Raw genomic sequence first — 129232 nt, forward strand, 5'->3', positions numbered from 1 at the left:
GATAATAGACAGTAACAGCAGTATACTGTAGGTAAAGGATAGATAATAGACAGTAACAGCAGTATACTGTAGGTAAAGGATAGATAATAGACAGTAACAGCAGTATACTGTAGGTAAAGGATAGATAATAGACAGTAACAGCAGTATACTGTAGGTAAAGGATAGATAATAGACAGTAACAGCAGTATACTGTAGGTAAAGGATAGATAATAGACAGTAACAGCAGTATACTGTAGGTAAAGGATAGATAATAGACAGTAACAGCAGTATACTGTAGGTAGGGGTAAAGGATAGATAATAGACAGTAACAGCAGTATACTGTAGGTAGGGGTAAAGGATAGATAATAGACAGTAACAGCAGTATACTGTAGGTAGGGGTAAAGGATAGATAATAGACAGTAACAGCAGTATACTGTAGGTAGGGGTAAAGGATAGATAATAGACAGTAACAGCAGTATATTGTAGGTAGGGATAAAGGATAGATAATAGACAGTAACAGCAGTATACTGTAGGTAGGGGTAAAGGATAGATCATTTACAGTAACCGCAGTATACTGTAGGTAGGGGTTAAGGATAGATAATAGACAGTAACAGCAGTATACTGTAGGTAGGGGTAAAGGATAGATAATAGACAGTAACAGCAGTATACTGTAGGTAGGGATAAAGGATAGATAATAGACAGTAACAGCAGTATACTGTAGGTAGGGGTAAAGGATAGATAATAGACAGTAACAGCAGTATACTGTAGGTAGGGGTAAAGGATAGATAATAGACAGTAACAGCAGTATACTGTAGGTAGGGATAAAGGATAGGTAATAGACAGTAACAGCAGTATACTGTGGGTAGGGGTAAAGGATAGATAAGATAGTAACAGTATACTGTAGGTAGGGATAAAGGATAGGTAATAGACAGTAGCAGCAGTATACTGTAGGTAGGGGTAAAGGATAGATAATAGACAGTAACAGCAGTATACTGTAGGTAGGGATAAAGGATAGGTAATAGACAGTAACAGCTGTGTATGTGATGAGTCAAAAGAGTTGGTGCAAAGGGTCATTGCAGATAGTTCGGGTAGCTAAGGATTACCTAACTGTTTATCAGTCTGACGGGGGTCAGACTTGGTGCATCGGTGCCACTTGCTGTGCGGTAGCAGAGAGAACAGTCTATGACTTGGGTGGCTGGTGTCTTTGACTATTTTTAAGGCCTTCCTCTGATACCGCCTGGTATAATTCCTTAGTTACGGTGCATTCGGAAAGTATTCAGACCCCATTACTTTTTCCACATTTTGTTACTTTACAGCTAAAATTGATTTAAATAAGAAAAAATTCCCAAGAACACAGTGGCCTCCATCATTCTTCAATGGAAGAAATTTGGAACCAGAGCTGACTGCCCAGCCAAAGAAACCTGGCATGGTCCTTATGGTGAAGCATGGTGGCGGCATCATCATGCTGTGAGGATGTTTTTCAGCGCCAGGGACTGGGAGACTAGTCTGGATCGAGGGAAAGATGAATGGAGCAAAATACAGAGAGATCCTTGATGAAAACCCGCTCCAGAGCACTCAGGACCTTAGACTGGGGTGAAGGTTCACCTTCTAACAGGACAACAACCCTAAGCATACAGCCAAGACAGTGGAGGAGTGGCTTCGGAACAAGTCTCTGAATGTCCTTGAGTTGCCCAGCCAGAGCCCGGACTTGAACCCTATCGAACATCTCTGGAGAGACCTGAAAATAGCTGTGCACCGATGCTCCCCATCCAACCTGACAGAGCTTGAGAGGATCTGCAGAGAAGAATGGGAGAAACTCCCCAAATACAGGTGTGCCAAGCTTGTAGCGTCATACCCAAGAAGACTGGAGGCTGTAATCGCTGCCAAAGATGCTTCAACAAAGTACAGAGTAAAGGGTCTGAATTATGTCATATTTGTGATATTTCAGTTTTGTATTTTTAATAAATGTGCAAACATTTCTAAAAACCTGTTTTTGCTTTGTCCTTATGGGGTATTGTGATGTCATTCTGGGGTATTGTAATGTCCTTATGGGGTATTGTGATGTCATTCTGGGGTATTGTAATGTCCTTATGGGGTATTGTGATGTCATTCTGGGGTATTGTGATGTCATTCTGGGGTATTGTAATGTCCTTATGGGGTATTGTGATGTCATTCTGGGGTATTGTAATGTCCTTATGGGGTATTGTGATGTCATTCTGGGGTATTGTGATGTCATTCTGGGGTATTGTGATGTCATTCTGGGGTATTGTGATGTCATTCTGGGGTATTGTGATGTCATTCTGGGGTATTGTGATGTCATTCTGGGGTATTGTGATGTCATTATGGGTTATTGTGATGTCATTATGGGGTATTGTGATGTCATTATGGGGTATTGTAATGTCTTTATGGGTTATTGTGATGTCATTATGGGGTATTGTGATGTCTTTATGGGTTATTGTGATGTCATTATGGGGTATTGTAATGTCTTTATGGGTTATTGTGATGTCATTATGGGGTATTGTGATGTCATTATGGGGTATTGTGATGTCATTATGGGGTATTGTGATGTCATTATGGGTTATTGTAATGTCATTCTGGGTTATTGTGATGTCATTATGGGGTATTGTGTGTCGATTGATGAGGGGGGAAACAATTAAATCCATTTTAGTATAAGGTAACGTAACATTTTTGGGAAAAAGTCATGGGGCCTGAATACTTTCTTATTGCACTTTATGTCTTGTTGTATGGAAGTCTATGCATCACATTAAATGTGAGTCATTTAGCAGACTCTCTTATCAAGACTGTTTTCGCTGCCAAAGGTGCTTCAAGAAAGTGCTGAGTAAAGGGTCTGAATACTTATGTAAATGTAGTATTTAATTTTTTTATTTTTAATACATTTTCAAAAATGTCTAAAAACCTGTTTTTGATTTGTCACTATGGGGTTTTGTGATGTCACTATGGGGTATTGTGATGTCGCTATGGGGTATTGTGATGTCACTATGGGGTATTGTGATGTCACTATGGGGTATTGTGTGTAGATGGGTGGGGGGCGGGGACTATTTAATGCATTTTAGAATACGGCTGTCACGTAGCAAAACGTGTAAAAAGTCAAGGGGTCTGAATACTTTCTGAATGCACCGTGAACACAGAGGAATTTGAAGCTCTCGATCTGCTCCACTACAGACCCGTCGATGTGAACAGGTGGCATGCTCGGCCCTCTGTTTCCTGTAGTCCATCATCAGCTCCTTTTGTCTTCCTCACGTTAAGAGAGATGTTCTCCTGGCACCACGCTGCCAGGTCTCTGACCTCCTCCCTATAGGCCGTCTCATCATCGTCAGGGGTCAGGCCTACCAGCAGGTCTCTGACCTCCTCTGTATAGGCCGTCTCATCATCGTCAGGGGTCAGGCCCACCACCACCAGATCTCTGACCTCCTCCCTATAGGCCGTCTCATCATCGTCAGGGGTCAGGCCCACCACCAGGTCTCTGACCTCCTCTCTATAGGCCGTCTCATCATTGTCAGGGGTCAGGCCTACCACCAGGTCTCTGACCTCCTCCCTATAGGCCGTCTCATCATCGTCAGGGGTCAGGCCTACCACCAGGTCTCTGACCTCCTCTCTATAGGCCGTCTCATCATCGTCAGGGGTCAGGCCTACCACCAGGTCTCTGACGACCTCTCTATAGGCCGTCTCATCATCGTCAGGGGTCAGGGCCACCACCACCAGGTCTCTGACCTCCTCCCAAAAGGCAGTCTCATCATCGTCAGGGGTCAGGCCTACCACCAGGTCTCTGACCTCCTCTCTATAGGCCGTCTCATCATCGTCAGGGGTCTGGCCTACCACCAGGTCTCTGACCTCCTCCCAAAAGGCAGTCTCATCATCGTCAGGGGTCAGGCCTACCACCAGGTCTCTGACCTCCTCTCTATAGGCCGTCTCATCATCGTCAGGGGTCTGGCCTACCACCAGGTCTCAGACCTCCTCTCTATAGGCCGTCTCATCATCGTCAGGGGTCTGGCCTACCACCAGGTCTCTGACCTCCTCTCTATAGGCCATCTCATCATCGTCAGGGGTCAGGCCTACCACCAGGTCTCTGACCTCCTCTCTATAGGCCGTCTCATCGTCAGGGGTCAGGCCTACCACCAGGTCTCTTACCTCCTCTCTATAGGCCGTCTCATCATCGTCAGGGGTCAGGCCTACCACCAGGTCTCTGACCTCTCTATAGGCCGTCTCATCGTCAGGGGTCTGGCCTACCACCAGGTCTCTGACCTCTCTATAGGCCGTCTCATCATCGTCAGGGGTCAGGCCTACCACCAGGTCTCTGACCTCTCTATAGGCCGTCTCATCGTCAGGGGTCAGGCCTACCACCAGGTCTCTGACCTCTCTATAGGCCGTCTCATCATCGTCAGGGGTCATGCCTACCACCAGGTCTCTGACCTCTCTATAGGCCGTCTCATCGTCAGGGGTCAGGCCTACCACCAGGTCTCTGACCTCTCTATAGGCCGTCTCATCATCGTCAGGGGTCAGGCCTACCACCAGGTCTCTGACCTCTCTATAGGCCGTCTCATCGTCAGGGGTCAGGCTTACCACCAGGTCTCTGACCTCTCTATAGGCCGTCTCATCGTCAGGGGTCAGGCTTACCACCGGCATCAGCAAACTTAATAATGGCGTTGAAGTCGTGTTGCATGGGTGAACAGGAAGTACAGGAAGGGACTAAGCATGCACCCCTCAGTGTTTAATACAGGGTACTGTGTTTAATAGTCACATGTACTGTGTTTAATAGTCACATGTACTGTGCTTAATAGTCACATGTACCGTGCTTAATAGTCACATGTACTGTGTTTAATAGTCACATGTACTGTGCTTAATAGTCACATGTACAGCGTACTGTGTTTAATAGTCACATGTACAGGGTACTGTGTTTAATAGTCACATGTACAGGGTACTGTGTTTAATAGTCACATGTACAGGGTACTGTGTTTAATAGTCACATGTACAGGGTACTGTGTTTAATAGTCACATGTACAGGGTACTGTGTTTAATAGTCACATGTACAGGGTACTGTGTTTAATAGTCACATGTACAGGGTACTGTGTTTAATAGTCACATGTACAGGGTACTGTGTTTAATAGTCACATGTACAGGGCACTGTGTTTAATAGTCACATGTACTGTGTTTAATAGTCACATGTACTGTGTTTAATAGTCACATGTACTGTGTTTAATAGTCACATGTACAGGGTTACAGGGTACTGTGTTTAATAGGCACATGTACAGGGTACTGTGTTTAATAGTCACATGTACAGGGTACTGTGTTTAATAGTCACATGTACAGGGTACTGTGTTTAATAGTCACATGTACAGGATACTGTGTTTAATAGTCACATGTACTGTGTTTAATAGTCACATGTACTGTGTTTAATAGTCACATGTACTGTGTTTAATAGTCACATGTACTGTGTTTAATAGTCACATGTACTGTGTTTAATATTCACATGTACTGTGTTTAATAGTCACATGTACTGTGTTTAATAGTCACATGTACAGGGTACTGTGTTTAATAGTCACATGTACAGGGTACAGTGTTTAATACTCACATGTACAGGGTAGTGTGTTTTAATAGTCACATGTACAGGGTACTGTGTTTAATAGTCACATGTACAGGGTACTGTGTTTAATAGTCACATGTACTGTGTTTAATAGTCACATGTACAGGGTTCTGTGTTTAATAGTCACATGTACTGTGTTTAATAGTCACATGTACAGGGTACCGTGTTTAATAGTCACATGGGTACAGTCCATAGGGGGAGCAGGTAGCTGTCTAGTGGTGGCTGTTCAGCAGCCTGATGGTCTGAGGGTAGAAACTATTGGCCAGTCTTACAGTTTTTGCCATGATGCTCCCATACTGCCCCCATCTGGGTGATTGAAGCCGGGGAGAACAGGGCGTGGTTCGGGTGGCTGGAGTCCATGATGATGTTCTTGGCCTTCCTGAGACACCTGGTGGTGTAGGTGTCCTGTAGGGCAGGCAGTGAGCACCAAACGGTGCGTTCAGCTGCACATATCACACTCTGTAGTGCCTTGCAGTCAGTGGCGGTGGACTTGCCATACCAGGCTGTGATGCAGCCTGACAGAATGCTCTCGATGGTGCTCCTGTAGAACACTGTGATGCAGCCTGACAGAATGCTCTCGATGGTGCTCCTGCAGAACACTGTGATGCAGCCTGACAGAATGCTCTCGATGGTGCTCCTGTAGAACACTGATGCAGCCTGACAGAATGCTCTCGATGGTGCTCCTGTAGAACACTGTGATGCAGCCTGACAGAATGCTCTCGATGGTGCTCCTGTAGAACACTGTGATGCAGCCTGACAGAATGCTCTCTGGTGCTCCTGTAGAACACTGTGATGCACCCCGACAGTATGCTCTCGATGGTGCTCCTGTAGAACACTGTGATGCAGCCTGACAGAATGCTCTCGATGGTGCTCCTGCAGAACACTGTGATGCAGCCTGACAGAATGCTCTCGATGGTGCTCCTGTAGAACACTGTGATGCAGCCTGACAGAATGCTCTCGATAGTGCTCCTGTAGAACACTGTGAGGGCCCTCGGGGACGGGACAGATTTCTTCAGCATCCTGAAGTTGAAGTTGTGCCTTCTTCACCACAGTGTTCATGCGGTTAGACCATTTCAACTTCTCTGGGATGTGTCTGCCAAGGAATTTAAGTTATTGACCGTCTTCACAGCGGCCCCGTTGATGAGAATGGGGACGTGTCCAGCCTGGTTCCTCATGAAGTCCACAATCGGCTCCTTTGTTTTGTTAACGAGAGAGAGGTTGTTTACCTGGCACGACGCCATCAGAGTGCCTGTAAGCTGTTTCGTCATTGTTGGTAACCAGGTTTGTCGTGTCATCAGTGAACTTGACCATGGAGTTGGAACTGTGTGAGGCCAGTCAGTCATGGGTATACAGGGAGTACAGGAGGGGACTGAGGACGCACCCTTGTGGGGTCCCCGTGTTGAGAATCAGTGTCGAGGATGTAATGTTGTCTACCTTCACCTGTGGTCGGCCCATCAGGAAGTCCAGGACCCAGTTGCAGACGGAGGAGTTCAGACCCAGGGCCGTGAGATTTGTAATGAGCTGATAGGACACTACGGTATTTAAGGCCCAGCTGTAGTCAATGAACAGCATCCTCACATATGCTGTCCTTTTGTCCAGGTGAGTGAGGGCAGTGTGCAGTGTCGTGGCGATTGCGTTGTCGTGGATCTGTCAGGGCGGTAGGAGAATTGAAGAGGGTGCAGTGTGTCGAGGAGTTGATATGGGCGTTGACTTGATGAGACCTGGATCAGAACCAATATGACAGGGCTTCTTATTGAACTGATGAGACCCGGATCAGAACCAATATGACAGGGCTTCTTATTGAACTGATGAGACCTGGATCAGAACCAATATGACAGGGCTTCTTATTGAACTGATGAGACCTGGATCAGAACCAATATGACAGGGCTTCTTATTGAACTGATGAGACCCTGATCAGAACCAATATGACAGGGCTTCTTATTGAACTGATGAGACCCGGATCAGAACCAATATGACAGGGCTTCTTATTGAACTGATGAGACCTGGATCAGAACCAATATGACAGGGCTTCTTATTGAACTGATGAGACCCGGATCAGAACCAATATGACAGGGCTTCTTATTGAACTGATGAGACCTGGATCAGAACCAATATGACAGGGCTTCTTATTGAACTGATGAGACCCTGATCAGAACCAATATGACAGGGCTTCTTATTGAACTGATGAGACCCGGATCAGAACCAATATGACAGGGCTTCTTATTGAACTGATGAGACCCTGATCAGAACCAATATGACAGGGCTTCTTATTGAACTGATGAGACCTGGACCAGAACCAATATGACAGGGCTTCTTATTGAACTGATGAGACCTGGATCAGAACCAATATGACAGGGCTTCTTATTGAACTGATGAGACCTGGATCAGAACCAATATGACAGGGCTTCTTATTGAACTGATGAGACCCGGATCAGAACCAATATGACAGGGCTTCTTATTGAACTGATGAGACCCGGATCAGAACCAATATGACAGGGCTTCTTATTGAACTGATGAGACCCTGATCAGAACCAATATGACAGGGCTTCTTATTGAACTGATGAGACCCGGATCAGAACCAATATGACAGGGCTTCTTATTGAACTGATGGAGAAGTGGAGCGGCTATCCGTATCTTTTCAGACGATTCGGAAACGATACCCTTTCCGGGCGAAATACAGACTCTCACAGCATTGCTCATCCTCATACATAAGAAACACGTCATACTGTGCATGTGGCTGTAAAAGAAAATGATCTGAACGATGTTAAAAGTTGATCTGTGGTGGAGTTTTAGATATCAGGTTTGGTTTCCCTTCTTGACGAAGCCAATCTGTATGTCTAAGATGGCTGTTTCTCCCTGCAGCCCAACAGGAGGACGATGAGTTTGTGTGTCAGATCGTCTATGTGTTTTACCAGATGGTGTTTCACCAGGCTACCAGGGAGGTCATCATTAAAGAGACACGTATCCTTCCTACCCACAATGCACTGCTTCTTATGTTTAAAACATGTTGATGCATAGTTAATTTTGTGTGAAAGCGTGAAATCAAATTTTTCATTTTTTACTTTTAAAGCCCATTATTCTCTGAATGTTCTTCCTCATCATCATCATCATCATCCTCCTCCTCCTATGAAAAACCACATCATTACTGTACGTTGGCTGTTTGGGCCTTGAACCAGCGACCTCAGACTTCCCAGAGCTGTAACCCTTAACCCTCATCTCAGAGGCTCCGGCGTACCTTATCGACCTGATGCACGACAAGAATGCTGAGATACGCAAGGTCTGTGACAACACTCTGGACATAATCGCTGTAAGTAACAGACTATTACTGAATTAAACCCTATAACAGGTAGAAACACACGCCACTACTGGTACTGAGGGTATCCTCCTGTAACCCCAGTCTCTCTGAGGGGTATCCTCCTGTGTAACCCCAGTCTCTCTGAGGGGTATCCTCCTGTAACCCCAGTCTCTCTGAGGGGTATCCTCCTGTGTACCCAGTCTCTCTGAGGGGTATCCTCCTGTAACCCCAGTCTCTCTGAGGGGTATCCTTCTGTAACCCCAGTCTCTCTGAGGGGTATCCTCCTGTGTAACCCCAGTCTCTTTGAGGGGTATCCTCCCGTGTGTAACCCCAGTCTCTCTGAGGGGTATCCTCCTGTGTAACCCCAGTCTCTCTGAGGGGTATCCTCCTGTGTAACCCCAGTCTCTCTGAGGGGTATCCTCCCGTGTGTAACCCCAGTCTCTCTGAGGGGTATCCTCCTGTGTACCCAGTCTCTCTGAGGGGTATCCTCCTGTGTAACCCCAGTCTCTCTGAGGGGTATCCTCCTGTGTACCCAGTCTCTCTGAGGGGTATCCTATGAAGCAAGCTACAGCTACTCAGGATTTTATGAAGCTGGCCAGCTTCAGTTAGCTTCACATTCCAGGTCTCAGTCGTACTCCGCCGGTGGAATTGATTAAATATTGCATTTGTTTTATGGTGTAGATCAGCTTTTCAAACTGCAGATAGACTATAGCTTCCATCAATGTAGTTGTCTGCATCACTTCCAATCCCCCATATATTGTTTGCATTTTTTGTTATATATACACTGTTGAAAGGTTTGGGGTCACTTAGAAACGTCCTTGTTTTTGAAAGAAAAGCACTTTTTTTTTGGTCCGTTAAAATAACATCAAATTACAGTGTAGACATTGTTAATGTTGTAAATGACTATTGTAGCTGGAAACGGCTGGTTTTTAATGGTTTCTAATTAAAGAAGCAATAAACTGGCCTTCTTTAGACTAGTTGAGTATCGTGAGCATCAGGATTTGTGGGTTTGATTACAAACTCAAAATGGGCAGAAACAACTACCTTTCTTCTGAAACTCGTCAGTCTATTCTTGTTCTGAGAAATTTCCAAGAAACTGAAGATCTCGTACAACACTGTGTACTACTCCCTTCACAGAACAGCGCAAACTGGCCCTAACCAGAATAGAAATAGGGGTAGGAGGCCCCTGTGCACAACTGAGCAAGAGGACAAGTACATTAGTGTCTAGTTTGAGAAACAGACGCCTCACAAGTCCTCAACTGGCAGCTTCATTAAATAGTACCCGCAAAACACCTGTCTCAACGTCAATAGTGAAGAGGCGACTCTGGGAGGCTGGCCTTCTAGGCAGAGTTCCTCTGTCCAGTCTCAACATCAATAGTGAAGAGGTGACTCTGGGAGGCTGGCCTTCTAGGCAGAGTTCCTCTGTCCAGTCTCAACATCAACAGTGAAGAGGTGACTCCGGGATGCTGGCCTTCTAGGCAGAGTTCCTCTGTCCAGTCTCAACATCAACAGTGAAGAGGCGACTCCGGGATGCTGGCCTTCTAGGCAGAGTTCCTCTGTCCAGTCTCAACGTCAACAGTGAAGAGGCGACTCCGGGATGCTGGCCTTCTAGGCAGAGTTCCTCTGTCCAGTCTCAACATCAATAGTGAAGAGGCGACTCCGGGATGCTGGCCTTCTAGGCAGAGTTCCTCTGTCCAGTCTCAACATCAATAGTGAAGAGGCGACTCCGGGATGCTGGCCTTCTAGGCAGAGTTCCTCTGTCCAGTCTCAACATCAATAGTGAAGAGGCGACTCTGGGAGGCTGGTCTTCTAGGCAGAGTTCCTCTGTCCAGTCTCAACATCAACAGTGAAGAGGCGACTCCGGGATGCTGGCCTTCTAGGCAGAGTTCCTCTGTCCAGTCTCAACATCAATAGTGAAGAGGCGACTCTGGGAGGCTGGTCTTCTAGGCAGAGTTCCTCTGTCCAGTCTCAACATCAACAGTGAAGAGGCGACTCCGGGATGCTGGCCTTCTAGGCAGAGTTCCTCTGTCCAGTCTCAACATCAACAGTGAAGAGGCGACTCCGGGATGCTGGCCTTCTTGGCAGAGTTCCTCTGTCCAGTCTCAACATCAACAGTGAAGAGGCGACTCCGGGATGCTGGCCTTCTAGGCAGAGTTCCTCTGTCCAGTCTCAACGTCAACAGTGAAGAGGTGACTCCGGGATGCTGGCCTTCTAGGCAGAGTTCCTCTGTCCAGTCTCAACATCAACAGTGAAGAGGCGACTCCGGGATGCTGGCCTTCTAGGCAGAGTTCCTCTGTCCAGTCTCAACATCAACAGTGAAGAGGCGACTCCGGGATGCTGGCCTTCTTGGCAGAGTTCCTCTGTCCAGTCTCAACATCAACAGTGAAGAGGCGACTCCGGGATGCTGGCCTTCTAGGCAGAGTTCCTCTGTCCAGTCTCAACGTCAACAGTGAAGAGGTGACTCCGGGATGCTGGCCTTCTTGGCAGAGTTCCTCTGTCCAGTCTCACCAGTCAACAGTGAAAAGAGGTGACTCCGGGATGCTGGCCTTCTAGGCAGAGTTGCAAAGAAAAAGCCATATCTCAGACTGGCCAATAAAAATGAAACATTAAGATGGGGAAAAGAACACAGACACTGGACAGAGGAACTCTGAATCAATTAATCAATCAAATGTATTTATAAAGCCCTTTTTACATCAGCCGACATCTCAAAGTGCTGTACAGAAACCCAGCCTTAAACCCCAAATAGCAAGCAATGCAGGTGTAGAAGCACGGTGGCTAGGAACAACTCACTAGAAAGGCCAGAACCTAGGAAGAAACCTAGAGAGGAACCAGGCTATGAGGGGTGGGCCAGTCCTCTTCTGGCTGTGCCGGGTGGAGAGGAACCAGGCTATGAGGGGAGGCCAGTCCTCTTCTGGCGGCTGTAACGGATGGAGATTATAACAGAACATGGCCAAGATGTTCAAATGTTCACAGATAACCTGCATGGTCCAATAATAATAATCACAGTGGTATTAAAAGTTAGTTGGCTTTTCATAGCCGATCATTCAGAGTTGAATACAGCAGGTCCGGGACAAAGTAGCACATCCAGTCAACAGATCAGGGTTCCATAGCCGCAGGCAGAACAGTTGAAACTGGAGCAGCAGCACGGCCAGGTGGACTGGGGACAGCAAGAAGTCATCAGGCCAGGTAGTCCTTAGGCATGGTCCTAGGACTCAGGTCCTCAGAGAAAAATAATTAGAGAGAGCATACTTAAATTCACACAGGACACCGGATAAGACAGGAGAAGTACTCCAGATATAACAAACTGACCCCAGCCCCCCGAGACACAAACTACTGCAGCATAAATACTGGAGGCTGAGACAGGAGGGGTCAGGAGACACTGTGGCCCCATCTAATGATACCCCTGGAGAGGGCCAAACAGGCAGGATATAACCCCACCCACTAGAGGGATATCTTCAAACCACCAACTTACTACCCTGAGACAAGGCTGAGGATAGCCCACAAAGATCTCACCCACGGCACGAACCCGAGGGGAGAGCCAACCTGGACAGGATGACCACATCAGTGAATCAACCCACTCAGGTGACGCACCCCTTCCAGGGACGGCATGAGAGAGCCCCAGTAAGCCAGTGACTCAGCCCCTGTAATAGGGTTAGAGGCAGAGAATCCCAGTGGAAAGAGGGGAACCGGTCAGGCAGAGACAGCAAGGGCGGTTCATTGCTCCAGAGCCTTTCTGTTCACCTTCACACTCATGAGTACACTTAATCATAGGACCTACTGAAGAGATGAGTCTTCAATAAAGACTTAAAGGTTGAGACCGAGTTTGCGTCTCTGACATGGGTAGGCAGACCGTTCCATAAAAATGGAGCTCTATAGGAGAAAGCCCTGCGTCCAGCTGTTTGCTTAGAAATTCTAGGGACAGTAAGGAGGCCTGCTTCTTGTGACCGTAGCGTATGTGTAGGTATGTACGGCAGGAACAAATTGGAAAGATAGGTAGGAGCAAGCCCATGTAATGCTTTGTGGGTTAGCAGTAAAACCTTGAAATCAGCCCTAGCCTTGACAGGAAGCCAGTGTAGAGAGGCTAGCACTGGAGTAATATGATCACATGTTTAGGTTCTAGTCAAGATTTCAGCAGTGTAATCTGGGTAGCCAGAAGGTTGCAGTAGTCTAATCTAGATGTGACAAAAGCATGGGAAAACAATAATGCATCAGTTTTAGCCCAAAAGGTTTCTGATATTTGCAATGTTACGTAGATGGAAAAAAGCTGTCCTTGAAATAGTCTTGATATGTTCGTCAAAATTGAGATCAGGGTCCAGAGTAACACCGAGGTCCTTCACAGTTTTATTTATTTATCCCCCTCCCCTCTCCCTCCCTCTCCCCCTCCCTCTCCCTCCCCCTCCAACACCCCTCTCCCTACCTCTCCCCCTCCCTCCATCCCCCCTCTCCTCCCGCTCTATCCCCCTCCCCTCTCCATCCCTCTAGGAGTATGATGAGGAGTGGGGGAGGAAGACTCAGAGAGAGAAGTTCCGATGGCATAACTCTCAGTGGTTGGAGATGGTGGAGAGTAGGCAGATGGAGGAGGGAGAGCCCTTCATGTATGGAGAGGATGGAGAGATGGACAGACCTGACCTCTTCTACAGCACGGGTCAGTAAAGTGCATTTTCAGATCCAGTTTGTGCTGTTTGTTTGTCTCTGTCTCCACCAGCAGCTGTCAGGAAGACCTCACAATCCCTGTGTTTGTTTTCCCTCTCTCACTGTGTCTAGACGGGATCACCCCTGCGTCAGGAGCGGTCAGTCCAGACTTCTTCAGTGATCCCTACGCACAGAATGGAGACGGACAACACGGGTACGATAGTGAGACAAACTTTAACACTCTCAAACACTATTGATTCTTCTCACACATACACACTCACCTTGTACATGTCATCCATCTAGTACACTCTTCCAGTATACCTTATACTCTGTTAGTATCGAACACCCTGTAGGGTAGGGTCTAACGTAGGGTCTAACACCTTGTAGGGTAGGGTCTAACACCTTGTAGGGTAGGGTCTAACACCTTGGAGGGTAGGGTCTAACACCTTGGAGGGTAGGGTCTAACATAGGGTCTAACACCTTGGAGGGTAGGGTCTAACACCTTGGAGGGTAGGGTCTAACACCTTGGAGGGTAGGGTCTAACACCTTGGAGGGTAGGGTCTAACATAGGGTCTAACGCCTTGGAGGGTAGGGTCTAATATAGGGTCTAACACCTTGGAGGGTAGGGTCTAACACCTTGGAGGGTAGGGTCTAACACCTTGGAGGGTAGGGTGTAACACCTTGGAGGGTAGGGTGTAACACCTTGGAGGGTAGGGTCTAACACCTTGGAGGGTAGGGTCTAACAAGTGGAGGGTAGGGTCTAACACCTTGGAGGGTAGGGTCTAATATAGGGTCTAACACCTTGGAGGGTAGGGTCTAACACCTTGGAGGGTAGGGTGTAACACCTTGGAGGGTAGGGTCTAACACCGTGGAGGGTAGGGTCTAACACCTTGGAGGGTAGGGTCTAACACCTTGGAGGGTAGGGTCTAACACCTTGGAGGGTAGGTTCTAACACCATGGAGGGTAGGGTCTAACACCGTGGAGGGTAGGGTCTAACACCGTGGAGGGTAGGGTCTAACACCTTGGAGGGTAGGGTCTAACACCTTGGAGGGTAGGTTCTAACACCATGGAGGGTAGGGTCTAACACCGTGGAGGGTAGGGTCTAACACCGTGGAGGGTAGGGTCTAACACCTTGGAGGGTAGGGTCTAACACCTTGGAGGGTAGGGTCTAACACCTTGGAGGGTAGGGTCTAACACCGTGGAGGGTAGGGTCTAACAAGTGGAGGGTAGGGTCTAACACCTTGGAGGGTAGGGTCTAACACCTTGGAGGGTAGGGTCTAACACCTTGGAGGGTAGGGTGTAACACCTTGGAGGGTAGGGTGTAACACCTTGGAGGGTAGGGTCTAACACCTTGGAGGGTAGGGTCTAACAAGTGGAGGGTAGGGTCTAACACCTTGGAGGGTAGGGTCTAATATAGGGTCTAACACCTTGGAGGGTAGGGTCTAACACCTTGGAGGGTAGGGTCTAATATAGGGTCTAACACCTTGGAGGGTAGGGTCTAACACCTTGGAGGGTAGGGTCTAACACCTTGGAGGGTAGGGTCTAATATAGGGTCTAACACCGTGGAGGGTAGGGTCTAACACCTTGGAGGGTAGGGTCTAACACCTTGGAGGGTAGGTTCTAACACCATGGAGGGTAGGGTCTAACACCGTGGAGGGTAGGGTCTAACACCGTGGAGGGTAGGGTCTAACACCTTGGAGGGTAGGGTCTAACACCTTGGAGGGTAGGGTCTAACACCTTGGAGGGTAGGGTCTAACACCGTGGAGGGTAGGGTCTAACAAGTGGAGGGTAGGGTCTAACACCTTGGAGGGTAGGGTCTAACACCTTGGAGGGTAGGGTCTAACACCTTGGAGGGTAGGGTGTAACACCTTGGAGGGTAGGGTGTAACACCTTGGAGGGTAGGGTCTAACACCTTGGAGGGTAGGGTCTAACAAGTGGAGGGTAGGGTCTAACACCTTGGAGGGTAGGGTCTAATATAGGGTCTAACACCTTGGAGGGTAGGGTCTAACACCTTGGAGGGTAGGGTCTAATATAGGGTCTAACACCTTGGAGGGTAGGGTCTAACACCTTGGAGGGTAGGGTGTAACACCTTGGAGGGTAGGGTCTAACACCGTGGAGGGTAGGGTCTAACACCTTGGAGGGTAGGGTCTAACACCTTGGAGGGTAGGGTCTAACACCTTGGAGGGTAGGTTCTAACACCATGGAGGGTAGGGTCTAACACCGTGGAGGGTAGGGTCTAACACCGTGGAGGGTAGGGTCTAACACCGTGGAGGGTAGGGTCTAACACCTTGGAGGGTAGGGTCTAACACCTTGGAGGGTAGGGTCTAACACCGTGGAGGGTAGGGTCTAACAAGTGGAGGGTAGGGTCTAACACCTTGGAGGGTAGGGTCTAATATAGGGTCTAACACCTTGGAGGGTAGGGTGTAACACCTTGGAGGGTAGGGTGTAACACCTTGGAGGGTAGGGTGTAACACCTTGGAGGGTAGGGTCTAACACCTTGGAGGGTAGGGTCTAATATAGGGTCTAATGCCTTGGAGGGTAGGGTCTAACATAGGGTCTAACACCATGGAGGGTAGGGTCTAACACCGTGGAAGGTAGGGTCTAACACCGTGGAGGGTAGGGTCTAACACCTTGGAGGGTAGGGTCTAACAAGTGGAGGGTAGGGTCTAACACCTTGGAGGGTAGGGTCTAACACCTTGGAGGGTAGGGTCTAACACCTTGGAGGGTAGGGTCTAACAAGTGGAGGGTAGGGTCTAACACCTTGGAGGGTAGGGTCTAATATAGGGTCTAATGCCTTGGAGGGTAGGGTCTAACACCTTGGAGGGTAGGGTCTAACACCTTGGAGGGTAGGGTCTAACACCTTGGAGGGTAGGGTCTAACACCTTGGAGTGTAGGGTCTAACATAGGGTCTAACATAGGGTCTAACACCTTGGAGGGTAGGGTCTAACACTGTGGAGGGTAGGGTCTAACACCTTGGAGGGTAGGGTCTAACACCTTGGAGGGTAGGGTCTAACACCTTGGAGGGTAGGGTCTAACACCTTGGAGGGTAGGGTCTAACACCTTGGAGGGTAGGTTCTAACACCCTGGAGGGTAGGGTCTAACACCTTGGAGGGTAGGGTCTAACATAGGGTCTAACACCCTGGAGGGTAGGGTCTAACACCCTGGAGGGTAGGGTCTAACACCCTGGAGGGTAGGGTCTAACACCGTGGAGGGTAGGGTCTAACACCTTGGAGGGTAGGGTCTAATATAGGGTCTAACACCTTGGAGGGTAGGGTCTAAAACAAGGTCTAACATCTTGGAGGGTAGGGTCTAACACGTTGGAGGGTAGGGTCTAACACCTTGGAGGTTAGAGTCTAACATAGGGTCTAACACCGTGGAGGGTAGGGTCTAACACCGTGGAGGGTAGGGTCTAACACCTTGGAGGTTAGGGTCTAACACCGTGGAGGGTAGGGTCTAACACCTTGGAGGTTAGGGTCTAACACCGTGGAGGGTAGGGTCTAACATAGGTAGTCCCTCTTGTTTATTATCTAGCTGTTGGTGTGGTAACGCGGCCTGCCGGTCTGTCGTGGTGGTAGTGGAGGCAGATTGGAGCTGTGGTCAGTGCCTGTCGGTCTGTCGTGGTGGTAATTGAGGCAGATTGGAGCTGTGGTCAGAGTGCCTGTTGGTCTGTCGTGGTGGTAGTGGTGGTAGTGGAGGCAGAGTGGAGCTGTGAGGTGAAATGCAGTTTGTCTTTTTATCCCAGGACAAAATGTTTGTCTACAGACCAATATACAGTATGCTGCATACAGTAGAGTATATTGATATTTATCCAAGATTCTTTCTCCAATACTGTTTGTACCCAGAGTTCTCTGTTTTTACATGGATTCACTTTATACCTCCCCCAGAACCTTTTGTGCTACTTATCAGTGAGGCTGGGAGTCATGGTTGCCGTGACGGTGGAGAGTTGAATGAGGCTGGGAGGCTTGGTTGCCGTAGCGGTGGTGTGTTGAATGAGGCTGGGAGGCTTGGTTACCTTAACGGTGGTGTGTTGAATGAGACTGGGAGGCTTGGTTGCCGTAGCGGTGGTGTGTTGAATGAGGCTGGGAGGCTTGGTTGCCGTAGCGGCGGTGTGTTGAATGAGGCTGGGAGGCTTGGTTGCCGTAGCGGCGGTGTGTTGAATGAGGCTGGGAGGCTTGGTTGCCGTAGCGGCGGTGTGTTGAATGAGGCTGGGAGGCTTGGTTGCCGTAGCGGCGGTGTGTTGAATGAGGCTGGGAGGCTTGGTTGCCGTAGCGGCGGTGTGTTGAATGAGGCTGGGAGGCTTGGTTGCCGTAGCGGTGGTGTGTTGAATGAGGCTGGGAGGCTTGGTTGCCGTAGCGGTGGTGTGTTGAATGAGGCTGGGAGGCTTGGTTGCTGTAGCGGCGGTGTGTTGAATGAGGCTGGGAGGCTTGGTTGCCGTAGCGGCGGTGTGTTGAATGAGGCTGGGAGGCTTGGTTGCCGTAGCGGTGGTGTGTTGAATGAGGCTGGGAGGCTTGGTTGCCGTAGCGGCGGTGTGTTGAATGAGGCTGGGAGGCTTGGTTGCCGTAGCGGCGGTGTGTTGAATGAGGCTGGGAGGCTTGGTTGCCGTAGCGGCGGTGTGTTGAATGAGGCTGGGAGGCTTGGTTGCCGTAACGGCGGTGTGTTGAATGAGGCTGGGAGGCTTGGTTGCCGTAGCGGCGGTGTGTTGAATGAGGCTGGGAGGCTTGGTTGCCGTAGCGGTGGTGTGTTGAATGAGGCTGGGAGGCTTGGTTGCCGTAGCGGTGGTGTGTTGAATGAGGCTGGGAGGCTTGGTTGCCGTAGCGGCGGTGTGTTGAATGAGGCTGGGAGGCTTGGTTGCCGTAGCGGCGGTGTGTTGAATGAGGCTGGGAGGCTTGGTTGCCGTAGCGGCGGTGTGTTGAATGAGGCTGGGAGGCTTGGTTGCCGTAGCGGCGGTGTGTTGAATGAGGCTGGGAGGCTTGGTTGCCGTAGCGGTGGTGTGTTGAATGAGGCTGGGAGGCTTGGTTGCCGTAGCGGCGGTGTGTTGAATGAGGCTGGGAGGCTTGGTTGCCGTAGCGGCGGTGTGTTGAATGAGGCTGGGAGGCTTGGTTGCCGTAGCGGCGGTGTGTTGAATGAGGCTGGGAGGCTTGGTTGCCGTAGCAGCGGTGTGTTGAATGAGGCTGGGAGGCTTGGTTGCCGTAGCGGTGGTGTGATTGTAAGCCGTGGGAACACGTCTAGATTGACCATAACATCACTGTGTCACATCTTCTTTCTTCTGTTATCCTCTTGGTTTACATACACACACACACACACACACACACACACACACACACATGCACACACAGGATTCAGGTGAAGGAGAGCCATCTTGTTTTTCCCTTCCGTCCTAACACATTGAAACTCCTTGCGTTTGATAACTTTGTAATATTTCTATGTGTTTGTCTCTCTCCAGTGGAGGAGCTGATGGGTTTGACCTGACCACGGGGACATCGAGCCGACCGGCCACCGGCTTCGGCTTCAGACCAGACGAGCAGTTCTACGACTACACTTCTTCCAGATAAACCTTCCCCTTCACATAGTCTGACCAATCACCATCCACTATGAACACTGACCAATCCCCTTCAGATAGTCTGACCAATCACCAATCACCATCCACTATGAACACTGACCAATCCCCCTTCACATAGTCGACCAATCACCATCCACTATAAACACCGACCAATCCCTCTTCACATAGTCGACCAATCCCCATCCACTATGAACACTGACCAATCCCCATCCACATTGTCTGACCAATCACCATCCACTACGAACACTGACCAATCCCCATCCACATAGCCTGACCAATCACCAATCACCATCCACAATAATACTGACCAATCCCCATTCACTATAAACACTGACCAATCCCCATCCACATTGTCTGACCAATCACCATCCACTATGAACACTGGCCAATCCCCATCCACATAGTCTGACCAATCCCCATTAACACCATCCACATAGTCTGACCAATCCCCATTAACACCATCCACATAGTCTGACCAATCACCATCCACATAGTCTGACCAACCCTCATCAACACTTAACACTGATCGACCCCCATCAACACTTAACACTGACCAACCCCCATTCACTATGAACACTGACCAACCCCCATTCACTATGAACACTGACCAACCCCCATTCACTATGAACACTGACCAACCCTCATTCACTATGAACACTGACCAACCCCCATTCACTATGAACACTGACCAACCCCCATTCACTATGAACACTGACCAACCCCCATTCACTATGAACACTGACCAACCCCCATTCACTATGAACACTGACCAACCCCCATTCACTATGAACACTGACGAATCCCCATTCACTATGAACACTGACCAATCCCCAATCCCCATTCACTATGAACACTGACCAATCCCCAATCCCCATTCACTATGAACACTGACCAACCCCCATTCACTATGAACACTGACCAACCCCCATTCACTATGAACGCTGACCAACCCCCATTCACTATGAACGCTGACCAACCCCCATTCACTATGAACACTGACCAACCCCCATTCACTATGAACACTGACCAACCCCCATTCACTATGAACACTGACCAACCCCCATTCACTATGAACACTGACCAACCCCCATTCACTATGAACACTGACCAACCTCCATTCACTATGAACACTGACCAACCCCCATTCACTATGAACACTGACCAATCCCCATTCACTATGAACACTGACCAATCCCCAATCACTATGAACACTGACCAACCCCCATTCACTATGAACACTGGCCAACCCCCATTCACTATGAACACTGACCAACCCCCATTCACTATGAACACTGACCAACCCCCATTCACTATGAACACTGACCAACCCCCATTCACTATGAACACTGACCAACCCCCATTAGTGATGTAGGGCGTGTCAGGACACAGATCAGTGTGTTAGTGATGTAAGGTGACAGTGTCAGGACACAGATCAGTGTGTTAGTGATGTAAGGTGTGTCAGGACACAGATCAGTGTGTTAGTGATGTAAGGCGTGTCAGGACACAGATCAGTGTGTTAGTGATGTAAGGCGTGTCAGGACACAGATCAGTGTGTTAGTGATGTAAGGCGTGTCAGGACACAGATCAGTGTGTTAGTGATGTAGGGTGTGTCAGGACACAGATCAGTGTGTTAGTGATGTAAGGCGTGTCAGGACACAGATCAGTGTGTTAGTGATGTAAGGCGTGTCAGGACACAGATCAGTGTGTTAGTGATGTAAGGCGTGTCAGGACACAGATCAGTGTGTTAGTGATGTAAGGTGACAGTGTCAGGACACAGATCAGTGTGTTAGTGATGTAAGGCGTGTCAGGACACAGATCAGTGTGTTAGTGATGTAAGGTGACAGTGTCAGGACACAGATCAGTGTGTTAGTGATGTAAGGCGTGTCAGGACACAGATCAGTGTGTTAGTGATGTAAGGTGACAGTGTCAGGACACAGATCAGTGTGTTAGTGATGTAAGGCGTGTCAGGACACAGATCAGTGTGTTAGTGATGTAAGGCGTGTCAGGACACAGATCAGTGTGTTAGTGATGTAAGGCGTGTCAGGACACAGATCAGTGTGTTAGTGATGTAAGGCGTGTCAGGACACAGATCAGTGTGTTAGTGATGTAAGGCGTGTCAGTGTGTTAGTGATGTAAGGCGTGTCAGGACACAGATCAGTGTGTTAGTGATGTAAGGCGTGTCAGGACACAGATCAGTGTGTTAGTGATGTAAGGCGTGTCAGGACACAGATCAGTGTGTTAGTGATGTAAGGCGTGTCAGGACACAGATCAGTGTGTTAGTGATGTAAGGCGTGTCAGGACACAGATCAGTGTGTTAGTGATGTAAGGCGTGTCAGGACACAGATCAGTGTGTTAGTGATGTAAGGCGTGTCAGGACACAGATCAGTGTGTTAGTGACGATTGAAAACATTCTGCAGTAGCCATCATGACTTCACGTATCCTCTGTGTGCTAATAGTGCAAGCTGACAGCCATAGATGTTCTGGTTTTTTATATATGAAATCTATTATTGGAATGTATTATTGTTCAGGCAATGCTTTGGTAGGTGCAAATATCACATTGCCTTTTATTTCAACATGAAGTCGCAGAGGGTTTAAATTATGTTTTGTAGTCATTTACATGCTTATATTATCACACAAATCACACACACTTCTGCATGAATATGACTTAAAACTAAGGACCACTGAATCATTCATATAAAGATGATTTCAGTGCAGCTACTAAGGTAGGCTTGAAACCACTTGCATTTAGAATTAAAGGTACTACGCATGTTTTATTTCAAATTGTAATTTCACAAAATGTCCATAATATATCTGCACCAATAGTGGAATGATAGTGTTTAACAGGATTACTTAACCGATAGTGTTGTGATTGGCTGTGATATACATTTTTTTGTTTTTCTCCCACCAGAGAGGGAATCTGTTGTAAAAAAGTTGTTTTGACTTTGTGGCTGTGTTATCTAGTAACATTCCACTCAAGTGGAAATTTCCTGGTTGCAAAAATGCAACACTGTTCGCTCAATTTCAGTTTATGTGAGAAAACAAGTACTGAATAGTGTAGGGAATCATTGTACCTTCTAAATCACTGTGAACTATCTTTTCAATAACAAAAAAAAACATTTTTGAAGCTGGTGGATCAAAACAGAAAGTTAAAGGCGTCAGTCTCCATCATGTTACAGGGAAGTAGAATGCAGAGAAGGGGGAGATTTTGTTTTGAATGCAGCATAAAGCTGTTGCAGTTCCCCCACCTTCCACACGGGGGAGACATTCAGAATGTGGCACCTTTAAGTTCTTCTTCTTATATCTGCATGAACAGACAAACCACTCATGTTGTCAGCTTTGGCTCAAGGATCACGCTACTCTAGCTATATTTAACATAACCTCATATGCTCTTCAAGGCTACTGCTATTGTCTGCTTGAGTACTGCATTTAATCACCATTAAGGACTCAATACACTGTAGAGTGCATACCTTGTGTAACTACACGTAACAAAAAATAATAGTGCACTAGTTAACTATGTATAATGTATATATACTAATCTACTTCCCTCTCCTTACTGGCCTGATATTGACTACACTATCTAGCTAAGTCCCTCTCCTTACTGGCCTGATATTGACTACACTATCTAGCTAAGTCCCTCACCTTACTGGCCTGATATTGACTACACTATCTAGCTAAGTCCCTCTCCTTACTGGCCTGATATTGACTACACTATCTAGCTAAGTCCCTCTCCTTACTGGCCTGATATTGACTACACTATCTAGCTAAGTCCCTCACCTTACTGGCCTGATATTGACTACACTATCTAGCTAAGTCCCTCTCCTTACTGGCCTGATATTGACTACACTATCTAGCTAAGTCCCTCTCCTTACTGGCCTGATATTGACTACACTATCTAGCTAAGTCCCTCTCCTTACTGGCCTGATATTGACTACACTATCTAGCTAAGTCCCTCTCCTTACTGGCCTGATATTGACTACACTATCTAGCTACCGTACCTCCCCTTACTGGGCTAAACTAGCTGGCTAGCTGAACTTGGCTAGTTTTAGTCCTCATTGCCAAACATCATATATACTGCACCCTCAACTTCAAAACTCCTTTGCTAGTTATTCCATCGTGTAACTAAGAAATTCCCTGGAATAGGAGCTTCAATTCTTTGTTTTGTTGAATAGTCGTGATTGGTTCGAGCTATCTGTTGTGTGGTAAGATTACTGTGGCGAAGGATATCATTGCTACTTTACCCGGATCCAAGTTCAGTTTAGAGATCCACTGGCGTAGGGTCAGCTGAACGTTCCTGACTGGTCTTGGAACCATGACAACGGGCAGCCCCTCCCCGCTTGGCTCTGAACGTTTCTGACTGGTCTTGGAACCATGACAATGGGCAGCCCCTCCCCGCTTGGCTCTGAACATTTCTGACTGGTCTTGGAACCATGACAACGGGCAGCCCCTCCCCGCTTGGCTCTGAACGTTTCTGACTGGTCTTGGAACCATGACAACGGGCAGCCCCTCCCCACTTGGCTTGATGGGATATGTAGAGATTTTGCCAACACAGCCAGATATGTACAGTCTTGTACCCTTAACCTTTTTTTAAAGCGACTATTTGTTGATTAAATCAGACTTTATAAATACCAGGAATGAACAAGTTAATTTACGTAAAAAAAGAATCATTATAAAGCAACTGTACAGAGTGTCAATGGCTACAATGAATGGTTAAATTACTTTCAGGCATGAAGGATTAACAGAGCTCCTCCTCGCCTTCTCTATAGCACTAGTGGAGACAGAGTCCATGATTTTTCGAGTCGACTCCTGGTATCAGAGTCGTTGGAGTCGACTCTCTCTCGACAATGCTCTAAACCAGGGGTATTCACATCTTACCATACGAAGTCTGGCGCCTGCTGGTTTTCTGTTCTACCTGATAATCAATTGCGCCCAGGTCTCAATCAGTCCCTGATTAAAAAACGCAGTGGAACGGGCTTCGGGGTCCAGAGTTGCGTTTGAGGGCTCTAAATAATGCTGTGTAACTGACTGTCTAGAATTCGAACAATATTCTACATTCTAAAAGTTGGCCCAACAGTCTAAATATATGGCTATGAGACCGAGACAGTGTTAACCAGGTGGTATTGCATTACTATATTGATGGTGGTAGACAGTGGTGTGCAGTGGTGGGCTCTTGCAATGATGGTAAAACATCAGCAGGCTACATTTTGGTTTGAATAAACAGAATGGCTTCAACGCTCAGTAAATGTTTTACACTTACGGCAAGCAATGTGTCAGAACTTGCAGCAGCAGTAGGCAGCGGCAGTAGTAGTAGTAGGCGGCGGCAGTAGGCGGCGGCAGTAGGCAGCAGCAGTAGGCAGTAGGCGGCAGCAGTAGGCAGTAGGCGGCAGCAGTAGGCAGCAGCAGTAGGCGGCAGCAGCAGTAGGCGGCAGGATACACTCTTTATAGCCACTTTCTATTCTGTGGCACACTTCACCATTAATTACTTCTGTTGCTGGTTGACAATAGTGCTTTATTTGGTATGCTGATATGTACAGTACTTTCTGTTAGAGGTTTCTTATTTTCTCAGTTTATGTTAAATATGATTTTATATTACAGCTTTTGTTTACTGTTTGTTTTATAATAGTCATGTTTATTATTTTCTTACTTGTATTTAAAGTATGTTACTTTATTGTGTTACTGATGGGAGAACAGCACAGCAGTGTATTTGATGTGAGAACAGTGCCTGAAGCTCATAGGAACTACTGTAAACCACTGCTTTAGCATTCTCTACTGCTGTGAAGGACCTTATAAAACCATGAGGGATTTATTGGTGTGGACTGTGAACATTAGTGCAATTAAAATCACTGTTCAAATTGATTTCTGATTTTTCTTAATTAAAAAAACATGAACTATAAAGTATTTAATTTAATATGAATATAATATTATGGCCGTGCATAATTGATCAGGACAATTCCCTTTTATTGTGAACAAACATCAGTAGCACAAACAATTGAAAACACTGAAATGAATGTTAATGCTGGGGAGAGTTGAGCCACCCTTGTTCTAGGAAACTGTGAAGGAAGAAACCACATGGAAAAACTGGAAACCTCAAGTGGGATTATCTGCCTGCCGACAGACAATACGCCTCTGAACAGAGTGTCAAATCAAATAAAATGGTATTGTATTAGTCACATGCGCCGAATACAACAGGTGTAGACCTCAGAGTGAAATGCTTGAAGTCCCTAACCAACAGAGCCGTTACAAAAAATGTGAATAAGAAATAAAAGTAACAAGTAGTTAAAGATCTGCAGTAAAATAACAATAGTGAGACGATATACAGGGGGTACAGAGTCAATGTGTGGGGGGCACTGGTTAGTAATGAGACTATATACAGGGGGGTACAGAGTCAATGTGTGGGGGCACTGGTTAGTAATGAGACTATAAACAGGGGGTACAGAGTCAATGTGTGGGGGGCACTGGTTAGTAATGAGACTATATACAGGGGGTACAGAGTCAATGTGTGGGGGGCACTGGTTAGTAATGAGACTATATACAGGGGGGTACAGAGTCAATGTGTGGGGGCACTGGTTAGTAATGAGACTATAAACAGGGGGTACAGAGTCAATGTGTGGGGGGCACTGGTTAGTAATGAGACTATATACAGGGGGTACAGAGTCAATGTGTGGGGGGCACTGGTTAGTAATGAGACTATATACAGGGGGTACAGAGTCAATGTGTGGGGGGCACTGGTTAGTAATGAGACTATATACAGGGGGTACAGAGTCAATGTGTGGGGGGCACTGGTTAGTAATGAGACTATATACAGGGGGGTACAGAGTCAATGTATGGGGGCACTGGTTAGTAATGAGACTATATACAGGGGGTACAGAGTCAATGTGTGGGGGGCACTGGTTAGTAATGAGACTATATACAGGGGGTACAGAGTCAATGTGTGGGGGGCACTGGTTAGTAATGAGACTATATACAGGGGGGTACAGAGTCAATGTGTGGGGGCACTGGTTAGTAATGAGACTATAAACAGGGGGTACAGAGTCAATGTGTGGGGGGCACTGGTTAGTAATGAGACTATATACAGGGGGTACAGAGTCAATGTGTACGGGCACTGGTTAGTAATGAGACTATATACAGGGGGTACAGAGTCAATGTGTGGGGGGCACTGGTTAGTAATGAGACTATATACAGGGGGTACAGAGTCAATGTGTACGGGCACTGGTTAGTAATGAGACTATATACAGGGGGTACAGAGTCAATGTATGGGGGGCACTGGTTAGTAATGAGACTATAAACAGGGGGTACAGAGTCAATGTGTGGGGGGCACTGGTTAGTAATGAGACTATATACAGGGGGTACAGAGTCAATGTGTGGGGGCACTGGTTAGTAATGAGACTATATACAGGGGGTACCCGGTACAGAGTCAATGTGTGGGGGCACTGGTTAGTAATGAGACTATATACAGGGGGTACAGAGTCAATGTGGAGGCTATATACAGGGGGTACAGAGTCAATGTGTGCGGGCACTGGTTAGTAATGAGACTATATACAGGGGGTACAGAGTCAATGTGCGGGGGCACTGGTTAGTAATGAGACTATATACAGGGGGTACCGAGTCAATGTGTGGGGGCACTGGTTAGTAATGAGACTATATACAGGGGGTACCGAGTCAATGTGCGGGGGCACTGGTTAGTAATGAGACTATATACAGGGGGTACCGAGTCAATGTGTGGGGGCACTGGTTAGTCGAAGTAATTTAGGTAATATGTGTGTACATATTACCTAAATTACCTCGACTAACTGGTGTCCCCATACCATTCAGCAGTTTAGGGTCACTTAGAAATTCCTTGTTATTGAAATTAAAGCACTTTTTCAAATTAATCAGAAATACAGTTGTAAATGACTATTGTAGACTATTGTAGCTGGAAACGCCTGATTCGGACCATTATCAGCAACCATCACTCCTGTATTCCAATGGCACATTGTGTTAGCTAATCCAAGTTTGTTATTTTAAAAAGGCAAATCGATCATTAGAAAACCCTTTTGCAATCATGATAGCACAGCTGAAAACTGTTGTCCTGATTTAAAAAAGCAATAAAACTGTCCTTCTTTAGACTAGTTGAGAATCCGGAGCATCAGCATTTGTGGGTTCGATTACAGGCCAGAAACTAATAACTTTCTTCTGAAACTCGTCAGTCTATTCTTGTTTCTCAGAAATGAAGGCTGTTCCATGCGAGAAATTTCCAAGAAACTGAAGATCTCGTACAACACTGTGTACTACTCCCTTCACAGAACAGTGCAAACTGGCTCTAACCAGAATAGAAAGAGTGGGAGGCCCCGGTGCACAACTGAGCAAGATGACAAGTACATTAGAGTGTCTAGATTGAGAAACAGACGCCTCACAAGTCCTCAACTGGCAGCTTCATTAAATAGTACCCACAAAACACCCGTCTCAACGTCAACAGCAAAGAGGCAACTCCAGGACGCTGGCCTTCTACGCAGAGTTCCTCTGTCCAGTCTCAACATCAACAGCAAAGAGGCAACTCCAGGACGCTGGCCTTCTACGCAGAGTTCCTCTGTCCAGTCTCAACATCAACAGCAAAGAGGCAACTCCAGGACGCTGGCCTTCTACGCAGAGTTCCTCTGTCCAGTCTCAACATCAACAGTAAAGAGGCGACTCCGGGATGCTGGCCTTCTAGGCAGAGTTCCTCTGTCCAGTCTCAACATCAACAGTGAAGAGGCGACTCCGGGATGCTGGCCTTCTAGGCACAGTTCCTCTGTCCAGTCTCAACGTCATCAGTGGAGGCGACTCCGGGATGCTGGCCTTCTAGGCAGAGTTCCTCTGTCCAGTCTCAACGTCATCAGTGGAGAGGCGACTCCGGGATGCTGGCCTTCTAGGCAGAGTTCCTCTGTCCAGTCTCAACGTCATCAGTGGAGAGGCGACTCCGGGATGCTGGCCTTCTAGGCAGAGTTCCTCTGTCCAGTCTCAACGTCATCAGTGGAGAGGCGACTCCGGGATGCTGGCCTTCTAGGCAGAGTTCCTCTGTCCAGTCTCAACGTCAACAGTGAAGAGGCGACTCCGGGATGCTGGCCTTCTAGGCAGAGTTCCTCTGTCCAGTCTCAACATCAACAGTGAAGAGGCGACTCCGGGATGCTGGCCTTCTAGGCACAGTTCCTCTGTCCAGTCTCAACGTCAACAGTGAAGAGGCGACTCCATGATGCTGGCCTTCTTGGCAGAATTGAAGAAAAAGCCATATCTCAGACTGGCCAATAAAAAGAAAAGATTTAGATGGGCAAAAGAACACAGACACTGGACAGAGGAACTCTGCCTAGAAGGCCAGCACACCGGAGTCGCCTCTTCACTGTTGACGGTGAGACGTTGCTCTCTGGTTTTGTGATGAAATGTGTATGCGTAGTTGAACTTATCCCACCGCTGTGTGACTGTTGTCTTTATGTTGTCAAGGCCTTATTGTATATCACTGTGGCATATGAACTAATGGGTTATAGAGCAAACAGCGTAATTATCACAACCTAGGTTGTGTTATGGATTTTTTTACTGGCTTGGCTTCCTCAGTGATTTTACACCACTACTTTATTAGTGTAACAGTATAACGTTAGACCGTCCCCCGTACTACTATATAAGGTATAACTTTAGACCGTCCCCCGTACTACTATATAAGGTATAACTTTAGACCGTCCCCCGTACTACTATATAAGGTATAACGTTAGACCGTCCCCCGTACTACTATATAAGGTATAACTTTAGACCGTCCCCCGTACTACTATATAAGGTATAACGTTAGACCGTCCCCCGTACTACTATATAAGGTATAACTTTAGACCGTCCCCCGTACTACTATATAAGGTATAACTTTAGACCGTCCCCCGTACTACTATATAAGGTATAACTTTAGACCGTCCCCCGTACTACTATATAAGGTATAACGTTAGACCGTCCCCCGTACTACTATATAAGGTATAACTTTAGACCGTCCCCCGTACTACTATATAAGGTATAACTTTAGACCGTCCCCCGTACTACTATATAAGGTATAACGTTAGACCGTCCCCCCGTACTACTATATAAGGTATAACTTTAGACCGTCCCCCGTACTACTATATAAGGTATAACGTTAGACCGTCCCCCGTACTACTATATAAGGTATAACTTTAGACCGTCCCCCGTACTACTATATAAGGTATAACTTTAGACCGTCCCCCGTACTACTATATAAGGTATAACGTTAGACCGTCCCCCCGTACTACTATATAAGGTATAACTTTAGACCGTCCCCCGTACTACTATATAAGGTATAACGTTAGACCGTCCCCCCGTACTACTATATAAGGTATAACGTTAGACCGTCCCCCCGTACTACTATATAAGGTATAACGTTAGACCGTCCCCCGTACTACTATATAAGGTATAACTTTAGACCGTCCCCCGTACTACTATATAAGGTATAACGTTAGACCGTCCCCCGTACTACTATATAAGGTATAACTTTAGACCGTTCCCCGTACTACTATATAAGGTATAACGTTAGACCGTCCCCCGTACTACTATATAAGGTATAACTTTAGACCGTCCCCCGTACTACTATATAAGGTATAACTTTAGACCGTCCCCCGTACTACTATATAAGGTATAACGTTAGACCGTCCCCCGTACTACTATATAAGGTATAACGTTAGACCGTCCCCCGTACTACTATATTTTTTTTATTTATTTTACCTTTATTTAACCAGGTAGGCAAGTTGAGAACAAGTTCTCATTTACAATTGCGACCTGGCCAAGATAAAGCAAAGCAGTTCGACAGATAAAACGACACAGAGTTACACATGGAGTAAAAACAAACATACAGTCAATAATGCAGTATAAACAAGTCTATATACAATGTGAGCAAATGAGGTGAGAAGGGAGGTAAAGGCAAAAAAAAGGCCATGATGGCAAAGTAAATACAATATAGCAAGTAAAATACTGGAATGGTAGTTTTGCAATGGAAGAATGTGCAAAGTAGAAATAAAAAATAATGGGGTGCAAAGGAGCAAAATAAATAAATAAATACAAATTAAATACAGTTGGGAAAGAGGTAGTTGTTTGGGCTAAATTATAGGTGGGCTATGTACAGGTGCAGTAATCTGTGAGCTGCTCTGACAGTTGGTGCTTAAAGCTAGTGAGGGAGATAAGTGTTTCCAGTTTCAGAGATTTTTGTAGTTCGTTCCAGTCATTGGCAGCAGAGAACTGGAAGGAGAGGCGGCCAAAGAAAGAATTGGTCTTGGGGGTGACTAGAGAGATATACCTGCTGGAGCGTGTGCTACAGGTGGGAGATGCTATGGTGACCAGCGAGCTGAGATAAGGGGGGACTTTACCTAGCAGGGTCTTGTAGATGACATGGAGCCAGTGGGTTTGGCGACGAGTATGAAGCGAGGGCCAGCCAACGAGAGCGTACAGGTCGCAATGGTGGGTAGTATATGGGGCTTTGGTGATAAAACGGATTGCACTGTGATAGACTGCATCCAATTTGTTGAGTAGGGTATTTGAGGCTATTTTGTAAATGACATCGCCAAAGTCGAGGATTGGTAGGATGGTCAGTTTTACAAGGGTATGTTTGGCAGCATGAGTGAAGGATGCTTTGTTGCGAAATAGGAAGCCAATTCTAGATTTAACTTTGGATTGGAGATGTTTGATATGGGTCTGGAAGGAGAGTTTACAGTCTAACCAGACACCTAAGTATTTGTAGTTGTCCACGTATTCTAAGTCAGAGCCGTCCAGAGTAGTGATGTTGGACAGGCGGGTAGGTGCAGGTAGCGATCGGTTGAAGAGCATGCATTTAGTTTTACTTGTATTTAAGAGCAATTGGAGGCCACGGAAGGAGAGTTGTATGGCATTGAAGCTTGCCTGGAGGGTTGTTAACACAGTGTCCAAAGAAGGGCCGGAAGTATACAGAATGGTGTCGTCTGCGTAGAGGTGGATCAGGGACTCACCAGCAGCAAGAGCGACCTCATTGATGTATACAGAGAAGAGAGTCGGTCCAAGAATTGAACCCTGTGGCACCCCCATAGAGACTGCCAGAGGTCCGGACAGCAGACCCTCCGACTTGACACACTGAACTCTATCAGAGAAGTAGTTGGTGAACCAGGCGAGGCAATCATTTGAGAAACCAAGGCTGTCGAGTCTGCCGATGAGGATATGGTGATTGACAGAGTCGAAAGCCTTGGCCAGATCTATATAAGGTATAACTTTAGACCGTTCCCCCGTACTACTATATAAGGTATAACTTTAGACCGTTCCCCCGTACTACTATATAAGGTATAACTTTAGACCGTCCCCCGTACTACTATATAAGGTATAACTTTAGACCGTCCCCCGTACTACTATATAAGGTATAACGTTAGACCGTCCCCCGTACTACTATATAAGGTATAACTTTAGACCGTCCCCCGTACTACTATATAAGGTATAACTTTAGACCGTCCCCCGTACTACTATATAAGGTATAACTTTAGACCGTCCCCCGTACTACTATATAAGGTATAACTTTAGACCGTCCCCCCGTACTACTATATAAGGTATAACTTTAGACCGTCCCCCGTACTACTATATAAGGTATAACTTTAGACCGTCCCCCGTACTACTATATAAGGTATAACTTTAGACCGTCCCCCCGTACTACTATACAAGGTATAACTTTAGACCGTCCCCCGTACTACTATATAAGGTATAACTTTAGACCGTCCCCCGTACTACTATATAAGGTATAACTTTAGACCGTCCCCCGTACTACTATATAAGGTATAACGTTAGACCGTCCCCCGTACTACTATACAAGGTATAACTTTAGACCGTCCCCCGTACTACTATATAAGGTATAACTTTAGACCGTCCCCCCGTACTACTATACAAGGTATAACTTTAGACCGTCCCCCGTACTACTATATAAGGTATAACTTTAGACCGTCCCCCGTACTACTATATAAGGTATAACTTTAGACCGTCCCCCGTACTACTATATAAGGTATGACGTTAGACCGTCCCCCGTACTACTATATAAGGTATAACTTTAGACCGTCCCCCGTACTACTATATAAGGTATAACTTTAGACCGTCCCCCGTACTACTATATAAGGTATAACGTTAGACCGTCCCCCCGTACTACTATATAAGGTATAACGTTAGACCGTTCCCCCGTACTACTATATAAGGTATAACGTTAGACCGTTCCCCGTACTACTATATAAGGTATAACTTTAGACCGTCCCCCGTACTACTATATAAGGTATAACTTTAGACCGTCCCCCGTACTACTATATAAGGTATAACTTTAGACCGTCCCCGTACTACTATATAAGGTATAACTTTAGACCGTCCCCCGTACTACTATATAAGGTATAACGTTAGACCGTCCCCCGTACTACTATATAAGGTATAACTTTAGACCGTCCCCCGTACTACTATATAAGGTATAACTTTAGACCGTCCCCCCGTACTACTATATAAGGTATAACGTTAGACCGTCCCCCGTACTACTATATAAGGTATAACTTTAGACCGTCCCCCGTACTACTATATAAGGTATAACGTTAGACCGTCCCCCGTACTACTATATAAGGTATAACTTTAGACCGTCCCCCGTACTACTATATAAGGTATAACTTTAGACCGTCCCCCGTACTACTATATAAGGTATAACTTTAGACCGTCCCCCGTACTACTATATAAGGTATAACTTTAGACCGTCCCCCGTACTACTATATAAGGTATAACTTTAGACCGTCCCCCGTACTACTATATAAGGTATAACTTTAGACCGTCCCCCCGTACTACTATATAAGGTATAACTTTAGACCGTCCCCGTACTACTATATAAGGTATAACTTTAGACCGTCCCCCGTACTACTATATAAGGTATAACTTTAGACCGTCCCCCGTACTACTAATATAACGTCCCCCGTACTAACTATATAAGGTATACTTTAGACCGTCCCCCGTACTACTATATAAGGTATAACTTTAGACCGTCCCCCGTACTACTATATAAGGTATAACGTTAGACCGTCCCCCCGTACTACTATATAAGGTATAACGTTAGACCGTTCCCCCGTACTACTATATAAGGTATAACTTTAGACCGTCCCCCGTACTACTATATAAGGTATAACTTTAGACCGTCCCCCGTACTACTATATAAGGTATAACTTTAGACCGTCCCCCGTACTACTATATAAGGTATAACTTTAGACCGTCCCCCGTACTACTATATAAGGTATAACTTTAGACCGTCCCCCGTACTACTATATAAGGTATAACTTTAGACCGTCCCCCGTACTACTATATAAGGTATAACTTTAGACCGTCCCCCGTACTACTATATAAGGTATAACTTTAGACCGTCCCCCGTACTACTATATAAGGTATAACTTTAGACCGTCCCCCGTACTACTATATAAGGTATAACTTAGACCGTCCCCCGTACTACTATATAAGGTATAACGTTAGACCGTCCCCCCGTACTACTATATAAGGTATAACGTTAGACCGTTCCCCGTACTACTATATAAGGTATAACTTTAGACCGTCCCCCGTACTACTATATAAGGTATAACTTTAGACCGTCCCCCGTACTACTATATAAGGTATAACTTTAGACCGTCCCCCGTACTACTATATAAGGTATAACTTTAGACCGTCCCCCGTACTACTATATAAGGTATAACTTTAGACCGTCCCCCGTACTACTATATAAGGTATAACTTTAGACCGTCCCCCCGTACTACTATATAAGGTATAACTTTAGACCGTCCCCCGTACTACTATATAAGGTATAACTTTAGACCGTCCCCCGTACTACTATATAAGGTATAACTTTAGACCGTCCCCCGTACTACTATATAAGGTATAACTTTAGACCGTCCCCCGTACTACTATATAAGGTATAACTTTAGACCGTCCCCCGTACTACTATATAAGGTATAACTTTAGACCGTCCCCCGTACTACTATATAAGGTATAACGTTAGACCGTCCCCCGTACTACTATATAAGGTATAACTTTAGACCGTCCCCCGTACTACTATATAAGGTATAACTTTAGACCGTCCCCCGTACTACTATATAAGGTATAACGTTAGACCGTCCCCCCGTACTACTATATAAGGTATAACTTTAGACCGTCCCCCGTACTACTATATAAGGTATAACGTTAGACCGTCCCCCCGTACTACTATATAAGGTATAACGTTAGACCGTCCCCCCGTACTACTATATAAGGTATAACTTTAGACCGTCCCCCCGTACTACTATATAAGGTATAACGTTAGACCGTCCCCCGTACTACTATATTTTTTTTATTTATTTTACCTTTATTTAACCAGGTAGGCAAGTTGAGAACAAGTTCTCATTTACAATTGCGACCTGGCCAAGATAAAGCAAAGCAGTTCGACAGATAAAACGACACAGAGTTACACATGGAGTAAAAACAAACATACAGTCAATAATGCAGTATAAACAAGTCTATATACAATGTGAGCAAATGAGGTGAGAAGGGAGGTAAAGGCAAAAAAAAGGCCATGATGGCAAAGTAAATACAATATAGCAAGTAAAATACTGGAATGGTAGTTTTGCAATGGAAGAATGTGCAAAGTAGAAATAAAAAAATAATGGGGTGCAAAGGAGCAAAATAAATAAATAAATACAAATTAAATACAGTTGGGAAAGAGGTAGTTGTTTGGGCTAAATTATAGGTGGGCTATGTACAGGTGCAGTAATCTGTGAGCTGCTCTGACAGTTGGTGCTTAAAGCTAGTGAGGGAGATAAGTGTTTCCAGTTTCAGAGATTTTTGTAGTTCGTTCCAGTCATTGGCAGCAGAGAACTGGAAGGAGAGGCGGCCAAAGAAAGAATTGGTCTTGGGGGTGACTAGAGAGATATACCTGCTGGAGCGTGTGCTACAGGTGGGAGATGCTATGGTGACCAGCGAGCTGAGATAAGGGGGGACTTTACCTAGCAGGGTCTTGTAGATGACATGGAGCCAGTGGGTTTGGCGACGAGTATGAAGCGAGGGCCAGCCAACGAGAGCGTACAGGTCGCAATGGTGGGTAGTATATGGGGCTTTGGTGATAAAACGGATTGCACTGTGATAGACTGCATCCAATTTGTTGAGTAGGGTATTTGAGGCTATTTTGTAAATGACATCGCCAAAGTCGAGGATTGGTAGGATGGTCAGTTTTACAAGGGTATGTTTGGCAGCATGAGTGAAGGATGCTTTGTTGTGAAATAGGAAGCCAATTCTAGATTTAACTTTGGATTGGAGATGTTTGATATGGGTCTGGAAGGAGAGTTTACAGTCTAACCAGACACCTAAGTATTTGTAGTTGTCCACGTATTCTAAGTCAGAGCCGTCCAGAGTAGTGATGTTGGACAGGCGGGTAGGTGCAGGTAGCGATCGGTTGAAGAGCATGCATTTAGTTTTACTTGTATTTAAGAGCAATTGGAGGCCACGGAAGGAGAGTTGTATGGCATTGAAGCTTGCCTGGAGGGTTGTTAACACAGTGTCCAAAGAAGGGCCGGAAGTATACAGAATGGTGTCGTCTGCGTAGAGGTGGATCAGGGACTCACCAGCAGCAAGAGCGACCTCATTGATGTATACAGAGAAGAGAGTCGGTCCAAGAATTGAACCCTGTGGCACCCCCATAGAGACTGCCAGAGGTCCGGACAGCAGACCCTCCGACTTGACACACTGAACTCTATCAGAGAAGTAGTTGGTGAACCAGGCGAGGCAATCATTTGAGAAACCAAGGCTGTCGAGTCTGCCGATGAGGATATGGTGATTGACAGAGTCGAAAGCCTTGGCCAGATCTATATAAGGTATAACTTTAGACCGTTCCCCCGTACTACTATATAAGGTATAACTTTAGACCGTTCCCCCGTACTACTATATAAGGTATAACTTTAGACCGTCCCCCGTACTACTATATAAGGTATAACTTTAGACCGTCCCCCGTACTACTATATAAGGTATAACGTTAGACCGTCCCCCGTACTACTATATAAGGTATAACTTTAGACCGTCCCCCGTACTACTATATAAGGTATAACTTTAGACCGTCCCCCGTACTACTATATAAGGTATAACTTTAGACCGTCCCCCGTACTACTATATAAGGTATAACTTTAGACCGTCCCCCCGTACTACTATATAAGGTATAACTTTAGACCGTCCCCCGTACTACTATATAAGGTATAACTTTAGACCGTCCCCCGTACTACTATATAAGGTATAACTTTAGACCGTCCCCCCGTACTACTATATAAGGTATAACTTTAGACCGTCCCCCGTACTACTATATAAGGTATAACTTTAGACCGTCCCCCGTACTACTATATAAGGTATAACTTTAGACCGTCCCCCGTACTACTATATAAGGTATAACTTTAGACCGTCCCCCGTACTACTATATAAGGTATAACTTTAGACCGTCCCCCGTACTACTATATAAGGTATAACTTTAGACCGTCCCCCGTACTACTATATAAGGTATAACTTTAGACCGTCCCCCGTACTACTATATAAGGTATGACGTTAGACCGTCCCCCGTACTACTATATAAGGTATAACTTTAGACCGTCCCCCGTACTACTATATAAGGTATAACTTTAGACCGTCCCCCGTACTACTATATAAGGTATAACGTTAGACCGTCCCCCCGTACTACTATATAAGGTATAACGTTAGACCGTTCCCCCGTACTACTATATAAGGTATAACGTTAGACCGTTCCCCGTACTACTATATAAGGTATAACTTTAGACCGTCCCCCGTACTACTATATAAGGTATAACTTTAGACCGTCCCCCGTACTACTATATAAGGTATAACTTTAGACCGTCCCCCGTACTACTATATAAGGTATAACTTTAGACCGTCCCCCGTACTACTATATAAGGTATAACGTTAGACCGTCCCCCGTACTACTATATAAGGTATAACTTTAGACCGTCCCCCGTACTACTATATAAGGTATAACTTTAGACCGTCCCCCGTACTACTATATAAGGTATAACGTTAGACCGTCCCCCGTACTACTATATAAGGTATAACTTTAGACCGTCCCCCGTACTACTATATAAGGTATAACGTTAGACCGTCCCCCGTACTACTATATAAGGTATAACTTTAGACCGTCCCCCGTACTACTATATAAGGTATAACTTTAGACCGTCCCCCGTACTACTATATAAGGTATAACTTTAGACCGTCCCCCGTACTACTATATAAGGTATAAATTAGACCGTCCCCCGTACTACTATATAAGGTATAACTTTAGACCGTCCCCCGTACTACTATATAAGGTATAACTTTAGACCGTCCCCCGTACTACTATATAAGGTATAACTTTAGACCGTCCCCCCGTACTACTATATAAGGTATAACTTTAGACCGTCCCCCGTACTACTATATAAGGTATAACTTTAGACCGTCCCCCGTACTACTATATAAGGTATAACTTTAGACCGTCCCCCGTACTACTATATAAGGTATAACTTTAGACCGTCCCCCGTACTACTATATAAGGTATAACTTAGACCGTCCCCCGTACTACTATATAAGGTATAACTTTAGACCGTCCCCCGTACTACTATATAAGGTATAACGTTAGACCGTCCCCCCGTACTACTATATAAGGTATAACGTTAGACCGTTCCCCCGTACTACTATATAAGGTATAACTTTAGACCGTCCCCCGTACTACTATATAAGGTATAACTTTAGACCGTCCCCCGTACTACTATATAAGGTATAACTTTAGACCGTCCCCCGTACTACTATATAAGGTATAACTTTAGACCGTCCCCCGTACTACTATATAAGGTATAACGTTAGACCGTCCCCCGTACTACTATATAAGGTATAACTTTAGACCGTCCCCCGTACTACTATATAAGGTATAACTTTAGACCGTCCCCCGTACTACTATATAAGGTATAACTTTAGACCGTCCCCCGTACTACTATATAAGGTATAACTTTAGACCGTCCCCCGTACTACTATATAAGGTATAACTTTAGACCGTCCCCCGTACTACTATATAAGGTATAACTTTAGACCGTCCCCCGTACTACTATATAAGGTATAACGTTAGACCGTCCCCCGTACTACTATATAAGGTATAACGTTAGACCGTTCCCCCCCCCCGTACTACTATATAAGGTATAACTTTAGACCGTCCCCCGTACTACTATATAAGGTATAACTTTAGACCGTCCCCCGTACTACTATATAAGGTATAACTTTAGACCGTCCCCCGTACTACTATATAAGGTATAACTTTAGACCGTCCCCCGTACTACTATATAAGGTATAACTTTAGACCGTCCCCCGTACTACTATATAAGGTATAACTTTAGACCGTCCCCCGTACTACTATATAAGGTATAACTTTAGACCGTCCCCCGTACTACTATATAAGGTATAACTTTAGACCGTCCCCCGTACTACTATATAAGGTATAACTTTAGACCGTCCCCCGTACTACTATATAAGGTATAACGTTAGACCGTCCCCCGTACTACTATATAAGGTATAACTTTAGACCGTCCCCCGTACTACTATATAAGGTATAACTTTAGACCGTCCCCCGTACTACTATATAAGGTATAACGTTAGACCGTCCCCCCGTACTACTATATAAGGTATAACGTTAGACCGTTCCCCCGTACTACTATATAAGGTATAACGTTAGACCGTTCCCCGTACTACTATATAAGGTATAACTTTAGACCGTCCCCCGTACTACTATATAAGGTATAACTTTAGACCGTCCCCCGTACTACTATATAAGGTATAACTTTAGACCGTCCCCCGTACTACTATATAAGGTATAACTTTAGACCGTCCCCCGTACTACTATATAAGGTATAACGTTAGACCGTCCCCCGTACTACTATATAAGGTATAACTTTAGACCGTCCCCCGTACTACTATATAAGGTATAACTTTAGACCGTCCCCCCGTACTACTATATAAGGTATAACGTTAGACCGTCCCCCGTACTACTATATAAGGTATAACTTTAGACCGTCCCCCGTACTACTATATAAGGTATAACGTTAGACCGTCCCCCGTACTACTATATAAGGTATAACTTTAGACCGTCCCCCGTACTACTATATAAGGTATAACTTTAGACCGTCCCCCGTACTACTATATAAGGTATAACTTTAGACCGTCCCCCGTACTACTATATAAGGTATAACTTTAGACCGTCCCCCGTACTACTATATAAGGTATAACTTTAGACCGTCCCCCGTACTACTATATAAGGTATAACTTTAGACCGTCCCCCGTACTACTATATAAGGTATAACTTTAGACCGTCCCCCGTACTACTATATAAGGTATAACGTTAGACCGTCCCCCGTACTACTATATAAGGTATAACTTTAGACCGTCCCCCGTACTACTATATAAGGTATAACTTTAGACCGTCCCCCCGTACTACTATATAAGGTATAACGTTAGAACCGTCCCCCGTACTACTATATAAGGTATAACTTTAGACCGTCCCCCGTACTACTATATAAGGTATAACGTTAGACCGTCCCCCGTACTACTATATAAGGTATAACTTTAGACCGTCCCCCGTACTACTATATAAGGTATAACTTTAGACCGTCCCCCGTACTACTATATAAGGTATAACTTTAGACCGTCCCCCGTACTACTATATAAGGTATAACTTTAGACCGTCCCCCGTACTACTATATAAGGTATAACTTTAGACCGTCCCCCGTACTACTATATAAGGTATAACTTAGACCGTCCCCCGTACTACTATATAAGGTATAACTTTAGACCGTCCCCCCGTACTACTATATAAGGTATACTTTAGACCGTCCCCCGTACTACTATATAAGGTATAACTTTAGACCGTCCCCCGTACTACTATATAAGGTATAACTTTAGACCGTCCCCCGTACTACTATATAAGGTATAACTTTAGACCGTCCCCCGTACTACTATATAAGGTATAACTTTAGACCGTCCCCCGTACTACTATATAAGGTATAACTTTAGACCGTCCCCCGTACTACTATATAAGGTATAACGTTAGACCGTCCCCCGTACTACTATATAAGGTATAACGTTAGACCGTTCCCCCGTACTACTATATAGGTATAACTTTAGACCGTCCCCCGTACTACTATATAAGGTATAACTTTAGACCGTCCCCCGTACTACTATATAAGGTATACTTTAGACCGTCCCCCGTACTACTATATAAGGTATAACTTTAGACCGTCCCCCGTACTACTATATAAGGTATAACTTTAGACCGTCCCCCGTACTACTATATAAGGTATAACTTTAGACCGTCCCCGTACTACTATATAGGTATAACTTTAGACCGTCCCCCGTACTACTATATAAGGTATAACTTTAGACCGTCCCCGTACTACTATATAAGGTATAACTTTAGACCGTCCCCCGTACTACTATATAGGTATAACTTTAGACCGTCCCCCGTACTACTATATAAGGTATAACGTTAGACCGTCCCCCCGTACTACTATATAAGGTATAACGTTAGACCGTCCCCCGTACTACTATATAAGGTATAACTTTAGACCGTTCCCCCGTACTACTATATAAGGTATAACTTTAGACCGTCCCCCGTACTACTATATAAGGTATAACGTTAGACCGTCCCCCGTACTACTATATAAGGTATACTTTAGACCGTCCCCCGTACTACTATATAGGTATAACTTTAGACCGTCCCCGTACTACTATATAAGGTATAACTTTAGACCGTCCCCCGTACTACTATATAAGGTATAACTTTAGACCGTCCCCCGTACTACTATATAGGTATAACTTTAGACCGGTCCCCCGTATACTATATAAGGTATAACTTTAGACCGTCCCCCGTACTACTATATAAGGTATAACTTTAGACCGTCCCCCGTACTACTATATAAGGTATAACTTTAGACCGTCCCCCGTACTACTATATAAGGTATAACTTTAGACCGTCCCCCGTACTACTATATAAGGTATAACTTTAGAACCGTCCCCGTACTACTATATAAGGTATAACTTTAGACCGTCCCCCGTACTACTATATAAGGTATAACGTTAGACCGTCCCCCGTACTACTATATAAGGTATAACTTTAGACCGTCCCCCGTACTACTATATAAGGTATAACTTTAGACCGTCCCCCGTACTACTATATAAGGTATAACGTTAGACCGTCCCCCCGTAACTACTATATAAGGTATAACGTTAGACCGTTCCCCCGTACTACTATATAAGGTATAACGTTAGACCGTTCCCCGTACTACTATATAGGTATAACTTTAGACCGCCCCGTATACTATATAAGGTTAACTTTAGACCGTCCCCCGTACTACTATATAAGGTATAAACTTTAGACCGTCCCCCGTACTACTATATAAGGTATAACTTTAGACCGTCCCCCGTACTACTATATAAGGTATAACGTTAGACCGTCCCCCGTACTACTATATAAGGTATAACTTTAGACCGTCCCCCGTACTACTATATAAGGTATAACTTTAGACCGTCCCCCCGTACTACTATATAAGGTATAACGTTAGACCGTCCCCCGTACTACTATATAAGGTATAACTTTAGACCGTCCCCCGTACTACTATATAAGGTATAACGTTAGACCGTCCCCCGTACTACTATATAAGGTATAACTTTAGACCGTCCCCCGTACTACTATATAAGGTATAACTTTAGACCGTCCCCCGTACTACTATATAAGGTATAACTTTAGACCGTCCCCCGTACTACTATATAAGGTATAACTTTAGACCGTCCCCCGTACTACTATATAAGGTATAACTTTAGACCGTCCCCCGTACTACTATATAAGGTATAACTTTAGACCGTCCCCCGTACTACTATATAAGGTATAACTTTAGACCGTCCCCCCGTACTACTATATAAGGTATAACTTTAGACCGTCCCCCGTACTACTATATAAGGTATAACTTTAGACCGTCCCCCGTACTACTATATAAGGTATAACTTTAGACCGTCCCCCGTACTACTATATAAGGTATAACTTTAGACCGTCCCCCGTACTACTATATAAGGTATAACTTTAGACCGTCCCCCGTACTACTATATAAGGTATAACTTTAGACCGTCCCCCGTACTACTATATAAGGTATAACGTTAGACCGTCCCCCCGTACTACTATATAAGGTATAACGTTAGACCGTTCCCCCGTACTACTATATAAGGTATAACTTTAGACCGTCCCCCGTACTACTATATAAGGTATAACTTTAGACCGTCCCCCGTACTACTATATAAGGTATAACTTTAGACCGTCCCCCGTACTACTATATAAGGTATAACTTTAGACCGTCCCCCGTACTACTATATAAGGTATAACTTTAGACCGTCCCCCGTACTACTATATAAGGTATAACTTTAGACCGTCCCCCGTACTACTATATAAGGTATAACGTTAGACCGTTCCCCCGTACTACTATATAAGGTATAACGTTAGACCGTTCCCCGTACTACTATATAAGGTATAACTTTAGACCGTCCCCCGTACTACTATATAAGGTATAACTTTAGACCGTCCCCGTACTACTATATAAGGTATAACTTTAGACCGTCCCCCGTACTACTATATAAGGTATAACTTTAGACCGTCCCCCGTACTACTATATAAGGTATAACTTTAGACCGTCCCCGTACTACTATATAAGGTATAACGTTAGACCGTCCCCCGTACTACTATATAAGGTATAACTTTAGACCGTCCCCCGTACTACTATATAAGGTATAACGTTAGACCGTTCCCCGTACTACTATATAAGGTATAACTTTAGACCGTCCCCCGTACTACTATATAAGGTATAACTTTAGACCGTCCCCCGTACTACTATATAAGGTATAACGTTAGACCGTCCCCCCGTACTACTATATAAGGTATAACTTTAGACCGTCCCCCGTACTACTATATAAGGTATAATGTTAGACCGTTCCCCCGTACTACTATATAAGGTATAACGTTAGACCGTCCCCCGTACTACTATATAAGGTATAACTTTAGACCGTCCCCCGTACTACTATATAAGGTATAACTTTAGGACCGTCCCCCGTACTACTATATAAGGTATAACGTTAGACCGTCCCCCCGTACTACTATATAAGGTATAACTTTAGACCGTCCCCCGTACTACTATATAAGGTATAACGTTAGACCGTCCCCCGTACTACTATATAAGGTATAACTTTAGACCGTCCCCCGTACTACTATATAAGGTATAACTTTAGACCGTCCCCGTACTACTATATAAGGTATAACGTTAGACCGTCCCCCCGTACTACTATATAAGGTATAACTTTAGACCGTCCCCCGTACTACTATATAAGGTATAACGTTAGACCGTCCCCCCGTACTACTATATAAGGTATAACGTTAGACCGTCCCCCCGTACTACTATATAAGGTATAACGTTAGACCGTCCCCCGTACTACTATATAAGGTATAACTTTAGACCGTCCCCCGTACTACTATATAAGGTATAACGTTAGACCGTCCCCCGTACTACTATATAAGGTATAACTTTAGACCGTTCCCCGTACTACTATATAAGGTATAACGTTAGACCGTCCCCCGTACTACTATATAAGGTATAACGTTAGACCGTCCCCCGTACTACTATATAAGGTATAACTTTAGACCGTTCCCCCGTACTACTATATAAGGTATAACTTTAGACCGTTCCCCCGTACTACTATATAAGGTATAACTTTAGACCGTCCCCCGTACTACTATATAAGGTATAACTTTAGACCGTCCCCCGTACTACTATATAAGGTATAACGTTAGACCGTCCCCCGTACTACTATATAAGGTATAACTTTAGACCGTTCCCCCCGTACTACTATATAAGGTATAACTTTAGACCGTTCCCCCGTACTACTATATAAGGTATAACTTTAGACCGTTCCCCCGTACTACTATATAAGGTATAACGTTAGACCGTCCCCCGTACTACTATATAAGGTATAACTTTAGACCGTCCCCCGTACTACTATATAAGGTATAACTTTAGACCGTCCCCCGTACTACTATATAAGGTATAACGTTAGACCGTCCCCCGTACTACTATATAAGGTATAACTTTAGACCGTTCCCCCGTACTACTATATAAGGTATAACTTTAGACCGTCCCCCCGTACTACTATATAAGGTATAACTTTAGACCGTCCCCCGTACTACTATATAAGGTATAACTTTAGACCGTCCCCCGTACTACTATATAAGGTATAACTTTAGACCGTCCCCCCGTACTACTATATAAGGTGTTGATCCCATGTTTCATGAACTGAAATAAAAGATTCCAGAAATGTTCCATACGCACAAAAAGCTCAAATTGTGTGCAGAACTTTATTTACGTCCCTGTTAGTGAGCATTTCTCCTTTTGCCAAGATAATCCATCTACCTGACAGGTGTGGCATATCAAGAAGCTGATTAAACAGCGTAAAAGGCCATTCTAAAATGTGTACAGATGTCTCAAGTTTTGAGGGAATGGGCAATTGGCATGCTGACTGCAGGAATGTCCACCAGAGTTGTTGCTAGAGAATTGAATGTTCATTTTTCTTCCATAAGCCGCCTCCAGCGTCGTTTTAGAGAATTTGGCAGTACGTCCAACTGGCCTCACAATGTAACCACGCCAGCCCAGGACCTCCACTTCCTGCTTCTTCACTTGCGGGATCGTCTGAGACCAGCCACCCAGACAGCTGATGAATCTGAGGAGTAGGTTTGAGTGCAACCGAAGCATTTCTGCACAAACTGTCAGAAACCATCTCAGGAAAACTCATCTGCGTGCTCGTCGTCCTCACCAGGGTCTTGAACTGACTGCAGTTTGGTGTCGTACCCGACCATCTTCGATGGAAGTGTGCTCTTCACAGACGAATCCCTGTTTCAACTGTACTGGGCAGACAGCGTGTGTGGTGTCGTGTGTGTGAGCAGTTTGCTCATGTCAACGTTGTGAATAGAGTGCTCCATGGTGGCGGTGGGGTTATGGTATGGGCAGACATAAGCTACGAACTGAGAACACTGTTGCATTTCATCAATGGCAATTTGAATGCACAGAGATACTGTAACAAGATCCTGAGGCCCATCGCCGTGCCATTCATCCACAGCCACCACCTCATGTTTCAGCATGAGAATGCACAGCCCCATGTCACAAGGATCTGTACACAATTCCTGGAAGCTGAAAATGTCCCAGTTCTTCCATGGTCTGCATACTCAGACATGTCACCCATTGAGCATGTTTGGGATGCTCTGGATCGACATGTACGACAGCGTGTTCCAGCTCCCGCCAATATCCAGTAACTCGCACAGCTATTGAAGAGGATTGGGACAACATACCACAGGCCACAATCAACAGCCTGATCAACTCTATGCGAAGGAGATGTCGCGCTGCATGAGGCAAATGGTCACGCCAGATACTGACTGGTTTTCTGATCCACGTCCCTACCTTTTTGTTAAGATATCCGTGACTAAGAGATGCATGTCTGTATTCCCAGTCATGTGAAATCCATAGATTTAGTGTCTAATGAATCCATCTAAATTGACTAATTTCCTTATATGAACTGTAAATCTTTGAAATTGTTGCATGTTGCATTTATATATTTTTTCAGTGTAGTTTATTGTCTAGATTCCAATGTTAGCTAGCTTGTAGGAAGTATTTAGTGTTGTGTACATTGCAGCGGTGCACTTAGCTGGCTACCATCCCATAGCCTACATTGCATATGAAGTGTGACTGTCTCATGTCATTTAACTGTGGATGTACAGGGACAATTTCCTATTTCTTTCCTTTTTGTTGTCACACCTGTTGACTCCCCCCACGTGGGGGTTTGTGCTCTCTGATTGGCTCAAAGTCAAGTTGTTGGCCACTGACGAGCATTGCGATTCTACAAGTAGAAATGGCAGGTTCATCGCTACAGGGTCGTCATGCAGCAGCCACTGCTTGGAACAGCCTCTCACTGTGATCAGTACCCATCCTAGTCTATAGGCATTCATGCTATAGCTTCAAAAAATAGATTTTGTTGTTGGTGTTAGAGGTTTTATGATGCTTGTACCTAAACCAATGTAGATCATTTTAAGATGGTTCAGTCTCTCGGTCCCAGCTTTGATGCACCTGTACTGACCTCGCCTTCTGGATGATAGCGGGGTGAACAGGCAGTGGCTCGGGTGGTTGCTGTCCTTGATGATCTTTATGGCCTTCCTGTAGCATCGGGTGGTGTAGGTGTCCTGGAGGGCAGGTAGTTTGCCCCCGGTGATGCGTTGTGCAGACCTCACTACCCTCTGGAGAGCCTTACGGTTGTGGGCGGAGCAGTTGCCGTACCAGGCGGTGATACAGCCCGACAGGATGCCCTCGATTGTGCATCTGTAGAAGTTTGTGAGTGCTTTTGGTGACAAGCCGAATTTCTTCAGCCTCCTGAGGTTGAAGAGGCGCTGCTGCGCCTTCTTCACGATGCTGTCTGTGTGAGTGGACCAATTCAGTTTGTCTGTGATGTGTACGCCTAGGAACTTAACTTTCCACCTCCTCCACTACTGTCGATGTGGATAGGGGAGTGTTCCCTCTGCTGTTTCCTGAAGTCCACAATCATCTCCTTAGTTTTGTTGACGTTGAGTGTGAGGTTATTTTCCTGACACCACACTCCGAGGGCCCTCATCTCCTCCCTGTAGGCCGTCTCGTCGTTATTGGTAATCAAGCCTTCCACTGTAGTGTCGTCTGCAAACTTGATGATTGAGTTGGAGGTGTGCGTGGCCACGCAGTCGTGGGTGAACAGGGAGTACAGGAGAGGGCTCAGAACGCACCCTTGTGGGGCCCCAGTGTTGATGATCAGCGGGATGGAGATGTTGTTGCCTACCCTCACCACCTGGGGGCGGCCCGTCAGGAAGTCCAGTACCCAGTTGCACAGGGCGGGGTCGAGACCCAGGGTCTCGAGCTTGATGACGAGCTTGGAGGGCACTATGGTGTTAAATGCTGAGCTGTAGTCGATGAACAGCATTCTCACATAGGTATTCCTCTTGTCCAGATGGGTTAGGGCAGTGTGCAGTGTGGTTGAGATTGCATCGTCTGTGGACCTATTTGGGCGGTAAGCAAATTGGAGTGGGTCTAGGGTGTCAGGTAGGGTGGAGGTGATATGGTCCTTGACTAGTCTCTCAAAGCACTTCATGATGACGGAAGTGAGTGCTACGGGGCGGTAGTCATTTAGCTCAGTTACCTTAGCTTTCTTGGGAACAGGAACAACGGTGGCCCTCTTGAAGCATGTGGGAACAACAGACTGGGATAGGGATTGATTGAATATGCCCGTAAACACACCAGCCAGCTGGTCTGCACATGCTCTGAGGGCGCGGCTGGGGTCTGTTCAACGCTGGTCCGACCAATCTGATTCCACACTCCAAGACTGCTTCCATCACGTGGACTCTATAAGCTACAATATCAGGTCCTAAACCAGTTATGGTCTCTATAAGCTACAATATCAGGTCCTAAACCAGTTATGGTCTCTATAAGCTACAATATCAGGTCCTAAACCAGTTATGGTCTCTATAAGCTTCAATATGAGGTCCTAAACCAGTTATGGTCTCTATAAGCTACAATATCAGGTCCTAAACCTAGAATGAAAGTGCATCCTTGTAGCTGTGAGGGCTAATATAGTCAAAATATTTGCCTTGGGGTAAATTGAGCCAATGGTCATGGCTCAGTACAGAAATTTGTAGACAGCTTAATTTACCCTGTCCCGCGGCTCAACTACCCCATACCCGGGTTGTGCCAAGAAGTTGAGCCAATGGCCATGGGGGAAGTTGAGCCGATGGGGGAAGTTGAGCCGATGGCCATGGGGGAAGTTGAGCCGATGGCCATGGGGGAAGTTTGGGGGAAGTTGAGCCGATGGCCATGGGGGAAGTTGAGCCAATGGCCATGGGGGAAGTTGAGCCAATGGCCATGGGGGAAGTTGAGCCAATGGCCACGGGGGAAGTTGGCCATGGGGGAAGTTGAGCCAATGGTCATGGGGGGAAGTTGAGCCAATGGCCACGGGGGAAGTTGAGCCAATGGTCATGGGGGGAAGTTGAGCCGATGGCCATGGGGGAAGTTGAGCCAATGGCCATGGGGGAAGTTGAGCCAATGGCCATGGGGGAAGTTGAGCCAATGGCCACGGGGGAAGTTGAGCCAATGGCCACGGGGGAAGTTGAGCCAATGGTCATGCGGGAAGTTGAGCCAATGGTCATGGGGGGAAGTTGAGCCAATGGTCATGGGGGGAAGTTGAGCCAATGGCCACGGGGGAAGTTGAGCCAATGGCCATGGGGGAAGTTGAGCCAATGGCCATGGGGGAAGTTGAGCCAATGGCCATGGGGGAAGTTGAGCCAATGGCCATGGGGGAAGTTGAGCCAATGGCCACGGGGGAAGTTGAGCCAATGGCCACGGGGGAAGTTGAGCCAATGGCCACGGGGGAAGTTGAGTGTTTTCTTCCCAAGTGGCAAGGCATTATCTCTGAGATATGAGGTAACAGGGCATTATCTCCGAGATATGAGGTAACGGGGCATTATCTCTGAGGTATGAGGTAACAGGGCATTATCTCTGAGATATGAGGTAACAGGGCATTATCTCTGAGATATGAGGTAACAGGGCATTATCTCTGAGATATGAGGTAACCGGGCATTATCTCCGAGATATGAGGTAACAGGGCATTATCTCTGAGATATGCGGACACAGGGCGTTATCTCTGAGATATGAGGTAACGGGGCATTATCTCTGAGATATGAGGTAACGGGGCATTATCTCTGAGATATTGGGTAACAGGGCATTATCTCTGAGACATTAGGTAACCGGGCATTATCTCTGAGATATGAGGTAACAGGGCATTATCTCTGAGATATTAGGTAACAGGGCATTATCTCTGAGATATGAGGTAACGGGGCATTATCTCTGAGATATGAGGTAACCAGGCATTATCTCTGAGATATGAGGTAACAGGGCATTATCTCTGAGATATGAGGTAACAGGGCCTGGATTACGTTAAAAGTGTTGTTTTTTAAGTACAAAGGGGTTGTTAGGTGTTCAACCTGTGTTAAAAGATGCGTACAATATTAGAAGAGAAAAAGTGATTGTGTTGAATTGTGGGAAATAAAGATAGACATGGTTTTAAAAAGGTAGTAATATTTCATTGAGTACAGAAATTTGTAGACAGCTTAATTTACCCTGTCCCGCGGCTCAACGACCCCATACCCGGGTTGTGCCAAGAGACAACTTTGTGGAAAAGCTATGATTTCAAAGCTGTAATGTTTCCAGAGATACACAACATCCTGAAATATATGTAGATATCTTTGTTAGAAATAATACTATATTTCCCTTGACAGAATGATGCTGAATGTAAAACAAATGGCTGAACTTACCCCAGTCTCCCCTACAGTATCTTTTAAAAGATCTCGTAAATTCTAAAGGTATTATATTTTATATACTTATAGAAAGATACAGTATGAACACAAAACAAGAAACGTGTGTTAAGTGTTTGTTATGTTTTTATTAATTTAAGCACCTCCCTTATCATTCTTTTAACTGTTAAATATATTCAGATCTAAATAGCTTTGTCCCAAAAGGTCCTACAGAACAAAGCAAAATGGCTTAGAAATGCAGTACTTCTGTTGTCACGGTAAAACCAACTGCACAACAGAACAAAATGTAAGGGACGGTGCTCATTTCAATCCCCCCAAAATATTAAAAAGATGACAATTATTTCAACAAAAAAAGTTGTTCAATATAAAATTGAATATGTAAGTGAAAGTTGTATTATCGTCTGCTGCACCAATAGCAGTCCTTGTTAGTATAGCTATCAGATGTTAAAGTTTATGTTATTTGGTCAGTTTTCCTTCTTCTCCAGTCTGTGTGCTCCTCTGAGGAGGAAGGAGAGAGATGATTACCTCCTCAACTTCTATCAGTCTGTGTGCTCCTCTGAGGAGGGAGGAGAGAGATGAATACCTCCTCAACTTCTATCAGTCTGTGTGCTCCTCTGAGGAGGGAGGAGAGAGATGAATACCTCCTCAACTTCTATCAGTCTGTGTGCTCCTCTGAGGAGGGAGGAGAGAGATGAATACCTCCTAAACATTTTCAGTCATTTATTTGACATAGAAATAGTTAATAGATTTTGAATTGGGTTCAAAATGAACACCGTTAATTGCTCTGCTGTTGGTACACCCCCCCTAGTCGTTCTTTCCCCAGCTAGGGAGTGCTGTTTTCTGGGGGACACCTCTGTATCAGCTCTTCCACCTCCACTACCTCCATCACCAAGTCACGGATGGACTGCACACTACCCAATGGAACCGCTTCCCCCTCTCCCTCCATCCCCACTGTGTTAGACTGTAGCCCCAGAGCCTCCACTACACCCCCCAGAGCCTCTCCTCTGTCCTCTGCCTCCACTACACCCCCCAGAGCCTCTCCTCTGTCCCCTGCCTCCACTACACCCCCCAGAGCCTCTCCTCTGTCCCCTGCCTCCACTACACCCCCCAGAGCCTCTCCTCTATCCCCTGCCTCCACTACACCCCCCAGAGCCTCTCCTCTGTCCCCTGCCTCCACTACACCCCCCAGAGCCTCTCCTCTATCCCCTGCCTCCACTACACCCTCCCCAGGCCCAGTGAGTGGAGTAGTAGCACCCCCGCGTGATGTGACCAGGGTATTGCATGCAAGCAGGGCACCCTCGCTCTCAGTGACAGTAACTCTAGTGACGGAGGTAACTGCAGCTCTGTCCTCACTGCCTCCAGGCTGCATCTCTGATCCTGTGGGGTTAAGGTCATTCTGAGTCTGGGAGGCTGGTTTAGTGGGGTTAGGGTCCATCTGAGTCTGGGAGGCTGGTTCAGTGGGGTTAGGGTCATTCTGAGTCTGGGAGGCTGGTTCAGTGGAGTTAGGGTCATTCTGAGTCGGGCAGGCTGGTTCAGTGTCTCTGGCTTGGGTAGATGAGCTAGTTTGGACTGTACCACTAGCTTTAATTTCTGGAGGGGTGTCAGAGTGGACCAAATCACTGTCTACAGTTTCTATATGGGCGTTGGATGGGGCTGTACCAATGTGATGTGCTTCCGCCTCCTTACAAAGATGTTCTTCCTCCTCTTCCTTCTTGTCCACGGTGAAAGATACAGATGCCCCCTCCTTCACCCCTGCAGGAGTTTTCAGGTAGACTGCTCTGTCTGTGGCTTGTCTCTGTCTCTGACCAGTGGAGAGCACCGTGGCCTCAGGAAGAATCATACTCACAGCTGACAGAGCCTCGACACACACCAACACACTGTCACTCACTGGGCTGTTTCTGGCTTTGTCTGTGTCTGGTTTGTCTTCAGTTCCTGGTGGTTGGGATGCTTTGTCTGTGTCTGGTTTGTCTTCAGTTCCTGGTGGTTGGGATGCTTTGTCTGTGTCTGGTTTGTCTTCAGTTCCTGGTGGTTGGGATGCTTTGTCTGTGTCTGGTTTGTCTTCAGTTCCTGGTGGTTGGGATGCTTTGTCTGTGTCTGGTTTGTCTTCAGTTCCTGGTGGTTGGGATGCTTTGTCTGTGTCTGTAACTTCCGGTGTCTGGGGAGCTGGTTCAGCCACAGGAAGAGGAGGCTGGGGGGAGGCGGCATAAGGTGTGATTGTGGCCAAAGGGGCGTCATGATTGACTAAGGAAGCATCAGGTTTGGTTGAGGCAGCACCAGAGGGGTAATCACTTTCAGCAGAGGACATTTCAGGTAGAGATGAAGGGGTATCAGGTAGAGGTGAAGGGGTATCAGGCTCTGCTACAGAGACATCAGCAGTATAGGTAAGTATATGTGCTGGGTCTGGGAGTGAGAGTGGGGCTGGGTCTGGGTCTGGAGTCTCACTTTTTGGAGTTATGACAATGACAGGAGGAGTGAGGGCAGCCATATCTGGGACCACTGGGCCACCTTCCACCTCCAGCCTCCCAGCGCTAGAAGACAAGTTCTGCACCAGGGGAGAAGGTGCCCGCTCGGCCTGTCTGCTCAGCCCAGAGACAGCCATCTTGGCAGGGCTGGCGGGGGCGGAGAGGGGAAGGGTGCGACTGTCTGTCAGGCTGGTCTGGCTGGCACTCTGCAGGTCAGTACTGTCCACCATCAAGTTGTTCTTCCTCAGACTGGCAGCTTCTTTCACCACTGGAGAAAATGAGAGACCGAAAGGGAGGAGAAAGAATTGATTAAGTTCATACAGGAGAAGCATACAGTACATACAATCAATTATGTCATACAGGGTATACAAGAGGGTAAAGGTGCTAAACATGGTATACAAGCGGGTAATGGTGTTATACAAGAGGGTAATGGTGCTATACAGGGTATACAAGAGGGTAATGGTGCTATACAGGGTATACAAGAGGGTAATGGTGTTATACAGACTATACAAGAGGGTAATGGTGCCATACATGGTATACAAGAGGGTAATGGTGCTATACAGGGTATACAAGAGGGTAATGGTATTATACAGAGTATACAAGAGGGTAATGGTGTTATACAGGAGGGTAATGGTGCTATACATGGTATACAAGAGGGTAATGGTGCTATACAGGGTATACAAGAGGGTAATGGTGTTATAACCCTAACCCTAACCCCTAGACAATACAAAAACCTCTAGACATACAAAAACCCCTAGACATACAAAAACCCCTAGACAATACAAAACCCCCTAGACAATACAAAACCCCCTAGACAATACAAAAATGTCTAGACATACAAAAACGTCTAGACATACAAAAAAAACTAAACAATACATAAACTAAACAAACCACCCTCGTCACACCTTGACCTAACCAAAATAATAAAGAAAAAGATTAGGTAGTGACACATCTTATATGGTGAGCTACCGGCAAGGACAGGCAAGCTCCATACTATTGTGGAGGACTTCATTCTTCCTGCTGCTGCGGATATGGCTGGGACAATGCTGGGGGAAAAGGCTCAAAAAACTATACAGACAATGACTTCATCAAACAACACTGTTTCTTGGGTACACTGCAGAATCCACCAAGAGGCTCTTGGGTACACTACAGCATCCACCGAGAGGCTCTTGGGTACACTGCAGCATCCACCGAGAGGCTCTTGCTGCCAAGGGAATGCTTGACAGCTTGAAAAATGTTTTAGACACTACAGTGAAAATGGTTAACTTGTTAAAGCAAGGCCCCTGAACTCTCGTGTATTTGATGTATTATGCAATGATATCGGCAGTGACCATGTAACGCTATTACAACAGCCAGTAAGCTGGTTTTCAAGGGGCAAAGTATTGACAAATTTTTTTAAATTAAGAGACGAGGTTAAAGTTTTCTGTGCTGACCATAATTTTCACTTGTCTGACCGCTTGCATTTGAGTGTGAGTTTCTCACACGACTGGCCTACTTGGGTGATGTTGTTTCTCGCCTGATTGATCTGAATCTAGGATTACAGGGACTCTCCGCAACTATATTCAATGTGCGGGACAAAATTGAGGCTATGATTAAGAAGTTGGAACTCTTCTCTGTCTGCATTAACAAGGACAACACACAGGTCTTTCCATCATTGAACTCAAGCCATAGGACAATGTCAAATGCGAAGCACCTGTGTGAGCTGGGTGCACAATTACGCAGGTACTTTCCCGAAACGGACGACACAAACAACTGGATTCGTTATACCTTTCATGCCCTGCCTCCAGTCTACTTACCGATATCTGAGAGCCTCATCGAAATTGCTACAAGTAGTTCTGTGAAAATTGAATTTAATCAGAAGCCACTGCTAGATTTCTGGATAGGGCCGTGCTCAGAGTTTCTTGCCTTGGCAAATCGCGTTGTTAAGATGCCCTTTGCAACCACGTACCTATGTGAGAGTGGATTCTCGGCCCTCACTAGCATGGAAACTAAATACAGGCACAGACTGTGTGTGGAAAATGATTTAAGACTGAGACTCTCTCCAATACAACTCAACATTGCAGTGTTATGTGCATCCTTTCAAGCACACCCTTCTCATTAACCTGTGGTGAGTTACTCACCATTTTTGATGAACAATTAAGGTTTGATATGTAAGATGGTTAAATAAAGAGCTAAATTATTGATTATTATTATTTGTGCCCTGGTCCTATAAGAGCTCTGTCACTTCCCACGAGCCGGGTTGTGACAACAACTCACACTCGTTCTTGTGTTTAATAAATGCATCGTATAGTGTGTGTGTGGCAGGTTTACAATGATGGCAAAACACATGGCTGTATATATAAAGAGAATCCTGGTCCCTGGATGACAGACAGAAGCAGGTAAACTCACCTTTGTCCACCTCGATGGTCAGAATGTTCAGTAGAATATCTTCATAAACGTTTTCCACTTTGATGAAGTTGGTGTAATCAGCAAAGATGTACTGGTCTAACTTCTGCAGGTCCTGTAAAGTGTTGGTTTCACGGTTTATATTCTGATGAACTAACAGTACCTGCTCCAACGTTACTTTAATTTGATAGGGTGAGATGTGGATGGACTGAGACCATCAGCCCTGGGACATATCTAGTATATAATGACTGATATAAAGAGACAAAAGGTTACCAGCGTACATACCGGTTTGTGTGCCGGAGCCAGGTTCCTCCTGATAGCAGGAAGCGTGATGTCAACCAGAGCCTCCTGAAAGATCCTCTTCCTCACCGTGCTACTGTCATGGTCATATTGCTGCAGGGAACAACCACAGAACAAGAATGTTACGAGACTCTACACCCTGTTATAGACATATTGCTAAAGGAAAGATGCATCAATCAATCAATAAAACAATCAATCAATCCATCAACTAATCAATGAACCAATCAATCCATAAATCTAACCAACCAACCAGTCAACCAATTAATCACAACAAGACAACCACACAAAACAACCACACAACAAGACAACCACACAACAAGACAACCACAACAAGACAACCACACAACAAGACAACCACACAAGACAACAAGACAACCACAACAAGACAACCACACAACAAGACAACCACAACAAGACAACCACACAACAAGACAACCACACAAGACAACAAGACAACCACAACAAGACAACCACACAACAAGACAACCACACAAGACAACTACAACAACAAGACAACTACAACAAGACAACCACAACAAGACAACCACAACAAGACAACTACAACAAGACCACCACGCAACAAGACAACCACACAAGACAACTACAACAAGACCACCACACAACAAGTCAACCACACAAGACAACTACAACAAGACAACCACACAACAAGACAACCACACAACAAGACAACCACACAAGACAACCACACAACAAGACAACCACACAACAAGTGTTAGACAGAATAACCAAGGCTGAGTTTATCCTAGTCAACTATGAATTCACTGAAAGTAAGCTACAGCAGGTAGGGGAGTGTTGCATCGTACAGTCAGAAGGCAGGAGGTACGGAGCTAAAGGCAGGAGGTACGGAGCTACAGTCAGAAGGCAGGAGGTATGGAGCTACAGTCAGAAGGCAGGAGGTACGGAGCTACAGTCAGAAGGCAGGAGGTACGAAGCTACAGTCAGAAGGCAGGAGGTACGAAGCTACAGACAGAAGGTAGGAGGTACGAAGCTACAGTCAGAAGGCAGGAGGTACGAAGCTACAGTCAGAAGGCAGGAGGTGTGAAGCTACAGTCAGAAGGCAGGAGGTATGGAGCTACAGTCAGAAGGCAGGAGGTGTGAATCTACAGTCAGAAGGCAGTAGGTATGGAGCTACAGTCAGAAGGCAGGAGGTATGGAGCTACAGTCAGAAGGCAGGAGGTACGGAGCTACAGTCAGAAGGCAGGAGGTGTGAAACTACAGTCAGAAGGCAGGAGGTACGGAGCTACAGGCAGGAGGTATGGAGCTACAGTAGGTAGGGGAGTGTTGCATTGTACAGTCAGAAGGCAGGAGGTATGGAGCTACAGTCAGAAGGCAGGAGGTATGGAGCTACAGTCAGGAGGCCGGAGGTATGGAGCTACAGTCAGAAGGCAGGAGGTATGGAGCTAAAGTCAGAAGGCAGGAGGTATGAAGCTACAATCAGAAGGCAGGAGGTGTGAAGCTACAGACAGAAGTTAGGAGGTGTGAAGCTACAGTCAGAAGGCAGGAGGTGTGAAACTACAGTCAGAAGGCAGGAGGTGTGAAGCTACAGACAGAAGTTAGGAGGTGTGAAGCTACAGTCAGAAGGCAGGAGGTATGGAGCTACAGTCAGAAGGCAGGAGGTATGGAGCTACAGTAGGTAGGGGAGTGTTGCATTGTACAGTCAGAAGGCAGGAGGTGTGAAGCTACAGTCAGAAGGCAGGAGGTATGGAGCTACAGTCAGAAGGCAGGAGGTATGGAGCTACAGTCAGAAGGCAGGAGGTGTGAATCTACAGTCAGAAGGCAGGAGGTGTGAAGCTACAGTCAGAAAGCAGGAGGTGTGAAGCTACAGTCAGAAGGCAGGAGGTATGAAGCTACAGTCAGAAGGCAGGAGGTGTGAAGCTACAGTCAGAAGACAGGAGGTACGAAGCTACAGACAGAAGGCAGGAGGTGTGAAGCTACAGTCAGAAGGCAGGAGGTATGGAGCTACAGTCAGAAGGCAGGAGGTATGGAGCTACAGTCAGAAGGCAGGAGGTACGGAGCTACAGTCAGAAGGCAGGAGGTATGGAGCTACAGTCAGAAGGCAGGAGGTGTGAAGCTACAGTCAGAAGGCAGGAGGTGTGAAGCTACAGTCAGAAGGCAGGAGGTGTGAAACTACAGTCAGAAGGCAGGAGGTACGGAGGTACAGTCAGATGGCAGGATGTATGGAGATACAGTAGGTAGGGGTGTGTTGCATCGTACAGTCAGAAGGCAGGAGGTATGGAGCTACAGTCAGAAGGCAGGAGGTATGGAGCTACAGTCAGAAGGCAGGAGGTATGGAGCTACAGTCAGAAGGCAGGAGGTATGGAGCTACAGTCAGAAGGCAGGAGGTATGGAGCTACAGTCAGAAGGCAGGAGGTATGAAGCTACAATCAGAAGGCAGGAGGTGTGAAGCTACAGACAGAAGTTAGGAGGTGTGAAGCTACAGTCAGAAGGCAGGAGGTGTGAAGCTACAGTCAGAAGGCAGGAGGTGTGAAGCTACAGTCAGAAGGCAGGAGGTATGGAGCTACAGTCAGAAGGCAGGAGGTATGGAGCTACAGTAGGTAGGGGAGTGTTGCATTGTACAGTCAGAAGGCAGGAGGTGTGGAGCTACAGTCAGAAGGCAGGAGGTATGGAGCTACAGTCAGAAGGCAGGAGGTGTGAATCTACAGTCAGAAGGCAGGAGGTGTGAAGCTACAGTCAGAAAGCAGGATGTGTGAAGCTACAGTCAGAAGGCAGGAGGTGTGAATCTACAGTCAGAAGGCAGGAGGTGTGAAGCTACAGTCAGAAGGCAGGAGATACGAAGCTACAGTCAGAAGGCAGGAGGTGTGAAGCTACAGTCAGAAGGCAGGAGGTGTGAAGCTACAGTCAGAAGGCAGGAGGTGTGAAGCTACAGTCAGAAGACAGGAGGTACGAAGCTACAGACAGAAGGCAGGAGGTGTGAAGCTACAGACAGAAGGCAGGAGGTATGAAGCTCTGTCTGTTATCTCACCTTGAGGACTCTGAGCTTTGCTTTCTCCATGGCTGAGGTGAGTTTGGAAGAGTTGTCTTTCAGTGAGCTCTGGAGGAGCAATTTAAAGGTGTACACGGCATTCTCTATCAGCTACAACACAGAAACACACAGCATTCTCTATCAGCTACAACACAGAAACACACAGCATTCTTCATCAGCTACAACACAGAGCCACACAGCATTCTCTATCAGCTACAACACAAATCCACACAGCATTCTCCATCAGTTACAACAAGACAGAACCACACAGCATTCTCTATCAGCTACAACACAGAACCACACAGCATTCTCCATCAGTTACAACACAGAACCACACAGCATTCTCTATCAGCTACAACACAGAACCACACAGCATTCTCTATCAGCTACAACACAGAACCACACAGCATTCTCTATCAGCTATAACACAGAACCACACAGCATTATCTATCAGCTACAACACAGAACCACACAGCATTCTCTATCAGCTATAACACAGAACCACACAGCATTCTCCATCAGTGCATGTCTATCTGTACGCTGTGGATCAGAACTAACCTGTTGCATGTCTATCTGCGTGCAGTGGATCAGAACTAACCTGTTGCATGTCTATCTGTACGCTGTGGATCAGAACTAACCTGTTGCATGTCTATCTGTATGCTGTGGATCAGAACTAACCTGTTGCATGTCTATCTGTACGCTGTGGATCAGAACTAACCTGTTGCATGTCTATCTGTACGCTGTGGATCAGAACTAACCTGTTGCATGTCTATCTGTACACTGTGGATCAGAACTAACCTGTTGCATGTCTATCTGTACGCTGTGGATCAGAACGAACCTGTTCCATGTCTATCTGTACTCTGTGGATCAGAACTAACCTGTTGCATGTCTATCTGTACGCTGTGGATCAGAACTAACCTGTTGCATGTCTATCTGTATGCTGTGGATTAGAACTAACCTGTTGCATGTCTATTTGTACGCTGTGGATCAGAACTAACCTGTTGCATGTCTATCTGCGTGCAGTGGATCAGAACTAACCTGTTGCATGTCTATCTGCGTGCAGTGGATCAGACGAACTGAGTTGGAGAACTTGAAGCGATGCCTGAGTTCCTGAAGCTGTTCTGTCAGGACCTCCACTTTCTGGTAACACTCTTCCAGACTTGCCTGACACATCTGACCCAGCGCCTGAGGAGAGAGAAAGAGAGAGAGAGACAACACACGCTATAACACACATACTATTAGACATTAGCGTGATTCACCTCAAGCAATAAGATTATTTGTTGTTCACGCTTCAGTTGTTCACTCTTATGCGAGGGAACTTGACCATCTTTTGCTCCACCAACACCTTCTTACCTGGTTTAACCCCTCCTGCCCCGCTCCCTCGGGGAAGCCCAGGCAGAGAGTGTTTATCTCCCCCTCCAGGAGAAGCCGGACCCCATGGAAGCCCCCCGTCACCGGAGACATCAGCTCTTCCAAGATGGACGCCAGGTACGGAGACACGTTCTCACTGCAGAACTTTGCTGCTGGATCACTGACGGAGGCTGTGGGGACCGAGATGGAACAACAGTTTAGATATAGTAATCCCATGTCTGCTCATCACAACTACTGTCCCAATAACTGTTGCTTTTTCATTCATTCAGGTCCCACAATATCCTGCCTCAGATCCTAAGGTGTTAGTTCTTTGTTACTAAGGTTTCTCCTTTACACCACAATGCATTCTCGACCCGTGTTTGACGCCAGGCTACCACATCTGTAGATCCCCATCATGGCATTGTACCTTGTAGCTTGGCCTGCAGGAAGGTTCTAGAACTGGCTATCTGGTCCATATCAGAGCGAAGCAGAGCTTCATGAGACCTGGCTGTCTCTTTACACTCCTCCTTCAGTCCCTTCAGACCCTCCCTCAGCTGATCCTGGACCAGGTGGTACGCGGCTTCCAACGTCTGGGGGGACAACAGAACACAGCTGAGTACAGAATGCATAGACCCTCTGTTAACTGATCCAGGACCAGGTTATAGACTGCCGCCATCGTCTGAACATCAGGGGGCAGTATAGAGCAGAGATCACTACAGGACGACAGAACACAGCTGAGTACAGAATGTATAGACCCTCTGTTAGCTGATCCAGGACCAGGTTATAGACTGCCTCCAACGTATGGGGGGACAACAGAACATAGCTGAGTACAGAATGCATAGACCCTCTGTTAGCTGATCCAGGACCAGGTTATAGACTGAACATCAGGGGGAAGTATAGAACAGAGATCACTGCAGTTTGACAGAACACAGCTGAGTACAGAATGCATAGACCCTCTGTTAGCTGATCCAGGACCAGGTTATAGACTGAACATCAGGGGGCAGTATAGAGCAGAGATCCCTACAGGACGACAGAACTCAGAGCTATAACATTACCGTAGGACTTTCTGAATAAAGGATCTGAGACGTTCATTCACTCACGGTGAACCAGACTCTCTTCCTCCCTGCTTTCTTTCCCTTTAGTCTGGCCAGCAGTTCTGTCTGTAAAGAGGGTTGTAGCTCCTCCAAAACCAGATTGGCGAGGACCTGGAAAACAGAAAGACAAAATGAGTTACATCGTACCGTGATCTGGACGCACTACACAGCTGTAAGACAATGATACACACTACTGATCTACTGAGCTCATTGTTAACAACTGGTTGAACTTCGGCATCAGCAAGGAAAAGTCCTACTATAAATGTCTCTCCAATGTTTCTATGTGATGAGACTAGAGTCCAACCCAAACAATGTTTCTTTGTGATGAGACTGGAGTCCAACCCAAACAATATTTATTTGTGATGAGACTGGAGTCCAACCCAAACAATGTTTCTTTGTGATGAGACTGGAGTCCAAACCAATCAATGTTTCTTTGTGATGAGAGACTGGAGTCCAACCCAAACAATATTTATTTGTGATGAGACTGGAGTCCAACCCAAACAATGTTTCTTTGTGATGAGACTGGAGTCCAACCCAAACAATATTTATTTGTGATGAGAGACTGGAGTCCAACCCAAACAATGTCTGAGTCTGAAGCAGAAGTGTTTCCCGGTCTCTGACTGAGCTTTCTTAGTTGAGACAGACCTGGACCAACCGGTAATCTGGACAAACCTGGACCAGCCGGTAATCTGGACAGAGCTGGACCTACCTGTAATCTGGACAAACCTGGACCAGTCGGTAATCTGGATAGAGCTGGACCTACCGGTAATCTGGACAAACCTGGACCAGTCGGTAATCTGGACAGAGCTGGACCTACCGGTAATCTGGATAGACCAAGGGGTTTTATTTATTTAGACTATTTTCTACATTGTAGAATAATACTGAAGATATCTAAACTATGAAATAACACACATGGAGTCATGTAGTAACCATAAAAGTACATAAAGGCTAGCTGCCATCAAGACAGGGGGTGAAATAACACACATGGAATCATGTAGTAACCATAAAAGTACATAAAGGCTAGCTGCCATCAAGACAGGGGGTGGCTACTTTGAAGAATCTCAAACCTCAAATATATTTTACACTTTTTTTAGTTACTACATGATTCCATATGTGTTATTTCATAGTTTTGATGTCTTCACTATTATTCTACAATGTAAAAAATGTGTGTCCAAACTTTTGACTGGTACTGTATATACAGTATATATATGTATATATATATGTATATATATGTATATATATTTTTTCCTTTATTATGTTCTCCTAACCCTACCACCCCTCCCCTAATTGGAGTAAACTAGAGGACAATGACACTTAGGCTTCTACTTCCAGCCTATACTCTAAACAGAGAACATCCCTGGTCATCCCTACTGTCTCTGATCTAGAGGACTCACTAAACAGAGAACATCCCTGGTCATCCCTACTGTCTCTGATCTAGAGGACTCACTAAACAGAGAACATCCCTGGTCATCCCTACTGTCTCTGATCTGGAGGACACTAAACAGAGAACATCCCTGGTCATCCCTACTGTCTCTGATCTGGAGGACTCTCTAAACAGAGAACATCCCTGGTCATCCCTACTGCCTCTGATCTGGAGGACTCACTAAACAGAGAACATCCCTGGTCATCCCTACTGTCTCTGATCTGGAGGACTCACTAAACAGAGAACATCCCTGGTCATCCCTACTGTCTCTGATCTGGAGGACACTAAACAGAGAACATCCCTGGTCATCCCTACTGTCTCTGATCTGGAGGACTCTCTAAACAGAGAACATCCCTGGTCATCCCTACTGTCTCTGATCTGGAGGACTCACTAAACAGAGAACATCCCTGGTCATCCCTACTGTCTCTGATCTGGAGGACACTAAACAGAGAACATCCCTGGTCATCCCTACTGTCTCTGATCTGATGGACTCTCTAAACAGAAAACATCCCTGGTCATCCCTACTGCCTCTGATCTGGAGGACTCACTAAACAGAGAACATCCCTGGTCATCCCTACTGCCTCTGATCTGGAGGACTCTAAACAGAGAACATCCCTGGTCATCACTACTGCCTCTGATCTGGAGGACTCTAAACAGAGAACATCCCTGGTCATCACTACTGCCTCTGATCTGGAGGACTCTAAACAGAGAACATCCCTGGTCATCACTACTGCCTCTGATCTGGAGGACTCTCTAAACAGAGAACATCCCTGGTCCTACTGCCTCTGATCTGGTAGACTCACTAAACAGAGAACATCCCTGGTCATCCCTACTGCCTCTGATCTGGAGGACTCACTAAACAGAGAACATCCCTGGTCATCCCTACTGCCTCTGATCTGGAGGACTCTTTAAACAGAGAACATCCCTGGTCATCCCTACTGTCTCTGATCTGGAGGACACTAAACAGAGAACATCCCTGGTCATCCCTACTGTCTCTGATCTGGAGGACTCTCTAAACAGAGAACATCCCTGGTCATCCCTACTGCCTCTGATCTGGAGGACTCACTAAACAGAGAACATCCCCGGTCATCCCTACTGCCTCTGATCTGGAGGACTCACTAAACAGAGAACAACCCTGGTCATCCCTACTGCCTCTGATCTGGAGGACTCTCTAAACAGAGAACATCCCTGGTCATCCCTACTGCCTCTGATCTGGAGGACTCACTAAACAGAGAACATCCCTGGTCATCCCTACTGTCTCTGATCTGGAGGACTCACTAAACAGAGAACATCCCTGGTCATCCCTACTGCCTCTGATCTGGAGGACTCACTAAACAGAGAACATCCCTGGTCATCCCTACTGCCTCTGATCTGGTGAACTCACTAAACAGAGAACATCCCTGGTCATCCCTACTGCCTCTGATCTGGAGGACTCACTAAACAGAGAACATCCCTGGTCATCCCTACTGTCTCTGATCTGGAGGACTCACTAAACAGAGAACATCCCTGGTCATCCCTACTGCCTCTGATCTGGTGGACTCTCTAAACAGAGAACATCCCTGGTCATCCCTACTGCCTCTGATCTGGTGGACTCTCTAAACAGAGAACATCCCTGGTCATCCCTACTGCCTCTGATCTGGTGGACTCACTAAACAGAGAACATCCCTGGTCATCCCTACTGTCTCTGATCTGGAGGACTCACTAAACAGAGAACATCCCTGGTCATCCCTACTGTCTCTGATCTGGAGGACTCACTAAACAGAGAACATCCCTGGTCATCCCTACTGTCTCTGATCTGGAGGACTCTAAACAGAGAACATCCCCGGTCATCCCTACTGTCTCTGATCTGGAGGACTCTAAACAGAGAACATCCCCGGTCATCCCTACTGTCTCTGATCTGGTGGACTCACTAAACAGAGAACATCCCTGGTCATCCCTACTGCCTCTGATCTGGTGGACTCACTAAACAGAGAACATCCCTGGTCATCCCTACTGTCTCTGATCTGGAGGACTCACTAAACAGAGAACATCCCTGGTCATCCCTACTGTCTCTGATCTGGTGGACTCACTAAACAGAGAACATCCCTGGTCATCCCTACTGTCTCTGATCTGGTGGACTCACTAAACAGAGAACATCCCTGGTCATCCCTACTACTTCTGATCTGGAGGACTCACTAAACAGAGAACATCCCTGGTCATCCCTACTGTCTCTGATCTGGTGGACTCACGAAACAGAGAACATCCCTGGTCATTCGTACTGCCTCTGATCTGGTGGACTCACTAAACAGAGAACATCCTTGGTCGTCCCTACTGCCTCTGATCTGATGGACTCACTAAACAGAGAACATCCCTGGTCATCCCTACTGTCTCTGATCTGGTGGACTCACGAAACAGAGAACATCCCTGGTCATTCGTACTGCCTCTGATCTGGTGGACTCACTAAACAGAGAACATCCTTGGTCGTCCCTACTGCCTCTGATCTGATGGACTCACTAAACAGAGAACATCCCTGGTCATCCCTACTGTCTCTGATCTGGTGGACTCACTAAACAGAGAACATCCCCGGTCATCCCTACTGTCTCTGATCTGGTGGACTCACTAAACAGAGAACATCCCTGGTCGTCCCTACTGCCTCTGATCTGATGGACTCACTAAACAGAGAACATCCCAGGTCATCCCTACTGTCTCTGATCTGGTAGACTCACTAAACAGAGAACATCCCCGGTCATCCCTACTGCCTCTGATCTGGAGGACTCACTAAACAGAGAACATCCCTGGTCTTCCCTAATGTCTCTGATCTGGTGGACTCACTATACAGAGAACATCCCTGGTCATTCGTACTGCCTCTGATCTGGTGGACTCACTAAACAGAGAACATCCCTGGTCATCCCTACTGTCTCTGATCTGGAGGACTCACTAAACAGAGAACATCCGTGGTCATCCCTACTGCCTCTGATCTGGAGGACTCACTAAACAGAGAACATCCCTGGTCATCCCCACTGTCTCTGATCTGGAGGACTCACTAAACAGAGAACATCCCTGGTCATCCCTACTGTCTCTGATCTGGAGGACTCACTAAACAGAGAACATCCCTGGTCATTCGTACTGCCTCTGATCTGTCTGACTCACTAAACATTGAACATCCCTGGTCATTCGTACTGCCTCTGATCTGGAGGACTCACTAAACATTGAACATCCCTGGACATTCGTACTGCCTCTGATCTGGTGGACTCACTAAACAGAGAGCATCCCTGGTCATCCCTACTGCCTCTGATCTGTTGGACTCACTAAATACAAATGCTTAATTTGTGGGCCTCCTGAAAGTGGCGCGGCGGTTTAAGACACCGCATCTCAGTGCTAGAGGTGTCACAACAAACCCGGGTTCGATCCCGGGCTGTTTCCCAACTGACCGTGATTGAGAGTACCATAGGGCGGTGCAAAATTGGTCCAGCGTCTTCCGGGTTAGGGAAGGGTTTGGCCTTTGGGGCTTTACTTGGTTCATCGCACACTAGTGACTCCTTGTGGTGGACCGGTCGCCTGCAGGCTGACCTCAGTCGTCAATTGAGCACCGACACATTGGTGCGGCTGGTTTCCAGGTTCAGCGAGCGGGTGTTAAGAAGGTTTGGGGGGTTTCCAGGTTCAGCGAGCGGGTGTTAAGCATTTGGTTGGTTTAATATAAAGAATGTGAAATGATTGTGAAATGTGAAATGATTTATAGTTGTACTTTTACTTTTGATAACTAAGTATATTTTAACAATTACATTTACTTTCGATACTTACGTTTTTTTTAAACCAAATACTTTTTTTGACTTTTACTCAAGTAGTATTTTACTGGGTGACTTTTACTTTTACTTGAGTCATTTTCTATTAAGGCATCTTTACTTTTACTCAAGTATAAACATGTAGTACTTTTTCCACCACTGGCAAAAACACAACAAAGGCTGGTCACCATCCTATGCTAGTTTATGGTATCACCTGTCAATGATTTATGATTGAACCTGTCAATTAATTATGATTGAAATGGTTTCGCTCTCCAGATCCGTCTAACCTTGTCAGATATCCAGACACAATGCATCTCTGAGTACCACCGGAGGCGCTCAGGAAGATCAGATCACACTTCTTCTTTTAATTGTCTACACATGTCTAAAAATGTGGGCACAATCAGAATGTGGACAAGAACAGGACAAAGGACTCATGTTAGAACCAGGTATAAATGGGGCTTTAGAGTCCGAGTCAGAGTTTCCTCTCGTGGCTCTCTTGGTTGGCAGCGGCAGCTTCGTGAGTCAGGCCTTGTGTGTGTGATGAGATGACAACAGCCCACTTAACAGAAGCAGCACACACTCACACAAACTGTCTCCCTCTGTCTTGGATTTTCCCCTGGAAACAAGTCGGTGTGTGCGTTTGTGTTTAAGTGTGTTTCAGAGTGTGTTTCAGAGTGTGTTTCGAACATGGGTGTGTTTCGAACATGGGTGTGTTTCAGAGTGTGTTTCGAACATGGGTGTGTTTCAGAGTGTGTTTCGAAACATGGGTGTTTTTCAGAGTGTGTTTCGAACATGGGTGTGTTTCAGAGTGTGTTTCGAACATGGGTGTGTTTCAGAGTGTGTTTCGAAACATGGGTGTGTTTCAGAGTGTTTCGAAACATGGGTGTGTTTCAGTGTGTTTCGAACATGGGTGTGTTTCTGTGTGTTTCGAACATGGGTGTGTTTCAGAGTGTTTCGATCATGGGTGTGTTTCAGAGTGTGTTTCGAAACATGGGTGTGTTTCAGAGTGTTTCGAACATGGGTATGTTTCAGAGTGTTTCAAAACATAGGTGTGTTTCAGAGTGTGTTTCGAACATGGGTGTGTTTGAGTGTGTTTTGAAAAATGGGTGTGTTTCGAACATGGGTGTGTTTCAGAGTGTGTTTCGAAACATGGGTGTGTTTCAGAGTGTTTCGAACATGGGTGTGTTTCAGTGTGTTTCGAAACATGGGTGTGTTTCAGTGTGTGTTTCGAACATGGGTGTGTTTCAGAGTGTGTTTCGAAAAATGGGTGTGTTTCAGTGTGTGTTTCGAAACATGGGTGTGTTTCAGAGTGTGTTTCGAAACATGGGTGTGTTTCAGAGTGTTTCGAACATGGGTGTGTTTCAGTGTGTTTCGAACATGGGTGTGTTTCAGAGTGTGTTTCGAACATGGGTGTGTTTCAGAGTGTGTTTCGAACATGGGTGTGTTTCAGTGTGTTTCGAACATGGGTGTGTTTCAGAGTGTGTTTCGAAACATGGGTGTGTTTCAGCGTGTTTCGAAACATGGGTGTGTTTCAGTGTGTTTCGAACATGGGTATGTTTCAGAGTGTTTTTCGAAACATGAGTGTGTTTCAGTGTGTTTCGTACATGGGTGTGTTTCAGCGTGTTTCGAAACATGGGTGTGTTTCAGTGTGTGTTTCGAAACATGGGTGTGTTTCAGAGTGAGTTTCGAAACATGGGTGTGTTTCAGAGTGTTTCGAACATGGGTGTGTTTCAGTGTGTTTCGAACATGGGTGTGTTTCAGTGTGTTTCGAACATGGGTGTGTTTCAGAGTGTGTGTTTCGAAACATGGGTGTGTTTCAGAGTGTGTTTCGAAACATGGGTGTGTTTCAGAGTGTTTCGAACATGGGTGTGTTTCAGAGTGTGTGTTTCGAAACATGGGTGTGTTTCAGAGTGTGTTTCGAAACATGGGTGTGTTTCAGAGTGTTTCGAACATGGGTATGTTTCAGAGTGTTTTTCGAAACATGAGTGTGTTTCAGTGTGTTTCGTACATGGGTGTGTTTCAGCGTGTTTCGAAACATGGGTGTGTTTCAGTGTGTGTTTTCGAAACATGGGTGTGTTTCAGAGTGAGTTTCGAAACATGGGTGTGTTTCAGAGTGTTTCGAACATGGGTGTGTTTCAGTGTGTTTCGAACATGGGTGTGTTTCAGAGTGTGTGTTTCGAAACATGGGTGTGTTTCAGAGTGTGTTTCGAAACATGGGTGTGTTTCAGAGTGTTTCGAACATGGGTGTGTTTCAGAGTGTGTGTTTCGAAACATGGGTGTGTTTCAGAGTGTGTTTCGAAACATGGGTGTGTTTCAGAGTGTTTCGAACATGGGTGTGTTTCAGAGTGTGTGTTTCGAAACATGGGTGTGTTTCAGAGTGAGTTTCGAAACATGGGTGTGTTTCAGAGTGTTTCGAACATGGGTGTGTTTCAGTGTGTTTCGAACATGGGTGTGTTTCAGAGTGTGTGTTTCGAAACATGGGTGTGTTTCAGAGTGTGTTTCGAAACATGGGTGTGTTTCAGAGTGTTTCGAACATGGGTGTGTTTCAGAGTGTTTCGAACATGGGTGTGTTTCAGAGTGTTTCGAACATGGGTGTGTTTCAGAGTGTTTCGAACATGGGTGTGTTTCAGAGTGAGTTTCGAAACATGGGTGTGTTTCAGTGTGTTTCGAACATGGGTGTGTTTCAGAGTGTGTGTTTCGAAACATGGGTGTGTTTCAGAGTGTGTGTTTCGAAACATGGGTGTGTTTCAGTGTGTGTTTCGTACATGGGTGTGTTTCAGAGTGAGTTGTGGGCTAGATGCTAAGTGTTGAACAGTGTGTGTATGTGCGGGTTGGGCATCACCTGCTCCTCACAGCCCACCAGCATGTCCCAGGATTCATAGTGTCCTTTCTCCTGACGGTAGAAATGTATGGCCTTGAGGAACGCCTGAGACTCACAGGAAGACCTCCTCAGAGAATCTGGAGGGAGGGAGGGAGGGAGAGCGAGAGTATGCGGAAGTGAGCAGTGTAATATTTCTCTATGGGATAACTGGTTTGTCTTAAATACTGAAAGAATTGAGTAATGCATCTGAGACAAATGCAAGATATTTTAAACACTTCCCTTTTTGTCACTGTGAAATGTAAATGTGAAACTAGAGAAAAATCAAATAAAATAGTGTCAGAGAGAGAGAGAAGAAAAGAGAGCATGAGCTCGGAATGGGATGTTTGTGTTCTATTTCTGAGCTACATAGTCACAACATCCTCTGAACATCTATTTTATAAAGTTGCTATTGACTAGTTGGTATTGAGGCACAGCTAAAAGAGGTGCTGTTGACGTAACCCGTTGCTGCTTTGGTTGGTGTTCTGCAGAAGTTGCTAAACGCTAGCCTAACCACTAACTGACAGGCTGGCTCTAGGTTTCTCCCTCACAGGAAGCTAATGTGTGCTGAGGAGTATTATTAGGTTGTTACCAAGACAACCGAAGAATAACAACAGTACAACACAGCAGGCTAGCAGGTTGATCATGAACTGGTTTAGAGGTTTAGAGAGGTTTAGAGAGGTTTAATATGGAGGTTTAGTATAGAGGTTTAATATGGAGGTTTAATATGGAGGTTTAATATGGAGGTTTAAAATGGAGGTTTAGTATGGAGGTTTAGTATGGAGGTTTAATATAGAGGTTTAGTATAGAGGTTTAGTATAGAGGTTTAGTATAGAGGTTTAGTATAGAGGTTTAGTATAGAGGTTTAGTATAGAGGTTTAGTATAGAGGTTTAGTATAGAGGTTTAGTATAGAGGTTTAGTATGGAGGTTTAGTATAGAGGTTTAATATGGAGGTTTAATATAGAGGTTTAGTATAGAGGTTTAGTATAGAGGTTTAGTATGGAGGTTTAGTATAGAGGTTTAGTATAGAGGTTTAGTATAGAGGTTTAGTATAGAGGTTTAGTATAGAGGTTTAGTATAGAGGTTTAGTATGGAGGTTTAGTATAGAGGTTTAATATGGAGGTTTCGTATAGAGGTTTAATATAGAGGTTTAGTATAGAGGTTTAGTATGGAGGTTTAGTATGGAGGTTTAGTATAGAGGTTTAATATAGAGGTTTAGTATGGAGGTTTAATATGGAGGTTTAGTATAGAGGTTTAATATGGAGGTTTAGTATGGAGGTTTAATATGGAGGTTTCGTATAGAGGTTTAATATGGAGGTTTAGTATGAACATTCTTGTTAAAATATGAAATTAAAAAGGCACTCAGACTGCTTCGTTGTGTAATTCTCACTTAACTGATAATTAAATGTTGACCAACGACACAATAAAATTACTTTCTGAATAAAGCAGTGGGCAAAGGATATTTAGTTTTTGCCAACATTACACACTGTCTTCAGGGTCAGGGGTCGGAACCCCAGGTGTAGAGTTAGGGTTAGGGGTCAGACCCCAGGTGTAGAGTTAGGTTTAGGGGTCAGAACCCCAGGTGTAGAGTTAGGGTTAGGGTCAGAACCCCAGGTGTAGAGTTAGGGTCAGGGGTCAGAACCCCAGGTGTAGAGTTAGGGTCAGGGGTCAGAACCCCAGGTGTAGAGTTAGGGTTAGGGTCAGAGGTCAGAACCCCAGGTGTAGAGTTAGGGTCAGGGGTCAGAACCCCAGGTGTAGAGTTAGGGTTAGGGGTCAGAACCCCAGGTGTAGAGTTAGGGTTAGGGGTCAGAACCCTAGGTGTAGAGTTAGGGTTAGGGGTCAGAACCCCAGGTATAGAGTTAGGGTTAGGGGTCAGAACCAGAACCCCAGGTGTAGAGTTAGGGTTAGGGTCAGGGGTCAGAGTCAGAACCCCAGGTGTAGAGTTAGGGTCAGGGGTCAGAGTCAGAACCCCAGGTGTAGGGTTAGGGGTCAGAACCCCAGGTGTAGGGTTAGGGTCAGAACCTCAGGTGTAGGTTTAGGGTCAGAGTCAGAACCCCAGGTGTAGGGTTAGGGTCAGGGGTCAGAGTCAGAACCCCAGGTGTAGGGTTAAGGTCAGGGTTAGGGGTCAGAGTCAGAACCCCAGGTGTAGGGTTAGGGTCAGGGGTCAGAGTCAGAACCCCAGGTGTAGGGTTAGGGTCAGGGGTCAGAGTCAGAACCCCAGGTGTAGGGTTAAGGTCAGGGTTAGGGGTCAGAGTCAGAACCCCAGGTGTAGGGTTAGGGTCAGGGGTCAGAGTCAGAACCCCAGGTGTAGGGTTAGGGTCAGAGTCAGAAGCCCAGGTGTAGGGTTAGTGCTAGGGTTAGGGGTCAGAGTCAGAACCCCAGGTGTAGCGTACCGTGGTTCTGGTGCCTGATGCAGCCCGTGAGGATGGAGAGGAAGGTCGCTCGTCGGTCCTCCTGGGGGAAGCTAAAGTACACGTCACGTCTGTAGGGCAGTCTGAGGTAGACAGGGAACTGACCAGAAGGTACCACTACCATGGGGGGAGATGTCTCCTCCTTCAAACCTATAGTACAACACACAGACACAGGATTAGGGGTCAGGGGTCAGGGCAGTCTGAGGTAGACAGGGAACTGACCAGAAGGTACCACTACCATGGGGGGAGATGTCTCCTCCTTCAAACCTATAGTACAACACACAGACACAGGATTAGGGGTCAGGGGTCAGGGCAGTCTGAGGTAGACAGGGAACTGACCAGAAGGTTCCACTACCATGGGGGGAGATGTCTCCTCCTTCAAACCTATAGTACAACACACAGACACAGGATTAGGGGTCAGGGGTCAGGGCAGTCTGAGGTAGACAGGGAACTGACCAGAAGGTACCACTACCATGGGGGGAGATGTCTCCTCCTTCAAACCTATAGTACAACACACAGACACAGGATTAGGGGTCAGGGGTCAGGGCAGTCTGAGGTAGACAGGGAACTGACCAGAAGGTACCACTACCATGGGGGGAGATGTCTCCTCCTTCAAACCTATAGTACAACACACAGACATGCATAAACATACAATTAACTGATTGACTGAAAGGCTGCATTTTCCCCTGTCTCCCAGTCTCCGTGTTGCTATTTCAACAGTTGCCTCTGTGTTTCAAGACTGTGATGTATCTCTTTAGGGGTTGACCAGACACTCACATTTAGGGTCAGGGAAGGCCTTGTCCACCAGCGCTGTGTACTTCTCCTCTGATGTCAGAACTACGCCCCCTGTTGGCAGGAGTCTCTGTCTGGCCGGAACACCTTTACTGAAGCTCTGTGGAGGGGCAAATACACCAACCAATTTACCAAACATCAGAGTAATGTGACTGACTATGTGCTAGCCCGCTGAGCTAAAGCCAAGGCATTACCTTAGAAAGCTAACACAACTCTGTAGGTCTCAGGTGAGGTAATCCATCACCCAGCCTGGGGTTTATTCTCCGTTACATAGGGTCATGGTAAGTCATGTAAGGTCATGTACGGTCGGTTGTATGTTGGTATGGTGTTGGTTTACCTCCTGGTTGTCATGACACTCCAGGCTGTGATTGGCTCTCATCACCACAAACCTCTCCTTCCACTTCCCGGTGTCGTCATAGTGCAGAACACTGTCCTGATACAGAACTTCCTCTGGCCTAAGGGGCTCCTACAGGACAGATGCAGAAGGAGTGGTGAGGTGTGTGTGTGTGTGTGTGTGTGTGTGTGTGTGTGTGTGTGTGTGATAAAACAATACAAAATATATTCATATGTCACCAAATAATTGATTAAAATAAACTGTTTTGCAATGGTCTACAGTAACTTCAACAGCGCTGTCTGGGCACTGTCTGGGCACTGTCTGGGCACTGTCTGAGCACTGTCTGGGCACTGTCTGGGCACTGTCTGGGCACTGTCTGAGCACTGTCTGGGCACTGTCTGGGCACTGTCTGAGCACTGTCTGAGCACTGTCTGGGCACTGTCTGGGCACTGTCTGAGCACTGTCTGGACACTGTCTGGGCACTGTCTGAGCACTGTCTGGGCACTGTCTGGGCACTGTCTGAGCACTGTCTGGGCCACTGTCTGAGCACTGTCTGGCACTGTCTGGGCACTGTCTGAGCACTGTCTGGGCACTGTCTGAGCACTGTCTGGGCACTGTCTGGCACTGTCTGGGCACTGTCTGAGCACTGTCTGGGCACTGTCTGGGCACTGTCTGTGGCACTGTCTGGGCACTGTCTGGGCACTGTCTGAGCACTGTCTGGGCACTGTCTGGGCAACTGTCTGTCACTGTCTGGGCACTGTCTGGGCACTGTCTGAGCACTGTCTGGCACTTGTCTGAGCACTGTCTGGGCACTGTCTGGGCACTGTCTAGCACTGTCTGAGCACTGTCTGGCACTGTCTGGGCACTGTCTGGGGCACTGTCTGAGAGCACTGTCATGGGCACTGTCTGGGCACTGTCTGGGCACTGTCTGGGCACTGTCTGAGCACTGTCTGAGCACTGTCTGGGCACTGTCTGAGCCTGTCTGAGCACTGTCTGGGCACTGTCTGAGCACTGTCTGAGCACTGTCTGAGCACTGTCTGAGCACTGTCTGAGCACTGTCCTGGGCCTGTCCCTGTCTGGGCACTGTCTGGGCACTGTCTGGGCACTGTCTGAGCACTGTCTGGGCACTGTCTGGGCACTGTCTGGGCACTGTCTGAGCACTGTCTGGGCACTGTCTGGGCACTGTCTGGGCACTGTCTGAGCACTGTCTGGGCACTGTCTGAGCACTGTCTGGGCACTGTCTGGGCACTGTCTGGGCACTGTCTGAGCACTGTCTGGGCACTGTCTGGGCACTGTCTGGGCACTGTCTGGGCACTGTCTGAGCACTGTCTGGGCACTGTCTGGGCACTGTCTGGGCACTGTCTGGGCACTGTCTGGGCACTGTCTGGGCACTGTCTGAGCACTGTCTGGGCACTGTCTGAGCACTGTCTGGGCACTGTCTGCGGCACTGTCTGAGCACTGTCTGAGCACTGTCTGGGCACTGTCTGGGCACTGTCTGGGCACTGTCTGGGCACTGTCTGGGCACTGTCTGGGCACTGTCTGGCACTGTCTGGGCACTGTCTGAGCACTGTCTGGGCACTGTCTGAGGCACTGTCTGAGCACTGTCTGAGCACTGTCTGGAGCACTGTCTGAGCACTGTCTGGGCACTGTCTGAGCACTGTCTGAGCACTGTCTGGGCACTGTCTGGGCACTGTCCTGGCACTGTCTGAGCACTGTCTGGGCACTGTCTGGCACTGTCTGGCACTGTCTGGGCACTGTCTGGGCACTGTCTGAGCACTGTCTGGGCACTGTCTGGGCACTGTCTGGGCACTGTCTGGGCACTGTCTGGGCACTGTCTGAGGCACTGTCTGGGCACTGTCTGGGCACTGTCTGGGCACTGTCTGAGCACTGTCTGGGCACTGTCTGGGCACTGTCTGAGCACTGTCTGGGCACTGTCTGGGCACTGTCTGAGCACTGTCTGGGCACTGTCTGAGCACTGTCTGGGCACTGTCTGAGCACTGTCTGGGCACTGTCTGAGCACTGTCTGAGGCACTGTCTGGGCACTGTCTGGGCACTGTATGGGCACTGTCTGAGCCACTGTCTGGGCACTGTCTGGGCACTGTCTGGGCACTGTCCTGGAGCACTTTCTGAGCACTGTCTGAGCACTGTCTGGGCACTGTCTGGCACCTGTCTGGGCACTGTCTGGGCAGCTGTCTGGGCACTGTCTGAGGCACTGTCTGGGCACTGTCTGGGCACTGTCTGCACTGTCTGAGCACTGTCTGAGCACTGTCTGAGCACTGTCTGGGCAGGCTGGACTGTCTGGGCACTGTCTGGGCACTGTCTAGCACTGTCTGGCACTGTCTGAGCACTGTCTGGGCACTGTCTGAGCACTGTCTGGGCACTGTCTGGGCACTGTCTGGGCACTGTCTGGGCACTGTCTGGGCACTGTCTGGGCACTGTCTAGCACTGTCTGGGCCACTGTCTGGGCACTGTCTGAGCACGGTCTGAGCACTGTCTGGGCACTGTACTGGGCACTGTCTGGGCACTGTCTGAGCACTGTCTGGGCACTGGTCTGAGCACTGTCTGGGCACTGTCTGGCACTGTCTGGGCACTGTCTGGCACTGTCTGGGCCTGTCTGGCACTGTCTGGGCACTGTCTGAGCACTGTCTGAGCACTGTCTGGGCACTGCTGGGCACGTCTGGCACTGTCTGGCACTGTCCTGGGCACTGTCTGAGCACTGTCTGGGCACTGTCTGGGCACTGTCTGGGCACTGTCTGAGCACTGTCTGGGCACTGTCTGGCACTGTCTGGGCACTGTCTGGGCACTGTCTGAGCACTGTCTGGGCACTGTCTGGGCACTGTCTGGGCACTGTCTGGGCACTGTCTGGGCACTGTCTGGGCACTGTCTGGGCACTGTCTGAGCACTGTCTGGGCACTGTCTGGGCACTGTCTGAGCACTGTCTGGGCACTGTCTGGGCACTGTCTGGGCACTGTCTGAGCACTGTCTGGGCACTGTCTGGGCACTGTCTGGGCACTGTCTGAGCACTGTCTGGGCACTGTCTGGGCACTGTCTGAGCACTGTCTGGGCACTGTCTGGGCACTGTCTGGGCACTGTCTGGGCACTGTCTGAGCACTGTCTGAGCACTGTCTGGGCACTGTCTGGCACTGTCTGGGCACTGTCTGAGCACTGTCTGGGCACTGTCTGAGCACTGTCTGAGCACTGTCTGGGCACTGTCTGGGCACTGTCTGGGCACTGTCTGGGCACTGTCTGAGCACTGTCTTGGGCACTGTCTGGGCACTGCTGGGCACTGTCTGGGCACTGTCTGAGCACTGTCTGGGCACTGTCTGAGCACTGTCTGAGCACTGTCTGGGCACTGTCTGGGCACTGTCTGAGCACTGTCTGGGCACTGTCTGGGCACTGTCTGGGCACTGTCTGAGCACTGTCTGGCACTGGTCCTGGGCACTGTCTGAGCACTGTCTGAGCACTGTCTGGGCACTGTCTGGGGCACTGTCTGGAGCACTGTCTGAGCACTGTCTGGGCACTGTCTGAGCACTGTCTGAGGCACTGTCTGGGCACTGCTGCACTGTCTGGGCACTGTCTGAGCACTGTCTGGGCACTGTCTGAGCACTGTCTGAGCACTGTCTGAGCACTGTCTGAGCACTGTCTGAGGCACTGTCTGAGCACTGTCTGGGGCACTGTCTGAGCACTGTCTGGGCACTGTCTGTCTGAGGCACTGTCTGGGCACTGTCTGGGCACTGTCTGGCACTGTCTGGCACTGTCTGAGCACTGTCTGAGGCACTGTCCTGAGCACTGTCTGAGGCACTGTCTGGGCACTGTCTGGGCACTGTCTGAGCACTGTCTGGGCACTGTCTGAGCACTGTCTGAGCACTGTCTGGGCACTGTCTGGGCACTGTCTGGGCACTGTCTGAGCACTGTCTGGGCACTGTCTGGGCACTGTCTGAGCACTGTCTGGGCACTGTCTGGGCACTGTCTGGGCACTGTCTGAGCACTGTCTGGCACTGTCTGAGCACTGTCTGGGCACTGTCTGGGCACTGTCCTGGGCACTCTGTCTCTGGGCACTGTCTGAGGCACTGTCTGGGCACTGTCTGGGCACTGTCTGGGCACTGTCTGAGCACTGTCTGAGGCACTGTCTGGCACTGTCTGAGGCACTGTCTGAGGCACTGTCTGAGCACTGTCTGGGCACTGTCTGAGCACTGTCTGAGCACTGTCTGGGCACTGTCTGGGCACTGTCTGGGCACTGTCTGAGCACTGTCTGGCACTGTCTGAGCACTGTCTGACACTGTCTGGGCACTGTCTGGGCACTGTCTGAGCACTGTCTGGGCACTGTCTGAGCACTGTCTGGGCACTGTCTGGGCACTGTCTGAGCACTGTCTGAGCACTGTCTGACACTGTCCTGGGCACTGTCTGAGCACTGTTCTGGGCACTGTCTGGGCACTGTCTGGGACTTGTCTGAGCACTGTCTGAGCACTGTCTGGGCACTGTCTGAGCACTGTCTGAGCACTGTCTGAGCACTGTCTGGGCACTGTCCTGGGCACTGTCTGAGCACTGGTCTGGGCACTGTCTGATCACTGTCTGGGCACCTGTCTCGGCACTGTCTGAGCACTGTCTGGGCACTGTCTAAGCACGCTGGGCACTGTCTGAGCACTGTCTGGGCAATGTCTGAGCACTGTCTGGGCACTGTCTGAGCACTGTCTGAGCACTGTCTGGGCACTGTCTGAGCACTGTCTGGGCACTGTCTGGGCACTGTCTGATCGCTGTCTGGGGCACTGTCTCGGCACTGTCTGAGCACTGTCTGGGCACTGTCTAAGCACTGTCTGGGCACTGTCTGGGCACTGTCTGGGCACTGTCTGAGCACTGTCTGAGCACTGTCTGAGCACTGTCTGGGCACTGTCTGAGCACTGTCTGATCACTGTCTGGGGCACTGTCTCGGCACTGTCTGAGCACTGTCTGGGCACTGTCTAAGCACTGTCTGGGCACTGTCTGGGCACTGTCTGAGCACTGTCTGAGCACTGTCTGAGCACTGTCTGAGCACTGTCTGAGCACTGTCTGGGCACTGTCTGAGCACTGTCTGAGCACTGTCTGGGCACTGTCTGAGCACTGTTTGGGCACTGTCTGAGCACTGTCTGGGCACTGTCTGAGCACTGTCTGAGTACTGTCTGAGCACTGTCTGAGCACTGTCTGAGCACTGTCTGGGCACTGTCTAAGCACTGTCTGGGCACTGTCTGAGCACTGTCTGAGCACTGTCTGAGCACTGTCTGGGCACTGTCTGAGCACTGTCCGGGCACTGTCTGGGCACTGTCTGATCGCTGTCTGGGGCACTGTCTCGCCACTGTCTGAGCACTGTCTGGGCACTGTCTAAGCACTGTCTGGGCACTGTCTGGGCACTGTCTGGGCACTGTCTGAGCACTGTCTGAGCACTGTCTGAGCACTGTCTGAGCACTGTCTGGGCACTGTCTGGGCACTGTCTGAGCACTGTCTGAGCACTGTCTGGGCACTGTCTGGGCACTGTCTGATCGCTGTCTGGGGCACTGTCTCGGCACTGTCTGAGCACTGTCTGGGCACTGTCTGGGCACTGTCTGAGCACTGTCTGAGCACTGTCTGAGCACTGTCTGGGCACTGTCTGGGCACTGTCTGAGCACTGTCTGAGCACTGTCTGGGCACTGTCTGAGCACTGTCTGGGCACTGTCTGGGCACTGTCTGATCGCTGTCTGGGGCACTGTCTCGCCACTGTCTGAGCACTGTCTGGGCACTGTCTAAGCACTGTCTGGGCACTGTCTGGGCACTGTCTGGGCACTGTCTGAGCACTGTCTGAGCACTGTCTGGGCACTGTCTGGGCACTGTCTGGGCACTGTCTGGGGCACTGTCTGGGCACTGTCTGAGCACTGTCTGGGCACTGTCTGAGCACTGTCTGGGCACTGTCTGGGCACTGTCTGGGCACTGTCTGGGCACTGTCTGAGCACTGTCTGGGCACTGTCTGAGCACTGTCTGGGCACTGTCTGGGCACTGTCTGAGCACTGTCTGGGCACTGTCTGAGCACTGTCTGGGCACTGTCTGAGCACTGTCTGAGCACTGTCTGAGCACTGTCTGGGGCACTGTCTCGGCACTGTCTCGGCACTGTCTGGGCACTGTCTAGGCACTGTCTGGGCACTGTCTGGGCACTGTCTGGGCTAGCACCATGGTATAGCCGGAGGACAGCTTGATTTCGTCTTCCTCTGGCTACATTGACTTTGTCTTCCTCCAACCAATCACAGCTTTTGCAGTATGAACTGACATGTTGTCCATACAATCTTAGAATTAGGATCAGAGAACGAACCGAGTGAGTTGTATTGTGATTGTGCCACAGAGCATTATGGGGGTTCTATGTGTTGAGAGTCTTGGTGACATTGTTGGATAGAGGTTATGAGTGAAGACAGTTGAGATTTTTGGGATATTATAGAATTGAAATTATTATATTTTAATTACAGGAGACGGAGGAGGTATATTATAAATTGTTTTCTTGGTTTAGAATTACATTTTTGTGTCCAGTTAGTGCAATTTATTTCAAATTTGCCTTGCTAACTTCAGTAGCTAGCTAGCTACCAGCACGAGTGTGCAGTTTTCTCCTCCAGAATGGTTTATTTTTATTTAACCTTTATTTAAGGGCAGAGAAAGCTTGTTGGACACAAAGAAAGCTTTGTTGTAGAGCATTTATCTGGCGAGGGGCCAGCTGAGTATAAGACTGTATCATCTGCATATAAATGGATGAGAGAGCTTCCTACTGCCTGAGCTATGTTGTTGATGTAAATTGAGAAGAGCGTGGGGCCTAGGATCGAGCCTTGGGGTACACCCTTAGTGACAGGCAGTGGCTGAGACAGCAGATTTTCTGACTTTATACACTGCACTCTTTGAGAGAGGTAGTTAGCAGACCAGGCCAAAGAGCCCTCAGAGACACCAATACTCCTTAGCCGGCCCACAAGAATGGAATGGTCTACTGTATCAAAAGCTTTGGCCAAGTCAATAAAATAGCAGCACAACATTTCTTATAATCAAGGGCAATGGTGACATCATTGAGGACCTTTAAGGTTGCAGTGACACATCCATAACCTGAGTGGAAACCAGATTGCATACCATAGAGAATACTATAGACATCAAGAAAGCCAGTCAGTTGATTATTGACAAGTTTTTCCAACACTTTTGATAAACAGGGCAAAATAGAAATAGGCCTATAACAGTTAGGATCAGCTTGATCTCCCCCTTTAAATAAAGGCTGAACTGTGGCTGCCTTCCAAGCAACAGGAACCTCCCCAGAAAGGAGAGACAGGTGAAAAAGGTCAGAGATAGGCGTGGCGATGTAGGGGCAGCAACCTTAAAGAAGAAAGGGTCTAAACCCCTAGTCATTGGTGACTCTATTACCCGCAGTATTAGACTTAAAATGAATCATCCAGCGATCATTCATTGTTTACCAGGTGGCAGGGCTACCGACGTTAATGCTAATCTGAAGATGGTGCTGGCTAAAGCTAAAACTGGCGAGTGTAGAGAGTATAGGGATTTTGTTATCCACGTCGGCACCAACGATGTTAGGATGAAACAGTCAGAACAATCAGAAAGATGTTTCAGCATCAAGTAATTGTCTCTGGCCCCCTCCCAGTTAGGGGGAGTGATGAGCTCTACAGCAGAGTCTCACAACTCAATCGCTGGTTGAAAACTGTTTTCTGCCCCTCCCAAAAGATAGAATTGTAGATAATTGGTTCTCTTTCTGGGACTCACCCACAAACAGGACCAAGCCTGGCCTGCTGAGGAGTGACGGACACCATCCTAGCTGGAGGGGTGCTCTCATCTTATCTACCAACATAGACAGGGCTCTAACTCCTCTAGCTCCACAATGAAATAGGGTGCAGGCCAGGCAGCAGGCTGTCAGCCAGCTTCTAGTCATGAAATCTATGCAGCCTACTCAATCACTTTTTATATCTACTGTTTACAGGCCTCCTGGGCCGTATACAGAGTTCCTCACTGAGTTCCCTGACTTCCTGTCGGACCTTGTAGTCATATTCACATTTTTGGTGACTTTAATATTCACATGGAAAAGTCCACAGACCCACTCCAAAAGGCTTTCGGAGCCATCATCGACTCAGTGGGTTATGTCCAACATGTCTCCAGACCTACTCACTGCCACAGTCATAGTCATAGGACCTAGTTTTGTCCCGTGGAATAAATGTTGTGGATCTTAATGTTTTTTTCTCATAATTATGGACTATCCAACCACCATTTTATTACGTTTGCATTCGCAACAAATAATCTGCTCAGACCCCAACCAAGGATCATCAAAAGCCATGCTATAAATTCTCAGACAACCCAAAGATTCCTAGATGCCCTTCCAGACTCTCTCCACCTACCCAAGGACGCCAGAGTACAAAAATCACCTAACCGAGGAACCACCTAACCGAGGAACTCAATTTAACTTTGCGTAGTACCCTAGATGCAGTTGAACCTCTATAAACAAAACACATTTATCATAAGGAACTAGCTCCCTGGTATACAGAAAATACCCGAGCTCTGAAGCAAGCTTCCTGGAAATTGGAACGGAAATGGCACCACACCAAACTGGAAGTCTTCCGACTAGCTTGGAAAGACAGTACCGTGCAGTACCGTAGAGCCCTTACTGCTGCTCGATCATCCTCCTTTTCCAACTTAATTGAGGAAAATACGAACAATTCAAAGTTGATTTTTGATACTGTCGCAAAGCTAACTAAAAAGTAGCATTCCCCAAGAGAGGATGGCTTTCACTTCAGCAGTGATACATTCATGAACTTCTTGTCTCAGAAAAGATCATGATCATTAGAAAGCAAATTAGGGACTCCTCTTTAAATCTGTGTATTCCTCCAAAGCTCAGTTGTCCTGAGTCTGCACAACTCTGCCAGGACCGAGGATCAAGGGAGACACTCAAGTTTTTCAATACTATATCTCTCGACATGTTGATGAAAATAATCATGGCCTCTAAACCTTCAAGCTGCATACTGGACCCTATTCCAACTAAACTACTGAAAGAGCTGCTTTCTGTGCTTGGCCCTCCTACGTTGAACATAGTAAACGGCTCTCTATCCACCGGATGTGTACCCAACTCACTAAAAGTGGCAGTAATAAAGCCTCTCTTTAAAATGCCAAACCTTGACCCAGAAAATATAAAAAGCTAATCGGCCTCTATATCGAACCTCCCGTCCCGCTCAAAATGTTTTTAAAAAGCTGTTGCACAGCAACTCACTGCCTTCCTGAAGACAAACAATGTATACGAAACGCTTCAGTCTGGTTTTAGAACCCGTCAATGCACTGAGACTGCACTTGTGAAGGTGGTAAATTACCTTTTAATGGCGTCAGACCAAGGCTCTGCATCTGTCCTTGTGCTCCTAGAACTTAGTGCTGATTTTGATACTATCAATCACTACATTCTTTTGGAGAGATTGGAAACCCAAATTGGTCTACAAGGACAAGTTCTGGCCTGGTTTAGATCTTATCTGTCGGAAAGATATCAGTTTGTCTCTGTGGATGGTTAGTCCTCTGACAAATCAACTGTAAATTTCGGTGTTCTTTAAGGCTCCGTTTTAGGACCACTATTGTTTTCACTATATATTTTACCTCTTGGTGATGTCATTCAGAAACAGAATGTTAACTTTCACTGCTATGCGGACGACACACAGCTGTACATTTCGATGAAACATGGTGAAGCCCCAAAATTGCCCTCTCTGGAAGCCTGTGTTTCAGACATAAGGAAGTGGATGGCAGCAAATGTTCTACTTTTAAACTCGGACAAAACAGAGATGCTTGTTCTAGGTCCCAAGAAACAAAGAGATCTTCTGTTGAATCTGACAATTAATCTTGATGGTTATACCAGTTGTCTCAAATAAAACAGTGAAGGACCTCGGCATTACTCTGGACCCTGATCTCTCTTTTGACGAACATATCAAGCTTTTTTCCATCTACGTAACATTGCTAAAATCAGAAACTTTCTATCCAAAAATGATGCAGAAAAATTAAGCTATGCTTGTCGTCACTTCTAGGTTAGACTACTGCAATGCTCTACTTTCCAGCTACCCGGATAAAGCACTAAATAAACATCAGTTAGTGCGAAACATGCCTGCTAGAATCTTGACTGGAAGTATGCTTGGGATCATTGTCCATTTGGAAGAGCTATTTGCGACCAAGCTTTAACCTCCTGACTGATGAGATGTTGCTTCAATATATCCATACAATTTTCCCTCCTCATGATGCCATCTATTTTGTGAAGTGCACCAGTCCCTCCTGCAGCAAAGCACCCCCACAACATGATGCTGCCACCCCCGTGCTTCACGGTTGGGATGGTGCTCTTCGGCTTGCAAGCCTCCCCTTTTTCCTCCAAACATAACGGTGGTCATGATGGTCAAACAGTTCTATTAATGTTCTGTCACGAATGTCGTAGTTCCAAAGACCAAAGCGCAGCGTGATGTGAATACATCCTTTTAATGATAGATGAAAACAAACACGAAGTACACTTCAACAAACAAAATATCAAAACGAACCGCTATAAATACTGAGTGCAAACATGCAACATCACAACAGACAATAACCCACGAAACAGTCTACCTAAATACGGTTCCCAATCAGAGACAACGACAAACACCTGCCACTGATTGAGAACCATATCAGGCCAAAACACATAGAAACAGACTAACTAGACATGCCACATAGAACGCCCACTCAGATCACACCCTGACCAAACAAAATAAAAATAAAAAACAACGCAAATAATGGTCAGAGCGTGACAGGTGGTCAGACCAGAGGACATTTCTCCAAAAAGTACGATCTTTGTCCCCATGTGCAGTTGTAGACCGTAGTCTGGATTTATGGCGGTTTTGGAGCAGTGGCTTCTTCCTTGCTGAGAGGCCTTTCAGGTTATGTCGATTTAGGACGCGTTTTACTGTGGATATTGATACTTTTGTACCCGTTTCCTCCAGCATCTTCACAAGGTCATTTACTGTGGTTCTGGGATTGAATTGCACTTTTCGCACCAAAGTACGTTCATCTCTAGGAGACAGAACGCGTCTCCTTCCTGAGCGGTATGACGGCTGCGTGGTCCCATGGTGTTTATACTTGTTCTGAAAGAGCTGCAAAATCTGGACCCCTACAAATCAGCCGGGCTAGACAATCTGGACCCTTTCTTTCTAAAATTATCTGCCGAAATTGTTGCCACCCCTATTACTAGCCTGTTCAACCTCTCTTTCGTGTCGTCTGAGATTCCCAAAGATTGGAAAGCAGCTGCGGTCATCCCCCTCTTCAAAGGGGGGGACACTCTTGACCCAAACTGCTACAGACCTATATCTATCCTACCGTGCCTTTCTAAGGTCTTCGAAAGCCAAGTCAACAAACAGATTACCGACCATTTCGAATCTCACCATACCTTCTCTGCTATGCAATCCGGTTTCAGAGCTGGTCATGGGTGCACCTCAGCCACGCTCAAGGTCCTAAACGATATCTTAACCGCCATCGATAAGAAACATTACTGTGCAGCCGTATTCATTGATCTGGCCAAGGCTTTCGACTCTGTCAATCACCATATCCTCATCGGCAGACTCGACAGCCTTGGTTTCTCAAATGATTGCCTCGCCTGGTTCACCAACTACTTCTCTGATAGAGTTCAGTGTGTCAAATCGGAGGGTCTGCTGTCCGGACCTCTGGCAGTCTCTATGGGGGTGCCACAGGGTTCAATTCTTGGACCGACTCTCTTCTCTGTATACATCAATGAGGTCGCTCTTGCTGCTGGTGAGTCCCTGATCCACCTCTACGCAGACGACACCATTCTGTATACTTCCGGCCCTTCTCTGGACACTGTGTTAACAACCCTCCAGGCAAGCTTCAATGCCATACAACTCTCCTTCCGTGGCCTCCAATTGCTCTTGAATGCAAGTAAAACTAAATGCATGCTCTTCAACCGATCGCTGCCTGCACCTACCCGCCTGTCCAACATCACTACTCTGGACGGCTCTGACTTAGAATACGTGGACAACTACAAATACTTAGGTGTCTGGTTAGATTGTAAACTCTCCTTCCAGACCCATATCAAACATCTCCAATCCAAAGTTAAATCTAGAATTGGCTTCCTATTTCGCAACAAAGCATCCTTCACTCATGCTGCCAAACATACCCTTGTAAAACTGACCATCCTACCAATCCTCGACTTTGGCGATGTCATTTACAAAATAGCCTCCAATACCCTACTCAACAAATTGGATGCAGTCTATCACAGTGCAATCCGTTTTATCACCAAAGCCCCATATACTACCCACCATTGCGACCTGTACGCTCTCGTTGGCTGGCCCTCGCTTCATACTCGTCGCCAAACCCACTGGCTCCATGTCATCTACAAGACACTGCTAGGTAAAGTCCCCCCTTATCTCAGCTCGCTGGTCACCATAGCATCTCCCACCTGTAGCACACGCTCCAGCAGGTATATCTCTCTAGTCACCCCCAAAACCAATTCTTTCTTTGGCCGCCTCTCCTTCCAGTTCTCTGCTGCCAATGACTGGAACGAACTACAAAAATCTCTGAAACTGGAAACACTTATCTCCCTCACTAGCTTTAAGCACCAACTGTCAGAGCAGCTCACAGATTACTGCACCTGTACATAGCCCACCTATAATTTAGCCCAAACAACTACCTCTTTCCCAACTGTATTTAATTTTAATTTATTTATTTATTTTGCTCCTTTGCACCCCATTATTTTTTTATTTCTACTTTGCACATTCTTCCATTGCAAAACTACCATTCCAGTATTTTACTTGCTATATTGTATTTACTTTGCCATCTTGGCCTTTTTTGCCTTTACCTCCCTTCTCACCTCATTTGCTCACATTGTATATAGACTTGTTTATACTGCATTATTGACTGTATGTTTGTTTTTACTCCATGTGTAACTCTGTGTCGTTTTATCTGTCGAACTGCTTTGCTTTATCTTGGCCAGGTCGCAATTGTAAATGAGAACTTGTTCTCAACTTGCCTACCTGGTTAAATAAAGGTGTTCTCAACTAGCCTACCTGGTTAAATAAAGGTGTTCTCAACTAGCCTACCTGGTTAAATAAAGGTGTTCTCAACTAGCCTACCTGGTTAAATAAAGGTGTTCTCAACTAGCCTACCTGGTTAAATAAAGGTGTTCTCAACTAGCCTACCTGGTTAAATAAAGGTGTTCTCAACTAGCCTACCTGGTTAAATAAAGGTGTTCTCAACTAGCCTACCTGGTTAAATAAAGGTGTTCTCAACTAGCCTACCTGGTTAAATAAAGGTGTTCTCAACTAGCCTACCTGGTTAAATAAAGGTGTTCTCAACTAGCCTACCTGGTTAAATAAAGGTGTTCTCAACTAGCCTACCTGGTTAAATAAAGGTGTTCTCAACTAGCCTACCTGGTTAAATAAAGGTGTTCTCAACTAGCCTACCTGGTTAAATAAAGGTGTTCTCAACTAGCCTACCTGGTTAAATAAAGGTGTTCTCAACTAGCCTACCTGGTTAAATAAAGGTGTTCTCAACTAGCCTACCTGGTTAAATAAAGGTGTTCTCAACTAGCCTACCTGGTTAAATAAAGGTGTTCTCAACTAGCCTACCTGGTTAAATAAAGGTGTTCTCAACTAGCCTACCTGGTTAAATAAAGGTGTTCTCAACTAGCCTACCTGGTTAAATAAAGGTGTTCTCAACTAGCCTACCTGGTTAAATAAAGGTGTTCTCAACTAGCCTACCTGGTTAAATAAAGGTGTTCTCAACTAGCCTACCTGGTTAAATAAAGGTGTTCTCAACTAGCCTACCTGGTTAAATAAAGGTGTTCTCAACTAGCCTACCTGGTTAAATAAAGGTGTTCTCAACTAGCCTCCCTGGTTAAATAAAGGTGTTCTCAACTAGCCTACCTGGTTAAATAAAGGTGTTCTCAACTAGCCTCCCTGGTTAAATAAAGGTGTTCTCAACTAGCCTACCTGGTTAAATAAAGGTGTTCTCAACTAGCCTACCTGGTTAAATAAAGGTGTTCTCAACTAGCCTACCTGGTAACATAAAGGTGTTCTCAACTAGCCTACCTGGTTAAATAAAGGTGTTCTCAACTAGCCTACCTGGTTAAATAAAGGTGTTCTCAACTAGTCTACCTGGTTAAATAAAGGTGTTCTCAACTAGCCTACCTGGTTAAATAAAGGTGTTCTCAACTAGCCTACCTGGTTAAATAAAGGTGTTCTCAACTAGCCTACCTGGTTAAATAAAGGTGTTCTCAACTAGCCTACCTGGTTAAATAAAGGTGTTCTCAACTAGCCTACCTGGTTAAATAAAGGTGTTCTCAACTAGCCTACCTGGTTAAATAAAGGTGTTCTCAACTAGCCTACCTGGTTAAATAAAGGTGTTCTCAACTAGCCTACCTGGTTAAATAAAGGTGTTCTCAACTAGCCTACCTGGTTAAATAAAGGTGTTCTCAACTAGCCTACCTGGTTAAATAAAGGTGAAATAAAAATAAATACATAAAAATACTTGTGTACTATTCTTTGTACAAATGAACGTGGTACCTTCAGGCGTTTGGAAAGTGCTCCCAAGGATGAACCAGACTTGTGGAGGTATACCATTTTTTTCTGAGGTCTTGGCTGATTTATTTAGATTTTCCCATGATGTCAAGCAAAGAGGCACTGAGTTTGAAGGTAGTTCTTGAAATACATCCACAGGTACACCTCCAATTGACTCAAATGATGTCAATTAGCCTATCAGAATATTCTAAAGCCATGACATCATTTTCTGGAATTTTCCAAGCTGTTTAAAGGCACAGTCAACTTAGTGTATGTAAACTTCTGACCCACAGGAATTGTGATACAGTGAAATATAAGTGAAATAATGTGTGTGTGTGTGTGTGTGTCTTACCCTCTGTTTAAGGAGCTGAGTGTGTGTCTCTTTGTGTTGCTCCACCTCCTCCTGCAGCTGAGAGAAGAAGGCTACAAAGTACTGCTGCCTGTAGTGGGGACTGAAGTTCTTCAGCTCGGACTCCGCACGACCTGCACGCACACACGCACACACACACACACACACACACACACACACACACACACACACACACACACACACACACACACACACACACACACACACACACACAATGGTCAGAACCAGATCTGTGTCATTGAAGACATTAAAAGTCAGTAGCTCACAACAAGACAATGCCATTCAGTGGTGAACCATCTTTCTCACATCCTCCAAGTAAACCACATCACAGAGCGACAGCTAACGGACACAATAAAGGAAACACCAACATCAAGTGGGGCGTTGGGCCTCCACCAATCAGAACAGGTTCAATGGGGGGCGTTGGGCCACCACCAATCAGAACAGGTTCAATGGGGGGCGTTGGGCCACCACCAATCAGAACAGGTTCAATGGGGGGCGTTGGGCCACCACCAATCAGAACAGGTTCAATGGGGGGCGTTGGGCCTCCACCAATCAGAACAGGTTCAATAGGGGGCGTTGGGCCACCACCAATCAGAACAGGTTCAATGGGGGGCGTTGGGCCACCACCAATCAGAACAGGTTCAATGGGGGGCGTTGGGCCACCACCAATCAGAACAGGTTCAATGGGGGGCGTTGGGCCACCACCAATCAGAACAGGTTCAATGGGGGGCGTTGGGCCTCCACCAATCAGAACAGGTTCAATGGGGGGCGTTGGGCCTCCACCAATCAGAACAGGTTCAATGGGGGGCATTGGGCCTCCACCAATCAGAACAGGTTCAATGGGGGGCGTTGGGCCTTCACCAATCAGAACAGGTTCAATGGGGAGCGTTGGGGGGCGTTGGGCCTCCACCAATCAGAACAGGTTCAATGGGGGGCGTTGGGGGGCGTTGGGCCACCACCAATCAGAACAGGTTCAATGGGGGGCGTTGGGCCACCACCAATCAGAACAGGTTCAAGTGGGGGCGTTGGGCCACCACCAATCAGAACAGGTTCAATGGGAGGCGTTGGGCCACCACCAATCAGAACAGGTTCAATAGGGGGCGTTGGGCCACCACCAATCAGAACAGGTTCAATAGGGGGCATTGGGCCACCACCAATCAGAACAGGTTCAATGGGGGGCGTTGGGGGGCGTTGGGCCACCACCAATCAGAACAGGTTCAATAGGGGGCATTGGGCCACCACCAATCAGAACAGGTTCAATGGGGGGCGTTGGGGGGTGTTGGGCCTCCACCAATCAGAACAGGTTCAATAGGGGGCATTGGGCCACCACCAATCAGAACAGGTTCAATGGGGGCGTTGGGGGGCGTTGGGCCACCACCAATCAGAACAGGTTCAATAGGGGGCATTGGGCCACCACCAATCAGAACAGGTTCAATGGGGGGCGTTGGGGGGTGTTGGGCCACCACCAATCAGAACAGGTTCAATAGGGGGCATTGGGCCACCACCAATCAGAACAGGTTCAATAGGGGGCGTTGGGCCTCCACCAATCAGAACAGGTTCAATAGGGGGCATTGGGGGCGTTGGGCCACCACCAATCAGAACAGGTTCAATGGGGGGCGTTGGGCCTCCACCAATCAGAACAGGTTCAATAGGGGGCGTTGGGCCACCACCAATCAGAACAGGTTCAATAGGGGGCGTTGGGCCACCACCAATCAGAACAGGTTCAATGCACCTTGGCATAGATTCTACAAGTGTCTGGAACTCAATTGGAGGAATGCGACACCATTCTATAGATTCTACAAGTGTCTGGAACTCGATTGGAGGAATGCGACACCATTCTATAGATTCTACAAGTGTCTGGAACTCGATTGGAGGAATGCGACAACATTCTATAGATTCTACAAGTGTCTGGAACTCGATTGGAGGAATGCGACACCATTCTATAGATTCTACAAGTGTCTGGAACTCGATTGGAGGAATGCGACAACATTCTATAGATTCTACAAGTGTCTGGAACTCGATTGGAGGAATGCGACAACATTCTATAGATTCTACAAGTGTCTGGAACTCGATTGGAGGAATGCGACACCATTCTATAGATTCTACAAGTGTCTGGAACTCGATTGGAGGAATGCGACAACATTCTATAGATTCTACAAGTGTCTGGAACTCGATTGGAGGAATGCGACACCATTCTTCCATGAGAAATTCCATCAGTTGGTGTTTTGTTGTTGGTGGAAACCGCCGTCTCAGGCGTCGCTCCAGAATCTCCCGTTAGTGTTTAACTGGGTTGAGATCTGGTGACTGAGACGGCCAGGGTTTATGGGATGTTAATTGCTTAATTAACTCAGGAACCTCACCTGTGTGGAAGCACCTGATTTCAATATTCTTTGTATCCCTCATTTACTTCAGTGTTTCCATTATCTTGTCAGTTAGCCGTATGTCAATTCACATCTTACTTCAACATCCCAACCACAATACAACATAATCTCACTTCAACATCCCAACCACAATACAACATAATCTCACTTCAACATCCCAACCACAATACAACATCAACTAAGTGTAATACCTCTGTATCTGTCACGTTCTGACCATAGTTCTGTTGTGTTTTCTTTGTTTTAGTGTTGGTCAGGACGTAAGCTGAGTGGGCATTCTATGTTGTATGTCTAGTTTTCCCGTTTCTATGTTTGGCCTGATATGGTTGTCAATCAGAGGCAGGTGTTAGTCATTGTCTCTGATTGGGAACCATATTTAGGTAGCCTGTTTTGTGTTGGGTTTTGTGGGTGGTTGTCTTCTGTCGTCGTGTGTCTGCACCAGATAGGACTGTTTCGGTTTTTCACATTTTTGTGATTTTGTATTTTGTAGTGTTCACGTTTATAGTCTTTATTAAACATGATGAACACTAACTGCACTTCGGTCCTCTCCTTCGTCCACAGAAGAAAGCCGTTACAGTATCATTTAAAACAACTCTACAGCACACAGATATTCTGTATGGTCTTGTGGCCTCGTTCCACCATCCTGATCTTGTGAGATCACATTCTATTAATCTACTAGTGAAATGAAAGGAAACGGGAGCACAGAGGTCAGGATGGTGAATCATCTTCCCATCTGCTACTTATTCTTTTCTCCTGTGATTCATCCTGTTGTCACGACCTCAGTGATGACTGTCCGTCATGATTCCTCCCTGCCTCATTCATTCCACTCCTCTCTGTCAACGGTGTAAAAACCAACACAACGCATATGGAGAATACCACAGAGGGTCCAGTTATAATCTAGCACCACAATCTAGCACCGGAATCTATTACCACAATGTAGCACCGCAATCTATTACCCCAATCTATCACCACAATCTAGCACCGCAATCTAGCACCGTAATCTAGCACCACAATCTATCACCACAATGTAGCACCACAATCTATCACCACAATGTAGCACCACAATCTATTACCACAATGTAGCACCAGAATCTATTACCACAATGTAGTACCACAATCTATTACCACAATGTAGCACCACAATGTAGCACCACAATGTAGCACCACAATGTAGCACCACAATCTATCACCACAATCTATTACCTCAATATAGCACCACAATCTATTACCACAATCTATTACCACAATCTATCACCACAATGTAGCACCACAATCTATTACCACAATGTAGCACCACAATCTATTACCACAATCTATCACCACAATGTAGCACCACAATCTATTACCACAATGTAGCACCACAATGTAGCACCGCAATCTATCACCACAATCTAGCACAACAATCTATCACCACAATCTAGCACAACAATCTATCACCACAATCTAGCACAACAATCTATCACCACAATGTAGCACCACAATCTATTACCACAATGTAGCACCACAATCTATTACCACAATGTAGTACCACAATCTATTACCACAATGTAGCACCACAATCTATCACCACAATGTAGCACCACAATGTAGCACCACAATCTATTACCACAATCTATCACCACAATCTATTACCTCAATATAGCACCACAATCTATTACCACAATATATCACCACAATGTAGCACCACAATCTATTACCACAATGTAGCACCACAATCTATTACCACAATCTATCACCACAATGTAGCACCACAATCTATCACCACAATGTAGCACCACAATCTATTACCACAATGTAGCACCACAATGTAGCACCGCAATCTAGCACCACAATCTAGCACAACAATCTAGCACAACAATCTATCACCACAATGTAGCACCACAATCTATTACCACAATGTAGCACCACAATCTATTACCACAATGTAGTACCACAATCTATTACCACAATGTAGCACCACAATCTATTACCACAATCTATCACCACAATCTATTACCTCAATATAGCACCACAATCTATTACCACAATCTATCACCACAATGTAGCACCACAATCTATTACCACAATGTAGCACCACAATCTATTACCACAATCTATCACCACAATGTAGCACCACAATCTATTACCACAATGTAGCACCACAATGTAGCACCGCAATCTATCACCACAATCTATTACCTCAATATAGCACCACAATCTATTACCACAATCTATCACCACAATGTAGCACCACAATCTATTACCACAATGTAGCACCACAATCTATTACCACAATCTATCACCACAATGTAGCACCACAATCTATTACCACAATGTAGCACCACAATGTAGCACCACAATGTAGCACCACAATGTAGCACCACAATCTATCACCACAATCTATTACCTCAATATAGCACCACAATCTATTACCACAATCTATCACCACAATGTAGCACCACAATCTATTACCACAATGTAGCACCACAATCTATTACCACAATCTATCACCACAATGTAGCACCACAATCTATTACCACAATGTAGCACCACAATGTAGCACCGCAATCTATCACCACAATCTAGCACAACAATCTATCACCACAATCTAGCACAACAATCTATCACCACAATCTAGCACAACAATCTATCACCACAATGTAGCACCACAATCTATTACCACAATGTAGCACCACAATCTATTACCACAATGTAGTACCACAATCTATTACCACAATGTAGCACCACAATCTATCACCACAATGTAGCACCACAATGTAGCACCACAATCTATTACCACAATCTATCACCACAATCTATTACCTCAATATAGCACCACAATCTATTACCACAATCTATCACCACAATGTAGCACCACAATCTATTACCACAATGTAGCACCACAATCTATTACCACAATCTATCACCACAATGTAGCACCACAATCTATTACCACAATGTAGCACCACAATGTAGCACCGCAATCTATCACCACAATCTATTACCTCAATATAGCACCACAATCTATTACCACAATCTATCACCACAATGTAGCACCACAATCTATTACCACAATGTAGCACCACAATCTATTACCACAATCTATCACCACAATGTAGCACCACAATCTATTACCACAATGTAGCACCACAATGTAGCACCACAATGTAGCACCACAATCTATCACCACAATCTTTTACCTCAATATAGCACCACAATCTATTACCACAATCTATCACCACAATGTAGCACCACAATCTATTACCACAATGTAGCACCACAATCTATTACCACAATCTATCACCACAATGTAGCACCACAATCTATTACCACAATGTAGCACCACAATGTAGCACCGCAATCTATCACCACAATCTAGCACAACAATCTATCACCACAATCTAGCACAACAATCTATCACCACAATCTAGCACAACAATCTATCACCACAATGTAGCACCACAATCTATTACCACAATGTAGCACCACAATCTATTACCACAATCTATTACCACAATGTAGCACCACAATCTATCACCACAATGTAGCACCACAATGTAGCACCACAATCTATTACCACAATCTATCACCACAATCTATTACCTCAATATAGCACCACAATCTATTACCACAATATATCACCACAATGTAGCACCACAATCTATTACCACAATGTAGCACCACAATCTATTACCACAATCTATCACCACAATGTAGCACCACAATCTATCACCACAATGTAGCACCACAATCTATTACCACAATGTAGCACCACAATGTAGCACCGCAATCTAGCACCACAATCTAGCACAACAATCTAGCACAACAATCTATCACCACAATGTAGCACCACAATCTATTACCACAATGTAGCACCACAATCTATTACCACAATGTAGTACCACAATCTATTACCACAATGTAGCACCACAATCTATTACCACAATCTATCACCACAATCTATTACCTCAATATAGCACCACAATCTATTACCACAATCTATCACCACAATGTAGCACCACAATCTATTACCACAATGTAGCACCACAATCTATTACCACAATCTATCACCACAATGTAGCACCACAATCTATTACCACAATGTAGCACCACAATGTAGCACCGCAATCTATCACCACATTCTAGCACAACAATCTAGCACCACAATCTAGCACAACAATCTATCACCACAATCTAGCACAACAATCTATCACCACAATCTATCACCACAATGTAGCACCACAATCTATCACCACAATGTAGCACCACAATCTATTACCGCAATCTATCACCGCAATCTAGCATCACAATCTAGACAACCGTTGCCCTAGAGCACACAAAAAAAACGATCTGAGAGACAAGACAAGGCAAGAAGGGTCTTCTATGTCATCAAAAGGAACATAAAATTCAACATACCAATTAGGATCTGGCTAAAAGTACTTGAATTAGTTATAGAACCCATTACCCTTTATGGTTGTGAGGTCTGGGGTCCGCTCACCAACCAAGAATTCACAAAATGGGACAAACACCAAATTGAGACTCTGCATGCAGAATTCTGCAAAAATATCCTCTGTGTACAATGTAGAACACCAAATAATGCAGAGTAGAATTAGGATGATACCCGCTAATGATCAAAATCCAGAAAAGAGCCGTTAAATTCTCCAACCACCTAAAAGGAAGCGATTCCCAAACCTTCCATAACAAAGGCATCCCCTACAGAGAGATGAACCTGGAGAAGAGTCCCCTAAGCAAGCTGGTCCTGGGGCTCTGTTCACAAACACACCCTACAGAGAGATGAACTGGGAGAAGAGTCCCCTAAGCAAGCTGGTCCTGGGACTCTGTTCACAAACACACCCTACAGAGAGATGAACCTGGAGAAGAGTCCCCTAAGCAAGCTGGTCCTGGGGCTCTGTTCACGAACACACCCTACAGAGAGATGAACCTGGAGAAGAGTCCCCTAAGCAAGCTGGTCCTGGGGCTCTGTTCACGAACACACCCTACAGAGAGATGAACCTGGAGAAGAGTCCCCTAAGCAAGCTGGTCCTGGGGCTCTGTTCACGAACACACCCTACAGAGAGATGAACCTGGAGAAGAGTCCCCTAAGCAAGCTGGTCCTGGGGCTCTGTTCACAAACACACCCTACAGAGAGATGAACCTGGAGAAGAGTCCCCTAAGCAAGCTGGTCCTGGGGCTCTGTTCACGAACACACCCTACAGAGAGATGAACCTGGAGAAGAGTCCCCTAAGCAAGCTGGTCCTGGGGCTCTGTTCACGAACACACCCTACAGAGAGATGAACCTGGAGAAGAGTCCCCTAAGCAAGCTGGTCCTGGGGCTCTGTTCACGAACACACCCTACAGAGAGATGAACCTGGAGAAGAGTCCCCTAAGCAAGCTGGTCCTGGGGCTCTGTTCACAAACACACCCCACAGAGAGATGAACCTGGAGAAGAGTCCCCTAAGCAAGCTGGTCCTGGGGCTCTGTTCACGAACACACCCTACAGAGAGATGAACCTGGAGAAGAGTCCCCTAAGCAAGCTGGTCCTGGGGCTCTGTTCACGAACACACCCTACAGAGAGATGAACCTGGAGAAGAGTCCCCTAAGCAAGCTGGTCCTGGGGCTCTGTTCACGAACACACCCTACAGAGAGATGAACCTGGAGAAGAGTCCCCTAAGCAAGCTGGTCCTGGGGCTCTGTTCACAAACACACCCTACAGAGAGATGAACCTGGAGAAGAGTCCCCTAAGCAAGCTGGTCCTGGGGCTCTGTTCACAAACACACCCTACAGAGAGATGAACCTGGAGAAGAGTCCCCTAAGCAAGCTGGTCCTGGGGCTCTGTTCACAAACACACCCTACAGAGAGATGAACCTGGAGAAGAGTCCCCTAAGCAAGCTGGTCCTGGGGCTCTGTTCACAAACACACCCTACAGAGAGATGAACTGGGAGAAGAGTCCCCTAAGCAAGCTGGTCCTGGGGCTCTGTTCACAAACACACCCTACAGAGAGATGAACTGGGAGAAGAGTCCCCTAAGCAAGTTGGTCCTGGGGCTCTGTTCACAAACACACCCTACAGAGAGATGAACTGGGAGAAGAGTCCCCTAAGCAAGCTGGTCCTGGGGCTCTGTTCACAAACACAAACAGACCCCACAGAGCCCCAGGACAGCAGCACAATTAGAGCCAACCAAATCATGAGAAAACAAAAAGATAATTACTAGACACATTGGAAAGAATTAACAAAAAAACAGAGCAAACTAGAATGTTATTTGGCCCTAAACAGAGAGTACACAGTGGCAGAATACCTGACCACTGTGACTGACCCAAATTTAAGGAAAGCTTTGACTATGTACAGACTCAGTGAGCATAGTCTTGCTATTGAGAAAGGCCGCCGTAGGCAGACATGGCTCTCAAGAGAAGACAGGCTATGTGCTCACTGCCCACAAAATGAAGTGGGAACTGAGCTGCACTTCCTAACCTCCTGCCAAATGTATGACCATATTAGTACCACATATTTCCCTCAGATAACACAGATACACAAAGAATTTGAAAACAAACCCAATTTTGATAAACTCCCATTTCTACTGGGTGAAATACCACAGTGCGCCATCACAGCAGCAAGATGTGTGACCTGTTGCCTCAAGAAAAGCGCAACCAGTGAAGAACAAACCATATTTATGTTGATTTATTTTCCCTTTTGTACTTTAACTATTTGCACATCGTTACAACACTGTATATAGACATAATATTATTTTGGAATATAGTGTAATGTTTACAGTTCACTTTTGTTGTTTATTTCACTTTTGTTATTATCTAGTTCACTTGCTTGGGCAATGTTAACATGTGTTTTCCATGCCAATGAAGAGAGAGAGAGAGGCTTCATGTGATGTATTATAATGTGATCTTCCGTTTGGTTCTTAAACGGTTTCTGTTTCAAGACGTAATGAATACACCCCAGCGGTGTGATATATTGTGTTATATATTGCATAAATTATAGAAATACAGTATATTGCCCATTATGTTGTTGGGAAATATTGTAGCTCTGTTAATTGTATTATTCTCCTGTCTGTGTGTGGAAATACATCTGTTGATCCTTCTATCTGAATATTTATTGACACACATCAGTCAGGGTACTATAGAGTAGGTTCTCTCTATCCACACGCTAGTCATAACATTATCATATATTCCCTTTTGGGTACTATAGAGTAGGTTCTCTCTATCCACACGCTAGTCATAACATTATCATATATTCTCTTTTGGGTACTATAGAGTAGGTTCTTTCTATCCACACGCTAGTCATAACATTATCATATATTCCCTTTTGGGTACTTATAGAGTAGGTTCTCTCTATCCACACGCTAGTCATAACATTATCATATATTCCCTTTTGGGTACTATAGAGTAGGTTCTCTCTATCCACACGCTAGTCATAACATTATCATATATTCCCTTTTGGGTACTTATAGAGTAGGTTCTCTCTATCCACACGCTAGTCATAACATTATCATATTAGCTCTTTTGGGTACTATAGAGTAGGTTCTCTCTATCCACACGCTAGTCATAACATTCATATTATCTCTTTTGGGTACTATAGAGTAGGTTCTCTCTATCCACACGCTAGTCATAACATTATCATATTATCTCTTTTGGGTACTATAGAGTAGGTTCTCTCTATCCACACACTAGTCATAACATTATCTGTCTATGTAGTTTTTACATACAGTACACTCCATGACATAAAGTATGTGGACACCTGCTCCTCGTTACATCTCATTAATATGGACTTGGTTCCCCCTTTGCTGCTATAACAGCCTCCACTCTTCTGGGAAGGCTTTCCACTAGATGTTGGAACATTGCTGCTATAACAGCCTCCACTCTTCTGGGAAGGCTTTCTACTAGATGTTGGAACATTGCTGCTATAACAGCCTCCACTCTTCTGGGAAGGCTTTCCACTAGATGTTGGAACATTGCTGCTATAACAGCCTCCACTCTTCTGGGAAGGCATTCCACTAGTTGTTGGAACATTGCTGCTATAACAGCCTCCACTCTTTTGGGAAGGCTTTCCACTAGTTGTTGGAACATTGCTGCTATAACAGCCTCCACTCTTTTGGGAAGGCTTTCCACTAGATGTTGGAACATTGCTGCGGGGACTTCCATTCAGCCACAAGCATTAATGAGGTCGGGCACTGATGTTGGGCGATTGGGTCTGGCTCGCAGTCGGTGTTCCAATTAATCCCAAAGGTGTTCGATGGGGTTGAGGTCAGGGCTTTCTGCAGGCCAGTCAAGTTCTTCCACACTGATCTCAGCAAACCATTTCTGTATGGACCTCGTTTTGTGAACGGGGGTATTGTCATGCTGAAACAGGAAAGGGCTTCCCCGAACAGTTGCCACAAAGTTGGAAGTACAGAATGTCATTGTATGCTGCAGCGTTAAGATTTCCCTTCACTGGAACTAAGGAGCGCGAACCATGAAAAACAGCCCCAGACCATTATTCCTCATCCACCAAACTTTATAGTTGGCACTATTCATCACTCCTGTATTCTACCCTCCTGTATTCTGTCCTACTATATACTACCCTCCTGTATTCTGTCCTACTATATACAGTGCCTTGCGAAAGTATTCGGCCCCCTTGAACTTTGCGACCTTTTGCCACATTTCAGGCTTCAAACATAAAACTGTATGTATTTTTTTGTGAAGAATCAACAACAAGTGGGACACAATCATGAAGTGGACCGACATTTATTGGATATTTCAAACTTTTTTAACAAATCAAAAACTGAAAAATTGGGCGTGCAAAATTATTCAGCCCCCTTAAGTTAATACTTTGTAGCGCCACCTTTTGCTGCGATTACAGCTGTAAGTCGCTTGGGGTATGTCTCTATCAGTTTTGCACATCGAGAGACTGACATTTTTTCACATTCCTCCTTGCAAAACAGCTCGAGCTCAGTGAGGTTGGATGGAGAGCATTTGTGAACAGCAGTTTTCAGTTCTTTCCACAGATTCTCGATTGAATTCAGGTCTGGACTTTGACTTGGCCATTCTAACACCTGGATATGTTTATTTTTGAACCATTCCATTGTAGATTTTGCTTTATGTTTTGGATCATTGTCTTGTTGGAAGACAAATCTCCGTCCCAGTCTCAGGTCTTTTGTAGACTCCATCAGGTTTTCTTCCAGAATGGTCCTGTATTTGGCTCCATCCATCTTCCCATAAATTTTAACCATCTTCCCTGTCCCTGCTGAAGAAAAGCAGGTCCAAACCATGATGCTGCCACCACCATGTTTGACAGTGGGGATGGTGTGTTCAGGGTGATGAGCTGTGTTGCTTTTACGCCAAACATAACATTTTGCATTGTTGCCAAAAAGTTCAATTTTGGTTTCATCTGACCAGAGCACCTTCTTCCACATGTTTGGTGTGTCTCCCAGGTGGCTTGTGGCAAACTTTAAACGACACTTTTTATGGATATTTTTACGAAATGGCTTTCTTCTTGCCACTCTTCCATAAAGGCCAGATTTGTGCAATATACGACTGATTGTTGTCCTATGGACAGAGTCTCCCACCTCAGCTGTAGATCTCTGCAGTTCATCCAGAGTGATCATGGGCCTCTTGGCTGCATCTCTGATCAGTCTTCTCCTTGTATGAGCTGAAAGTTTAGAGGGATGGCCAGGTCTTGGTAGATTTGCAGTGGTCTGATACTCCTTCCATTTCAATATTATCGCTTGCACAGTGCTCCTTGGGATGTTTAAAGCTTGGGAAATCTTTTTGTATCCAAATCCGGCTTTAAACTTCTTCACAACAGTATCTCGGACCTGCCTGGTGTGTTCCTTGTTCTTCATGATGCTCTCTGCGCTTTTAACGGACCTCTGAGACTATCACAGTGCAGGTGCATTTATACGGAGACTTGATTACACACAGGTGGATTGTATTTATCATCATTAGTCATTTAGGTCAACATTGGATCATTCAGAGATCCTCACTGAACTTCTGGAGAGAGTTTGCTGCACTGAAAGTAAAGGGGCTGAATAATTTTGCACGCCCAGTTTTTGATTTGTTAAAAAAGTTTGAAATATCCAATAAATGTCGTTCCACTTCATGATTGTGTCCCACTTGTTGTTGATTCTTCACAAAAAAATACAGTTTTATATCTTTATGTTTGAAGCCGGAAATGTGGCAAAAGGTCGCAAAGTTCAAGGGGGCCGAATACTTTCGCAAGGCACTGTACTACCCTCCTGTATTCTGCCCACCTGTTTTCTACCCTCCTGTATTCTACCCTCCTGTATTCTATCTTCCTGTATTCTATCTTCCTGTATTCTGTCTTCCTGTATTCTATATTCCTGTATTCTATCTTCCTGTATTATGTCTTCCTGTATTCTATCTTCCTGTATTCTGTCCTACTATATACTACCCTCCTGTGTTCTGTCCACCTGTATTCTACCCTCCAGTATTCTACCCTCCTGTATTCTGTCCTACTATATACTACCCTCCTGTATTCTGTCCTACTATATACAACCCTCCTGTATTCTGTCCACCTGTATTCTACCCTCCTGTATTTCACCCTCCTGTATTCTATCTTTCTGTATTCTGTCCTACTATATACGACACTGCTGCATTCTACCCTCCTGCATTCTACCCCTCATCTATTCTACCCTCCTGAATTCCACCCTCCTGTATTCCACCCTCCTGTATTTTATCTTACTGTATTCTGTCCTCCTGAATTCTACCCCTCCTGATTTCAACCCTCCTGTATTCTACCCCTCATCTATTCTACCCTCCTGTATCTACCCTCCTGCATTCTACCCCTCATCTATTCTACCCTCCTGTATTCTACCCTCATGCATTCTACCCTCCTGCATTCTACCCTCCTGATTTCTACCCTCCTGCATTCTACCCCTCATCTATTCTACATTCCTGTATTCTACCCTCCTGCATTCTACCCTCCTGAATTCTACCCTCCTGAATTCTACCCTCCTGTATTCTACCCCTCATCTATTCTACCCTCCTGTATTCCACCCTCCTGCATTCTACCCCTCATCTATTCTACCCTCCTGTATTCTACCCTCCTGTATTCTACCCTCCTGTATTCCACCCTCCTGCATTCTACCCCTCATCTATTCTACCCTCCTGCATTCTACCCCTCATCTATTCTACCCTCCTGTATTCAATCCTCCTGTATTCTACCCTCCTGTATTCTACCCCTCATATATCCTACCCTCCCATATTCTACCCTCCTGCATTCTACCCCTCATCTATTCTACCCTCCTGAATTCTACCCTCCTGTATTCAATCCTCCTGCATTCTACCCTCATTTATGTACCCTTCTGTATCCTGCACTCCTCTAACTATGTCCCTCCATGCAGGCGTTATCTCCATCAGAACATCCTGTCATTATGTCCCATGGAAATTTCCCATGGAAATTTGACCCAATTCAACGTATTAGCAGCTTTTTAAGGGCTCAGATATAGAGCAGGCAGATATGAAGTGGGAGTCTCTCTCTCTCCTAGTCTTATTAAGGTAGATATAGAGCAGGTAGATATGAAGTGGGAGTCTCTCTCTCTCCTAGTCTTATTAAGGTAGATATAGAGCAGGCAGATATGAAGTGGGAGTCTCTCTCTCTCCTAGTCTTATTAAGGTAGATATAGAGCAGGTAGATATGAAGTGGGAGTCTCTCTCTCCTAGTCTTATTAAGGTAGATATAGAGCAGGTAGATATGAAGTGGGAGTCTCTCTCTCCTAGTCTTATTAAGGTAGATATAGAGCAGGTAGATATGAAGTGGTGGTCTCTCTCTCTCCGAGTCTTATTAAGGTAGATATAGAGCAGGTAGATATGAAGTGGTGGTCTCTCTCTCTCCTAGTCTTATTAGGGTAGATATAGAGCAGGTAGATATGAAGTGGGAGTCTCTCTCTCCTAGTCTTATTAAGGTAGATATAGAGCAGGTAGATATGAAGTGGGAGTCTCTCTCTCTCCTAGTCTTAGTAAGGTAGATATAGAGCAGGTAGATATGAAGTGGTGGTCTCTCTCTCTCCTAGTCTTATTAAGGTAGATATAGAGCAGGTAGATATGAAGTGGGAGTCTCTCTCTCTCCTAGTCTTATTAAGGTAGATATAGAGCAGGTAGATATGAAGTGGTGGTCTCTCTCTCTCCTAGTCCTAACCCACCAAGGGTTGTTTTCACTCTATATGTGTTAGAGATGAAAGAGAAGACATGGGGAACATAAACAGTGTTCATGTTGTGGTATATAGTGAATACAGAGATCGTGTACATGTTGTGGTATATAGTGAATACAGAGATCGTGTACATGTTGTGGTATATAGTGAATACAGAGATCATGTACATGTTGTGGTATATAGTGAGTACAGAGATCGTGTACATGTTGTGGTATATAGTGAGTACAGAGATCGTGTACATGTTGTGGTATATAGTGAATACAGAGATCGTGTACATGTTGTGGTATATAGTGAATACAGAGATCGTGTACATGTTGTGGTATATAGTGAGTACAGAGATCGTGTACATGTTGTGGTATATAGTGAGTACAGAGATCGTGTACATGTTGTGGTATATAGTGAGTACAGAGATCGTGTACATGTTGTGGTATATAGTGAGTACAGAGATCGTGTACATGTTGTGGTATATAGTGAATACAGAGATCATGTACATGTTGTGGTATATAGTGAGTACAGAGATCGTGTACATGTTGTGGTATATAGTGAGTACAGAGATCGTGTACATGTTGTGGTACATAGTGAGTACAGAGAGCGTGTACATGTTGTGGTATATAGTGTATACAGAGATTGTGTACATGTTGTGGTATTTTTGTATACAGAGATCGTGTACATGTTGTGGTATATAGTGTATACAGAGATTGTGTACATGTTGTGGTATTTTTGTATACAGAGATCGTGTACATGTTGTGGTATATATTGTATACAGGATGGATATAGAGAGATGGTGAAGAGATGTGGTATATATAATATAGAGGACAGATTTAGAGAACACTGGTTTCGCTGTCAGACACCCTTACATTTTAAAAATGTTGTGTCAACCGCAAATTCTTGGTAGTGACACAGAAACTGTCATTCTGACGGTTTACTGAGAGGTGGAGAGAAAGAGAGGTGGAGAGAGAGAGAGAGGAATTCAACAGGAAATCACTATCTCTTCTCTACATCCTCCAATTACAAACCAACCCCCTCCGAACCTCAGTATTTGATCTCTGGTCTTCAAGCTAAATAGTGGAGACCTCTGGGACTGTGTAGAGGACTAACTGTCTGTGGCCTGTCAGTGTGTAGAGGACTAACTGTCTGTGGCCTGTCAGTGTCTTTATACCAATATAATGTACTGGTACCCCCTGTATATAGCCTCCACATTGACTCTGTACCGGTACCCCCTGTATATAGCCTCCACATTGACTCTGTACCAGTACCCCCTGTATATAGCCTCCACATTGACTCTGTACCGTAACACCTTGTATATAGCCTACACATTGACTCTGTACCGGTACCCCCTGTATATAGCCTCCACATTGACTCTGTACCGTAACACCCTGTATATAGCCTCCACATTGACTCTGTACCGTAACACCCTGTATATAGCCTCCACATTGACTCTGTACCGGTACCCCCTGTATATAGCCTCCACATTGACTCTGTACCGGTACCCCCTGTATATAGCCTCCACATTGACTCTGTACCGGTACCCCCCTGTATATAGCCTCCACATTGACTCTGTACCGGTACCCCCTGTATATAGCCTCCACATTGACTCTGTACCGGTACCCCCTGTATATAGCCTCCACATTGACTCTGTACCGGTACACCCTGTATATAGCCTCCACATTGACTCTGTACCGTAACACCCTGTATATAGCCTCCACATTGACTCTGTACCGGTACCCCCTGTATATAGCCTCCACATTGACTCTGTACTGTAAGACCCTGTATATAGCCTCCACATTGACTCTGTACCGGTACACCCTGTATATAGCCTCCACATTGACTCTGTACCGTAACACCCTGTATATAGCCTCCACATTGACTCTGTACCGTAATACCCTGTATATAGCCTCCACATTGACTCTGTACCGGTACACCCTGTATATAGCCTCCACATTGACTCTGTACCGTAACACCCTGTATATAGCCTCCACATTGACTCTGTACCGTAACACCCTGTATATAGCCTCCACATTGACTCTGTACCGGTACACCCTGTATATAGCCTCCACATTGACTCTGTACCGGTACCCCCTGTATATAGCCTCCACATTGACTCTGTACCGGTACCCCCTGTATATAGCCTCCACATTGACTCTGTACCAGTACCTCCTGTATATAGCCTCCACATTGACTCTGTACCGGTACCCCCTGTATATAACCTCCACATTGACTCTGTACCGGTACCCCCTGTATATAGCCTCCACATTGACTCTGTACCGGTACCCCCTGTATATAACCTCCACATTGACTCTGTACCGGTACCCCCTGTATATAGCCTCCACATTGACTCTGTACCGGTACCCCCTGTATATAACCTCCACATTGACTCTGTACCGGTACCCCCTGTATATAGCCTCCACATTGACTCTGTACCGGTACCCCCTGTATATAACCTCCACATTGACTCTGTACCGTAACACCCTGTATATAGCCTCCACATTGACTCTGTACCGGTACACCCTGTATATAGCCTCCAAATTGACTCTGTACCGGTACCCCCTGTATATAGCCTCCACATTGACTCTGTACCGGTACCCCCTGTATATAGCCTCCACATTGACTCTGTACCAGTACCTCCTGTATATAGCCTCCACATTGACTCTGTACCGGTACCCCCTGTATATAACCTCCACATTGACTCTGTACCGGTACCCCCTGTATATAGCCTCCACATTGACTCTGTACCGCTACCCCCTGTATATAGCCTCCACATTGACTCTGTACCGGTACCCCCTGTATATAGCCTCCGCATTGACTCTCTACTGGTACCCCCTGTATATAACCTCCACATTGACTCTGTACCGTAATACCCTGTATATAGCCTCCACATTGACTCTGTACCGGTACACCCTGTATATAGCCTCCACATTGACTCTGTACCGTAACACCCTGTATATAGCCTCCACATTGACTCTGTACCGTAACACCCTGTATATAGCCTCCACATTGACTCTGTACCGGTACACCCTGTATATAGCCTCCACATTGACTCTGTACCGGTACCCCCTGTATATAGCCTCCACATTGACTCTGTACCGGTACCCCCTGTATATAGCCTCCACATTGACTCTGTACCAGTACCTCCTGTATATAGCCTCCACATTGACTCTGTACCGGTACCCCCTGTATATAACCTCCACATTGACTCTGTACCGGTACCCCCTGTATATAGCCTCCACATTGACTCTGTACCGGTACCCCCTGTATATAACCTCCACATTGACTCTGTACCGGTACCCCCTGTATATAGCCTCCACATTGACTCTGTACCGGTACCCCCTGTATATAACCTCCACATTGACTCTGTACCGGTACCCCCTGTATATAGCCTCCACATTGACTCTGTACCGGTACCCCCTGTATATAACCTCCACATTGACTCTGTACCGTAACACCCTGTATATAGCCTCCACATTGACTCTGTACCGGTACACCCTGTATATAGCCTCCAAATTGACTCTGTACCGGTACCCCCTGTATATAGCCTCCACATTGAATCTGTACCGGTACCCCCTGTATATAGCCTCCACATTGACTCTGTACCAGTACCTCCTGTATATAGCCTCCACATTGACTCTGTACCGGTACCCCCTGTATATAACCTCCACATTGACTCTGTACCGGTACCCCCTGTATATAGCCTCCACATTGACTCTGTACCGCTACCCCCTGTATATAGCCTCCACATTGACTCTGTACCGGTACCCCCTGTATATAGCCTCCGCATTGACTCTCTACTGGTACCCCCTGTATATAACCTCCACATTGACTCTGTACCGGTACCCCCTGTATATAGCCTCCACATTGACTCTGTACCGGTACCCCCTGTATATAACCTCCACATTGACTCTGTACCGGTACCCCCTGTATATAGCCTCCACATTGACTCTGTACCGGTACCCCCTGTATATAGCCTCCACATTGACTCTGTACCGGTACCCCCTGTATATAGCCTCCACATTGACTCTGTACCGGTACCCCCTGTATATAGCCTCCACATTGACTCTGTACCAGTACCCCCTGTATATAGCCTCCACATTGACTCTGTACCGGTACCCCCTGTATATAACCTCCACATTGACTCTGTACCGGTACCCCCTGTATATAGCCTCCACATTGACTCTGTACCAGTACCCCCTGTATATAGCCTCCACATTGACTCTGTACCGGTACCCCCTGTATATAACCTCCACATTGACTCTGTACCGGTACCCCCTGTATATAGCCTCCACATTGACTCTGTACCGGTACCCCCTGTATATAACCTCCACATTGACTCTGTACCGTAACACCCTGTATATAGCCTCCACATTGACTCTGTACCGGTACACCCTGTATATAGCCTCCAAATTGACTCTGTACCGGTACCCCCTGTATATAGCCTCCACATTGACTCTGTACCGGTACCCCCTGTATATAGCCTCCACATTGACTCTGTACCAGTACCTCCTGTATATAGCCTCCACATTGACTCTGTACCGGTACCCCCTGTATATAACCTCCACATTGACTCTGTACCGGTACCCCCTGTATATAGCCTCCACATTGACTCTGTACCGGTACCCCCTGTATATAGCCTCCACATTGACTCTGTACCGGTACCCCCTGTATATAGCCTCCACATTGACTCTGTACTGGTACCCCCTGTATATAACCTCCACATTGACTCTGTACCGGTACCCCCTGTATATAGCCTCCACATTGACTCTGTACCGGTACCCCCTGTATATAACCTCCACATTGACTCTGTACCGGTACCCCCTGTATATAGCCTCCACATTGACTCTGTACCGGTACCCCCTGTATATAGCCTCCACATTGACTCTGTACCAGTACCCCCTGTATATAGCCTCCACATTGACTCTGTACCGGTACCCCCTGTATATAGCCTCCACATTGACTCTGTACCGGTACCCCCTGTATATAACCTCCACATTGACTCTGTACCGGTACCCCCTGTATATAGCCTCCACATTGACTCTGTACCAGTACCTCCTGTATATAGCCTCCACATTGACTCTGTACCGGTACCCCCTGTATATAACCTCCACATTGACTCTGTACCGGTACCCCCTGTATATAGCCTCCACATTGACTCTGTACCGGTACCCCCTGTATATAGCCTCCACATTGACTCTGTACCGGTACCCCCTGTATATAGCCTCCACATTGACTCTGTACCAGTACCTCCTGTATATAGCCTCCACATTGACTCTGTACCGGTACCCCCTGTATATAACCTCCACATTGACTCTGTACCGGTACCCCCTGTATATAGCCTAAACATTGACTCTGTACCGGTACCCCCTGTATATAACCTCCACATTGACTCTGTACCGGTACCCCCTGTATATAGCCTCCACATTGACTCTGTACCGGTACCCCCTGTATATAACCTCCACATTGACTCTGTACCGGTACCCCCTGTATATAGCCTCCACATTGACTCTGTACCGGTACCCCCTGTATATAACCTCCACATTGACTCTGTACCGGTACCCCCTGTATATAGCCTCCACATTGACTCTGTACCGGTACCCCCTGTATATAGCCTCCACATTGACTCTGTACCAGTACCCCCTGTATATAGCCTCCACATTGACTCTGTACCGGTACCCCCTGTATATAACCTCCACATTGACTCTGTACCGTAACACCCTGTATATAGCCTCCACATTGACTCTGTACCGGTACCCCCTGTATATAGCCTCCACATTGACTCTGTACCGGTACCCCCTGTATATAGCCTCCACATTGACTCTGTACTGGTACCCCCTGTATATAACCTCCACATTGACTCTGTACCGTAACACCCTGTATATAGCCTCCACATTGACTCTGTACCGGTACCCCCTGTATATAACCTCCACATTGACTCTGTACCGGTACCCCCTGTATATAGCCTCCACATTGACTCTGTACTGGTACCCCCTGTATATAGCCTCCACATTGACTCTGTACCGGTACCCCCTGTATATAACCTCCACATTGACTCTGTACCGTAACACCCTGTATATAGCCTCCACATTGACTCTGTACCGGTACCCCCTGTATATAACCTCCACATTGACTCTGTACCGGTACCCCTTGTATATAGCCTCCACATTGACTCTGTACCGGTACCCCCTGTATATAGCCTCCACATTGACTCTGTACCGGTACCCCCTGTATATAGCCTCCACATTGACTCTGTACCGGTACCCCCTGTATATAGCCTCCACATTGACTCTGTACCGGTACCCCCTGTATATAGCCTCCACATTGACTCTGTACCGGTACCCCCTGTATATAGCCTTCACATTGACTCTGTACCGGTACCCCCTGTATATAGCCTCCACATTGACTCTGTACTGGTACCCCCTGTATATAGCCTCCACATTGACTCTGTACCAGTACCCCCTGTATATAGCCTCCACATTGACTCTGTACCGGTACCCCCTGTATATAGCCTCCACATTGACTCTGTACCGGTACCCCCTGTATATAGCCTCCACATTGACTCTGTACCGGTATCCCCTGTATATAGCCTCCACATTGACTCTGTACCAGTACCCCCTGTATATAGCCTCCACATTGACTCTGTACCGTAATACCCTGTATATAGCCTCCACATTGACTCTGTACCGTAACCCCCTGTATATAGCCTCCACATTGACTCTGTACCGTAATACCCTGTATATAGCCTCCACATTGACTCTGTACCGTAATACCCTGTATATAGCCTCCACATTGACTCTGTACCGTAACACCCTGTATATAACCTCCACATTGACTCTGTACCGGTACCCCCTGTATATAGCCTCCACATTGACTCTGTACTGGTACCCCCTGTATATAGCCTCCACATTGACTCTGTACCGGTACCCCCTGTATATAGCCTCCACATTGACTCTGTACCGGTACCCCCTGTATATAGCCTCCACATTGACTCTGTACCGGTACCCCCTGTATATCTTCTCATTATTGTTATGTTATGTTATTGTATTACTTTTTATTATTATTATTATTAGAACAGGAGACTATAGAGAGGAGAGAGGAGACTGTACTGTCAGAGAGAGGAGAGAGGAGACTGTACTGTCAGAGAGAGGAGACTGTACTGCCAGAGGGATGAGAGAGGAGACTATACTGCCAGAGAGAGGATAGAGGAGACTGTACTGTCAGAGAGAGGAGAGAGGAGACTGTACTGTCAGAGAGAGGAGAGAGGAGACTACTGCCATAGAGAGGAGAGAGGAGACTGTACTGTCAGAGAGAGGAGAGAGGAGACTACTGCCATAGAGAGGAGAGAGGAGACTGTACTGTCAGAGAGAGGATAGAGGAGACTGTACTGTCAGAGAGAGGAGAGAGGAGACTGTACTGTCAGAGAGAGGAGAGAGGAGACTGTACTGTCAGAGAGAGGAGAGAGGAGACTACTGCCATAGAGAGGAGAGAGGAGACTGTACTGTCAGAGAGAGGATAGAGGAGACTGTACTGTCAGAGAGAGGAGAGAGGAGAGAGGGGATTGTACTGCCAGAGAGAGGATAGAGGAGACTGTACTGTCAGAGAGAGGAGAGAGGAGACTGTACTGTCAGAGAGAGGAGAGAGGAGAGAGGAGATTTTACTGCCAGAGAGAGGAGAGAGGAGACTACTGCCATAGAGAGGAGAGAGGAGACTGTACTGCCAGAGAGAGGAGAGAGGAGACTGTACTGCCAGAGAGAGGAGAGAGGAGACTACTGCCATAGAGAGGAGAGAGGAGACTGTACTGTCAGAGAGAGGAGAGAGGAGATGGTACTGTCAGAGAGAGGAGAGAGGAGACTGTACTGTCAGAGAGAGGAGAGAGGAGAGAGGAGATTGTACTGTCAGAGAGAGGAGAGAGGAGACTGTACTGTCAGAGAGAGGATAGAGGAGACTGTACTGCCAGAGAGAGGAGAGAGGAGATGGTACTGCCAGAGAGAGGATAGAGGAGACTGTACTGTCAGAGAGAGGAGAGAGGAGACTGTACTGCCAGAGAGAGGAGAGAGGAGACTGTACTGCCAGAGAGAGGAGAGAGGAGACTGTACTGCCAGAGAGAGGATAGAGGAGACTGTACTGTCAGAGAGAGGAGAGAGGAGACTGTACTGTCAGAGAGAGGATAGAGGAGACTGTACTGCCAGAGAGAGGATAGAGGAGACTGTACTGTCAGAGAGAGGAGAGAGGAGACTGTACTGTCAGAGAGAGGAGAGAGGAGACTACTGCCATAGAGAGGAGAGAGGAGACTGTACTGTCAGAGAGAGGAGAGAGGAGACTACTGCCATAGAGAGGAGAGAGGAGACTGTACTGTCAGAGAGAGGATAGAGGAGACTGTACTGTCAGAGAGAGGAGAGAGGAGACTGTACTGTCAGAGAGAGGAGAGAGGAGACTGTACTGTCAGAGAGAGGAGAGAGGAGACTGTACTGTCAGAGAGAGGAGAGAGGAGACTACTGCCATAGAGAGGAGAGAGGAGACTGTACTGTCAGAGAGAGGATAGAAGAGACTGTACTGCCAGAGAGAGGAGACTGTACTGTCAAAGAGAGGAGAGAGGGGATTGTACTGCCAGAGAGAGGAGAGAGGAGACTGTACTGTCAGAGAGAGGAGAGAGGAGACTGTACTGTCAGAGAGAGGAGAGAGGAGAGAGGAGATTTTACTGCCAGAGAGAGGAGAGAGGAGACTACTGCCATAGAGAGGAGAGAGGAGACTGTACTGCCAGAGAGAGGAGAGAGGAGACTACTGCCATAGAGAGGAGAGAGGAGACTGTACTGCCAGAGAGAGGAGAGAGGAGACTGTACTGCCAGAGAGAGGAGAGAGGAGACTACTGCCATAGAGAGGAGAGAGGAGACAGTACTGTCAGAGAGAGGAGAGAGGAGATGGTACTGTCAGAGAGAGGAGAGAGGAGACTGTACTGTCAGAGAGAGGAGAGAGGAGAGAGGAGATTGTACTGTCAGAGAGAGGAGAGAGGAGACTGTACTGTCAGAGAGAGGATAGAGGATACTGTACTGTCAGAGAGAGGAGACTGTACTGTCAGAGAGAGGAGAGAGGAGATTGTACTGCCAGAGAGAGGAGAGAGGAGACTACTGCCATAGAGAGGAGAGAGGAGACTGTACTGCCAGAGAGAGGAGAGAGGAGACTGTACTGTCAGAGAGAGGAGAGAGGAGATTGTACTGCCAGAGAGAGGAGAGAGGAGACTACTGCCATAGAGAGGAGAGAGGAGACTGTACTGCCAGAGAGAGGAGAGAGGAGACTGTACTGTCAGAGAGAGGAGAGAGGAGACTGTACTGCCGGAGAGAGGAGAGAGGAGACTACTGCCATAGAGAGGAGAGAGGAGACTGTACTGCCGGAGAGAGGAGAGAGGAGACTGTACTGTTAGAGAGAGGAGAGAGGAGACTGTACTGTTAGAGAGAGGAGAGAGGAGACTGTACTGTTAGAGAGAGGAGAGAGGAGACTGTACTGTCAGAGAGAGGAGACTGTACTGCCAGAGGGAGGAGAGAGGAGACTATACTGCCAGAGAGAGGATAGAGGAGACTGTACTGTCAGAGAGAGGAGACTGTACTGCCAGAGGGAGGAGAGAGGAGACTATACTGCCAGAGAGAGGATAGAGGAGACTGTACTGTCAGAGAGAGGAGAGAGGAGACTGTACTGTCAGAGAGAGGAGAGAGGAGACTACTGCCATAGAGAGGAGAGAGGAGACTGTACTGTCAGAGAGAGGAGAGAGGAGACTACTGCCATAGAGAGGAGAGAGGAGACTGTACTGTCAGAGAGAGGATAGAGGAGACTGTACTGTCAGAGAGAGGAGAGAGGAGACTGTACTGTCAGAGAGAGGAGAGAGGAGACTGTACTGTCAGAGAGAGGAGAGAGGAGACTACTGCCATAGAGAGGAGAGAGGAGACTGTACTGTCAGAGAGAGGATAGAGGAGACTGTACTGCCAGAGAGAGGAGACTGTACTGTCAGAGAGAGGAGAGAGGAGAGAGGGGATTGTACTGCCAGAGAGAGGATAGAGGAGACTGTACTGTCAGAGAGAGGAGAGAGGAGACTGTACTGTCAGAGAGAGGAGAGAGGAGAGAGGAGATTTTACTGCCAGAGAGAGGAGAGAGGAGACTACTGCCATAGAGAGGAGAGAGGAGACTGTACTGCCAGAGAGAGGAGAGAGGAGACTGTACTGCCAGAGAGAGGAGAGAGGAGACTACTGCCATAGAGAGGAGAGAGGAGACTGTACTGTCAGAGAGAGGAGAGAGGAGATGGTACTGTCAGAGAGAGGAGAGAGGAGACTGTACTGTCAGAGAGAGGAGAGAGGGGAGAGGAGATTGTACTGTCAGAGAGAGGAGAGAGGAGACTGTACTGTCAGAGAGAGGATAGAGGAGACTGTACTGCCAGAGAGAGGAGAGAGGAGATGGTACTGCCAGAGAGAGGATAGAGGAGACTGTACTGTCAGAGAGAGGAGAGAGGAGACTGTACTGCCAGAGAGAGGAGAGAGGAGACTGTACTGCCAGAGAGAGGAGAGAGGAGACTGTACTGCCAGCGAGAGGATAGAGGAGACTGTACTGCCAGAGAGAGGAGAGAGGAGACTGTACTGCCAGAGAGAGGATAGAGGAGACTGTACTGTCAGAGAGAGGAGAGAGGAGACTGTACTGTCAGAGAGAGGATAGAGGAGACTGTACTGCCAGAGAGAGGATAGAGGAGACTGTACTGTCAGAGAGAGGAGAGAGGAGACTGTACTGTCAGAGAGAGGAGAGAGGAGACTACTGCCATAGAGAGGAGAGAGGAGACTGTACTGTCAGAGAGAGGAGAGAGGAGACTACTGCCATAGAGAGGAGAGAGGAGACTGTACTGTCAGAGAGAGGATAGAGGAGACTGTACTGTCAGAGAGAGGAGAGAGGAGACTGTACTGTCAGAGAGAGGAGAGAGGAGACTGTACTGTCAGAGAGAGGAGAGAGGAGACTGTACTGTCAGAGAGAGGAGAGAGGAGACTACTGCCATAGAGAGGAGAGAGGAGACTGTACTGTCAGAGAGAGGATAGAAGAGACTGTACTGCCAGAGAGAGGAGACTGTACTGTCAGAGAGAGGAGAGAGGGGATTGTACTGCCAGAGAGAGGAGAGAGGAGACTGTACTGTCAGAGAGAGGAGAGAGGAGACTGTACTGTCAGAGAGAGGAGAGAGGAGAGAGGAGATTTTACTGCCAGAGAGAGGAGAGAGGAGACTACTGCCATAGAGAGGAGAGAGGAGACTGTACTGCCAGAGAGAGGAGAGAGGAGACTACTGCCATAGAGAGGAGAGAGGAGACTGTACTGCCAGAGAGAGGAGAGAGGAGACTGTACTGCCAGAGAGAGGAGAGAGGAGACTACTGCCATAGAGAGGAGAGAGGAGACAGTACTGTCAGAGAGAGGAGAGAGGAGATGGTACTGTCAGAGAGAGGAGAGAGGAGACTGTACTGTCAGAGAGAGGAGAGAGGAGAGAGGAGATTGTACTGTCAGAGAGAGGAGAGAGGAGACTGTACTGTCAGAGAGAGGATAGAGGATACTGTACTGTCAGAGAGAGGAGACTGTACTGTCAGAGAGAGGAGAGAGGAGATTGTACTGCCAGAGAGAGGAGAGAGGAGACTACTGCCATAGAGAGGAGAGAGGAGACTGTACTGCCAGAGAGAGGAGAGAGGAGACTGTACTGTCAGAGAGAGGAGAGAGGAGATTGTACTGCCAGAGAGAGGAGAGAGGAGACTACTGCCATAGAGAGGAGAGAGGAGACTGTACTGCCAGAGAGAGGAGAGAGGAGACTGTACTGTCAGAGAGAGGAGAGAGGAGACTGTACTGCCGGAGAGAGGAGAGAGGAGACTACTGCCATAGAGAGGAGAGAGGAGACTGTACTGCCGGAGAGAGGAGAGAGGAGACTGTACTGTTAGAGAGAGGAGAGAGGAGACTGTACTGTTAGAGAGAGGAGAGAGGAGACTGTACTGTTAGAGAGAGGAGAGAGGAGACTGTACTGTCAGAGAGAGGAGAGAGGAGACTACTGCCATAGAGAGGAGAGGAGATTGTACCGTTAGAGAGAGGAGACTACTGCCATAGAGAGGAGAGAGAAGTTTGTGCTGTCAGAGAGAGGAGAGAGGAGACTGTACTGTTAGAGAGAGGAGAGAGGAGACTACTGCCATAGAGAGGAGAGAGGAGACTACTGCCATAGAGAGGAGAGAGAAGTTTGTGCTGTCAGAGAGAGGAGAGAGGAGACTGTACTGTCAGAGAGAGGAGAGAGAAGTTTGTGCTGTCAGAGAGAGAGAGAGGAAAGAAGAGACCCAGGGGATGGGAGGAGATAACATCCCACCAGTACACCCTGAGCAGAGTGCCAGAAACCAATGACATCATGTTAGAGAGTCTGGGAAAGGTTGTGAATGGCATGTCTAGAATACAGCCAGCCAGCCAGACAAACAGACAGACAGACAGAGAGATGTGTGGACACCTTAGTGCAAATATGTCATGTCCCTGGAGGTACCTGAGTGCAGAGGGATAAAGGAAGCACAAGGAGTGTATTCATACCAGCTCTGAGCTCTTACAAAAATAAACTAGCCAAACCACTTGGCTCCTAATGTAGAGTTCCTAATATAAAGCTCCTAATGTACAGCTCCTACCATAGAGCACCTAATGTAGAGCTCCTAATGTAGAGCTCCTGATGTAGAGCTCCTAATGTACAGCTCCTACCATAGAGCACCTAATGTAGAGCTCCTAATGTAGAGCTCCTGATGTACAGCTCCTAATGTAGAGCTCCTAATGTAGAGCTCCTAATGTAGAGGCCCTTAATGTAGAGCCCTTAATGAGAGATCCTAATGTAGAGCCCTTAATGTAGAGCCCTTAATGTAGAGCCCTTAATGAGAGATCCTAATGTAGAGCCCTTAATGTAGAGCCCTTAATGTAGAGCTCCTAATGTAGAGCTCCTAATGTAGAGCCCTTAATGTAGAGCCCTTAATGAGAGATCCTAATGTAGAGCCCTTAATGTAGAGCCCTTAATGAGAGATCCTAATGTAGAGCCCTTAATGTAGAGCCCTTAATGTAGAGCCCTTAATGTAGAGCCCTAAATGTAGAGCCCTTAATGTAGAGCTCTTAATGTAGAGCCCTAAATGTAGAGCCCTTAATGTAGAGCTCTTAATGTAGAGCCCTTAATGTAGAGCCCTTAATGTAGAGCTCTTAATGTAGAGCCCTAAATGTAGAGCTCTTAATGTAGAGCCCTAAATGTAGAGGATTACCTACAGAAGAGAGGTGGGTTGCTAGTGGTTACCTACAGAAGAGAGGTGGGTTGCTAGTGGTTACCTACAGAAGAGAGGTGGGTTGCTAGTGGTTACCTACAGAAGAGAGGTGGGTTGCTAGTGGTTACCTACAGAAGAGAGGTGGGTTGCTAGTGGATTACCTACAGAAGAGAGGTGGGTTGCTAGTATGTTACCTACAGAAGAGAGGTGGGTTGCTAGTGGTTACCTACAGAAGAGAGGTGGGTTGCTAGTGGATTACCTACAGAAGAGAGGTGGGTTGGTAGTTGTTACCTACAGAAGAGAGGTGGGTTGCTAGTGGTTACCTACAGAAGAGAGGTGGGTTGCTAGTTGTTACCTACAGAAGAGAGGTGGGTTGCTAGTGGATTACCTACAGAAGAGAGGTGGGTTGCTAGTGGATTACCTACAGAAGAGAGGTGGGTTGCTAGTGGATTACCTACAGAAGATAGGTGGGTTGCTAGTGGTTACCTACAGAAGAGAGGTGGGTTGCTAGTGGATTACCTACAGAAGAGAGGTGGGTTGCTAGTATGTTACCTACAGAAGAGAGGTGGGTTGCTAGTGGTTACCTACAGAAGAGAGGTGGGTTGCTAGTATGTTACCTACAGAAGAGAGCGGGGTGGTAGTGGATTACCTACAGAAGAGAGGTGGGTTGCTAGTATGTTACCTACAGAAGAGAGCGGGGTGGTAGTGGATTACCTACAGAAGAGAGGTGGGTTGCTAGTGGATTACCTACAGAAGAGAGGTGGGTTGCTAGTATGTTACCTACAGAAGAGAGGTGGGTTGCTAGTATGTTACCTACAGAAGAGAGATGGGTTGCTAGTGGTTACCTACAGAAGAGAGGTGGGTTGCTAGTATGTTACCTACAGAAGAGAGGTGGGTTGATAGTGGATTACCTACAGAAGAGAGGTGGGTTGCTAGTATGTTACCTACAGAAGAGAGGTGGGTTGCTAGTATGTTACCTACATAAGAGAGGTGGGTTGCTAGTGGATTACCTACAGAAGAGAGTTGGGTTGCTAGTTGTTACCTACAGAAGAGAGGTGGGTTGCTAGTATGTTACCTACAGAAGAGAGGTGGGTTGCTAGTATGTTACCTACAGAAGAGAGGTGGGTTGCTAGTATGTTACCTACAGAAGAGAGGTGGGTTGCTAGTATGTTACCTACAGAAGAGAGGTGGGTTGCTAGTATGTTACCTACAGAAGAGATGTGGGTTGCTAGTTGTTACCTACAGAAGAGAGGTGGGTTGCTAGTATGTTACCTACAGAAGAGAGATGTGTTGCTAGTGGTTACCTACAGAAGAGAGGTGGGTTGCTAGTATGTTACCTACAGAAGAGAGGTGGGTTGCTAGTTGTTACCTACAGAAGAGAGGTGGGTTGCTAGTATGTTACATACAGAAGAGATGTGGGTTGCTAGTATGTTACCTACAGAAGAGAGGTGGGTTGCTAGTATGTTACCTACAGAAGAGAGGTGGGTTGCTAGTATGTTACCTACAGAAGAGAGGTGGGTTGCTAGTTGTTACCTACAGAAGAGAGGTGGGTTGCTAGTTGTTACCTACAGAAGAGAGGTGGGTTGCTAGTATGTTACCTACAGAAGAGAGGTGGGTTGCTAGTATGTTACCTACAGAAGAGAGGTGGGTTGCTAGTTGTTACCTACAGAAGAGAGGTGGGTTGCTAGTTGTTACCTACAGAAGAGAGGTGGGTTGCTAGTGGATTACCTACGGAAGAGAGGTGGGTTGCTAGTTGTTACCTACAGAAGAGAGGTGGGTTGCTAGTGGATTACCTACAGAAGAGAGGTGGGTTGCTAGTTGTTACCTACAGAAGAGAGATGGGTTGCCTATAGGCTACTAGTATGACCAGACCATATATAGGCATTGCTTCTGACCATTTATTGCTGATGATCATAAAGAATCTGTATATACCACCGGAAATGTTTAATCAGAGTTTAAACACCCACAGTGTTAAAAACACTTTCTTAGAAATGATATAATAATAATAATTTATTAAACTTTTATAGAGCTATTTATTACATAAAGAAATCTTGAAACGCTGTAAAGCAACAACAACAACAAAAAACAAGCAATTTAAAAACAACATCATTAATCATCACGAGGGAGATCAACGTTCAAGAGACTAAAGGTTGAGAAAGTTCATGGCTTGAGTGAGATCAGAGGGAGGAGGTCAAAGGGGAGACCCAGGAGCAGACAGGCAGCACATTGTCATCACGGTGTTTCGCCATCCACGCCGTTTATTGCTTCAATAGGACTAGCCACTCGACTAGTAGCTAGCTAGCTACTCCTTGGTGAATCTACAGTAGTCACGATATGTGACCATCTCAAATAGCTTTAAAATAAACATTAAAAAAAATGTATTGATATTTTTTAACCCCCTTTTCTCCCCAATTTTGTGATATCCAATTACGATCTTGTCTCATCGCTGCAACTCCCCAATGGGCTCGGGAGGCGAAGGTTGAGCACGCGTCCTCTGAAACATGACCCCCCCCCAAACCGCGCTTCTTACCACCTGCCCGCTTACCCCGGAAGCCAGCCGCACTGATGTGTTGGAGGAAACACTGTTTCCCGCCACAAGGAGTCGCTAGAGCGTGATGAGCCAAGTAAAGCCCCCCCCCGGCCAAACTCTCCCCTAACCCGGACGACACTGGGCCAAACTCTCCCCTAACCCGGACGACACTGGGCCAAACTCTCCCCTAACCCGGATGACACTGGGCCAAACTCTCCCCTAACCCGGACGACGCTGGGCCAAACCCTCCCCTAACCCGGACGACGCTGGGCCAAACCCTCCCCTAACCCGGACGACGCTGGGCCAAACCCTCCCCTAACCCGGACGACGCTGGGCCAAACCCTCCCCTAACCCGGACGACGCTGGGCCAAACCCTCCCCTAACCCGGACGACGCTGGGCCAAACCCAAACCTGTGTTGATAAACTAAGATCCCCATAGTGTTGGGTCCCTAACACCATGAGTGTTGCAAATCCCAACTTAAATGAACACTTTATTAGAGCTGATGTTCTCAGTGTTAGGGGATTAACACCTGTGGTGTTACAGTATTTTTTGGTCGGTTTTAACACCTCTCTTATTTGCATATTTCCCAGGGTCCCTTTCAAGTGAATGTTAGAGGTACCCACCAATGACTGTGTTTTTTAGTGACAGAGACATGGTTGCTACATACATGTTCAGTCCTGAAGCCTTCACTAAGTGGATGTGTTTGAATTAAACATAAACCCTTATTGGACAGGTCATGAGGCCTTTAGTTATGGCCTAGTTTCCCCCCCAACATTGTGGTCTGAAAATCCTGGCACATGGGCCATGTCAGACTTCCAAATCGCAATATGCTGCTGTGTGAAGTGATGGTGTTAACGCCACTAGAATCAACACTCAGATATACCACTGGTGTTAACACCACTAGAATCAACACTCAGATATAACACTGGTCTTAACCCCACTAGAATCAACACTTAGATATACCACTGGTGTTAACACCACTAGAATCAACACTCAGATATAACACTGGTCTTAACCCCACTAGAATCAACACTCAGATATAACACTGGTCTTAACCCCACTAGAATCAACACTTAGATATACCACTGGTCTTAACCCCACTAGAATCAACACTCAGATATAACACCGGTCTTAACACCACTAGAATCAACACTCAGATATAACACTGGTCTTAACCCCACTAGAATCAACACTTAGATATACCACTGGTGTTAATGCCACTAGAATCAACACTCAGATATACCACTGGTGTTAACACCACTAGAATCAACACTCAGATATAACACTGGTCTTAACCCCACTAGAATCAACACTCAGATATACCACCGGTGTTAACCCCACTAGAATCAACACCGATATTTTTACACCCAGAAATGTGCTGCGTACATGTGCCATTTGCAACTTAAAATCTCTCTCAGGAAATCCTCCTATCGAGTAGCCTATAGAGTTGAAGCAGGACTGAAGCAGAACTGAACAGAACTGAACAGAACTGGAACAGAACGGGAACAGAAAGGAAAATACAACCATGTAGATGTAGCCTAGTTCTCTCACAGCACAGCTGCACATTCCCAGAGTTCTAGGAGTCAACTGAACTTCTCCCTGCAAGTGGTCATCTCTCTCTCTCTCTCTCTCTCTCTCTCTCTCTCTCTCTCTCTCTCTCTCTCTCTCTCTCTCTCTCTTTCTCTGTCTCTCTCTCTCTGTCTCTCTCTCTCTGTCTCTCTCTGTCTCTCTGTCTGTCTGTCTCTATGTCTGTCTCTCTCTTGCTCTCTCTCTTGCTCTCTCTCTCTCTTTCTCTTGCTCTCTCTCTCTCTCTCTGTCTCTCTCTCTCTCTGTCTCTCCCTCTCTCTCTCTTGCTCTCTCTCTCTCTCTCTCTCTCTCTCTGTCTCTCTCTCTCTCTCAATTTCAATTCAAAGCACTTCATTGGCATGGGAAACATATGTTAACATTGCCAAAGCAAGTGAAATTGATAATAAACCAGAGTAAAATAAACAATAAAACAAATTAATAGTAAACATTACTCACAAAAGTTCCAAAAGAATAAAGACATTTCAAATGTCATATTATGTGGAAATAGTTCAAGTACAAAAGGGAAAATAAATAACCATAAATATGGGTTGTATTTATAATGGTGTTTGTTCTTCACTGGTTGACCTTTTCTTGTGACAACAGGTCACAAATCTTGCTGCTGTGATGCCCACTGTGGTATTTCACCCAATAAATATGGGAGTTTATCAAAATTGGGTTTGTTTTCGAATTCTTTGTGGGTCTGTGTAATCTGACTGAAATATGTGTCTCTAATATGGTCATACATTGGGCAGGAGGTCAGGAAGTGCAGCTCAATTCCCACCTCATTTTGTGGGCAGTGTGCACATAGCCTGTCTTCTCTTGAGAGCCATGTCTGCCCAAGGCGTCCTTTCTCAATGGCAAGGCTATGCTCACTGAGTCTGTACATAGTCAAAGCTTTCCTTCATTTTGGGTCAGTCACAGTGGTCAGGTATTCTGCCGCTGTGTACTCTCTGTTTAGGGCCAAATAACATTCTAGTTTGCTCAGTTTTTTTTTTAAATTCTTTCCAATGTGTCAAGTAATTATTTTTTTATTTTCTTATGATTTGTTTGGGTCTAATTGTGTTGCTCTCTCTCTCTCTCTCTCTCTCTCTCTCTCTCTCTCTCTCTCTCTCTCTCTCATAATTAAATACACTGCTAGACACAAATCAATTGTTGTAACAGACATGGGTGTCCCCCAGTTCTGAGGAATTGTAAGTGATGAATTGTTTGTATTGTTTACATTAGCCCTTGCACCTATCAAAGCCTTCAGTTAAATGTTCTATACATATCCCCAAATAATAATACAAATTCCAACAGACTATTTCTGTCTTTTTCTTTGTCATTTTGAGAAGCCAATCTACATGGACCTCAGTAATAACATACATCAATTAAATTGCAATGCCTTTCATTGATACAAAGTAAAACAAACCCAAATAAGCGTTTTGTTTTCACAGATAAGGCTAGGTATGGTAGGCTAATTTCAATGACACAATTCCCCCAAATAAGTGTAACTTTATTTTACCTCTGATGTAGTTGGATTTAGTCTCATCCAGCAGACTGGAAGAAGATGCCCCCATAGCGAAATGAAATGATCTCAGTCCACGATAGACTGCTATGCCACAGGCGAAGAAGCTGTTTATCGTCCCGTCAACAGACCGCTTCAGTGTGTCGATTCTGGCATCTGTCAGAGAACGGACGTGGAGAAAGAAGCACGCTTGAAGAACCCACTATCATACCGTAGGAACTTCCTCATTCTACAGCGCCGCCTTCAGTAGCCTAACCCTATTCAGAAGCATTCCGGTTTAAGAGCGACGTTTACATTGTTGTTTTTCTTCTCCTCATGTAGCCTAGGCTATATATCAATGACTGTATGTAGTTATATCTATACAGATACACTACAATACAGATAAACAAATTGAAAGAGTCACTGTAATACGTTTTTAAGATACCTTTATTATTATTATAATGGCTCGATTTCAGCTGAAATGTGTGCCTGAATTATTCAAATATATATTTCCAATTTGGTCCACTATTTTGTCGTTTAAATTCATTTTATTTTTTTGCTAATCTTGGCCCAGTTTCCCAAAAACATTTTAAGGCTAAATGAATCGTTAGAATCTTCGTAGAAGCATCTTTAAATCTCCAAGCTTTTCCCCAAAACTATTGTTATTAACGTTACTCTTGAAAACGCTCGTAAACTCAAACCATTTGCAGAACAGCTAATGGAGCTTTCAAGATAACTGGGTGGGAACTTGGAAAAATGTGAGGTCAAGTCTGTGATCTTCAGGTCGGAAAGTCGGAGCTCTGGAAAGAGGCCCGAGTTCCCGATTTGGAATTCCGAGTTGGATGTCCTTTCAAAACGATTTCCCCTGTTGTCGTGAACGCACTGAAGTCGGATGGGAAAAAAACAAGATCAAATCATGACATCACTGATATTCAGTTCGGGAAGTCGGAGCTCTAGAAAGGTTTGCCAGAGTTCTCGAGTTGGAATTCCGAGTTGGATGACCAATCAAAATATTTTTCAAAGTCAGAGCTGTTTTTCCCCACTAATTCCTAGTTGCACTGAAGTCAGAAGTAGGACATTTCCAAGTTCCCAGTTGTTTTCAATGCAGCATTAGATATCAACATGCATTGTCACATCCACCAAATCCCCATGCATTGTCACATTCACCACAACTATTTCTATAACTGCCCATATCTATGGCTATAACTGCCCATATCTTTGGCTATAACTGTCCATATCTTTGGCTATAACTGTCCATATCTATGGCTATAACTGCCCATATCTTTGGCTATAACTGTCCATATCTTTGGCTATAACTGTCCATATCTATGGCTATAACTGCCCATATCTATGGCTATAACTGCCCATATCTATGGCTATAACTGTCCATATCTATGGCTATAACTGTCCATATCTATGGCTATAACTGTCCATATCTATGGCTATAACTGTCCATATCTATGGCTATAACTGCCCGTATCTTTGGCTATAACTGTCCATATCTAAGGCTATAACTGCCCATATCTATGGCTATAACTGTCCATATCTATGGCTATAACTGTCCATATCTATGGCTATAACTGTCCATATCTATGGCTATAACTGTCCATATCTATGGCTATATCTATGGCTATAACTGCCCATATCTATGGCTATAACTGCCCATATCTATGGCTATAACTGTCCATATCTATGGCTATAACTGTCCATATCTATGGCTATAACTGTCCATATCTATGGCTATAACTGTCCATATCTATGGCTATATCTATGGCTATAACTGCCCATATCTATGGCTATAACTGTCCATATCTATGGCTATAACTGTCCATATCTATGGCTATAACTGTCCATATCTATGGCTATAACTGTCTATATCTATGGCTATAACTGTCCATATCTATGGCTATAACTGTCCATATCTATGGCTATATCTATGGCTATAACTGCCCATATCTATGGCTATGACTGTCCATATCTATGGCTATAACTGCCCATATCTATGGCTATAACTGTCCATATCTATGGCTATAACTGCCCATATCCATGGCTATAACTGCCCATATCTATGGCTATAACTGCCCATATCTATGGCTATAACTGTCCATATCTATGGCTATAACTGCCCATATCTATGGCTATAACTGTCCATATCTATGGCTATAACTGTCCATATCTATGGCTATAACTGCCCATATCTATGGCTATAACTGCCCATATCTATGGCTATAACTGTCCATATCTATGGCTATAACTGTCCATATCTATGGCTATAACTGTCCATATCTATGGCTATAACTGCCCATATCTATGGCTATAACTGTCCATATCTATGGCTATATCTATGGCTATAACTGCCCATATCTATGGCTATAACTGTCCATATCTATGGCTATAACTGCCCATATCTATGGCTATAACTGTCCATATCTATGGCTATAACTGCCCATATCCATGGCTATAACTGTCCATATCTATGGCTATAACTGCCCATATCTATGGCTATAACTGTCCATATCTATGGCTATAACTGTCCATATCTATGGCTATAACTGTCCAAAGTAACACAAGTTCACATGCACTATAGCACCCCTAGTGGGTTGTCACATACGCTGAATACAACATGATGAGTTTAAGTTGAGTTTATTTTTATTTTTACAATGCACATTAATCAACGTTTCAGTAAAAGTGCCGGTTTTAGCCAACTGGCTAAATTTCAACAGATATTACTGTTTCCATGCAGTAGCAGAGAGAACAGTCTATGACTAGGGTGGCTGGAGTCTTTGGCAATTTTTAGGGCCTTCCTCTGACACCGCCTGGTATAGAGGTCCTGGATGGCAGGAAGCTTAGCCCCAGTGATGCACTGGGCTGTACACACTATCCTTTGTATCGCCTTGTGGTTGGAGGCAGAGCAGTTGCCATATCAGGCGGTGATGCAACCAGTCAGGAAGCTCTCGATGGTGCAGCTGTAGAACTTTTGAGGATCTGAGGATCCATCCCAAATCCTTGTAGTCTCTTGAGGGGGAAAAGGCATTGTTGTGCCCTCTTCATGACTGTCTTGGTGTGTTTGGACCATGATAGTTTGTTGGTGATGTGGACACCAAGGAACTTGAAGCTCTCAACCTGCTCCACTACAGACCCGTTGATGAGAATGGGGATGTGCTCGGCCCTCCTTTTCCTGTTGTCCACAATCATCTCCTTAGTCTTGCTCACATTGAGGGAGAGGTTGTTGTCCTGGCACCACACTGCCAGGTCTCTGACCTCCTCCCTATAGGCTATCTCATCGTTGTCGGTGACCAGGCCTTACCACTGTTGTGTTGTCGGCAATCTGAATGATGGTGTTGGAGTCGTTCTTGGCCACGCAGTCATGAGTGAACAGGGAACAGGGAGTAGAGGGGTGGAATGAGCACACGAATGAGCAACCCTGAGGGTCCCCCATGTTGAGGATCAGCGTGGCAGATGTGTTGTTACCTACCCTTACCACATGGGGGCGGCCCGTCAGGAAGTCCAGGATCCAGTTGCAGAGGGAGGTGTTTAGTCCCATGGTCCTTATCTTAGTGATGAACTTTGAGGGCACTATGGTGTTGAACACTGAGCTGTAGTCAATGAATAGCATTCTTATGTAGGTGTTCCTTCAGTCCAGGTGGGAAAGGGCAGTGTGGAGTGTAATAGAGATTGCATCTGTGGATCTGTTGGGGCGGTATGTAATTTGGAGTGGGTCTAGCGTTTCTGGAATTAAAGCACTTCACGACTACAGACGTGGGTGCTACGGGTCGGTAGTCATTTAGGCAGGTTACCTTGGTGTTCTTGGGCACAAGGACTATGGTGGTCTGCTTGAAACATGCTGGTACTACAGACTCGGTCAGGGACAGGTTGAAAATGTCAGTGAAGACTCTTGGCAGTTGGTCAGCTCATGCTCTGAGTACACGTCCTAGTAATCTGTCTGTGAATGTTGACCTGTTTAAAGGTCTTACTCACATCGGCTATGGAACAGCTGGTGCTCTAATGCACGTTTCAGTGTTGCTTGCCTCTAAGCATGCAGGTAGGCTTGTGTCACTGGGAAGCTCACGGTTGTGCTTCCTTTTGTAGTCCGTAATAGTTTGTCGGTGTAGTACGATTCAATCTTAGTCCTGTATTGACGCTTTGCCTGTTTGATGGTTCGTTGGAGGGCATAGAGGGATTTCTTATAAGCTCTCCTTGAAAGCAGCAGCTCTACCCTTTAGCTCAGTGTGGATGTTGACAGTAATCCATGGCTTCTGGTTGGGGTAAAAGGCGCCTAAAGGACGCTCAGACCATGAGAAACAACATTCTCTGGTCTGATGAAACCAAGATGAAACTCTTTGGCCTAAATGCCAAGCGTCATGTATGGCACCATCCCAGTGGTGAAGCATGGTGGTGGCAGCATCATGCTGTGGGGATGTTTTTCAGCTGCAGGGACTGGGAGACTAGTCAGGCTTGAAGGAAAGGTGAACGGAGGCAAGTACAGAGAGATCCTTGATGAAAACCTGCTCCAGAGCACTCAGAACCTGGGGTGAGGGTTCACCTTCCAACAGGGCAATGACTCTAAGCACACAGCCAAGACAATGCAGGAGTGGCTTCAGGACAAGTCTCTGAATGTCCTTGAGTGGCCCAGCCAGTGCCCGGACTTGAACCCGATCGAACATCTCTATAGACCTAAAAATACAGTGCCTTGCGAAAGTATTCGGCCCCCTTGAACTTTGCGACCTTTTGCCACATTTCAGGCTTCAAACATAAAGATATAAAACTGTATTTTTTTGTGAAGAATCAACAATAAGTGGGACACAATCATGAAGTGGAACGACATTTATTGGATATTTCAAACTTTTTTAACAAATCAAAAACTGAAAAATTGGGCGTGCAAAATTATTCAGCCCCCTTAAGTTAATAATTTGTAGCGCCACCTTTTGCTGCGATTACAGCTGTAAGTCGCTTGGGGTATGTCTCTATCAGTTTTGCACATCGAGAGACTGACATTTTTTCCCATTCCTCCTTGCAAAACAGCTCGAGCTCAGTGAGGTTGGATGGAGAGCATTTGTGAACAGCAGTTTTCAGTTCTTTCCACAGATTCTCGATTGGATTCAGGTCTGGACTTTGACTTGGCCATTCTAACACCTGGATATGTTTATTTTTGAACCATTCCATTGTAGATTTTGCTTTATGTTTTGGATCATTGTCTTGTTGGAAGACAAATCTCCGTCCCAGTCTCAGGTCTTTTGCAGACTCCATCAGGTTTTCTTCCAGAATGGTCCTGTATTTGGCTCCATCCATCTTCCCATCAATTTTAACCATCTTCCCTGTCCCTGCTGAAGAAAAGCAGGCCCAAACCATGATGCTGCCACCACCATGTTTGACAGTGGGGATGGTGTGTTCAGGGTGATGAGCTGTGTTGCTTTTACGCCAAACATAACATTTTGCATTGTTGCCAAAAAGTTCAATTTTGGTTTCATCTGACCAGAGCACCTTCTTCCACATGTTTGGTGTGTCTCCCAGGTGGCTTGTGGCAAACTTTAAACAACACTTTTTATGGATATCTTTAAGAAATGGCTTTCTTCTTGCCACTCTTCCATAAAGGCCAGATTTGTGCAATATACAACTGATTGTTGTCCTATGGACAGAGTCTCCCACCTCAGCTGTAGATCTCTGCAGTTCATCCAGAGTGATCATGGGCCTCTTGGCTGCATCTCTGATCAGTCTTCTCCTTGTATGAGCTGAAAGTTTAGAGGGACGGCCAGGTCTTGGTAGATTTGCAGTGGTCTGATACTCCTTCCATTTCAATATTATCGCTTGCACAGTGCTCCTTGGGATGTTTAATGCTTGGGAAATCTTTTTGTATCCAAATCCGGCTTTAAACTTCTTCACAACAGTATCTCGGACCTGCCTGGTGTGTTCCTTGTTCTTCATGATGCTCTCTGCGCTTTTAACGGACCTCTGAGACTATCACAGTGCAGGTGCATTTATACAGAGACTTGATTACACACAGGTGGATTGTATTTATCATCATTAGTCATTTAGGTCAACATTGGATCATTCAGAGATCCTCACTGAACTTCTGGAGAGAGTTTGCTGCACTGAAAGTAAAGGGGCTGAATAATTTTGCACGCCCAATTTCTCAGTTTTTGATTTGTTAAAAAAGTTTGAAATATCCAATAAATGTCGTTCCACTTCATGATTGTGTCCCACTTGTTGTTGATTCTTCACAAAAAAATACAGTTTTATATCTTTATGTTTGAAGCCTGAAATGTGGCAAAAGGTCGCAAAGTTCAAGGGGGCCGAATACTTTCGCAAGGCACTGTAGCTGTGCACCGACGCTCCCCATCCAACCTGACAGAGCTTAAGAGGATCTGCAGAGAAGAATGGGAGAAACCCCCCAAATACAGGTGTGCCAAGCTTGTAGCGTCATACCCAAGAAGACTCGAGGCTGTAATCTCAGACAAAGGTGCTTCAGCCAAGTACTCAGTAAAGGGTCTGAATACTTATGTAAATGTGATATATATATATTTTTTTTACATTTTATAAATCTCCTGACATAATTGACCAGTATATGCTCCCCCTTGCTAAAATATTTTCAGAATACTCTAAAATATCAGGATATAAATCTAATGTGGAAAAAAAGCAAAGTAATTGCAATAGGAAAAAGATAATTCATAACATATGATCTAAAGCAATGCATTAAGTGAACCACAAAAATATATAAAATACTTAGGATTCTTAATAAGTGACGCAAGACAAGAAATATCTAAAGATAACGTAATCCCATTACTCAACAATATGAACGCAGATCTAATTAAATGGAACAATCTTCCCATAAATATCACAAGTAGAATAAACGTCTTCAGAACGACAAAATGGCGCCCAAAGTCTGTACATTTATTCTCAGTACTACTAATTACTGAAGACATTCTTTACAGACCTTTATATGGGCAAATAAAACAAATAGATCAAAAAGGGAGGTTTTAGATCGTCTTATTAGTCTGAGGGTGGTTTTAACCTTCCAGTCAACTTGCTACCCAGGGGTTTTTACTTACGACCCGTATAGTTAAACGCACTAAAGAGGAACAATGGGTAGATATTGAAGATCATCCCCAGAATCTTTTCACGTTTCTATTTTCAAAGGATAAAGCTAATAACATTAAAAACGTAATAGTTAAGAACACTATAACAATATGGAAGAAAAATGAAGCATTCTTAACGAACCAATAACCTTAAAACACAACCTTATGGAACAATCCTTGGGTCGCTTTTCAGAATTCACTGATAAATTGGTCCACATGGAAAACTAAAAGCATAGAAACCATAAATGGCTTGGTAATAGGAAATACATTTATTTACATGACAGAATGACAAATACATTTTGGACTGAACAATGGAGATATGTTCAAATACATGCAACTTGAAAGTGTCACAACATGTAAAGTCCAAGAGTTATGGACAGAGTTAGATATTTTGCTGTCAGGGGTTTTACAACGTAAATGTACTTTTAATCCATGTGTCTTCATATCTCCAGAAATGTTTTTTATTGTACCTTTATTTAACTAGGTTTGGCAGTTAAGAACAAATTCTTATTTTACAATGATGGCCTACCCTCCCCTAACCCGGACGACCCTGGCCCAATTGTGCTCCGCCCTATGGGACTCCATATCACGGCCGTTTGTGATACAGCCCAGGATCGAACCTGGGTCTGTAGTGACGATGCAGTGCCTTAGACCGCTGCACCACTCAGGATCCCTAACATATGAGGGTGCAGGGAGATACCCAGTGGGTTGGACAATACTTTTATCCTCAATCATCATGAATAAAACCTTATACTCAACTGGAAATCAACCAACTCCATCATTAACACAACGGAAAGGTGAACTGGTTTATTATCTGAATGTTGAACGTGTGTGGGTGACAGAGAGAAACTACATGGTGCAGTTTGAGGCCATGTGGCGGAGAGTGATGTGGGCGCTGGAGGGGGGGGGGGGGGTCAGAGAGAAACTACATGGTGCAGTTTGAGGCCATGTGGCGGAGAGTGATGTGGGCGCTGGAGGGGGGAGGGGGGGGCAGAGAGAAACTACATGGTGCAGTTTGAGGCCATGTGGCGGAGAGTGATGTGGGCGCTGGAGGGGGGGGGGCAGAGAGAAACTACATGGTGCAGTTTGAGGCCATGTGGCGGAGAGTGATGTGGGTGCTGGAGGGGGGGGGGGTGACAGAGAGAAACTACATGGTGCAGTTTGAGGCCATGTGGCGGAGAGTGATGTGGGCGCTGGAGGGGGGGGGGGGGTCAGAGAGAAACTACATGGTGCAGTTTGAGGCCATGTGGCGGAGAGTGATGTGGGCGCTGGAGGGGGGAGGGGGGGGCAGAGAGAAACTACATGGTGCAGTTTGAGGCCATGTGGTGGAGAGTGATGTGGGCGCTGGAGGGGGGGGGGGGTGACAGAGAGAAACTACATGGTGCAGTTTGAGGCCATGTGGCGGAAAGTGATGTGGGCGCTGGAGGGGGGGGGGCAGAGAGAAACCACATGGTGCAGTTTGAGGCCATGTGGCGGAGAGTGATGTGGGCGCTGGAGGGGGGGGGGGGGAGCAGGTAGTTCTGGGCAGGTGTGATGTCATGTGTATGTTTGTGTGCATCTCTATGCTGTTGCTTGTATGTGCATGTTTTGTATTGTTAAAAAAAATATACAAATGTAAAAAGCTAATGATCCATCATGTATGACATTCCTGGTAGTGTGTAAATGTATTTCCATAGCATTTTGTATGTTCTCTATAGTTATGTACTTTAAAATGTATCAATTGACCAATATCGGCACATTTGGGCAAACTCCTGGCAGACTCAATGTAATTCTTCACTGGATCAGTCTGAAACTTTGCAAACACACTGCTGCCATCTGGTGGCCAAAATGTAAATGACACCTCGACTCCTATCTGAAAGTATGGCCTTTCTCTTGCATTTCAATGATGATGGATGATCTTTTAGCAGATCTTATCTATTATATTTTCCTACTTTAATTTCACATTTCCACAAACTTCAGAGTGTTTCCTTTGAAATGGTACCAAGAATATGCATATCCTTACTTCAGGTCCTGAGCTGCAGGCAGTTAGATTTTGGTGTGTCATTTTAGGCAAAAATAAATAAATAATTAAGGGTACAATCCTACAAAACTCCCCAGTACAGAAGATGCCTTCGTCCAATGACTCTTGTGACTGTAGTGGAACTAGTGATGATCAAGGCCTAGAGGGAATTTAGACCAACTTCCCTTATGAAATGACACCATATATCGATTCT

The 129232-nt window shown here is 46.2% G+C and overlaps 2 protein-coding genes and 1 long non-coding RNA gene across 6 annotated transcripts in view; 2 read left to right on the forward strand and 1 right to left on the reverse strand.

Annotated features, from left to right (window-relative positions):
- The window catches only part of LOC109882230 (kinesin-associated protein 3), a 78519-nt gene extending 58812 nt beyond the window's left edge, over nucleotides 1-19707 (forward strand). For both annotated transcript variants that reach the window (XM_031809906.1, XM_031809907.1), the window contains exons 16-20: nucleotides 8444-8542; nucleotides 8803-8888; nucleotides 13359-13521; nucleotides 13641-13722; nucleotides 18952-19707. In XM_031809906.1, coding sequence (XP_031665766.1) covers nucleotides 8444-8542; nucleotides 8803-8888; nucleotides 13359-13521; nucleotides 13641-13722; nucleotides 18952-19060 — 539 coding nt within the window. In that variant the 3' untranslated portion in view covers nucleotides 19061-19707. The remainder of the gene's footprint in view (nucleotides 1-8443; nucleotides 8543-8802; nucleotides 8889-13358; nucleotides 13522-13640; nucleotides 13723-18951) is intronic.
- Nucleotides 19708-19744: 37 nt separating this feature from the next.
- On the forward strand, nucleotides 19745-24921 carry LOC116358575 (uncharacterized). Of its 2 annotated transcripts, none has more exons than XR_004206324.1 (2): nucleotides 19745-20521; nucleotides 21206-24921. It is a non-coding gene; the product is annotated as an uncharacterized LOC116358575 (long non-coding RNA). The 2 variants fall into 2 exon arrangements; XR_004206323.1 differs by having other exon boundaries at nucleotides 19745-20479.
- Nucleotides 24922-49630: 24709 nt separating this feature from the next.
- LOC109883852 (protein Niban 1) lies at nucleotides 49631-120324 on the reverse strand. Of its 2 annotated transcripts, XM_031810075.1 has the most exons (14): nucleotides 119965-120324; nucleotides 86580-86710; nucleotides 71700-71828; nucleotides 71348-71462; nucleotides 70553-70720; nucleotides 68144-68259; nucleotides 60124-60228; nucleotides 59451-59613; nucleotides 59027-59214; nucleotides 58712-58858; nucleotides 57674-57784; nucleotides 54655-54762; nucleotides 54373-54484; nucleotides 49631-52252 (listed from the first exon to the last, which is right to left on the reverse strand). In XM_031810075.1, exons 1-14 carry the CDS (start codon nucleotides 120017-120019, stop codon nucleotides 50346-50348), a joined length of 3555 nt encoding a protein of 1184 aa, XP_031665935.1. In that variant the 5' UTR covers nucleotides 120020-120324; the 3' UTR covers nucleotides 49631-50345. The 2 variants fall into 2 exon arrangements, with proteins under 2 accessions (XP_031665935.1, XP_031665936.1); XM_031810076.1 differs by lacking the exons at nucleotides 71348-71462; nucleotides 71700-71828; nucleotides 86580-86710; nucleotides 119965-120324 and adding an exon at nucleotides 71189-71257 and having other exon boundaries at nucleotides 70553-71071.
- Between the last annotated feature and the right edge of the window lie 8908 nt (nucleotides 120325-129232).

Source organism: Oncorhynchus kisutch, linkage group LG30 (assembly GCF_002021735.2).
Source record: "Oncorhynchus kisutch isolate 150728-3 linkage group LG30, Okis_V2, whole genome shotgun sequence".
NCBI lineage: Eukaryota > Metazoa > Chordata > Actinopteri > Salmoniformes > Salmonidae > Oncorhynchus > Oncorhynchus kisutch.

Coding starts and splice junctions, on each gene's coding strand:
- LOC109883852 (XM_031810075.1), bottom strand. CDS start 120,019: ATGGGGGCATCTTCTTCCAGTCTGCTGGATGAGACTAAATCCAACTAC. Junction 59,614..60,123: donor GGAAGAGAGTCTGGTTCACC/GTGAGTGAATGA, acceptor TTGTCCCCCCAG/ACGTTGGAAGCCGCGTACCA. Junction 59,215..59,450: donor CCTGCAGGCCAAGCTACAAG/GTACAATGCCAT, acceptor CGGTCCCCACAG/CCTCCGTCAGTGATCCAGCA.